The sequence below is a fragment of the Corvus hawaiiensis genome, chromosome Z (assembly GCF_020740725.1).
Source record: "Corvus hawaiiensis isolate bCorHaw1 chromosome Z, bCorHaw1.pri.cur, whole genome shotgun sequence".
Lineage (NCBI taxonomy): Eukaryota > Metazoa > Chordata > Aves > Passeriformes > Corvidae > Corvus > Corvus hawaiiensis.
In genome coordinates, this window is record NC_063255.1 from 65,391,609 (window position 1) to 65,500,727 (window position 109,119).

The following is a 109,119-nucleotide window of genomic DNA, read 5'->3' on the forward strand; positions in this document are numbered from 1 at the left end:
CTAAATGTGCTGAAAATGGCTGACACACTCCAAAGAAAATAGGAAAGAACAGATAATGTGAGTGACCAACATCCATTTCATTAGGAAGTCAGATGAAAAGTATTAACATCGATATTTTTTAGCTAGTGCAGGGCTCGGAAGTCACCATTTTTCTGCTTATGTATTTTTCCTAATGATAGTAAAAATCTGACCTGTCTTTATATACTTTCTCCATTAGAGTGCCTAATGGCAGGACCAGAGGCAGTGGGCACAGACTGAAACACAGGCTGTGCTCTCTGAACAATAGGAAACTTTTTTTTCTGTGAGGGTTACTGGGCACTGGCACATGTTGCCCATACAGTTTGTTGAGTCTCCCTCATTGGAGATCTGCAAAAGCCATCTGGACACAGTCATGGGCAACCAGCTCCAGGTGGCTCTGCTGCAGCAGGGGGTTAGACCACAGGATCTCCAGAGGTGCCTTCCAAACTCAGTCATTCTGTGATTAGCACCAGAAGGATCTAGTTGGTCTTGCTACACCCATTAAAGTTTGAAACAACACAGTTTTTTCAGAGGGGAAAATAAAGGGTACAAGAAAAATGAACAGTGAGGAGCATAAAGTTACTAATTTGGCCAAGTTATCCCAGATAAACTCAGTAGGAATTTCAAAGGTGAAAGAGGTGCAGGGAAGTTTCTGTAAATATCCATGTGGGTAAAACTGTAGATGGACGCTATCACAGTCTGCCAAGTTCCCAAGAAACATGCCAGCCTTTGTGCATTTTGAAAATGTTATAGAGTTCTTTATCAAGTCATGTGTTTTCCTGAAGAAAAGCTTCTGGAAGAGGATGATAACTGAAGGGCGCTGTTTGATCTTGTGAGAATCAAAATGCTAATAAAGAAAATCCATGTGATTTGTTTATGTAGCAAAACTAGTCTCCGACCCTTATTTGCCTCAAATGATGTATGGGGCAAAATGTCAACTGCTTGAATATTTTGTGTTCTGAATGAATCTGTTGTTAATAGTACAACAAAAAAGGGAAAAAAATAACAACTTTGTCATGGATCTGTGGTGCCATCTGGAATGTAAATGCAGAATGCTGCTATTGAGGAGTTGAATGGATGGATGAGGATGTGAAACACCACATCCTGATTCTGATCTCAAGCTTTTTACAAAATCTTATTTCTCTGATGTAGTGCTGCTAACTCCATCATTGTAAAGTCGCTGGTATTGACTATATAGATTCCAAAGGTGCTACCTTTTCAAAGACAGTATTTCAGGAGAAGTGGGTGGAAGAGGAGTACTTTGGAGAAACCCCGAAGTAACCCAGGTTTTTTTGTGATTGCTAAACCTGTGGCAAACCCAGGACACTGATGAATCTTGGTGAAAGGTAGGAAATGAATGCTTGTAGTGTAACTACAAATAACAGGCCTGACCTTTGAAAAAGAATAGCTATTGATTGGTTTTGTGATGTTGACATTGTGATTCCATCTTTCGAGGACAAGGTCCTAGGATTTTTATTAATTTACTTCCTTTAATTGATAATTATTTTTCTCTGACATTTGAGGCTTCCTACAGCAGACAGAGCAAAGAAACACAAGTACCTTGACACTTGATTTAGTAAAGACTTTAGTTTTGGGTTTTATGGGAAATTCAGTGGAAATAAGTATTTCACTGCTAAATCTACATTAACAGTAACACAGTACTGTAAGAGAGAATAAGGAATTATATCCCTTTCAGTTCGTCCTGTGGATCTGTATCTCTCCGTGGTTTGGGGACTTACTTTGAAGGAGGTATTATCTGGCTTCCAGGCTGAAGAGTTCCGCTATAGGCCAGATTTGAAGCTTTTTGAAAATAAACTATTCCTCAACTTGTTCCTGCCTTGACTGAAGGCCCCTCCAGGGAGTAACATATCCTGTAGACTGCCTTGCTCAAACACCCTAAATATGTTCATCCTGAAAGCTTGGTTCATGACAGAAACTTCCTCCTCAAGTAATTTCCAAGTGAAGCTGTGGTCCTTACTGTCAGACCCATCTCCCTCTGCTCCATCCCTGAATTTTACAGTAAAGAAGGAATGGTAGTCTTAATCCTGTAGCAACAGTGCCAAAAATAAATTGACTGAGGGGAAACCTCATTGTAGTCTTCAGCATCCTCATGAGAGGAAGAGGAGGGGCAGGCACTGATCTCTTCTCTCTGGAGACCAGTGACAGGACCCAAGGGAATGGCCTGAAGTTGTATCAGGGGAGGGTTAGGTTGGGTATCAGGAAGAAGTTCTTCAACTGGAGGGTGTCTGGGTACTGGACCAGGCTCCCCAGGGAAGTGGTCACAGCACCAGCCTGACAGCGTTCAAGAAGCATTCAGACAACACTCTCAGGCACATGGTGTGACTCTTGGGGTGGTCAGGAGTTGAACTTTGATATTCCTGATTGAGCTTTTCCAATTCTGTAAATCCTATGAGTCTATGATTTGACTTCTTTTGTGCCATTAAACAGATACATAGCAACAAGATGACAGTGTCCAAGCGACTAATACTATTTATTGCATTTAGCAAAGAAAATATAAGCATGACTTTTCATTTCTCACAAGATCCTGTGCAGGCTGGTGGGAACCTGGGGAAATCTCCAGCCTGAGTCCTGACAGAGCCGATTCTGAGCTCAGACTAGGCTGCTCAGGACTTCACTCTGTTGGGCCATGAAAGCCCCAAGGATGGCATCAGCATGACCACGCTGGACTATGTCCCTACTGCTGGGCTGTCCTCATGGCTTCAGCCTGAGCACCTCCTGTTCAGCTTTGCTGCTGCCTCACCCTCACACCATGCACTGCTGTGAATGATGCCTTTCCGTGCTGGGTCCTAAAGTCCTGCTCACAGTCTTAGATTGTTGCTCCGGCCCCTCTGTAATTTGCCGGCAAAGAGAGGGGCAAAGCAAGATGTGTTCCAACGCAAGACTGCGAGTTTCAAGGTCTTTAGGGTCCCTTCGTGGTCGCCAGCAACTGATGCCTTTTCCTGGTCTTAAAATCAAGAGTCATACACGGTTAGAAGGGGAAAAGGGATTTTACCTTGGTATTTACTTTAAGGATCCTTAGGTGTACACATCCAGGTCACATGCATCGAGATGCACCTCGCCGAGTCTATCTCTGTCCCCCTCCCCCCAACATTGGGTATAACATTATAGGTTTTACTAATTAGCATATCTATCAAAGATCCCCAGTGAGAGGCTCAAGTGAGCCCCCCTCCCCAAGGAGCCTTCCCCTGGATGGTTCTATCTTGGTTTACAGAATATGTTCTGGAGAGGACCTTGGGGTCTGGGGCATACTGATCCCTAGCTACGAAGCTTCTAAAATGTTTAGTCTCTTAGCTCGACAAACAAGTCCAAGAATGTAGGCAAAAAGCACTAGCAATACAGAAGTTGCAAAAAGGTATAACAGGGATATAAAAGAAAAGGCAGAAATCTTCATGGCATCATGAACAGCCCAGCTGCACCTCCTCTATCCTTCCTGTTGATGCTGGGGATGTTGCTTGGTGCCCCAAAGCTGCTGCTCTCCCTGGCTGAACCAGTTCTGGTTCCACAGCCTCTCAGTGATCCTCTGCTGAGCTCAGTCATCTTTGTCAACTTCTTTCCTGCGCTTGCTGCTCCAAAATGTATGCATAACTGTGAAGCAGAGGGGAACAATCACCTCGCTTGATCTAGTCCTTGTGCCCCTGTTCATCCAGCACAGCATGCCACTAAATGCCTTCTTTACTGCCCATGTCAAACATCAGGACATGTCAAAATGAATTGGTGACAGGGCTTGTAAATAAAATATAGAATTTTAACAGAATGTCAGAGATGGAAACTGCATCTATTAAACATTTCCCCATTCTTCCCACCTCCAGCAATACCACTTCTATTTTATAAAATGAAGAGTTATACTAAGTAGTGGAAAACTGCAGAAGACTGAAGAATAATGCTCCTAGAAAAATTCAAATTTTTCAATTGATGAATTTGAAAAGGATTTTGTCAGGTATTTCAGAGCCTTACTACAAGACTTTGCCCACCCAGGTGTGTTCCTCCCAATATGTTCTGCAATCAAGCTGTTACGGGTAGTTGATTTATTAATGGTTCTGCTGATTCCCTGTAAGTTAAATTAAATTTTTGAAATACTTGTTCTTATGAGACAAGAAGTAATTATTTCCCATGAGAGATTTATGTCAACTTGGCTTCACAGAGGATGTGTTTCAATGGTAAAAATTTCTGAAGTTTGTAAGTAGAGCAGATATGACATTCATAATAGTTTGAAAGCTTTAAATGGTTGCTATTTTTTTTCCTTTTAATGTTTCTTTCTAAATGTGATTCAGCCTTTTCTTCCTTAAGTTCTGTCTTCCCCCGATAAAATAAAATTACAAAAAACCCCAGTTGTTTGGATACAGACTCTTTTTTATTCTTATAAATAGAGTATTTACTCAAAGTATTTGCCTTAGGATAATTGGAACATGGGACTGAAGGGGACCTCAGGAAGTCATCTAGTCCATACTACTACTCGGAAGCACATATATTTAGATTCTTGATCGTGTGTTACTTATTCTCTGATACCTCTGTGTTTTCATATTCTCCCCATCGTCTGCATTGTGACTTAACACGCTACAAGGAAGCTTTTTCCCTGTTACATAACTCTGCCTTTCTGTGAATGATATCAATTACCAATTGTCTGAACAAGGAAAGGAATGAATCATGTCTTCTTTATCTCAACCTATTATGGATTTGAAGGCTGTTCTCATGCCCTGTAAAAATTTTTGTCTTCTAAATCAGACAAACTTTATTTCTTACACTTTTTCCTTGACTGTGTTTTCTTAATCTTCTCATTTATGTTCCACTTAATTCTTTGCAACTCATGTACTTCTTCCAGTTAAAGCCTTGCAAGCATCATTATCTCCTCTATATTACCGTAACACACAAAGGCATTTACTGTTTGTAATACAGGGTTGCATTTGGGATTGTTACTCAGTTTGAAGTCCACTGTGGCCTTAGGTCTTCTCTAATATTCATCAATCTTTCTCCATTTTATGTGAGTATATTTTGCTTTTTACTTCTGATATCTAGGACTGCATTTCTCTCTACTGTATTCTATTACTCATGTAACTTTTACCTTTTATCAGGTTTATTTATTTATCTTATTCCAGCCCTGCTCTGTAGAGTACCTGCAAACCCTTTAGCTCAAAACTGTATTCATTTACTTGTGCTTTCACATCCAGCTTGTTTACTGAAAATACTGGACACTACTTCCCCAAGTAAACATCTGTGAGCTCATGCCTCTTCCTCTTTTTTAGTGATAGCTGCAGTCTGCATTTGGGGGTAGAGTTTCTATCTGCTGCATACATGCTTCATGGCAATCTAATTTAGACCATGGTTTCCCTAGTTCATTTAGCACAGCCCTGTGGGACTCCGCTGAAGACTTGCATAGTCAAAATTCAACTTAATATCAAAATAATATGGTAATGGTTACTGCTCTAGTTTGCATGTAAATTAATTACTTTCTTCCTTTGTTTCAAACATTCCTACCCAAAACTTCTGTTGTTTTGTAAATCCTACTAATAGTGAGTTTGGCAAAAATAAAATACTTCCATATGTCCTGAAATGTTGTCAGAGGTCTCATGTAGTCACACCACTACATCAGGCTCTCAACCTTCTGGTTTGATGTTTCAGGAGATGGAGGGAAGGGTAAGGTAATGTTGACTTTTCTGGTTTAGTTCTAATCTTGCTTCCTTTTTTTTTTCTCTGTTGGAGTCGATCTAAAATGACTAAAAATCCAGCTGATAGGACAAGAGTGGCTCCTGCCATGTAGAAGCATGCTCTGTAATCTCCAGCCATGTCCACAATCAGACCTGGGGAGAAACAAATGACAGCAATGTGATTGATGGAGAACAGGCTAATGCAAATTAGCTCAGCAGTGTGAATATATCCTCTCACAAAGACAGTGTGCTGGCTATGTATTTGTCTTGCGGAGTTCTACATCATGAGCACATGGAACATCACCCCACTACAGCATTTTTGAAACACAATTCACATCTCATTGCTTTGTATATGTGCATTACTAGTGAAACAATATACTACACAGTTTGAAGCACTTTCCCACCTAAAGTGTGGCAGACAGTGCAGGTACTGGTGAAAAAGACAGACCATGCAGCTGTATATCTGAGTAGCTCCATGTTCTGTGGTGTAGCTGTTGCTGTAATTTGGACCATAACTACAGCACGAGTCAGTTTAAAGAAGGAAAGGAGATTCGTCTGCTGGAGACAGAGTTGGAGAATTTGTCTGACGTGTTATGGGTTTCCGGTTCGTCATTTTACAAAGAGTCACAGATGTTAACAAAAAGACCTTGGTTTTCAGGGAGCTTTAAGCCAACCAAAGTACGTAATGCCACTGTGTACTGTACTGAGAAATCTAGTATGGTAGTAGCGCTTCAGCAGTGTGTCAGCTGCCCTGTGGGTATGATGGCACATTCTTTTGTGGGCTGATGAAGGCTGCTTGCTTGTGGGAAGTTTGTCCATGTTTAGGGTACTTCCTAGCCCACATTCTAAACTAACATCAGCCCAGGAACCATGAACTCAAATGTTTTACATTTTACACTTAAAGGGGGAGAGGAGAGCTTGAGAGGCACTTAGGGTTCCTTGCTCTTCCATGCCTTCTTTGTAGATTACTAAATAGACAAAAAGGGGCCACACTGGTCCCCAGATAGTCAGTACTGGTGACCAGCCACTATAATCTGTATTTTATTCAGATCTTTCCAACACACTTTTGATACTGTTCTGTTTCAAACCCTCTACAAATCTTCCTGGTTCCTGTATTTTCAAAAGTGAGTTAAAATGTTCTAGTATTCAGTCTGACTCATTTGCAACCTATCAGCGATGTCATTACCACAAAAGTCACTTGTAGTGCATGAGCAATGGTCTTTGGATGAGGAATCAGATCTGCATTGTACACAACACACAGGTCAATTTTTTTTGCCATATCCCTTTTTAAAGTCTCTACAGCTTGCAGTTCCTTTGTCTCACATTTTTCCAAGATGACTATATCTCGTTGCCAGCCCATAAATCCATGTGCTGTCTCATTGTCTGGTCTTTCTTCCCACTGTTCTTATGTGCTGCCTTCCTCACTTATTATACTAGTTGGCTCAAATGCTGTCTAAAAACAGCAGGCATCTCTCTGAATATTTCCTTGAGGTTTAATAGCCTAATATTTCAGGCTGTTCAATTTGAACTTCTGTAGAAACCCTCCCAACAATACCAGCATTTCTGCAACATCACTAGTCTCAGATTTCAGTTTCTTCTCTGAAAGTGTGGGTCTGCTGCTTGTCCCAGAGGCACACTTTCATAGCAAGACAGTTGGTGGCCATCAAGTGGCATTATGTGAGATTCAGGAAGCAGGAAGTTCCACCATGTGAACCCTGCCTTTCATCCCTGTTTTCTCATTGAAAAGGTATCTCTAAAATCACAGAGAAGAGAGGGAGCAAGATATTTTGAAGAGGATTTAAAATGACTATTTCTTTTTTATATATATCTTGCTCAGATACCCCTGAGCTAAAAACCAGGGAAGTTTGAGTGCAGATCCAGATCTTTTCAGTTTGGATTACCATTCCCCTTTCTTCTTGTAAACTGTATTTGGCATAGAGTTGTCTTAACTTACCCGCAAGAGGAGGCCCCACAAAACCTCCAGTGCTTCGAATGAGCATGAAAAGCCCTAGAGCACTGTCGAATTCTGGCATGCCTACAACATCTGCCAGCACTGTAATGTGAATGGCGACTGTTGTACCAAAGAAGAATCCATAGAAGCCAGTGAATATTGCCAAGGAAAGATAATTGTTAGCCAGTGGCAACAGCATCAGGGAAGTACTGATCAGTGTAATTGTCATTGCCAGCAAATGAATGGTTTTGGTAATATGGAGGTTGGCATACCAGCCACACAGCAATCTGCCTCCAAAGTCCACTATAGCCAAAATGGATAGGAGGGATGCAGTCCATGATTCATCTATTCCCAGGCTGTAGCTAAGTGGAACTAAAAATAATGGAGGAACAAAAAAACTCATAGCGGCTAATACACCAAAAATGGCATAAAGTACAAATTCTGGTCGCCTCACAAGCATCCAGTTGAAAGTTTTGTGCGTGATAGGAGACTTATCTTCTTTGTCTCTCCTGGATGCGCCGTTGTGAGGTGGTGTTTCAGTTTTGTAATGGCTGGTCTCAAGGCAGCTGCTTGCCAGGGGTCGCATCAGTGTTCCACAGACACAAATATTGAGTTGGATGCCACCTATGATCAAGAGGGCACCTTTCCATCCATATTGACTAATCAACCACTGGAAAAATGGCCCAAACGTGAATGCAAAGGCACATTCTCCAGCACTGGCAATAGCATTGGCCAAAGCCCTTTTCTTGGAGAAATAGTGGCTAACAATGCTAATGGCTGGTGTCCACGAAAAGGAAATGCCAAGACCTGAAAATCACCGATAGAAATAGCACGGGTTAGACACTGTTGAGGTATTCTGTGAAGGTGGACATTAAAGCAGTCAGTGCTCCTACGTTTGTAAAGTTAAAAAGTGTTAGAAGGAAAACATTTTTGCCTAGCAGAAGCATGAGCTTAGCTGGATTAGATGTAAGAGTATATTTGTGATGTTATATTCTGTAAGTTGTATATATTAAAGCGAAAAAGCAGGAACATGAAGTATATACATTATTACATTCTCACTTCAAAAAAAAAAAAAAGAAGAAGTTGGTTTCACAGCCTTGTCAGTGCATGAGAAATCACATGGTCATAGGGTTGAAGCTAGACAGATCTCAGTGTCCATGCTGTCTGCGCTAAGGTTGGTACTAGGTCAGACCAGCAGGTTAAGCTGAGCTGTGTTCAGGGTAGAAAGCGAGGCAGGACATGAAGGAAGCTGGTGTATTGCCTCTGTTTGCTCTTCATTTTCTCGCTCGACTGCTTTGAGCAAACTTAAAACCTGCTCTAACTTAGAGTTATTTTGATGTCTCCCTAGACTTCAGCAGCCCAGGACTGCCAACGGGCTCAAATTCCAGACATTTTCTCAGGCATCCAGTATGAAATTCAGAATGGTTTATATTATTCCCTGCTAGCTTTGCTTCCTGTTCCAGGAAAATCTGCTAGCTGTTGGAGACAATTTTCTGGCCTGGTTTTGCCTGGAGTAAAGGAAAGGATTGGAATCAAATGGAAGCCTGGGACTTTGTTCAAAACATAAGATAAGTTGATAGAAAGTACAAAATCTCCATGTCTTATAACTTCAGCACCCTTTATGAAGATTCTTTAAACCTTCACAAAGCTCTTGTCTCTGAATGAAAAATAAAATACTTAATTTTCTGCTTGCATATCATTTGCAGGTCCAAATTACTGGCATCTATTTGTCATCTTCATTGTTGCAGGTTTCCTGTACAAATTCTTATTTCCAGAGTGGGACGGGAGGGAAATCTCTTTTAAAGAGCATTGCTGGTTCTAGCTGCTCATAAAATCAAGATAGATACCAGATTTTAAAACTGCTACCACTAGCACCCTCAAATAATATGTTGTTGGAAGAAAGCCATAAAGCCATAAATTCATACCTTGTAGGAAGCCGGTCGTTGCATACATCCAGACCATGTTGAATCCAAAAAACCCCAGTGCCATTCCTGAAAAAGCCAGAAGTCCTCCAGTGATCACAACTGTCCGATGGGTGTATTGTACACATAGTGAACTGGCAACAGGGGCTGGATCAGCAGCAAAATTGGAGAAAGAAAAATACGTTAGGAACAATAATCTGATTAACACAGCCAAATAAATAAAACATTTGGAGGAGGACTAGCCTTATAATGCTTGACACAAACAGCCTTAACTCTGCTGGATGGGGTAGGAGGTCAATCAAAATTTCAAAATTGTATCCTTGCTGTTAGAGAAATGACTGTCCCTGAGGCACAGATTTGAAAATATATTTAACATATGTGGACTCTTTTAAAGGGAAAGAGCATTTTAGTGCCTTCCTTATAGTAGGACAGTTCTACTGATTTTCATGTAGGTGTACAACTACCAACATGACAGAACCTCATGGACTGTTTTAGCAGAAACTTCAGCCATAGAATCTATAGGTTCATCTATAAAAACTGTATTATTGGGAATATATTATTGATGTGGCTGGCATGAAAACTTTCTGGAGAAAACTAACTTTTGTTTTCTAGAATTTTGCAAAAATCAACCCTTAATGGAATTTTAAAAGTTTATAAAGGACCAAAAATTAGGGTTTATTTTGTGGTTATTGTTTTTACAGAAAATTGGCAGTTCATTTCTTAAATCATTATTTTAGTGGTACAGTTTCTCTCAAGAGACTGCAGGGACTCTTCAACAGAAGGGCAAAGGTGCAAGCGGTACAGATCTGATGTGCAGCTGCTGCTTTGGTCTCTAGTTGCTGTCTGGAAGCACCTGAAATGTCAGGCATATTTTTGCTTAATTAAGGATCAGTTTTACTGCCTGGCTGTTTTTCCATCAGCATCACAGAGTTGAGTTCAAGGCCGTAGGATTTCTTTAAATAGCCATGGCCACTAGGGGATTCCCAAGTACCACCAGCTCCCTACAATGTGTTAAATATCCTGGCAGCTGGAGTTCGTGCATAAAACGGAATTCCGTTAACGAGGACCAGGCTTCTAAATTGAAATAAGTAGGAAGACAATGATTAGGAGAGAGCAGCCAGCAAGGACACAGGATAACTTCCATGAAAGTGCTTGAAGACAAGAAAAAGATCTGCAGTTGGAGCAGGAATACTACCAAAACTCAATTTTTAAATAGCAAATAAGAATAAACAGGCAGACATTAAACATGGGGTAGCAAGAGAAAGAAAGAAGCTAGCCACAGAACTGGAAATGGGTAAAACAGCTGGACTCCAGAGTCTGAAAGGGTAAGGGCAACACACAGAAAATGTACAAGCAATGGAAAGGGATGACAACCAGAGTGCAAAGAGAAAGGTGTTGGGAGGTGTACATCAGTACCAAGAGAAGGCTGGTCAAGGTGATGGGGAGAATCCTTGCTCTAGTAAACTGAACAGCCTGTTGCAAGTGCAGACCTTGCGAGTGGAAGCACATGCTCTCCTTCGACACAAGAAACAGACCTGCTGTTGAAAGGATCCAAATGGGAAAAAATAATAATTCAGTGATCATCCTTCATACTGCCAAATACGCCAAATGACACTTAAGGTTTCCCAGAGATACATATTAAGAAAGAGTAAGCCAGGCATGGAAACATGATCAAAGAACTGGAGGCTCAGGTGATCTTCATCAGGAAGTCTTGTGGTCCCTATAAATGAAGCAAAGGCAGGAGAAGATGAGGACAATTATGTATTGACCTGAGACATTTATAAACTACTATACAGAAGGGGTTTGGAATGTTTGGCCATCAAGCTTTATTCACTGAAAGAGGATTATTTTCAAAGTATTTCAAAGGATGAAAAACAGTTTCTGCTGAAAATTATAGCTGCCTTTTTTGAAGTAGGCTGGCCTCACACTTGGCTAGGCAAATGCGTTTTTGCTGGTTTATACTTGATATTAATGTGTCCTAAGCTGTATTCCTTGATACATTCCTATATAATGTAAATATATGTTATAACAAAACAAAACCTAACTGAAACAGGACTTCAAGGTTTTTCCTCCTATGGTGGCTTTTTCTTCTCATGAAGTTCAAATGCCTGAGTGACAAAATAGTATCACAATGTGTCAGTGATATGTCTGATTTGTAAACCAAATAGATAGATTACCATTTATTAATTTCTGTGGCCTGTGAAGCAGGTTTTTCAATGATTTTTTTTCAGTTAATTACATCTGTCACTGTAAAGCAAGCATCAAGGATAGCAGTTTATGGAACTGATAAAATCTTTTCAACTCATGACTTACTTTATCTTTTTACTTTGACTTTGGGTTACTCTTTTTTCCTTCTGAATACATTTTTCAAAGCAAGATCAGTTGCTCTTGATGTTTGGAAGTACTGCAGTTGCAAGCAATAGTACTGATAGGTGTGGACTGAGTAGGATGCATGTAATTATACAGTGTCTATGTAATGAAGTGTCTTCATAAACAAAATTATGATAGCATTTATTATGTAAGGATATTTACCTATTGCAACCATGTATCTCTATGAGAATATGCAGAGCAGACTTCACAAATTCTGTACAGTTCAAGCCTGCACATGTTTGGAATCCTCACCATCATGTGAAGGATCATGCAGTTTACAAGGGCACTAAGGACTCTCTAAACAACCAAGTTGAGTCAAATGCGGTATGTTTCATATTTTTCCCTCCTTCATTTGGTGAGATGTGGTATTTGACCTGTTCTCATAGCTCACTGCCTTTAACTGGGATAGTTCACTCTCTCTTCTCCTACTCTCTGCTTGCATGGTCATGTCTTTATTGACCTCTCTCTGGGTGAGCTGAAGTTTTTTTTTTTCTTTTTAACTCTTGGAGTCTTCTGGTAGATCAGTAACTTGGAATCATACTAACAGGGGTAAAGAAGACACAGGATTGGTAATACATGCAAAGAAAGGGGATCTTGGTGAAGATAAAAAGGAGAAGTGGAAAAAAGCAGGACTGACATTCATTCTGGTAGCAGATGGTTTACCTGCCAGACAGGGTCACAATCTTTATGTTTTGAAGTACTTTGAAAAAGTGACAGTCACTCTGAGAGATCAGTGAACTTGCACAAACTGGTTTAAGAGCTTGATTCAACAAGCTCTGTGGCTATTAGAATTATATCTAATGAGTTTAACTCAAAGCCTGTAGCAAAACTTAATCATGAGTTTAGGTACATGATGTTTTTTCAGGCAATCAGATTCCTGTGTCTATAGAGTTCTGTTATTAACCCATTCCATATCTGAGGCAGCAAATGCCAATTTTCTGTAAGAAAATTTTCTGTATTTTTGATAGAGACAGAAGAAGGAAGTCTAGACCTTACATGTTTCTAGGTGGGTTTTTTTAAGGAAGATTTGCAAACTTGCTCGGGTAGTTAATACATTAAAATAAAATGCTAGAGGAGCACTACTACCTACCTCCTAAATGAAAGACAGCAATAGTTATTGATGTGATCCAGGAAGTGGTGCTTGCAAGTTCATCAAAGTGCTGCTGGATTTCAACAAAGAATAGACCAAAAGTCTTGAGGACAGCAACAGTGAGGCCCATCACCATGAAGGCTGACACTACCACAATCCATCCATAGCCACCGTCTGGTGGATTGCTGTCTTTAGCCTGCATGTTTTCTAATTCTCAGATCTTCTCTGGATTTTGAGGTGTCTTTTCTTTTTTTTTTTTTTTCCTGGAGTGATAGTGATGGTGATGAGGTTTTTTAAAAGATCTGCAAATTGGTAGAAGGCCCATTGTTAAAGAAATTAATTAAAATATTCTAGGAATGGCTTACACAAGTAATTACCAAGTTAAAACACAACATGCATTACAGTGGTTTGACTGAAAATATTACCTGGGGAACAGATGCCCCAAGAGACAGAAGACTGAATAAAGAAATTAAAGAAAAAAAAAAAAAAAATCAAGTACAGAGTGAAGAAAACAAAAGAAGCATGCAGATGTGAACAAAGGAGAGAAGACAATGGGAAAAGATTCAGACATGAAGATTTTCAAAGATAGAAGAATTTTAGGGTCCTCAAAATTTTAGCATTTATAAATATTAATTGTTCCTGAACCGCCAAGTATTTTTGCCAAAATGGTTCACATCCATCCTTGTGAAGTTATATTCATAGGCAAGAACATCTTATTAAACACAAAATTGAAAAAGTGTATTTCCCCTTAAAAGTTCTGTGACAAACTTGCAGTAATCATGCAGCACATGGAGGACACGGGATCTGGCTGGAGGGAGAGAAACATTCATATATTTTTCTGGTTTCTTCATGGACACTAAATTCTGAGCAGGCATGCTGTACAAGATGCAGAAGACCAAAAAAGACCTATCTCAGGAGGAGAATGGGAACTTGAGATAGCTGAAGATGTACTGTACTTAAAATTATTCTTCCCTCTGTGCAGCTGGGAAAAATGAGCTGCATGAGGGAATCCATACCACTTGAAATTTTCAAAGGAGCAGTCACTAGTCCTGTGATGTGCTCCATTGAGGTACATGATCACAGGAGGACTTGAATCACTGCAGCAGAGTGGGGCAAAGAAGCCATCAGAGCCTTGTAGGGATCAGAAGAAAGATCATTCTACTGCCATGGGTCTGGACTGATGCGGCACTGGACACATTTGCACATCCTAAAAAATCTTAGAACAGCCACAAGAGAGGGAGAGACTGCCTTGTGTTGAGGTCTATATGAAAGAATCATGTAGGTTTTCATTCCCACAGTTTCTGAGTGACCTTAAGCAAGTTGTTTGATCTTGCTGTGCTTGTTTTCTCAGTTATCAAATGCAGCTGATACTTTCAAAGGTCATAAATTTTGTAAAGTTGGAAGCATTAATACTTGTATTAGTGCTCAGTTACTATAAGAAAATACAGAAATTATATCAAGCTGTAGCCATGTCTTCTGACAATTGAAGCAGCGTGGTCGTAATTTTGTTTGAGGCCCGGAAGAACATAAAAAGGATGCAACACTCAAGCTAAATGAGCCTGCCTAGGTAGAGTGATACTGATATTTCTGCATTCTGCATGAACATGCCTGGGCAAGAGATTACGATTTGTGCCACAAGTCAGATAGAAGAAATCCTGCTATTTACCAGGCAGCACCCAGACTAAAACAGGCATGATAAAATCTATTTCCTGACACCACCCAGCACCCTTCACTTACATTAAGCAAACTCTGTCCCAGTAGGAATATAAACTGGGCCTTACTGCTCACAAAACTTAAATGAACAGCATGTTTCCTTACGACAAATATATCTTTTATGTCACAGCTCAGAATTCAACCTTCAGTTCCTTTCAATGTTGTTACATGTAACTCCAAAATGAAATTACTATTTCAGTTGCATTATTAATTAATGAGGTTGTTCTTTTCCAGCAGCCCTACAGATTTGAAAGCAGTGCAGCTACATACTATAGGGAATTGTTGGAATGCCAGAAGGGGGTAGAAGAAACATAGATATTACAATAAGGGAACTTGTTTCTGACACCATGCTTTGCTTTCTTCCTCCTTCACTTGCAAGAGAAAGTTTATTATAAGATGATGCAATGCAAACACCCTAAGCTGAAAAAAACCTACATAGGATCTCCTTTTGCTCTTAGCTATTGAGTAATGGTAAGCAGTAAGGTATTAATATCTTCACTTACTCATTTTGTCCCTGGAGCTAACCTTCTAAATAAAAAGGAGTAAAGACCTGTAGAGAAACTGCTCCTTCTGTTGTGCCTGGCCATACACAAGATCCCTCAAAAATTTAAAGCTGTGCCTAGAAGCATAATCATTCTGTCTAGCATCCCACTGACTCCTACCTCCAAGATTTCTCCTGGCAGCTGGAACAGATGTCCTGTGAGACAGGGGCTTAAATCAGGAAAGCCTGTGCTTGGTGTGTGCATAAGCAAGAGCAGGCAGCTCTGTCAGTAGTGTCATTATGTGCATGGCGAAATTTGCCAGCAGGAACGTGGGCAAGAGTACAACCTTTATCTTTGCACCTGAATAGCTACAAAGGCACATTCTGAGGCACTGGGGCTGTTCCTCTATTCATGCTCTGCAAGTTCTCCAAGCTGTTTCTGCTTTGATTCATGTCAGTGATTCAAAAAGCTTATCAGACAATTATAAAAATAAATGATAAAATGCTTATCTCACTGCTTGCATTTTAGGGTGCCACATAAACTTGTAAAGACGGATGCTTGTTTTACTTGGTTATCTTGTGCTCCATATTCTAATTTACTTTTTACAAAAGAGCAAATGAGTTGAATACATTTGCTGCCCATTGCAAAACAATTTGGTGGTGGAATCAAGAAAAGACTGTTGTTAGTATGAATCCTAAACTTCTTGTTCTAATGCAACTCATACATAACACCCCCCCAAGTAAGTGTATTCACTCTCTCTGAATGGAGGCTGAGTGAGCTTCTTGTGAGCTGGTGATACTTTACAGATATAGGTTCCCCAAGAAGACAAAAAAAGGCAAGTTTCAAGTTTTTCTACACTGAGATAAAGAAATATGACTTGGTAATGGGTATTTGGTTTGGGTTTCCAGTACAAGTATTGTACTTTACCTTGGATTTGGACTTACCAAAAAAGAGAAAAGGAAGAAAAACATACTTAACATATACAGATACAAAACTACTTTTACCAAAGGCTGATACCTTGAAACAGGAACTATATAAAACTAAATACAAAATAGATCTTTAATTAATTAACAACAGATTAAATAATATAGTCTTGTTTTATTGGTTGTATTAGAAGTAAGATGGAAAGAAACAAGGAAATCAATCGTAATTTATGTTGAAACTTCCTCCACACTTGTGCCTTGGTACTCAGGCAAGGAACAGGCACTGTGTCACATTCAGATACCCTATGATTTTCATCTAACACTCAGACTGGCTCTGGCTGATGCTCACCTGTCACTAGAGCCTCAACTACAACAGAGTCGTACTAATTACTGCTCCTCAGACACAAATTCAGGAGGAACTCTTCATTAACTCTCCATTTCCTTTCTAACTTCAGAACATCGTTTTAGAAGGAGTCAGTCTAACATGATCTATAACAGTTTATTGACAAAGCACATTAGGATGGAAAAGCGGGGCTGAATGCTCTGAGCAACCACTTAAAAGTAACAAAAATCAAGTATTGCATCAAGAAATTACCTTATTCAGGTAGCCAAGGCTTGTATGTGATACGAAGCTCTTCCTTCACCTTCCAGTTGTATGTAAGTTCATGAGTTGTGCTGCAAACCACCAGGTCATCTTTCTCACCAGAACTACCATCTGGCTATCTGAGCAAACCAATCTGTCTCCCTCAGAATGCATAAGCATCGGATTTTGTAAGAATCCCTTCCTCCCCTCCTCAAAAGTCATTTGACTCCACCTATATTCAGAAAAATGAAGTTCTGTCCTGACTAGAGATCAGAGAAGCAAAATGAGGAATGGGTGGAGGAAACTAGAGGAGGAAGGCAGATTTTGTTATGCATCTGCCCTCTACTTATACTAGCCTTGGACTGCTGTCCACGTTTTTTATTGAACTCAACTATTGGACCAACCAGAACTCTCCTGTGTTCTATGGCATTTACTGAAAATGTTTATTCAAATTTGAAATTCATTTGTGGCTTCCCTATGATTGTGCTGTTGGACAGATATTGGCTACAGTGAGCATCACATAGACTGCAGCAACTAAAGAAGTTATAGGAAGCCTGAATATGCTCTCCTGAGCATGATACATGCATGTTCAGAACCTTTCACCACATCAGAGCAGTGCCTTAGTTCTGAGATTTAAGGGCCCACAGTTAAATACTGCTGGACCTCATAAAACTTTCCTCTTCCAGCTCTCACTGCTAGTTTATTGTAACTTATTCCCTTTCCTACCAATTTGTCTTGCACCAAAGTTGTGGCAGCTGTACTGCTACTGTAATTGTTGGGGAGGCAGGGTGGGTTGTTGCTTGTTGCTTTCTGTAATATTTTTATTTACATGTTTGTGTACTTACTTCATGACTTGATCAGTAACTTGTGTAATTTGCTAAGGGGGAGTATAAATATGCAGTTGACCTGCATAACTAAGAAACAGATGTATTTCATATTTTTGGCATATTTGAATGGGAAGCCAGCAAGTTTGTGTGGTGACATCCTAATTTTCTTTTGCTGGGAAAATTCTCTAGAGCTATTTTTTAGGGCTGGAGAAGTCAAAATCATGGCAAAGGAAAATTATGGGGTAGTTTTTGAAGTGGAATTAGTGTGCAGTCTTGATATAAAAGTTGCTGCCACTCCTACTTCACCTTCCTGCTACCATGTGGGTTTTCATACAGTGAACCAGACTGGTGAACTGACCCTTCCTCTCACTACACTGGGGCAGTTTTCCGATTTGGAGAAATTCACTCTGCATTTTTTACAATGCAGAAGGCAGAAAAAATGTAGCTAGGAATGAAACTTGGCAGATGAGACTGCTTAATCCAGAGAAGAAATTCACATGGCAGTTGTATACAATTAGTGTATCCACATGCCCTATGAGCCAACCAGATTCTGACCCATGATGTTGCTGGGCGCAGGGGTGTGACTAATTGGCCTACAGTTCCTCTGGTGTTCCTGATTGCTTCTCTAAAAACAGTGGTTATGCTTCCCCTTTGCCAGTCATTGACAACATCACCAGACTGCCACGACTTACTTCTCAAATAGGACATTGTGGCTTAGCCATGTCCCCTGCCCATTCCCTTAGAACCTGCAGGTTCGTCCTAGAACCTGCTTGTCATCCCTTAGAACCTGCTTGTCATCCAGACAAGCTGCCTGGGTTTTTGCCTGACTTCCTCCTCATTGTCGGGATGCTTGGAATATAGGTGGCCCTTGAATATTATATTATAGTCATGGGAGTTCAAGTCTATAGACAAAATAATAAAGTCTAGAATATTTCACTGGTCAGTCCATCAGACTATTTTTAACATTATATTCACTGAAATTACTGGGGATTATGTGCAAAGGAATACCATCATGGCCTGTCACGACTCTGGTTTAAAAACAGAATGGTCTTAGTGGGACTACACTGAATGTTCATTTTCTACAGTCCTTCCTACTAAATACATTTAGTCTTTACTCATACCATTTAGTTTGGGTTATCCAGAATTACTGTTATGAATTAATACCATAGTAGAATTTGCTCATCTGATCAGGCTAAAATATTTTCACAGTTTTCTGGCAACACATGGAATCTTTATGCTACACCTGTGTACAGTACTTCTCTTTAATCATCTATTGTTTTTCTCCACATGTCAAATTTACAAATAAAATTTAAGTATCTCTTATTTCTACTTAAGAAATTAGAAAACTGTAGACTGCACTTGTATTAATACTGCTTATACTGTTTCTTGTTCAACATTTAAGCATTTTAGAAAACTCTTATGTCTTTCAGGTTTCCATTCATACACTGGAGAAAAAAAAATTTATTCCAGGTGGCAAGAAGAATCACTTCTGCTCAGATCTAGTTTGTCAGCTCAGCTTTCACTAATTCCAAGGGTTAGCTTCCACTTTAAGTGCTTGAGTAAGCACAAAATATGTTCACAGGTAGACTGCTTCATGAAATATTTGGTGTGGAGTGAAATGAGAATCTCCCTGGAACATCTGTACTTCAGATAATAACAGTGATTCATGATTATGAAGAGATTATGCTTACATGCTGTCCAGTCAAGTCATAAAGAAATACTTAACCATCCAGGAGTTAGTGGGTCTTGGCTTTTATTACTAGACTCACAGAATGAAATCGGCAATGGTTTAAACAGAGGCTGGATATATATGTATTTCTAAAATGCCTTTTTCTCAATATTCTCAAAACTGAAAGTAGTGACTGTGTTCTCTGCTGCTGTAAATTATTTCAATTCCCTGATTTCAAATTTACTTCACCCCTTTCACCACCAGAGAATTTCTTCACAGATTTCTCAGTTGGAACAGGGCTGCCTTTGAAGAAGATACAACATCTCTATCTATTGCCTGTTTATTATTATTACTGTAGTATATATAAAATGTGGGAAACAAGTCTCTGAAATGTAATTCTTATTTAAATAAACTGCACAAACGTAGAAAGCCAGCCTGGCACAAATACACACAGATCCTGGCAAAGTCTCCTTGTAGTCAGCTGTGCTCAGATGGAAAGGCAGAGACCTTATGAAACCATGCCTCCTGCATTCATCAGTCCTTGGTGGTAACCATGCTTGTCCCTCTACGTGGAACTACCAGCTCTTATCACATCTATCCTCTTTTTTTTTTTCCCTGACCAAAGTCTTCTGACAGCACTGACAAACAGATAGTAAACCAAGATAAAACATCACCAGGTCATGTGATTTGTCAACTAAGAGAATATTGATTGAATAACTGAATCTAAATGACTGTTTGATTTGTGGTGTTAAGTGATTACTGATGTAATATGAGTAGCCTGAACATAAATATTCTCAGGACTGTGTGCAGGAGAGATAGCAGATGAAAGGATTGGGAAACTATTATGTAAGAAATAAACAGGCTGACATTACTGTCAAAATAGATGACATGGGATGCTAAATGAACCTGGGTAAGAAATGTGAATGAGTGTGGAGGTACTCAAGGTCTTGAAGGAAAAAACCAGTTTTACTTTGATGTGATTAGAGAAGAACAACCAGGGTGGTGATTCAGTTGCATAAAGTTAGGATGACGAAGGAGGTGATTGCTAGCGTTTTATGGAGATAGGATAACTGGCAGTGATAGCTGGCAGATACCAGAGGGGCTAAAGAGCAGAAAGAGGTAGCAAACAAGCGAGTGATTAGGGTTTTTCAGAATCTGTCAGACTGTAAAAAGTGAGCTATTTAATAGATAAAGAGGAATAAGTGTCTTGATTTTGGACTGGGTTCTGGCCATCCTATTATCAGTTTAACAAATTCTTACTAGTTTAATATTGACTGAAGCTTTACAGGCTTGCAACAAATGAAGAAAAAGCCTTCTGTCCTGAAATTACAGTCAGGTGTGCTGATTGCTCCCCGCTCCAGGGCAATATCAATCCCTGGCCTTCCTTTATAACAAAGGGAATGCTCAGCCTGCATGGAAACGGGGGCAGGGTATCTACAGGGAAGAAGGTTACATAGAGCCTGACTTGGCTGCAAAGGGAGGGTATATTCATCTAAACAAAGGTTGTTTGTTTTGTTTTTCAACAAGCAATAATCAGTTCATTTTCTCTGTGTAATTCTTGGTTGTGATTATAGCTTCCATTACAAAATAATAGGGTAAGAAGAAGAGGGGGCACACAAAATGAGTACTGCTAAACAGGGAAGAGGGAAAGGCACTGCTTAACCTTATCAAAACAAAATGGTTAAGTACAGTGCTGATGCAAACAAGAGTCTCTCTGTGCCCTATTAATCTAGCATCTGTGGGTGGCTTCTTCCACTTCCTGTTCTGAAATAAGTGACCAGAGTTTAATCATTCTGCTTTAATTACAAGATGAAGGTGAAAATGCCCAATTCTTGGGTATGTCAGGAGTGTCAATGAGGCATTTTCTGTCCTCGTACCTTAGGAAAGAGATGGATGTGTTGGCTAAATGAGCCCTAAATGTTGTCTGGTTGATACCTGGGATGGATTTTTACAAGGAGTCAGCTGAGAACACAGACATTAAGGGATATAAGCTCATAAGACTTCCTGCGCTATTTTCTTAAGCTAGCCTGTGACACACTGTGCTATCCATTGTGAAGTTATGATAAAGTGAAGAAATAAAGCCCAAGAAGAAGAAATGCAACCTTCCTTGACAGCATGAAGTGTGCCTGTATAGAAGAGTTTTCACAGTGAACAGCTGCTTGTATTGAACTGAATACAAGGTTACACAAGGGTACACTGTATTTCTGTAAGGATGGATTCTTGCACCGAGGTCTTAAAATATTCTTCCTAGTTTCATTTCTAAGACTAGGATGGCAACAGACAATGAAGAAGAATGCCTGTTGACTCAGAGCAATACTGAATGCTTACCAAGTTTGCAAGGCAAACATTTTCAAGCTTGCAGTACACAGAATGAGAGCCAGGCCACAATTAAGGGATGGGAACAGGACTGTCAGTAGTAGTGACCAAAAAACCCACCTTGAAGACAGGGCAGGAAATTGATTTAATATGAGCTTCTAGTTACAACACTGTGGCTACAGGAGTGAGGTAACTGATGGATATATGGTTGAAGAGATGATAGATCTGTGTCTGAGGGAGGAGTGAAGATTGATCTCCATTATGGCAGGAAGGCTCAGTGATCCAACACCACTTTCTGTGCAGGGAAGAAAGATTTTTCCAAGCCCACGTGTCACTAAAGAAAGGCTGACATAATAGGCCCTGGAAATTCAGAATGTAAAATCTCATTCTTCTTCCTCACAGGATTTCCTGCTCAGTCCAAATTTCATTTCAAGCTAGTCTGTCAGAGAAACTGTGGGACACTAAGTGGATGGCTGGAACATGCTGCAGTGACAGAACCAGATTCCCAAGACAGCTGGACAGGACTATCACTTCAAAGCTGTGGCAACATGCTTACGTTAAAGCAAATAAACATCTCTGACTCCCTGCAGAGTAGCAATGATTTTACCTTTGTATTTGTCACTGGTGTAGGTGCCGCGATACCACTTCTTTTGGTTTAGCAATGCAGGAAAGTTACTAGAAAACTTGAAACCATCAGAATGGTTAGTAGGAGAATGAAAGGGCTTGAAAATCAACAGTTTGTAAAACTCAATGATGAATGTAAAAGGGGTCTTGATCACAATGTATTAATACCTACAGTGGACTAGAAATCTTGTAACAAAGGGATTTTCAATTTTTCGGTCAATGATGCAGGAGGATTTGATGGATAGGAAATGGAAGCTAAGAAATTAATACTGCAAGTGAGTCACATTTGAATAAGAAAGGTGACAATGGGAACAATTTACCTATTACTTCACCACTGTTTATTTTTAATCAAAACTGAATGGTATTCTGAAGATAGTGTTCTAGTTCTCTTACCGTAAATAGCTGACGGTGGCCTTAGCATATAAAACATTCATATCTGTACTTTTCTGTTAAGCAAGAATGTTAACCTGCTATGACTTAACTTGCGTCTGCTACTAAATTAGAAAAAACAAATCCAACCCGTAGTCCTTATGGATAAGGAATTGCCTTTTTACTTTTTCTGCTTAAAACAAGGTTTACAAGTATGATTTATGCTCAGTGAATACAGGATTTTCCTCTTTTGTGAGCTGACAAAATGAACTAGCTTGGATTGCAAGATACTAGGTTAAACACCAGCCTTCTTGACATAAAGTCAAACTGAATTTATGCTGAATAATTTGATTGGAAATTAAATCCAATTATCTTAAATCAGCCATTCCAGACTAACAGAGCAATAAAGGGCACTGTGTTTGTTGATTTATTTGACCCTGATGTTACAATCATGTCAAAACATGTAAGCACTATAATTCCAGCTTAATTCATATCGCACAGTACCCTCCCAAATGTTTTGCTCAGAACAGATGATAAAAGGGCTGTCGGCCTTTCAAACATGGGAAATCTTTTGATCTAAAGCAGAAAATTACTTCTGAATTTTGAATTGACAGAATTTTAAAAATTGTTTTGATCTATAGAATATGACTGTCACCAAAACCAGTACAGTCAAGTCTTTTTCTTAACTGGGGGTGGTTTAATGTTCCTATATTGCCCAAAGAATAAAAGGAAAAAGACCATTAAGAAAACAATGAAATTTTTCTACAGTTCCAATCCTCAGGTAAGCATAGAGCCAAAAGAAATAAATGATGTGTAGCTCCTCTTTCTCAAACTGTGCACAATGCTCCAGATCAATAATGTAGGCATAGTAAAACTGGTATGTAACAAAATATGTTGCTGGAGAGCAACTGGCCCTGCAAAAAGCTGCTTAGGTGAGTCTTTCAGGAGTGGTAGCCCCTAGTACTTTAGCACTGATGATATTATCCATGAAATCAAAATAAAAGATGAAAGTCCATATTTGACTCCTTGTTTGACTTCTCTATACAACTTCAAGACCTACACAAGAATTTCAAAGGAGAAACCGAGATGTACACTCAATAGTGAGCTTTCTTTAAAACCATATTTTCTTATGTATATTTCTGATACTACCTTAACATCATACAGATTATGAATATAACATTTTCAACGGGCAGTTTCCATTCCATTCCATATTGGGGGATCACATTTTATTTTTTGTTTTGTTTTGTTATTTGTGTTGCAAGCCTTTCACTGGACTAATTATGCATTGGTATTTTTAAGAAAAAATGTATACTGGAATTTTTCATAGTAGTTCCTAATGTAAAATCTGCTTTTGAGGACCTAATCTGTAGGTTTGTTTGTCTGCTTGTGAAGAGAGAGGTAACATAGGTGAGACAAAAGCAGAAAGGAAAAAAAACTGAACAAAACAGAATAAACCAAATCTCTCAGCCCAGAACTATGTTACTGGGTCATAGCATAATCTGGAGTTGTAAATCATAAATTGTCATGAATAATCTTGTCTGTACTGAGTATGCAGTGAAGCAAATGAGAAAACTCACTAAGCCTGAGTATGGAAATTTCCTAAAGCACCTGGGGTGTGCAGAGAGCATAGCCATCACCTTTCAGTTCACCACTTTTTCAGACTTTTTAATTCCAAAGGGTATTGCAAATCCTATTAGTTTTCATTTAGCAACAAGGGCAGGGTAGAAAGCAGCAGTGTTCAGTGTTTATCTGCATCACTGGATTTATTAAAACTCCCATTTCTCTAGATCACCTCATTACATATTTTGTTTCCAGATTATGTCACAAAGCATCAAAAATAAGTATCTTTCAGGATATCTTAAAACATGGTGAAGAACATTGGAAAGCAGTATGGTAAAGATAGGGAAAATGACCACCAAAGAGGTCTGTGCCATCATTCAAAGGCAGTGTGAGAGCAGGCAGACGTGTTTTCTTCCCGGGAGAATGGTGTGAAGTGCTGCAGGAGTGACAGTCTTCGTCACAGCTTGGGCCCCATCCTCAAAGGTTCTCTCCTTGGCATGAGTTCCCTGGAAGCTGCTATTCACTAGCACCTCCTGGCACTATTGCTCTGCACCCCAGCCTAATTGAGCTCCAGTCTGGGCAGTGCTACAGCTATGAAATGCCAAAGATACAATGCAATGGAGGGGGAAACCCAGCCAGAACCACCAGTGGTGTGACTTCATTTCTGTGAGGCACCTGGTGTGCTGCCCTGTGGCACTCTGCTACTCCCCTACGTGGCACCACTTTTACTTCTGTGAACTTTGTTTTAATGAAAACCAGACCAAACAACCAACCAAAAGAAGCAGGAAACCAGGAAAAGCCTTCCACACCTTCACAAGCAAGGCAATGCAGCACACAATGCACGGGGCAAGCAGGGTCAAGTGGATGCTCACCCTGTAGCTGTGGCTGGACAGAGGGCTCACGGCTTCACTGCGGCCGGGCCACCATTCTCCACAGGAAACCACTGCTGAGGGCTTCCCCGCCTCGGTGTGTAGCCAGACACAGGCCTAAGCTGCACTGGCTGTGCCCAGTTACGAGCTCCTGAGGACAAGAGAGACATGGAGTTCCGGGAGCAGGTACAGTGGAGAGCAACAAAGATAACTGAAGAACTGGAGCATCTCTCTTATGAGGAAAGGCTGAGAGACATGGGTTTGTTCAGCCTCAGGAAGATGAGACTGCAAGGGGAGCTCATCAGTGTCTGCAAGTGTCTGAAGGGAGGGTGTCGGAGGACGGACCAGGCACTGCTCAGTGGTGCTGAGCGACAGGACAAGAGGCAACGAGCAGAAAATGATGCACAGGAACTTCCACCTGAACATGAGGAAGAACATTTTACTGTGTGGGTGACTATGCGCTAGAACAAGAGAGGCAGTGGACTCTCCCTCACTGGGGATATTCAAGAACAGTAAGGAGAAATCCTATGCCAGGTGCTCTGGGATGACCCTGCTCGAGCAGGGAGGTTGGAGCAGGTGACGCCCGCTGCTGCCTTCCACCCTGACCCACCCTCGCCGATCCGCGGAAGCGGCGCCCCTGCCGGGCCCTTCGCCGGGCCACGTGAGCGCCGGGGCCGTCCCGCGCGCCGGGCGGGGCCGGGCCGCGCTCTGCCCTGGCCCGGGCCCTACGGCGGCTGCGCGGCGGGCGGGCGGACGGCGCGGCCATGGAGCGCAGCGGCGACACGGGCGTGTGGCGGCTCCGCGCCACCGCCGCACAGCGCGACCGCCGCCAGCCGCCGCCGCAGGAGGATGGCGACCGCGGCGCGGGCGGGAAGAAGCGGGGCGGGCGGCGGCCGCTGCTGCCGCTGCCCGAAGCGCGGGGGGCGCCGCTGGTGCTGCTGTACCTGCTGGGGCTGCGGGCGCTGGCGCAGGTGTCGCACCGGCAGCTCCTGAGCCGCCCGCCCGCCGCCGCCGGGCCCCGCGACTTCAGCGCCGCCCGTGCCAGGTACGGCGGGGCCACCGGGCGGGAGGGGCGCCGGTGGGTGGCGGTCCCTGGCAGAGGGGTCATGTCATGCTTTGCCCTGGCGAGAGCTCGGAGCTGATGAAACAGCGCGTCCCCCATAGTTTAGTTCTGTTAGTCTCGTGTAGTGTACGGTGTCTCGGAAAGCTTCTTTGCAAGTTTTTAGTTGTGTCAACAAAACGTCGGGAAGACTAAAACTATCACTGTAATTTTAGAGTGTTAATGTCAGGTGTATGTCTTGGTAAAAGTGTGCTTATTCAGACCTTCAGGAAAGGGCATTTATGCATGTACAGAACCTCACTAAAGATAAAATCACTCTTTCCCAATCACTCTTCTGTTCCTTTTTGAATTGATATGTTCAGATCAGAAAGCCAGTACATTGGCTTAATATCATGGTAGTTAAGCTAAGGAGTCCTGAGTAAAGATCAGACCTATATGCCCATTACAAGTTACTGTCTAACTGGCTTTAGCCTTTTCTGCTTACCTTGAGTTTTGAAATAGAGCCATGTACCAAAATGTTACAGCTGTAGGTAAGTTACATACTAAATGTTGAATGTATTGATGCTGAAGTTTTAATTTATGTCTTACAGGGGATATCTTGACAACATTACAGCAATTGGGCCCAGAACAGTTGGAAGTCCAGAGAACGAAGTTCTTGCAGTTAACTACCTCTTAGAACAAATTAGGGGAATAGAAAGAGAAAGCACGGATGCTCACAAGATATCTGTAGACATACAAAGGCCCACAGGCTCCTTTAGCATTGACTTTTTAGGAGGCTTTACTAGTTACTATGCAAACATAACCAATGTGGTAGTGAAGCTGGAACCTCGCAATGGAGCTGAGCATGCAGTGTTATCCAATTGTCACTTTGATTCCGTACCAAATACCCCGGGTAGGTCTGTGTGTTTGTTCCTTGTTTCTGTGTGTTACGTGAGCCGCAGAGCTTGGCTCATGGATTTCTCATACCAAGTAGCCACATTAGATTACTGCACGTGTCAACTAGTCTGTTTGGTCTCAGTGAAATTCATTGCTTAGAGTGACAGGTTGATCCTGTTAAACTTAGAATTTCACTCTCACTTTCTGTAGGCAGCAATTTACAGATGCGTATTTAGATTTCTGGAAGGTTTGGTTATGTCTGCCTTTCTTGTAATTCACTGCTTATGCATATAGTTCATGTGCTGCTTCCACCCATCATCCAGGTCTTTTCATACTTCTTTACTGATTTATTCCTGGCTTTTCTTTCACAGGGTGCTTAGCCAGAGACTATGCCCATCCCCACTAACCAGTCTGTTTTCCCCTCCTTTTGCTGGTATCTCAGATTTTCAGTCTGATATGCTTAAGATATGCCAGGTTTTTTTTGTTTCTTTCCACGTTCAAAGCTCCTGTCTCAAAAGAGTGTAGTGATCAAAGGCTGGGGTACTGTTGCCTTGGTAGTGTCTGTATCTCTTTTACAGCTACTTCGACTATCAGTTTTGTGTACTCGCTTAGTCTTGTTCCTCTACATTTTATAAATCGAATCCTGTTAAATTATTATTGCAGCAAGGGTGTAAACTGCTTTGTAAATTTGTGGGTTTAACAGAGCCAGGAAGGTATGGATCTAAAACACAAAATTTGTTGTAACACTCAGCCACAGGTCTGTGCCTGTTACTGCAGTTGAATAACACCCACAGATGTCACTCACCAGCAGTACAGCTTTTACTGGAGTTTTTTCATTTACATCCCACACAATATTTTATTTTTTTGGTGCTGAACATTGTATTCTTTAGCACATGTGACTAGTCTTCATTATTAAGGAAACAAATGAGTATTAGCTAGAGAAACAAAGCTTTTGCTGGACTCTTTCTGCCTTTTTTCTGTCAACAAATAGTATACAGAACTTCTCTTTCTCCTCAATCATATTTCGGCAATATGAGTTTCCAAATTACACTTAATAAATTCATGATTATTATACATGCTCTGTGATGGAGGAACTGCAGAGATGCTAATTACTGTATATATAGTCTATGTATGTCTACCTAGACTTAGAATATTTAACAAGCATAGTACTGTGATTATTAAAAACTGTTTTCAAATTGATGCCCTGTGTAAATTGCATGTTGATTTCTGTGGGTTATAAAACAGGATTATGTTTACATCAATTATTTTCTTTACAGTTCCTCAGACACTAAAATACTTCACCAACCTTGCACAGAAGTGCCAAAAAAATAAGAGTGGTTTGTATAGGATTTTACAGAAATCTGTAGAGGAGCTGGGAATCAGCCTGTGTGCTTGCTCTTAATCACAAAGCAGCCTAACCCTTTACTGCGGCAAGGAGCTGCTCTGCCTTTTGTTTTCTTAGTATGCCACTTGCACATTACCTAAGCCTTTGTTTTCTCTTCTCCTGTATTTCTCTTAACTATTTGCTTACAGCCTTTTTTCCATTACCGAAAAGGTGGGCTTTTAACCAGAATTAGTATGTCTCAAAGATCAGTGAGTAATATATTTGTAAATCCGGTAATAAAATATAATCCGCTTATGATGCTTGCATACACAAAATGTGTGAAGCAAGACTCAGTCAATCATTAGTTTTAGAAAGCTTGTGTTCCTTGTGAAGGAAAAACATAAACCGTAAAGTCCTAAAATGTGTCTCTTGTTCTGATTCTACTTCAGTTTGTATGGCCTGTTTGATTCTTTTCTGGTAAACTCGATGGCAAAAGCATCTTTGAAATTATCATCACAGACATAATGTAGTTTTTTTAGGTTGGCAATATCTGCCATAAAATCTGTTACGACCTCCTGTCAGTTTTGTTTTGTATGAAGTACTGGGGGATATTTTCTCTGCAAGTTTGTGTTAACGGTCTAAGGCTACATGGCTGCTTTTATCAGATGTAAATCTGTATGTCTCTTGAAGCCAATAACTTTTATTTTTCTTAGCCTCACAGTAAGGCAAGTAAGTTACTAATGTCAGTGGAAACTATACTCCTCTGCTGAGTTTTCAAAACAGCATTTTAGATAAAAGAACTCAGTGTGGCTGAAAGCAGACTACTGATAAACTTGGATAGCAGTTAAGGTCTCTTCCAACTCAGAATATTCTGTGAAATTAATGAAAATCTGTGACGATCAGGGCTTTAAATCAGGTAATTGGGTGGTGATCTATGGAAAGCTTTTGTCAGAACAAGGCAGTAATTTCTGAGAACTAGAGTAGAGAATGGTGCATTGGAAAGATCTCGAATTTATTTATTCCATGCAATAAACTAAAGCTAAAATCTAGATTAAGATTTATGTTTGTATCAGGAATATGTCCTTTTCATAGCAGATACGTCTTACGTTTTGCGTGGTGACAAGCTTTGGAAAAGCTGCTTGTTTTTTTTTTTCTTTTATGTGTAAATTGCACATTTTGAGCAGCTAACTGTACCTAAATAGCATGCTGAGGCTTGACCACATCATTGTCAGCATCTCAGTGCGTGTCAGCATCACGTGTGTAACCCAGGCCCAGAGGAATGAGTTTTAATTTCTGTTTTCTCCCAAATTTTACTTATTAGAGCAGGATAGGGAGGTGCTACAGCTTGCACCAAAGTGAGGGAACTGGGAAAATGGAAGGCCTTGACTAAAAGATGGATACTTAAGATAAAAAACCAGTGGGGTGTGGGAGAAGGTGTGAGATTGTAGTATTGGATGAGGAACTCAGAGAGGACAGGTTACTGAGCTTAGAGTGAAAGGGGTTTCTGCAAAGAAGGAAGGGTGGTGAAAAGTGTCTGATCAGGAAAATCTTTTAGTGTAACGTATACCTTGTGGAGGCTTTTAAAGGTGTGAATTCTGGTATTTCCTAAGCTCTATTTTGCAGTCTTAGCTTTATATTACTTTGGGGTTTTGTCCTCTTAATTGAATGCATTGTAACAGTGTGGAATGCTTTAGGGTGACTTGTGGGGATTGTTACTTTTTAAAATTTGAGTGTGCTGTCAATGAAAATTACATCCTTATTTATTAATGTTGTATTTAAGAAAGTAGATAATGATCACATTGCTTGCCTAGTAACCTGGTTAGTCTGCTTTTCGTGAACAGTAGTACTGGATCTGATTTCTTGCTCAACTTCTGAACATAATTTTTGTTTCAGCTGTTGCTTTCAACTAGTATAGACAGAGGGTACAAGCAGTACCAGAAAATATACTAAAGCTTGACACAATTGTACTCCAGTTAGATTAAGTGACTGAAATAGCATAAACCATTTTTCTTCTCTTGTCTTTGTTGCAAGTCTGTGTGTTTGTTGTAAGCCTTACTATTTTGCTGATTGTTTTAAGGTGCCAGTGATGATGCTGTTAGCTGTGCAGTGATGCTTGAAATACTTAACACACTTTCCAAGTCATCGGAGTCCCTGCAGCATGCTGTCATATTCTTATTTAATGGTGCAGAAGAAAATATTTTGCAGGTGAGAATATGCCAGAATTATAAATTATACATCAAAGCAGCGTATTAAAGCTCTTAACAAAGGAAAGATAATGGCTTGTGTTTATCTCTTGGAATATTCATTAATTACCTGTCTTTTCTGAGGAAAATGTGTATGATTTCAAAGAGAAAAATGCACTTGGATTAAGAATATTGACTGTATTAGTTTAAGTATAAGACTTGCATTTTCTGCATCTGTTTGTGTTATCTGCCTTGTGCAGTCTTGAGTTGTATGCAAACTTGAATGACAGAAAATAACATTTAGGCTTGTCTGGTAGATATTTGACCTATATTTTTTTGTTTTCCCATCAAGGCTAGTCATGGCTTCATTACACAACATGAGTGGGCCAAGTCAATCAGAGCTTTTATTAACCTGGAGGCAGCAGGTGTAGGAGGAAAAGAACTTGTTTTTCAAACAGGTATGAGCTTGCATTGTGTCCAATTTCTACACAAGGTTAATTTGGTAATAAATGATGCAGACTTGAAGGAGTATTGAAAGTGACTCATAAGCAAAAGATAGGAGAATTTCTGTGCCTTTTCCCAGGCCTTTGCAGCAATTAAGTTGTTCTCAGTTTTTAGATACTTCCAGGCTAAAGCACTGCCACAGAAGTTGCCTCATAGGTAGGAAGCCTGTGTAGAGCAGAATAGTAGAAGTTGTGTTTCCCTTTTGCATCAAGGTAAAAAGGAGAAAAACATTTGGATAGCACATATCTCTTAATACTCATAGTTTCATATGTTCTATTTATTTTTCACACCAGTTCTTTCAAAATCTTTGCAGGGAGATTGTGGCATTAGAATTCCATCTCATGCTCAGGAAGCAGCAAAAGTTCTGTGTTTTGTAGGCTGCAGTTAGACCTGTGCTCCATCCTAGCTGGAGTGCAGACTTTCTTGTAGTGCTGAAGCTGCTTAGCTGTTTACATGCACTGAATGCTTTAGGGGAGAGACTTTTTTCTAAACAACAGTATTGATGTGTGATACATACATGATGGATTGGGAGTTCAGCTAAAGGTTGTGACTTCATTATTGCTGGGTCTTTTTGAGACGTGGCTTATCTGCTCTGTCACTGAACACAGGAGGCAACAGTGGTTTGGGTTTTTTGCCCCCAAATGTAGCTAATTCTTTCTCTGAAGTGTGAGTCGTTCAGCCAACCCAGTTGTACTTATTACATAGTCTGTGGGGCAACAGTGTTAAATCTCCAGTGAGTTACTTTGCATTATTTGTTACCATGAGGATGCATATCCTAACTGAAGTTCAAAAACTATTTCCGGTGAACTTTCTGCTCATCTTTTGTTAGGACCTGAGAACCCTTGGTTGGTACACGCATATGTAGTTGCAGCCAAACATCCCTTTGCCTCTGTGGTGGCACAGGAAATATTTCAGAGTGGCATTATCCCAGCAGATACAGACTTCCGTATCTACAGGGATTTTGGCAATGTTCCAGGTATGTTATCAAAAGACATGTCAGTACCTACTACGTTTATAACGAGGATACTGTTCTGCTGTTGACTGTGTGAAGGTCCTCAAATTTGGTTTGTTTCTCACACTGGGAGGGAATTCTCCTGCTCCTTTCCTAAGGGGAAAGAGTTTTTAGATGAGTTTGTCACACAGTTTGCTAGGGATGTATTTAGATGACTGGTGTTTTCCAGAATGGTAGAAAAGTGTCCTGAAAATCAGGAAAATACTCCAGGAATTAGCAGCTATTAAATATTCTGTTTCGAAACATTTTGGTACGTGATGCTAATTACGTACTTGCAGGAATGAAATGTCTGTATTTAATGGATAAACCAAAATAATCTTTTTTAGAGATAGTGAATAGTCATTAATGCATTTTCATTACCCTTGGGTTTTGTTTGGTTGGGGGATTTTTTTGTTGTTGTTGGTTTTGTTGTTTCTGTTTGATTGTCGTGTTTTGGGGTTTTTTTCTTTCTGGTGGTGGTGTTTTGTTTGGGGGATTTGGTTGTTGGTTTTTGGGGGATTTTGGCGGGTTTTGTTTGTTTTTTTCCATAATCGAGCACAGGATAGAAGCTTTTTAGTTTTGCTGATCTGTTTACAGTTTGCCGTTCTTTCTGTTGAGAATGAACAGTGGGAAAGAAATGTGAAGAGTTCACTCAGTGTGAACACAATTCAAAAGACTGTAAACTCCTGAAAAGTCCTTCTTGTCCAGGACAGGTTGTCACTGGAGTCACCTTCAAGAAAAGTGATATTTCTGAATTGATTGTTAGTACAAAGCAGTTGTTCTGGCATATTCTGTACTGTTCTGAAGTACACTTCTAGCCTGAAACTAAAGTAGCTGATTTTATACAATGTGTTCTTTGTTCAGAATCGTACCTGGGTGGTAAATGATTTCTCACTGACCTCTGGGGGTTTTTTATAAACAGATTAAAAAAAAGAATTGAGTTAAAAAAAACTGGTTTATTCCTCAGAATTGAGACCTATTTTGCCAGAAATTGTGAGAATTTAGATTGCAGATAGCAGCTTTTTGCATATGCAGCTGAACAGGTGAATGGGATACACTGAATGTGTAACTAATGAAGCAGAGTAACCTTTGGGTTTTGGTAAATGCTTTTGTTTGTTTGAAGAAATTATTTGGACTTCGAAGTGAAGGGTTTTCAGACCAACTCTCTAAAAGCTGTTTACACCTCAGAAGTACAAAGAGCGCACCTGGTCTTTTGAGAAGGTGATCTGTAGTTTCACAGTGCTGCTTTTTACTACTTTTCAGCATAAACATTTACTGAAGCTTTGCAAGGAAACATTTGGCAAGCACCTTGTACATCTTTTCTGAAGCTGAGATGATCTGGTGTTTCCATGTGTTTCTCCAGTTGCAAGAGATGTCATGGGAATCAGTACATACGAAAGGACCAATACTTTAAAATGTTTTAAAGCTGTTCTGTTTTAAAGACAATGGAAGTCCAGTTAGTTTTACTCCTGCAAAGAAGGCTATTTTGTTCATCTCTGAGGATAATGACTGGGTTACAAAGTAGAGCACCATTTTCTGTGAAGTACCTGGGAGACTTTATTTGTTTTGGGGTTTTAGGATTGCATAGATTTAAAAAATGCTGCTTCTCTTTCTGCAGGAATAGATTTGGCTTTTATTGAAAATGGCTACATTTATCATACAGAATATGACACGTCAGACAGAATTTTGACAGATTCCATTCAGAGAGCAGGTCGGTATTTTAATTCAGTAATTTACCATCGAGTAGTATTGTTGCTTTTTCATTTCGCTGTAAGATTGCTGTAGTGATAAATTAATAATTTTAATTACCCATTTAGTACATGTTGGTTGTGTTCTCAAGAACAAAGAATTAACTGAATACATATCTTTTAAATACAAAAGAAATACATTTGGTCAATTTGGGAAGATAAACTTTATCAGCACCCAGTGATATCAATTAGATTCCACAGTTGCTTTCAAATCAAAGTTATTTACTGCCCATTGATACCTGACTGTTCAGCATTTGTGTTCCTTTTATCTTATTAAGTCCTGTTATTGGTTAACGTTTCTCATCAGAAGCTTTTGAGTAAGTTGGTGGCATAGAGACTGATCTGCCAGCAGAGGTTTTTTGTATTAGAATAGATCTCAGTCAAACTTATGTGGTAGCACACACCACATAAATCCTGGATAAACAGGATTTATTTTCTGCAACAGGTTGTGCTCATTAGACAGACTACAGTGAAGAAAACTATGAAGACCTTTAATTTCCCAGGAAAAGCTAACATAATCCTAAATGTCTCCAGGATTTTGACCATTCATTCTTTAAGCTTATGTACAAGCCAACTTAGATGACCAGCATGAATATGGTTTTTAAACACTTCCTTACACCAGTTTAGCTGCAGGACAGAAAGTAACACTTCTAAATTCCTATTGGAAAGATGATTGTAGTCATGATGGTTTTATGTAGAGCCTGTCCTCCTAAACATATCACAGATTAAAAAAAAAAAAAAAGACACTTTACAGCCAGTAAGAACTTCTAATTGTCTAGTGAAAGCTAAATGAAAGTTGAGAATGATTGTTCTCATTTGGTTACCTTGTTTTGACTGTACTGTGGGAAAGGAAAAGGTGGTTGGTGCCTATAGGCTACAAAGGAATATAGTGGCCTTTTCTTTAGAGTCATGGAGGGAAAGAAAGGCAGGTAATTGATAGACATTGAAACCTGGAGGGGTCACTTAGTGGTGAGGAGAAGAGGAGGAAGATTGGGAAATTATAAACTCTTCTATGGGTTAGCCTTCAAGTCCAGTGCTAAATATCAGAAGTGTAGAAGAAGTTATGGGCTGAAAGCCTGACTGTTCCTCCATTGCAATGGTGTCTAAGTGCATGAGAATTCCCAAGTATACTTATTTTGACAGCTGGGTAGATTAACTCATGTAGAACCCTATTCCGTGTGTACTGTCAAATACCTGTTTGAGAATAATCATTTGTGTTCATGCCTTTGTTGAGGATATTTCTATACAATTTTTCAGAATGGTTATAGTAAAAAATAAATACTGTGTGGTAATTTATCAACCTTGATATAATTATATTGTGTATCTACTGTTTTAATAGGTGACAATATTCTAGCTGTCCTAAAATACCTAGCAACATCAGAAAAGTTGGCTAAATCTTTTGAGTATCGACATGGAAATGTTGTATTCTTTGATATACTTGGTTTATTTGTCCTGGCCTATCCTGCTCGTGTTGGCACAATTATGAACTATATTACAGCAGCAATTGCTGTTTTTTATTTAAGCAAAAAAGTATTACAGCCAAAACCCAGAGGTAAGTCTAGGTTGTTTACCGTTTTTTTTTTTTTTTTTAATTACATTACTCTTTAGCAATTAGCAATTCCTAAAAGAAGAAGTGTAGGTGAAAATGTGTTCAGGCCATCACGGCATCTCTTCAGTTGAACTTCAGAAATAAAGTCTAGGTGTGCAGCATGCCATAGGAGTTGCTTTGTGTTTAAGTCTCTCATCTGAATATTTGTGATGGTGAAAGAATATTATAGGCTTAGATGTCTAGCATTTATGAATCATGATTTTGTCTCTTATCATATCATGAAGATTAAAATTAAATCTTTTAAAGATCTGGGTATTGAAAAAAAATTGCCTTGTATCCATATAATTTTTAAAATTCTGTTAATTCAGATAAGGTGGCAGAATCATGTTTAATGCCTGTCTATAGAGTATGAAAACAAAAAATGGAGAAAATGACAGCAAAGCTTAATAGAGTGTAAACCAACTTAAATCTTCTGATTAGACCTTTTTAGTATGTGTAGGAACATGCCTGTTAAAAAACCTTAAAAAAACACACCGATCTCCTCCTGAAAATCCAGAAAACATTTTTGGAGTAAGAAAATGTTAAAAGAAAAACAACTCAAATTTTTTGTTGTTGGGGGTTTTTTGTGGGGACGGGGCTTTGGGGTGGGTTTTTTTGGTGGTTTGTTTGGTTTGGTGGGGGTTTTTTTGCAGAGGGGGTTGTTCCTGTTTTGGTTTGGGGTTTTTGTTGTTATTTTTGTTGTGGTTTTTATTGGGTATTTTTTGTATACCTAAAAATGGAACTGTGGCTTCATTGGTTCCCTAGTAAAGTTTTTGCTATCACAAAGGCTGTAATCTACAAAACACACCAGTATTTTGGGAATAAACCTTGCAGTGGAGATGTGTGCAAGTAGACATGCACAGAAACAGGCTAAGTGATGTAAACCATGCTGTTAAGATGTCTTCACAGGGGACCCCTTAATTTTGGTCATTAAAGTAGTTACACTGTGGGGTAATTAAAATTTTGATGATTGTCTGCAGTAGAATACACAGGTGTTGAATGAAACTTCTTTTTTCTTCTTCATAGCTGTTCATAACCTGAAGAAGTTATTTACTGCATTCAGCTTAACCCTCACAAGCTGGGTGTGCACACTGGTGGCAGTCCTTATGGTGGCAGTGTTTGTCTCCATCATTGGACGGGCTCTTTCTTGGTACACCCATTTCTATGTTTCTGTGTCTCTCTATGGCACTGCAGCTGCAGCTAAACTCATTCTTGTGCACATGCTAGCCAAGAAGTTCTTCTACAAGGTGGGCAAGACTTTGTTGTTATTGTTGAAGGGCAATGAGGTGTTTAATCTGTGGAAGACCTATCTTTTGAGCTGATTTAAAAAAATGCGAATAGTTTTCAGTATCTAAAATGTTGCTGTAAAAAATTGCTTCATCTAAACATAAGGGATTGTTCTGCTAAATCAGAGAGGTAAGAGCTATGTGATTTAAGACAGCCTTGACCTTTAGGAGCTGCTTCAAAAAAAAGGCGGGAGCCTTTGTGATTTAGGTCTCAACAACCCCAGGCAGTGCCACAGGCTGGGGTAGAGTGGCTGCAAAGCTGCCCACAGGAAAAGGACCTGGGGATGCTGGTGCCAGCAGCTGAACATGAGCCAGAGTGTGCCCAGGTGGCCAAGAAGGCCAATGGCATCCTGGCCTGGATCAGCAACAGTGCAGCCAGCAGGAACAGGGCAGGGATTGTTCCTTTGTTCTTGGCACTGGTGAGGCCACACCTTAAATCCTGTGTTCAGTTCTGGGTCCCTCACTCCAAGAAAGACATGTAGGTGCTGGAGCAAGACCAGAGAAGGGCAATGGAGCTGGTGAAGGGTCTGGAGCACAAGTCCTGTGAGGAGCAGCTGATGGAGTTGAGGTTGTTTAAGCTGGAGAAGAGGAGGCTCGGGGGGACCTTGTCACTCCCTACAACTGCCTGAAAGGAGGGTGTAGCCAGGTGGGGGTTGGTTTCTTCTCCCAGACAGCCAGGGACAGGACAAGAGAAAATGGCCTCAAGTTATGCCATGGAAGGTTCAGGTTAGATATTAAGAGAGATTTCGTAATGGAAAGGGTTATCAAGCTCGGAAACAGACTGCCCAAGGAAGGGGTTGGGTCACCATCCCTGGAGGTATTTAAAAGATGTGTAGATGCGGCACTTAGGGACATGGTGTACCGATGGCCTTGGCAATGCAAGGCCTAGGTTGGACTCATGTGATCTCAAAGGTATTTTCCAACCTAAACAATTCCATGATTATTCTGATTTATAGTTCTGAGCGCAGCTGGAGATGGAACAGAGCTCTTGGTTCTTCTCTGCATTAGGTAAAAGTCATTTAGGCCCCTGCAAGGCTCAGTGAGGATTTGGTGTGTGTTACTTTTCCATTGCTGTCATTTGTCATGATTACTGTCTGTCTACTTGTTTTGCTTAGGATTTTTTTTCATGAACTTACCGTGATTTAACTTGTGTAATAATTTCATAATTATAACAATCCCATATGGTTTTGTGTCTTGAGGTATCTGATAGATGACACTCTTCCAGGGCAGAAGTTGACTACTCAGGCCTTCTAGGCTGAGGTTTTAGGTGCAGTAATAATTAGTCATTCAGCTTGTTGTTACTTATCTTCTCAGCCATTTGTGTGGGTTTTGGACAAGAGAATTTAGGAAGCCTTAGTTGACAGGCAAATACAAATGTTTGAAAAAGTTTTAAGAACTTTGTGACATTTGGTGAATTTTCATCTTATGAAAAGTTCTGAGAGGATCCATCATGTCTTTCTCTGGAAGTAGAGTTTTTAAAAATTTTTTGGGGAAGGGGAGTGTTAACTGGTACATGTATGTTACCAAATACATGTATTTGGTGTTATCCCTTTGTGGAAGAGATGAGCCATTTATAAAATAGATGCATTGTTACAGTTTTCCAGTCTTCTGGATAAGCTGGCTGATACTTTCATTAGCTGTTAAGACATTGCAGGCTCTGGCTCTCCTTCATACCTACTGATTGTTTAATCATCAGATCAGCCATCTCAAAATCAAAAGTGTAGCATGCTGTAGCTTGCACCACAGTGTATCGTTAATGTTGTTTCTGTAACTTGCATTTTACTTAGAAGTTGCATAAAAATTTTGGAAGCCAGTCTCTTCCTTGGCTATCAGAGGCAGTGCCTACTCATGGCTCAACAACTTGTGAGTTGATAAGCTTTATGTTTTGAAATAGATTTGGCAACTTCTATGTTTCTTCGCTCTCCTTCTTTTTTTTCTTGTCACCCCAGAACTGAAGTAGGTGCTTTCTGATAACCGTTGTTCATGCAAGCAATCCTTCTTGCTACAAGCAGGATTTGCAGATAGGAACTTTGCACTGCAAACACTGCAGCATTGCTCATGTAACTTAAAAAAAAAACAAAACCAAAGCAAATTACATTTTTTACGGTTAAATTTTTTTTTTTCCCTGAAACATTGCTGGTGTTATCTCACCTATGATGTCTTTTATTCAAAACAAATAACGTATTTTAATAAGCAGACTTCTGAAGTGACAGCTTGTGGCATGACCTACAAAGGCACCAGTATAATATTTCTGCACTAATAACAGTGCTTGTGTAAGAAGTCTGTTAGCAGCTGCTGTTCAAAAACAAGTTTACATTCTCAGGAGATACAGATAACTTTTTCACACATAAGTATTATGTAATTTGTGCTGTGTTACATTTTCTTTGAAAAGGCCCTCTTTGCCTGAAACACTAGCCATGTGTATTCTTTTGTATTGTCACTTGTACATTCCCTTCCTCCTTCTGCCCAAGCCTGTGTAATCTTTTTCAAATTGTGTCAGCAGACTTAGAAAACTAATAAAAAAATATACTGTCACAGATAATTCTGTATGGTAAGAGAATGGTGAGATGATGCTTGTCAGAATTGTTTTGCCCAAGGAAAACAATTATATACAAGGAATATGGATTTTTCTGTGTGTTCTCATGAGGTGGGATCTATGGAATGTGCACAGTAATTAAATGTATTTACTGCTTTTTGTTACAGAATATGAATGAGCAGTACCTGGGAGATGTTTTTTTTGATGCCTCATTGATGATTTGGTCAATAGCATTGGCTGTGATGACTCAGATGGGCCTTTGCTCAGCATTCATTTGTACATTGTGGGTAGCATTTCCTTTACTCACTAAGCTGATGATCCACAAGGAATTCAGCCAAAAAGGTATTGGTTTTGAGGGGTGGAAATGGTATTTAAAAACTTCTACTCTTACTCTTATTTAGGCAAAAGAAACTGCAAACATTGACTTTGAATAGTCAAATTAACTAAGTCACATTTTTGTAATGAAAGAAGTGTTCTTGAACTTAAGACAGTTTGAAAGTGTGAGAAGCTTTAAAAAAATACACTGAAAAACATCCCATGTCTCAGGTTAAAAGAGCAGTATGTGGGTATATTAACAAGCGATCAAAATTTTGATGAACAGTTAAGGTTCATAAAAAATACTGTAATATTTAAGGAATGCTTGGGACAGAAAACATGTTAAAATTTTTTTTGTAATACAAGATTAATTTTGTGGTGGTTTTGAAAATTACACTAGTGTTGGCTATGCAAAATGAGATCCTTTCATATGCATATCAGGGATGAGGACCAGTATTGTGTATTGGGCCTTGCAGTGGTATTGTGGATATATCAGTAAAGCTGCGTGTTTATGTCCTTTTCAGCTTTACTTCTTTTGTCTTTTGTTTTTTCCTGTTCCCTACAGGTGCCACAATACAGTTCATTGTGATGTACATGCTGGGGATGTTTGTTCCTTATCTGTATATGCTGTATCTAAGTTGGACTGTATTTGAAATGTTTACACCTGTCATGGGACGAAGTGGTTCAGAAATTCCACCAGATATGGTGTTGGCAGGATTTATTGTTATCTTCACTATGATCCTGTCTTCGTATTTTGTAAGTAGAATTTGTAAATATTGTTTAAAACCATTAAACTTTCTCTAGAGTTTAGAATAAGAAGGTTTTTTTAATTAATACTAGAAATTAGTGATAATTTGACAATATCTTAAATGTTACTGGAAAGTTCTAGGAAATGTGTCAAAGATTCCATGTTTTGTGTTAGTCAAAGAAAGGTCATTGAAGCACTGCTTATATTGCTCTATGATGATGTAGTAAAGACTGATGTAAAATACGAAATGTAATGCTGAATTTTGAGCAGAGATTCATTTTAGGTGTAATGTATGACTGAACAATACATGTACAAACTTCAAAAAGAATACTCAGGTTTGTGGGTTTTTCTGCTGCCATAGAACCTGGAAAGATTCTGGGGCTTTTTTTTGTTGGCAGATGTTTTAAAAACAAGAAAGTTTTGAAAGCTCCAGGAAGTACTCATTTTATTCCTTTTTTATAAAATAAATCAGCTTTAAAAATCTCAGTTTTAAATACTGAGATTAAAAAAGAAGTGTCTTGTATGAGGTGGTACTTGCAATTATGTCTTTTTAATGTACCTTCAGTTCCATAATTGAATTTTAGAGTTATACAAGTAGTGCCTTATATCTTAAGTGTTGCAGTTTTATAACTGGACTGTTTTTTTTATTCTCTAGATTAACTTCATTTACCTTGTCAAAAGTACAAAAACGACGCTAATAACTTTAAGTACTGTGTTCGTAGTCACTCTGATTCTCGTTTGTAGTGGAATCTTCTTTCCTTACACTTCTGATGCAGCTAATCCAAAGCCCAAGCGAGTCTTTCTCCAGGTAAGAAGAGCTTTGCATGTTGTATTGCCTCTTTTGGTTGCAAGAGTGTTTCGGTTTTTTCAAGGCTTAATTCCCCCACCTCCTCCATCCCAGAAAGAGTAATATTCCCTTTCTTTTTTGATTTAAAAGCTCTAGTGATTATTCCTGCATTTGAAATGATGGCTAATGTTCCCCTTGTTCAATCTCAGTGTTCAGCTCCTCTGTGTCAGAAGAGCAGGGTGTTTTGGGTTTTAAGTGGGCGAATTGTGTAAGTGATGATAATTTAAAAAGTGAATGAGGTTTGAGGTGGGCTAAAACAGTCAGAGTCATCTTCTGATTGTGTTCTTATGGTATGTATCTTATCGCAGTAATTCTTGCATTTGTATTCATAAATACTCAGATATGTGTTCAGTGCATACTGAAAATGCAGTAGACCTTAAGGATTCACATGGAGGATATTTCAGAATCACCTCTACCGCTTGCACGCTCGAGGCTCCATCATCTTTCTGTGTTTGTTTTTTTTCTTCTAGCACACAAGCAGAAGATTTCATGATATAGATGGAAATGTGGTTAAAAGTGACTCTGGTATATGGATTAATGGATTTGATTATAATGGAATATCTCACATAACTCCCCATGTACCTGAAATCAATGACACCATTAGAACTCCATGCGAGGAGCAGGCTCCTTTCTGTGGCCTTCCTTGGATTCTGCCAGTGCACTTCATGTTCCGGTTGGTGTGAACTCTCCTTCACTTGAGCACTTTACTGCAAAGTATAGTGGTCGTTTATGCAATTTCACTTATGTAAGGGAAGAAAAACTAAGGATAATCTTGGTCTAAAAGTAAATAATCCTTCCTCTTAAGAAGACAAACTGCGGCCTAGGTGCTGAGTCTTCTGCTAGAGTCTCTGCAAAAGAGACTCTATGGGTCTGCTGCAGAAGCTTTAGAAGTTGATGTGTGGGAAATAGATGTAAGCACCAGTGGAGAAAAAGGTGAACGGGGGGGCCTCCTAAAGGGCAGTTCAGAGTAGGAGGATGTATGTCTGTCTCCTCCCTTTCCCAGCTGACTGCAGAGGATGTCTAGAGTAGCAGGTCTCCACAGAAGAAAACCAGCTGCTTGTGGCTATTTCTCACACCTCAAGAATCTTGTGAGCAAAAGTGTAGCCGTTTGAAGGTGAAAATATTCTCACTCATTTGTTTTGTAAATTAAGGCAGATGATGGTAATGAATGAATACACTGGTGACTGTTTTTCTAATATGCCCTTTAAATATTTGTCTGACCAGAAGCTGATTTTACTTGCCTTCTGCTAGAATCAACAGCTTTTGAATATTTCATGTAGTAGCAGCACAGTCAGCCATACTATAGAGAAACTTCTTGTCTTCTGATGTTTAGTACCTCAGGGTGTTGCATTGAGAATAACTTGAAACTTTTTTTTCTCCACAGGAAAAACTGGTATCTTCCTGCTCCAGAAATTTCGCCAAGAAGCCCAATTCAGTTTAAACTTCTGTCCAAGGAGCTGATGCCCAGGAACTCTGTGAGGTTAAGCTTTGAAGTATCTGGTGAGTGACTGAAGCTTCTGGTTTATGATCTGTGTTTATTTTTATGCCCATAATAAATCAGGCTTTGACTCCAGTACTGCAGGTTGCAGTGCTGTTCCCAAGATAGTAAGCCATGTAAGATTAGCATGAATTAATTCAGTTTCATAGCACACTAGAAGCTGTGAGTGGTGTGTTCCAGTTCTTACTTCTGGGACTGATAACATCGTCTGTCTTGAGTAAGTCTTGATTGTTTTACAGCAGGTTCTTTCTAAGAGTGCATCTTGTAGCATTTTATATGTTAGTATATATTGGACTATATTATATTAATATTGTGAAATGTCCTGTATTCCTCTGTTACATCATCATCTCATCCCGGTGCTTAGCAAAAATTGAAGTATCTTCTGTAGAGAAGACATTTTTATCATGCTTTGGAAGACATGGATAATAATACAAGGATGACATGCTGTTCTGTGGGAAAGCACATGGTTATCCCGCCTCTCCTGTTGATCATGTGGACACACATCTCTGTCCCTGCAGGCCCGAGCCACATGTCCCTGTACGTGCGGCCGCGCACAGGGTCGGCGCTGTCCCGCTGGTCTCTCGGGGATGGAATGCCGGTTGCCAGCCTGGGGGGAGACTACTTTGTGTTCTACTCCCGTGGGCTGCATGCAGCTCCCTGGCTCTTCTGGGTAGAACTGACGGTGAGTGCTGCTGGAAACCTGGAGATGCCTTGGTCCGCCCTCTTCCCACCATGGCTGCCATTTCCTATGTGAAGAATGTTATAGTAAATAAAGCTTTGCTTTATTTGATAGATCCTAATTCTGGTATCCTTCTTTTAGTATGTTGGCTTTATAGATCAGCTCCCATGTATTTTCCATGAGTAGTCTGCCAACTTGACAAACAGCCAAGGCAAAAATATTTTTCTTGTCTCCATGGTCTTTGGTCATAAGTTTGGATTTCTCCTATCTTAACCTCACAGTTCTTGAAGTTTTATCTTTACTACTGTTATTTCAGAGTTGATTTTTATTATTATGAGTAGTTACCTTTTCCCTTCCCTTGTTTCCTTGGTTTTGGGAAATTACAGAGTCCTTGGTGGAAAATTTACTGGTCTTGAAGCTGAAGAGAGTTGTCAAAGCTTTGTTCTCAAAATTCTTTTACTTTATTTTCAGTGGGACTCAAGGCTTCCAGCCTTGCAATTTCAGTGGGATTTATGATCTGCCTCCCTACCCTTCTAACTTCCAAAGGAATAACTTTTTGCAGATCTGTATGTTTTTACTACAGGTTTAACAGTGTCTTACCCGTCGAGTGAATATTACAAGTATCTTTGAAAGTTCAGGAAATCCCTTATTCTTTCCTGCACCAGGCAGTCGAAACACAAATAATCCTCAAAGGGTACTTGATAAGGCAGACTGGAGTCTCAAGGGTGACAAGCCTTGCAAGACTGATAGAGTCAAAGCTAGCCAGAAAGGGCTGTATGTCCTCAGGATTTGCAGTAAAAGGATCAGTGTAAATACTGTGTTGGAGTCCATATCTTGATTTGTCAGCAAAACAGACATACAAACATTAAAGTTGGGGCACATGGAAGCTGTGTAACACATCAGAGACACTGTGATCTAAATACCTGTTTACCAGTTAGTTTCAGATTGTACTTGTCATGTAGTCAGACTGATACGTTGAAGATAGGAAGTATTTTAACACAGAGGACAAAGAACTGCAGAATGAAGTTCGTTGCAGAGATACTGTCTGCAGGAAAGTGCATCTGAATTGTTCTCATATTGAAAAGTCATGAACAATCATAAAGACTGTGTTGTCCTTTTCTCACTTTCAGGCCCCAGAAAAGCATTCTGATGGAATAGTCTCCCTCGCCGTAGCAGCACATTACTTTTTTGGGGAAGATCAAAAGTCACCTCAACTCTATACCTTACTGGAGAGGTTTCCAAACTGGACGTTTTCTTCTGGCTGGTCCTGTACTTACGACCTTTTTGTCTTTTGACAGCAATGCTGCAGGGCTAATAGGGTTATCTCTGATGCAGGATGCTCTTGAGGCAAGCACTTCGTAACAAGATGTCAGAGACTTCAGCAAATTCTGTTTCTTTGGCAGTTTGACTATTTAAAGACTACTGCTATCTTGGGGATATAATGATACTTTTCTGTCAACATGAATGCAGTTCACCTTGGCTCTTCCACTGAAGTGGCAGTTTGGCTCGTGGGTTTCTTAAAATGAAAACTGCACTTGACAAGGTAATATTAGCATAATAAATGGTGGCAATTGTAATGGAAGGGCTTCATGGAATTTATTTTGTTGCTGTGTAAAATACAACCATACTTCACAGGTACGTGGAGTATCACCTACCAATCCTATCCGTCCTATTCAAGTCAGATCTGCAGCTAAAAGCAGCTTGTTCCTGTGGGAGCAGGGCAGAGGTGGCGAAGTCCTGAGTGTTACTTTTGTCACTGGATGAAGTCACTGAAAACTGTGATGCTCGTACAGGTTGCATTGAGTCCTTGGCAAATGCGCAATGCAGAGAAATCAATATTATGATGGAATGTTGTAATTGTTTATCCAAATTGTATGTTTCTGTTAAAAAACTTAGTTCTACCCCTTTTCCCGTCTCTTCGGTGTTACAGCATGAGTGGCTAAGTTCAACCTAACTCTACCATCTTGTGGTTTTGTTCCTGTTGGGATCTTCACTATCAGCACACGTGACTTGCTCTCTCCTATGTAAGAGTGCTAAGTTCCCACTCCTTTATGTGGATGTCTTACAGTTAATCGATTCTAAATTTTAAGTTACCTTCCAATTTATTAGAATTGGCTAATTTTGGTATCTCCTCTGGAGAGATTTTTGGTAGTGTAACGGTATTGCACTTGCTAATACATTTTACTATTTCTTAAAATAAGGTTTGCTTTCCATAAGGAAAAGTACCTAAAAGAGTAATCTTAAAAAGATGTCTAATATGTCTGGATTGCTCTTTTATTTTCACAGGATGGATTTTATAAATGACTGTGAGTGTTTTAGAGTATCTTCCAATTTTAATTGACAAGCTTTGAAATCCGAAGCTACTGACCTCTTTTTTTGTACTTACCAGGTTTTTGGGTTTTTTTAGTGCAGTGGTTAGTAGTTAAGGGTAATTTCTGAAATTCAAAGAACTCAGTGTATGTGAAGGAACTTCATGCTTTTTTCCAAATTATGTATAAAACATTTTGCTGTATCAATACCATGCTACAAATTTTAGTGGTTTTTTTCCATCTCACAAGTATTCCCTAATGTCATGCAGAGCAGATTTTGTGCAGGCATCATCATTTAGAGTAGAAATATGCTAGTGCTGGTAAGTTTGCAGAGCACATGTAAGAAAATGTGGCCATTAATTTGTGTGAGCTGTGATGGATAACAGCTCTCCAGTCAGGTATTTTTCCTTCGGATTGTTCTGTAATTGTGTGTAATAGTGGAAAGAATCAGTTTCATTGGTTGCAAGGGACATTCACAGAGTGTCAGCTCACTCATGGACTAGGGTAAGAGGTTTAATTACTGTAATCATAATGAACTGGCCATAAGTATCTTAAAACCCATGGGTTTATACATAATGTGCATTAATCATCACTCATTTGATGGTATCTGATTTGAAACTACACTCCCTATGTTAAAGTGCTATTAGTGATTTGAAAATCAGAGTTATGAACTAAAAGTCCTGTGTCTTGAATCTCAACGAATGTGTTGTACTGTACTCTAGTTGATGCACAGCTAGTTAACTAAAGCTGCACTGATACTTGCCATCTTCCTCAGTTTTGATTTTTGTGTTTTGCCTCTGATTTAATGCTTTGAAAGTGCTGTGTGAAGAATTCATACTGGGAGCCAAAAATATAAAAATGTGTGTTGGCAATTTCTGAAACTTTAAGTGAAGCAATAACTTCAGTCTCAGGATTTAATCCTTGTTAAATAATTTAATTATGAGGTATGTCTGGTGTGTTGCAAATTTCTGTCTTTGTAAATAAAAGCAAAACTTGATTGGTGAAACCTGATTTTTAGCATGATTAAAGGTATATTTGAGTTGTTTTCATTCATTGCAGTAATGTTTTATTTGAGCATGGAGTAGAAATACTGCTAAGAGGTGCTGGGTTAGACAGCTCGTGTTAGAGCTGTGTGGAAGATAAGCTTGGCCGAAGAACACAAAAATCATCTGAGTTGAGAAAAGTTTAAATGGGCGTCCTGGCTGGTTTCCTGGAAAGGAAGGTGGTTTTTGAAATAAGATGTGATACAGAGGAGTCACTGATAGCTAAGCTAAGTAATCTTTGCAAAATTGATGGTTGAGACCAGATTTATTGTTGATCACAGAGAGAAAAACAGGATAGAAAAATTTGCTGTTTATGTCCATCTGCTTCCCCATTCAAGTACAAGCAGATTAGTCTTTTGCTACTATGGGTTGTTCTTTCTCATAAAAAAGCATTGTGTGTCTTACTCTTTGAAGTGTATAAAATGCAAGCAGCTGGTAACTTTAAGGATACAAGGGCATAGAGTAGAAAAATTACTTACTCTTAGTGGAGGCAGTAAACAGTTGATTAGAATCACCCTGTGCTCATCAGAAACAATTTACATCCACAGCAGTTTCTAAATTGCTTTCTTCTTCTCTTCTTCCCTGGTTTTGATGGCTTTGAGAATCTACTGTTCTCTATTAAAATACATACTTCTGAAGCTCTCTGAGTACTAAGCACTTCATCAGTTTAAGCAAAGGAGGCCTCTACTTGTTGTGGTTATACAATGTAGTGCATTATTATAGTGTGTCACCATACCTTCAAGATCACCTGTCAAGTAGAAGTATGCATTTGAAGAAAGTGTTGGAATAGGTGCAATGAACAGGAAAATTTCAGCTATCATACACAAACTGACATCAGACTGTTGAGCTGAGTGGGGCTGTTCTGTGCTAGTAAGACCTGTCTTTAAATGTCTGTCAATCTTAGTTGGATTGCAGTCCTCCTGGAAAAACACTAATCAAATAGACAAGATCTAACAAGTCTATACAGAGCTAGTTGTAGCAGGTGCGACATAGCTGAAGAACATTTTGTCTGCATGGCAAAGCTGTTCCATACTCTTCTCCCTTGAGGGCAAAACCTAATCTGACTTCTGATAATTATCTGGAAGAGGCCTGCAGGATGACCCATCTTAGAACTTGGTATGTGGTCTTGGTAGAGAATGGGAAGAAGACATGTGAGTTCAGTAAACCTGCATTCTGTGGTTAGTGTCAACTTATGTAGCTGTGCCTTCCATTTTGAAGACAAAATATGCATTCTCAACCTTCATGAAAATCCCTTCCAGTCTTAGAAGATAAACTGATCCTAGAAATTAGCCAGGGTTCCCTGGAAGTTCACTGCAGAAGAGGGTCTGTTGGGCTGCAGCACTGTATGGTTCTGTCAAAGCTGTTGGGTGCAGCTTGAGAACAGGCTAAGCATTAAAGGAGAGTCTTGAGCAGGAAGTACAAACCAGATTAGGGAGATCTAGACACTGCTGTCTGTATTTCAAGCAGGATGTCAAGCATGTGGTCCTTAGCAAATGTTTCAGAAATCTGAAAGAATCAGTCTTAAAAACAAGCAGAAATTTATCTAAAAAGGAACAGTTATTTCAACCTGTTCTGAGAATAGAACAAATAGAAGCTTTAAAGCCAGTAACTATACAGGTGAATTTGAGCAACCATCTTAGAAAGGTGCCCATGCACAATTTATTTGGGGATGTTCTTTTCAGGGGAGGGGTGGTGGTTTGCTCTATTTGGGTGGTTTTGGTTTGTTTAGAGGTTTTTGTTTTGTATTATTTGGGATTCATTCTTCTGTGTTGGCGGGTTTTGGGGGGCTTGGAATTTTTTGGATAGAAGACAGTAATTTGAATAAATTTAGGAAAGACTAGTTGGGGGCCATGTGTCTGCTGTGTAGTAACTTCAGGCTCCAGCTGTGGACTTGTGAAGTCGTCTCTCAATGCTCTCTCAGTAAGCATGCCCAAGGAGTTTCCTATTTCAGGGGCCAGGTGATAAATAGAACACTCAACAAGTTTGTATCTCTCTTTTCTGTGCCTAAACACTAGGAAGACTTAGGCCACTCACTCTATGCTGCTATTCCTGTCACTGCCTACTAGAGTACTTCAACAGTCTTCAGCTCTAGGAAAGGAAATAAGCTGAGACAGTAAGTTGTTTTTCCCTCCTTCCTTCAGTTGAAGCCAGCTTACCACCCTCAGCAAGTTACCAGTCATCTTTTATAATGTCACAGCTTCTCCCGAGTTTATTATGAAAAGGACCTCTTTGTACAGGTTCTGGTTAGATTATGAATTCAGGTATTTCTGCTTACTTAGCAGTGTCTCTCTAACCTGTAGCTTACAGACACTTCAGCTCTAAAACCCTCTGGTTTCTTTGGCCTAAAACACGGTGAGGAAAAACTAGCTTACTTGGCTTGACAAAAGTGATTGTGAAAAGTTATCTTCAGAAATGTGACTTGCTTCAAGCAGTTTTGCAAGTATACCCAATGTGAAAGGATCTGTTAAATTGGTAGCAAGGAATATAAAGTATTGTTGCTGTTTTTCTGAGACAATTAGTTTTGCACAGGATGAGAAACAGATAAGAAAACTTGATGATACACAAATTGTTGTGAGGGAGGAAATCTGACATCAGCCAGTTTTAGTGAGCTGGATACACAAAGTGAGAACAGTGTCAACATGTTGGAATTCCATAAAAAGATGCAGATTCTCAACTGGTTAAGTGGCCCATTTTTTCTATCTTCAGTTTAATAGTGGAGATTTGTAGATGACTAAACCTTTTGTGGTGAGTTAACCCTGGTTGGCTGGTGGGTACCTAGCAAACTGCTCTCTGACATCCTCCCCACAGCAGACCAGAAGAAAATAGGATGAGAAAATTAATGGGTTGAGACAGGAACATCACTCACTGGTACCCACAACAGGTGAAACAAACTGGCATTGGGAAAATTAATTTGTTATCAATTAAAATAGAAATATGATAACAATTAAAACACTTTACCCCAACCTCCCCTTCCTTCCCAGATTCACTCTTCTACCTTCTCTCCCACAGTGGTGTAGAAGGACTGGAGATGGTCAGTTAAGGGTCAGGTCATGGTCAGTCTGTAACATTTCTTCTCTGCTTCCTTCCTCTCCTCACTATTGCCCTACTCCAGAACGGAGTCCCCTCCATGGGATACAGTCTCTCATAAACTGCTTCAAAGGGGATCCTCGTCTTGCTGGGATGGTCCTTCAGAAAGAGACTGTTCCAGCATGGATCCCCTGTGGGCCACAGTTCCTGCCAGAAACCTGCTCTTGCATGGGCTCTTCAGGCTACAAGCTTCCTTCAGGGCTCCTCCATCCACCAGCTTAGTGTGGGCACTCCAAGGCTGCCACTGTGGGAATCTGCTCCAGTGTGCTCCACACTGGGTTGCAGGTGGAGAGGCTCCTTCCCTATCGTCTAAAAGGACTGAGCTGTTGAGCAGTACCACACCAGTAAGATGCTAATAGCAAGACTGTCAGTGTATCCTTTAATGTGTGTGTTTATGTGTACAGAGTCACAGGCTGCAGGGAATCCCAGTTCCAGTGCCTGGACTGCCTCCTCCTGCTCCTCGGTATCGCTGCAGGACTGTTCCTCACTCATCTCCCACAGGAGCCTTTATTTATACACTTTACAGAGAGGAGGTACCAGCTTGCCTGACAGGCTTCCCTGAGTCTGTTGGAACTGGCTCTGTCTGACACAGCCCTCCTTGCTACCACAACCTTGCCACCTAAACCCAGCACACCTCTTTTCACAGCAGCAGCTGGATGTAACTTCAAAGATTCACTAATAAGGTAAAGGTTTGATTCTTCATCCTGTAAAAAACAAGCCATGTGAGTATAAAAAACAATCCTCATCAGGTGGTTTCTTTGAGAACTTTGTCTCTCTAAGATGGCCTACCTGGATGGCTTGAAGTCAGAAATAGTTCTTTTTCACAGGAGTAACTTCAAGTAAAGTTGAATACATTTGTCTTTTAATTACAAGTATAACAGCAGTGAAATCAAAATACAAAATTAGCACGTAAGATTTGCATAGAGATAATTACTACTAAAGAAGTACAAACTTCTAAAATTTCACAACTAAAAAGATTTACCTGCTAAACAACAGTAGCACAGTAGTAAGATATGAATACTAAGAATGTTAATATATCAGTTAATGTATGGTTTTACTTGCACAGATCCAAAACCTGAACAGCAGGAGGCTGACCAGGATGGGCTTGGCTTACATCATTACCACAGAACCACAGAAAAATATTAACTTGAAGCACAGTTTTTATTTCTTTTAACATAGATTAAGCAGGTTTCTTTATCATAAAAAAAGCTTTAAGTATTATCCCCTTAAAACAAGAATGAATTTTGACGTCAGGTCACAACAGGCTTGTAGGTATGACAGACATTATCTGTAACCAGTAGCTACAATGCAGAATAAGCTTAATGCTGGGACTCAGACCAGGTTTCTTTCCTCTAACTTCAGTATAGTTTCAACTCTTAAAATGAAGTTCAAGTTGCATTCATTAATAGCTCCAGCTTTCCAAGTAATACTCGCAATTATTGCACTTGTACTGGTTGTGTTGGCTAGTAAAGCCATTCTAAAGCAACAGTTTAATATTTGTACATTTTAAAGCACTAGATCTTATCTACAAACAAATAAAGATGATGAAACCACAATTTATTTAAAACTTAATTGTGAATAGTCTTAATTTCCAGAGTTTAAATGGATGTTCCTTTAGTAACTACACTAGAAAAGCAACAGATGCTGTAACTATCCTACTATGACTAGTTTGGTCCAGGTCAGTAATCAAGTGATGTTATAAAAAATAAACTAATTTATTGTGTATAAAATGAGTAATGTTGCATTTTTGTTCAGATTGCACAGTACAAACAAGCTAATATCTAAATTAATACTGTTACAGGTAGTTATTACATAGGGACAGCAGCTAGAAAAAATAAGTACCTCAAAGCAACAGACTTCTGCAGCCAGCTTTCCATAACATTGTATGAAAGTTAAATATGTTTTAGTCAGAAGTATGCATATTATAAAATGTTTGAAAAATGTTTAAGTATGAGCTGTTAAACTAGTTTTCCATAGCAAGAGTATATGATGATTATTTACATTTTAAAAATCCATTTATCAGAAAAGAATTTACAATGAAATAAATAACCTTCAAGCAGTCCCTTAACCCAACTAAAAGATATGTTAAGTGGCAGTAAAAAACAGGTAAGCCACCTTGTGTCAATGTTAGGTCAGTAAAGTATGCCTCATCCAGAAAGAAGTGCAACTCTGCTTTAACTTTACTAGTCATCTAGAGACATGCAAATACATATAGGTACCTCCAAATATGGTACAATCTTGAGTATTTGTACAAGATTATTCACAAAAACATACAATATATTTTACAGTCCTTTACTACAAAATATTGGTATCAAACCAATCTGAACTGCATTGATCAGACATTTATTAGGCAGGCAAGCTGCAAAGAAAACAGTTTTTATATTTAATCCCCTCTTCGCCTTTTAAACTCAAGCAAGATGTAAGTAGTTTCTTCGGAACGTGTTGGTGATGTAAAGGTACTGATGAACATTGGCTGAATCTGTCTCCATTCACAGTCTCTCCAACACTATTTAAAGTATCAAAATGTAAAGCTGCAGTCTGACAATTTCATCAAAAAAGAATCATGCCTACTTTTGAAATTATTAGATGAAACTGATGTTTAGTTATCCCCACTAAAAATTCCAAAGATTGAAATATTAAAAAACCAAAACAAAATTTAAAAAGAGTTCAAATCCAAAGCATGGAAGCAGATCTAAGAGCTGGTTTGCTTCCTTTCACACCTGATGCTTGGGAAGTTGTTCACCTTCCACTTAAGACACAACACAGTCATAACTGCCTTCTTGGAATGAATCCTCATCCTCTGTCTTAGCCTTGTCTTCTTCATGTCTGCTTGCACTGCTGCTGCCAGCATCACTCTGAGGATTAGTGCCATGGCTAGATGAAGTCCTGCTTTCCTCAGCTCTTGGGTTCGCTTGTTCAGGAACCTTAGAAGGATTCACTGGCTGAAACGCTTCTGGTTGTACTTGCTCTTCTACTATTTCATTTAGTTTCTGGATCTGTGGTTTGATGATATTTAGAAATGGCTTGTACCCAGGGCTAGGAAGAGAATAGGATACAACACTATGAGCGAATTAAAATTAGTACTTCTGTCATGTGCCTGAAAAGCAGAAATGTTTTTAAATAAAGAGAAGAAGGCAATCCTAATCAAACAAAGTTGGAAAGCTGGTTGCTTTGGGTTTGGTTTGGTTTCTGTTTTGCTCTTTTTTTCCCAATTTGATTACAACTCTCTGAAGTGAGGTTTCAGCTAAGGCTAAGATAACTCGAAGTTGCTTTTTAGGTAACAAACTATCTACAGCTGGAGTGAATATGAAGGTAGAAAGGAATACTTACCAATCTGTAGAAGCCCACTTCTCAACAGCATCTAGGCCAGTCTTGATATTCTGACAGATTTCTCCATCAATATCAGAGGACTGCATGATACTGAAAACCTGGTTGATAACTGAAGATTCTCTGAGAATAAGGCCTATGACAACACACCAATCCAGACAACCTGCTTCCATGAAGATATGTAGCAAGTACCTATAGGGAAAAAAGTCCATTTATTTTTCTACTCCAAAGACAAAAGTTGCACTGTGATTGTGTGGATTGAGAATTGCTGGCATGCAGCATTAGGAGAAAGAAACAGTCTCAAAGGCACACGTGTCATTACTTACCGCAGCTGCACCTGTGACTTGTGTGGCCCTTTACTGGCCAGTTCTAGGGAGAGCTGCTCAAGCTCTGACTGAGTTAAACTGAGACTGGAGAAGTTTTCATCCACCATGGTCCAGTCTCCATCCACCATAGAACTTGTTTCAGTCAGGTCTGTTGCTGAACCAATGCTGCATTCATCACCTATCAAAAACACTCAGAAACATAAGGGAAAAGAGAAACTACTTACTTTAGTAAGATTCAGAATTTCTGAACCACTTCCTATAAAAATTGACAAACAGTAATGCTTTACGGTGTATCACAGTTACTTCAGGCATATTGTCCATCCTGCTTCACCATTCTTCTTGTCACACTGTATGGTAGAACTATTGTTACAGGAATGCAATACTTTTTCTATCTAGTAAAAATAATTCAGGAGAATTAGTATCAGTACAGGATCCTAGATATGTGTTGGCAATCATCATAAAAACACCAATACAGTATCTTGCATACTATAGTCCTAGAATTAAGTCTAGGGAAGGTTACTGTCTGACTAAAATTCTGCTTTCTTAACCTTTGTTAAAATGAAGTTCCAATATCAAATTCTTTTCTCCATACAAAACCATGAAGATTTTGAATGCTTTGTAATGTAAATATTTACCTGCCCAAATTACAAGGAAGAAGTATTTCTAGTAAAAACATGAAGAACACATGCAGTAACAAAATTTTCAAAGGAACAGTAACATCAAAGCTAAAACCATTACAGTGGTGAGCCATGAAGGCAGTTACCCTGAGAACAATTTCCATATTAAAGCATATGCATCTTTTCTTGGAAAATGTTTAGGAAGTCAAAAGGTTATATGATTATCTTCTTGCCCATGAATACCAGTGCTGGATTAGTAATTTGTGAAATCATTATTAGAATTCAGCTTGCAATGTTTTAAAGACTATTAATTTAGTTTCTTTAGAAATAAACGGCTTGAAAATGTGTACCAAAGTCCATTGAACTCAAAGGTCTTCATCCAGCTCAGAAAAAAACCCTGATATACTTGTTTATAGAAAGAGCAGTAGTGGCAGACAGCAGTAAAATCAGTGCAATGGAAAGAGATACTAATTTTCTTGCAGTCTCCAGATTTAAAAAACAAGAGAAACAGGAGTGAAAATAAAATGACAGTGTCCAAGCTGACAGAGAGTATCTCCAAATGCTCTGAATCTCACAGAAGGCTCTACAGTCTTAAAGAGATTGTAGCTCTTTAAGAGATCTTTGCCCTAATAGAGCGGAAATCACATGATTTAGATAATGTTGAAAATGCTGCTCTATGCTCAAGGACAAGAGGAAGTATAAAATATTTTTAAATAAAATTAAATTTAAAAAAGACTTGAATGGCCTGGCAAACTTTTCCATCTCCTTCTGTGTTCATAAAAAATATATAAAAAGTAAAACTTCTTTTTCTATTTTAATAAGCTGATCATACATTACAGCTTTTAAAAAGCAATTTAAATAAAGCCATAGGAAAAAATACAACTATATGGGTCTCTAGTTTCCTCAACTTCCTCAATAAGTAATGTATCTAGTATCATTCTTAAGAAACCCAAAAGCACAAAGTTCATGCAATTAGAGCTGTTCCAACCCCTGCAAGAGGCTGATCCATGCAAGAGACAAAGAAAAAAAAACCCTAAAATGTAGGACACTTCCTAGCCAGACTGAAAAAATACTAACTTCAAGTTATCACAACAGACCAAATATCTACTTCATATTCTACTTCAGGTACGTAGAGGTATACAACATGGGCATTATCTTTCTGTTGTAAAAATTTCAGTTCACTTTTCATTAAGCCCTTTTTTTTTCCCTGAATTTTCCTTATCAGCAGTTGAGAAGCAACAATACAGCACTAACATGCAAGTATCAAAATATAAGCACACACTTCACATTTTTCCAATGAGCACATAGAAGGAAGAGTGACTAACCTTTGCTTAGCAAAGGAGAAAGGAATGCATCTTGCAAGTGTGGTCCATGGGATGAAACAGTGTCAATTTCTCTCTGCGAAGAGCTGATAGTACCAAGCCAGCTGCGACTGCGAGGTGTGTTTGAAACCCCTGTGTCCACTTCCATGTTTACAAAGGTGTCTGCAGACTGAGATTTTAGCAGTTGCTCCCCCATAGCTAAAAAAAAAAACAAAACACATCATAGAAGTGTAAGTATCATGTAAGTATCCAAAAGGAAATTAAGACAGTTTTCTTCAGGCATTTCAGGAGGCTAAAACTTGCATCTAAGTCAATATTCAGGGGACCAATGAAATAGAAGGGAATGCAGCAAGTTTAGGTATTTTGGGAATTTATGATCAGCTTTTTATGTGAGCCCTGGCATAAAAGAAGTATCATGTGATAAAGTGGTCAGAATCAACAGAAGTAAATAATGATGCTGCAACTAAGAAGAGGGAGACTTGGCAGCCAACGTCAACCTTGCCATATGGAGATAAGGTAGCGAGTGTCAACTTTGCTGTAAGTAGATAAGGTGAAGAGATCAGTAACATAAAGGAGGTTTACAGCAAAGTCTTCAAAGTTCTCACCCTCTAACATAAAGTAAATTTCAAATATTAGGAACACTGCTTTTTAATTTTAAAAAAGTGAATCAATACCTCATCTAGAAACTATATAGTAATATTGATTTTAGTAATTTTCTGCAGCAGAATTTCCACTGCAGCAATTTCCACGTTCAGTTCAACATCTGCACACCTGATACCCAATTCAATGCACCTAAGAAAGCAAGAGATTTCAACAGAAATAATAATCACACAAGAGATACTCTCTATGCTAAACAGAATCTCTTCAAAAAATACACCGTGTGAGAAAGCTGTGCAGGTGGCATGCCTCAGCCTGTTCTTATCTTGGCTGAACAGAAGCAGAACAGACTGAGATTCACAGATGTAGCATTGCAGGAGGGAAATCTAGAGCATATCAAACTCAGATGTTACTGTACCTGTCTTATACTTTCCATTCTTGAAAGGTGAATTAATGGACGAAGCTGGTATAACTGGAAATGGCCAGAGGAAATCCTTGTGTAGCTTTTTCAAAGCACACACAAAATCCTCCACGCGGGCAGCTCTGGCTCGCTCCTTGCACAACCAGCCGATCAGCTCAAAGCCTAACTGTGCAGCAAAGCAGCCAAGGTCTTTCAGCTTGATCTCCTCCAGCAGACGCCGAGCATGCCGCCAGAGCATCATGTCAATGTACATGTTCTCAGCACAGTCGCTGTCTTTACTCCACCTGCACACACAGCACAGAACAGCCACATGAACACTGATAAAGCACAGTTGCAAAGGCTGTTGGCCACAACTGCAGAACTTTGAGTGACCAGAATAGTAGAAGGGGGGCTTTCTATGTAACAGCAAAAGCAGTTTCCATCATTCCTTGCTGTTTATATTCTCTAAAAGATCCCACTGCCTCAACAGGTAGGTGAAATAATGGATTTAAGTTACAACAGCAGCAGTATTTACAGAGCATTAAATTATCAGCAATGCAGAAAAAAAGTAAAGTAAGAGAGATAAAATGTAGATGACACTGCAAAGTTTAGAGAACTAGTCAAGTATTTGTCTAGAACTCTTCCTATCCAAACCTTTAAGATACTCTCTATTAAAAATTACTGATTCAGAGTATTTGAATTTATACTAGGATTGTTTTAAAAATATGTATGGGGAAACAAGCCAAAGCAAAGATAATAATGAATTTTAGTTCAATACTACTTCTGGACTGTAATACCTATCAATATCAAGTTTGCATACAGCAGCGTTAGAGGGGCTCATACCAAGGCATAAAACGCTCTATTTGTAGCTTGGAAACATGCTGCTAGATCAAGATGTGCATAGGAGCACAGCACATTGTACACTGTGATGCTGCGAGCTGTTCAAAATGTATTTTTCAGAAAAACAGATCCTTTAAATATGAGGCATGTGGTCTCACGAGCTACTTAAATTACTACACATGTAATGTGTACCACATCCAGTGGTTTCAGAGTCTTTTGGTCAGCAATATCTCTGTAACCGTGCCTGTGTATACATACAAACACACATACATATATTTACATGTGTGAGAACATATTCTCCCAAGAATGTTATGAGACGCAAACAATACGAAAGTTGTGAAATGACAAATGCAAAACATACAGAAGGAGATTACGACAAATCTATCATATAATTTATTTCTGTAACTGAAATTGGTAAGTTAGTACTGTAGTACCTAACAAAGTGGGGAAGAAGACATTACCTTTTCCCAGATGGGCCAGAGGGCATACTCAGCGTTTTTGTCAAATTAAATTTGCTATGGAGATTTTCTGCTGACTGGGATAAACTAATGCTGCGATGCCTGAAGAACTCAAAACCACCACTTGAACTAGGTTCCTAAAACCAAGAAAACAAAAACATACATTCAAAGGACCAAACATGCTATGTAACATGAAGATTAATCATACAAGGCTTGATGCACAGTATTTACTTTTCTCATCACAAACCTGAGCTGTTGGTGTAGCTGGGGGTGTTTCTGTTTCTCCAGAGCCAATGGCTTTAAGAAATCTAATCATATGACGACAGAGATCCCACTTCCCCTGCTCTAAGGCAGTATTAAACAGGAGGGTAGCATGTTGTCTGCTAACTGCTGGAACTTCCATATTCTGCAAGCAACAAAGCATAATTAGGTGATTTGCTTTTACTGTAGAGAATCAGAAGTTCTATTAAATCAAGCCACACTGTGTCACATTCAAGTATACCAAAGATTACAAACAGCAAATTTCTTGCTAGTATTTTCCTATTTAAAACAGTAAACTAACTACTTACACTGCATAATCTTACCACCCTTCATAACCGGACATAATATCAACAGAAAACCGTTAAATTAAAAATCTGTTGAATATGCACAACTTTGATAGGACATTATTTTTAAAATACTGCAATGTTAGTAAATATCAGCAGTCTTGCAATATATTTGGTGCCATTACCTGTAGGATAATAAGGTAAGAGGCAGCTGTGTCCAAGTCCTGGGCCATTAAGCACTCTTCAAATAAGTCCTTCGGGTTTCCAACAGCAGCAAAAAGATAATTCCACAGGGCATATTCTGTCTTCCTAGCACAATGAACAACTGTCTGCAGGAAGAGGGGGAATTCTGTAATGAACTTCGCCACAGTGGGAAGGAGAGGGTCGGGAATGGGTTCCCGCGAGGTAGCTTCTTCTTCCAGCACTTCATGAAGCATCAGTTCTAGTACATGAGGAAAGTATGGTAATGTGGCACAGGAGTGGGCCAAAAGCAAGGCTTGTTCACCGAGGTTCCTAACCAAGAGCTGGCGTAAAATGTGATGGAGGTAGATCTGAGAGGTTCTCTCAACAATGGAGAAAGGAAAAAGAACCTCTAAGTGTTCTCTAGCACTGGTTTGAGTGTATAAACAGTCATAGAGCACAGTGTCATTAACAGCACCAAGAACCAAGGCATCTTCAAACAAAACAGCCAATGGGTATATGTTGATGTGGAAAGGCAGCATGATCCGTCTTGACAGAAAGGAATGCGGTTTTCGATGATCTCTGGGAAACAGGGGAAGCCAGACTTTCATACCTGCCCCACCACAGCTGAGCCACAGAGCCTCCAATAAGTGGCGTTTCTGTTTGTTAATTCTGCAAGTAGTCCATACATTTTCAACAGATTGGGCAAGGACAACTGGAGCACAAAAAGGCAGCTATGTAAAATGAAAAATAAAAAATTAAAAATCAGTACTCCTTTTATTTTTACCCTATTCACAAGAACTCTACTTTTCAGCTAAGAACTACTCTCTTCAAACATGTTATTCTTCTATCGAAGAAGAAACAAATCTGCTTCTCCCTTAACTGTACCCCTAGCATGTGACAAAAGACCACTTAATACTTATATTAACTGTAGACATTTCTTTAATTTTTTTTAACCTCCTTAATACTTAGTCAGGAAGCAGAGGGATGAGAATAAAGGTGAAAAATAAAGACCTGCTCTATGCTTCTTCAGTAAGTCCAACCTAGAACTGACAAATCTTTATCTGAACTTTCCAGATTTCACTCTCCCAAAGTGCTTGTTTCACACAGAATTGATGGTTTTCATCATCCCAGAAGAATTGAAAAGTTCAGTAATTGATTTCTATTGTGGTTATTTCCAAGAACTTTGTAAACATACTCTGCAAAAAATGATAATGTTCCATAAACATACAGAACAGCTTTAGACAGACAGAGGTTTTCTGTTATTGGCGCATACCAAATTCTGGGTAGTATCTTTACTCTTAAAGCTTGTCTATTTCATTTCAATGTAAGTAGCAAACACAGTGAGCAAATGCTAATGTACTTCCAGCTAACAATTCGGTCTGTAAGTGTAGATACTGTGTTGCTTATAGCCCTATTTTCTTTATGTCTGGACCATTCTCTCCCACAGCTTCTTCAATTACTGACATCTTTGAAGCCATACGCAGTACTCCACATATATTTACTCACATGCTTTCTTTGATTAGGATTATTATCTTTATCTCGTATCTGGGGTCCAGATCGATCCCTTTGCAACATGATGAGTTGTCCTGCTAAGTTAAGCATAATACTTTCAGCTTCACAAGCCTACGGATAGAAAGAATATTATGCAAATTATTCAAGCTGCTTGAATGATCATTTTACTCATAACCACAATAAAAACCCAGAATAGAAAGTGTACATTAAATGTGTCACTTTACAGAGAAGACGAACAACCGAATTCATTACAAAAGGACTCAGAAACATCAAGAAAAACCAAGTACTGCCATTCTTGTGCAAAGGAGTAAATACTGGAAGGTTTCTTATCCACCAGACTCATTCCATGTGTTTAATATGGACTTTTTGTGTCCTAAAAGGGCAATCCACCAGTATTTTAAGAAAAAATAAAATTCTGTATTCTTATGAGTATCATCACAGTATGATTGCCAGTATCAGACTGAAAGGACTAACACTGGTACACAACCCAAGAGCTCAGCCAAATAGAGTTGAGCCACACTTGTACAGCATATTGAACTTTTATTTAGCTGCAGTTAAAGAAAAATCTTTTCAGTAAGGTATATCAAGAAAGTGAAGTATTCTTTCTAAAGATTTATTTCATAGCTGTTTCATGTTAATTTTAAACCAAGCCACTGGAGTTATTACCATGCATGAAACTTAGTTTCAAAATACATGGATAGAGGATCTATATGGCAAATTTGCAGCATCAGGGGTTAAGGTCACTAATAGCTTAAAAACACTGAAAAAGCTGACACAGTTCACAAAGTCAGACACATTGCTCTGTCTTCAGTGAAGTGTCATATTTAGTACTAACCTAAATATTTATCTTTTGATAAGGAGGATCAACAGAGTTTAAGGATAGGTGCTCTTAGTTAGAAAGAGGTAGTATCTATTCAATCTGAAGCTAAGTCTAAATATTATTAGTTCTGTAAAAAGTTTCAGTAGTTTTTTCTCAAAATTAGAAAACAACACAGGTCAGGTAGTTCAGGAATACAGATGCTGTCTCATGCTAAGATGGACCACAAGCACGTTGCTTTTTATGCCCTTGTCCAGTACCATAACAAAGTCTCTGGACACATACTCAGCACTGTGGGACATTAAATTAGAATGAAGCGAAGGAAGGAAGCACAAACCTTCGGATGTGCCACCACTTTTGTACCTGCCAGTACCTTTGCTATATGGAGAAAATGATGCACCTTTACATGTCTCTTGGGCTGTCCCACAGACAACACAACTTCTGAACTACCCCAAGGTAGTGCTTTCATGAAAAAATACACTTCATACTGCAGCTGCTCAGTTAAGCCTACTCTGTTTGCAACCCAGACAATAAAAATCCAAGTTCTCTTTGCTTTCAGTACCCTGACTGAATTCTGAACTTAAGACGGGGACCTTCACATCTTAAGTGATTGTTTGGCTGTTGACCTATCCCCTGACATAACTAGTGTATGAAATTATATTACTTTATTTTAGTGTAGTCAGAATTGACAAAGAATAACCTTATAGAGTCATATGCCATCTTTTCCTTTTTTCTATTTATTCTTTGAGCAATGAACAAGTTGTTGCAAGAAAGGTAATTCCTAATGCCATGGATTGCTCTGGTTTTTAACTTTTAATACACAATAGAGCAACACAACCTCAACAGAATTAAATTTAATTTGTTCTCCAATATTTGGCCCCAACCTTAGTAAGGTAACAAGAGAAGCTATGAAATAAAATCTGAACTCTTACTTCTCCTTCTATCCCCCCACCCCCAATTCCCACATAAAATGTCTATATAATGAACATCAGAAAAAAACATGTTCTGGATTTTACCACATAGAAGAGCCACCAATTTATGATTGATTTATCAACCAGGTAACCTTTGAGGAGTAAACTAACAAATCCAGGTACCAATTCTACCAAATTTTGAGACCTGTTACCTGCTGAGGCATCTTCAAGGTGATGCCAGTCTCTGTTCTCACTGATGTCAATGTAACAGACACTACAAGAAAAGGATGAGGAATGTACCGAGACATGGACACTTCTTGAAGAATTTGGATACTGGCAGTAGGATTAAGACTGAAAGGAAAATTACTACATTTAGAAATTTTACAACAGTACTTAACATGAAATTACTATATTGAAGCAAACCTAATGAAAATAATCAACTTATCCTTAGCAAATCGTTTACTCTACAGAATAAAATGACATTCCTTTCATCAGGAATCAGTAGAAATGCCCACGTATCTACTCTACATAAAGCTACCAAAAAACCCTAAGTTGGGTTACTTATCTTGATACTTTGGGAAATACAGCTGTGAGTGGGTAGAAGACAGTATCAGATACTTCAGAATAAGACTCTATTAACCCTTCAGTGAGATAGTCGTGGGTTTGGATTCTGTTGGGAATTTTTTTTGTAAGCACTGAAAATATTTTTCTCTGAAGTTCATCAACAACTTGCTTTCCTCTAACACAAAAAGGTTCCTGCTTGCTAAAAAGAAGATACTGTAACTGTAAGAAAAATCACCTACTTAGGCACTTAAAAAAACCCCCCCTACCTGTGAATCTTTATCTCCTCCTTAGGTTCACTAATCTTAACTGTCTGAAATATCTTACGTTGCTACTTCTTTTGCACTAAAACAATTCCTCACCACCACACCAAGACTAAACCTTTTCCCTCTTCATCTCTGTAAGCCTGCTGCTAACCTTCCCTTTACTAATTCCTACTTCTGATGTTAGAAACATGTTTTTATTTTAAAATATTCAAGTATATTGGTGTCTTTTAGTACCTTTTTCTCCTATTTACATTCAGTCTTCAAGTTCCTATAAGTTAGGAACATGTTTGTTCAGACAACTGGAAACGTGCATACATCAGTCACTACCTACCTCCACACCTGATGTCCCTATCAGCATGCATGCAAGTGACAACACTCATGAACTTGTGCATACAGGTAACACTTACCCCTTTTCATTTTAAAAATCTAACTCCACCAGTTATCAAACACCTTTGTATCATCGTTAAGAATTTACTCAGACTGAGAGCATATCCACAGGTACCTTACTGCAAAAGCATTCAAAGAGTGATACTAACCCCTCAGACCTTCTCTCAATACTGTAAAGGCAAATGGAACAATCTGCTCTGAACAATATCACAATGTCCCGGAAGACACTCAGTAGTAACGTGGGTGCTTGCACTTTGGTGATGTGTGCAAACGCGTTGTCAAGGTTAGACGTTCGCAGGTAGATTCTCAGCTGCAAGGGAAAGGAGTAGCTTCAATACAGGTTCTGTTTACCAACAAGATAATAGTAATTCCACTTCTGATTATTTTCTTTACTGTGGAATGGCTGTCAAGAATTTCTTGCAAGACACATTACTGAGTTTTTGTTTCATCAAGTATTTCATCCATTGCATTTTACTGTTGCATCCAGAGTGGTTAAAGCACAGTACAGCCAAATCTGAAGAACTGGAAAACACTCATAAGGAAGTTCACCAGTTTTAAAAAGCAAAGAGTAAGTAAATTTCCTCTTCCCTTGCAAAAAACCTTGCAAAAGTGTCCCAAAACACTGTAAATAGGTATCTTAGAACACACTTCGTGCTAACATGCAAAAATGTCACAAAGTTTTCAGAACAATGAGTAGATTCTCTGTAGTCAGCAGAAAATAGCTTTTAATAGCAACAACAAAATTTTTCTGCAAAGAATTACGTATATATTAATAAATAAACTCTGAATATGCCCAAAAGCCACCTAAGTTTATAGCACATAAACATGTTTATAATACTACTGTCATATAGATCAGCTATTCTAATAATTGTATGTACTTTGAAGAAAAGTAGCTCACCTCTTCCTGGTGATCATTTAAATTATAACATGCAAGAACAATGAAGTCATTCCACCACGCTAAACCACCTGTTACCATCATAGTTTGCTCCTGAAAAGAAAAAAGCAGGCAGATTACATATATGTATGCATTTTTATATACTTACACACACAGAGATGTACATTATATGGGTAATTTCTGAAAGCCATGTATGATCTCTATAAGCTTTACTCATGGGGCAAGACTATGTATATGAAGTTTTTAATGTTTAAAAACCAAAGTACTAAAGAATAGTATGTGAAGGACAAACATCATCCTACAAAACACAGTTCCACAGTTCTTTATGCTATTGGCATCCCTGAACTCTCTCAAATCTGCTTCTGGCCAAAATTTACCAGAATCTTACCAGAATTTACACCCAAAGCTACATCACAGAAACTCTCCAATAAGAGAAATGAAATAAACATCTGACTACATGCACTCAAATTTGGAAACCTCTGAACACTAAGACAAAAATTAGTGCGTCAAAACCACAAGATATGTGTTTCAGACATTTTATGAGCAACACATGTAAAACCAGCATCCCTAATCCAAGTGTGTCTACAGGCTGTTTACTTGAAAACAATACTCTTTAATTTTCTCCAAGTCTCACATCCCAGCAAATAAATCTCCCCTGTGCACCAGAATAAAATTCCATAACCTCTCACCTGGGTAATGTTTCCAAACAGCTTCCATTTTTTGGTGAGTAAAGAATAATGTGCAAAACCAAACCTGCCAACAACAGCTACATTCTGTCCAAGCTTGTCAATAGCTGAAAACTGTAAGAAAGAAAAGAAAGTTACCAGAACCTCAGAAGGGAACTCATTTAAATGATACATCCTATCCAAGCACAACACCACAAGGCAATATAACATCAGACTCAAAACTTGTAAGGTATATTTATGTTTCATACTTTACTAACACAGTTTTCTTTCTGTAATGTAAAATAATGATTTCATTTTCAGCCAATCCTAATGGACAACTTCATTTACCACCAGTGCTAATGGACAATTATAACACTCCAATATTTTTAAATAAGCAAGAATGTATTTTTCAAATAACTCACCCTTATAGGCCAGTTGCTCTCTAGATATGTACTATGAATCTAAAAAAAACAGAAAATCAAAACTACATGACTATAAAAACTACAATTACAGTACTGATTAATTATAACATCCTAAAGGAATTTGGACAATGTCAGTGTTTTGAAAAACAACAATAGTCAATAATCATAATTTGCTCGTCTCTTCTCCCAGGTACTTCTCTCTCCAAGAGAATCTTACACAGGAACATAAAGGTTTTGATCAATACAGCCTTCAGGCAGGACTTTCAGTACTGGGATGAAATTTCTAATCTGGTCACAAATACACACCAGCATATCCAAAAGCCTTCTTATGAGAGAACTTGCTGGATTCTTCATGTCACATGGGATGATACAAACCCAGCTTCAAACTCCAGTCTTTGGTCTGACATTAGGCAGGTAGGTATTCTTGTTACCCAGCCAATGTCTGTTTTCATGGATATGTTGCTCCCTACAGTAATTCTAAGTATTTCAGCTTTACTTTTACCAAAAACAAAGACCTCTCCCTCCTACACCAGTTTCAGAAGACAGAAGAGCTACCTGGCCAGCTAAAGTGGAAATTCAGCAGTATCTAGAACCTGCATTACATGCCTAGAATCAAATACTTTTTAATACTACCAATTTGTGTGCTATATGAAGAACAAAACCTTGGGGACCTTTCAGAAATCTTTATTTTAAAAAGTGTCACCAATTCAAGCATGGAAGAACACACGTTAGAATTACAGATTAAAAGATATTTAACTTTTTCTTTATATTACAGGGAAAATAGAAGATGTTCCATTACTATCCTGGAAACAATTCTTCTCTGATAGCCTGATATTGTGAAGTTTTAACTACATGCTTAAATAGATGTCACTTTTCATGCTTGAAAATACACCTGGAGTCTGAAGGCTATATTCATCAGCTGAATATGTTTTAAAGCATTTTGCATAAATAACAAAACAAACACCTAAATTATTTCTTGCATGTTGCACATTCTCCCTTGCAAAGCACAGGTAAGTAATTAACTATCCTTTCCGAAGTCAAAAAGACCTTGAACAGTTTTTTTATTGGCTAAGAGCAAACTCATAGCCACAAAGCTGGTATGACCAATGTTCCTTTACCTTTTGTCAATGAGAAAAAGCTGTACCATGGCAAACCCCCAGACACAACAAAAAGACAATGATCTCATACTAGAGGAAAAAGGTATGGCAGAGTGAGGAGATCAACTGCATATTCTACTCCTACAAACTCTTGCAAGCACGAAGCACATACGGGCAACCAGGATCAATTACCTGTACAACATGCCAATGACGGTGTCCTAGTAAAGTGCTTAAACCCTGAGAATCTAAACTGCCATCTGAAAATGGGCCTCTTTCCCTGCTGTGGTTATGTTCAGAGTGTGCCGAAGTATTTCTGGGACTCTGAGCCTGTGCTGCATCTCCACAGTTCAAATATAAGCGATCTTCTCCTTGGAGAAGGACTTGTTCCTGGTTACTCTATAATAAAACCAAAACAAAAGAAAACAAAAGAAGCAACTTTGAATTCCACGTATAGAAGACAAAGGAAAACACATGATCAATAATGTATTAGGAGGTTCTAAGTAAACAGTATGAAAAACAAGTGTTGAGGCAGTTCTCACTTTTTGTATCACTATGTACAAGCTGGTTTTAAGTTACAGTATTGCATAGCAGTATTTTCACAGTACCATTATAAAGGCTCTATGACAAAAAAGGAAAACAACTCTGATGGCTGCAAAACAGAATTAAAATGTGAGAGAAAACTCAGAGTTCACCTAAAACTGGAAATATGATCTAAAATAAGGTTATCAACAAAAAAACTTACCATACAAGGATTAACAGTGAGTGCACTCTTGATGAACTGAAACTGCAGAATACCAAACCGGTGAACTTCATTATTTGCATTTCTTTCAGGTTTCACGTTAGAAGAATTCCTATCAATAACCCAGAGATGATACCCTTCTGATCCCCAGGTCTGAAGGTAAAAGAGTAACAACAATAAAATCCCCAAGCCAACACTGCATACATATATATAAATATAACAATATATATTCTCATAAAACAAGAACTACAGAAAATTATTGTAACAGATCTTACGATAGACATGAGCCTGGAAAAAATCCACACATTTTGTTGCTCTAAAATGTATCACTATAGAATCAAACAGTAAAATTCACAAGGTACAGTAAGAACCTAGCTTGAATTATTTCCTGTCTTGGGTAAAAAATAATGATTAAATGAAGTATAACTATGCAAAGACACCCACATAAGTAATGAAGACCATTTGCAGTTTAAGGCAACGAACAAAAATTCTACAGAGTCAGGTATGAAACAACCCTGATTTCCAAAATTACACTGGCTGTTGTTCATCAAATTCAATGATCTCAGAAGTTCAATCTTTGAAAATTTTTTAAAAGTACACTTAAAAGGTACTGCCATTGCAAATATGTACCTAAGCTTGGATGCATGTTTAGAACTGTCAATCGTCATAGCAACTATGTAATAATGAATAAATTGTTTTAGAAACATTGCACAAAATTCATCATGGTTTGTATGAGGCCCTGTAGAATGTATTTGAAATTTAGTCTAACTTAAAATTTGCTCAAATGTATTCTATTTATCTATTGATTTTACAGACTAGAAGGATTAGATTTAATGTTAACCAGTTTGTATTAAAAACCAGCAGTTAAGTTTCTCTGGAATTCATAATCTGAGTAAAGTTCCTTTAACTCTCAAAGGCCAGCTATTAATTTTAGAGAAATAAGGGAGTTTATAATTAGTGTTGCTCTGTGTCTCATTGCACTTTGAAATATAGCACCAGACAGCAAAGAGAAATTAAGAAAAAACAGAAGTGTTAATTCTTAACATTAAAAGCAAAGGCAAGAAAAGGCATGTAATGCATACTTCATGATCACGTTTATACATGAAAAAAAAATTCATTAATTGTCACTTTTTCCTTCAATGCAACATTGCAGTTAAGAAGTTCAGTAAAGGCATCTTACTATGAAAAGTAATTAAACGAAAGAAAGTTTGATTTTCTGAAAATTGTTATACTTAAAACAATTTAACACATTAAGAGCTATCCTATTACAACATTTTTACATTCATATTTACCATGGAACTGATTTTTAGAGGGTCCTTTTTGGCACCATCAGATTGATACCTTAAAAACAGAACAGAACAAGTTTGAATTTGCTAATAACTCCATCAGAATAATAAATTAAATTCCTATCTTTGTAGTTTGATATGGTTCTATACTGAACCTCACGTCAAATGGTACAGCCTGTTTGATCCTTGACACTACAAAAAAGGCAACGCAATTGTCAGATGTCTAGCATAAACTATTTGAATACAAGAACTGAGGGAATTTTAATATTTGCTTGCTCAAGCTTGCTTTTAGGGTAATTTTCTTTTACAGACAAAAAGATCACTACAAAATGAAAATAATACATTTTTGTTTATATTCAAATTATCTCCTCCTAAATATTTGCGAATGATATCTCAATAGCTAAGAAATCGTAAGGGAAAAAGAGATTTTTAAAAAGCTAATTCGGTGAATTAATTTTTAATTAGATGCTTTTAATTAGAAAAATAAAGACTTATAATAAACTCTTCACAATGTCATTAAAGATACTCACGCAAAATCACCTCCTAAAGTACAGATAAGCTGAGCACCAAAAACACTCCATAAGGATAAACCTCCATATTCCCAGGTCACCATCACAACACAGCTATCAGGTGACCATCTGACTAGTTTAACAGGTCCTGTTTTATTCCAAATATCTGTTTAAAAGCAGACAATAAAATAAGTGAAAAGCATCGGAAGTCCTTCAACTCGTTTCACCGTAAGAGCAGAAACAAAAACACATGGAAGTAAATATCTGATTTTTCAATTAACTGATGCATTCATCAAAACTGACCATCTCAAAATGAAGCAAATTGAAAATGGTTTCTTTCCAATGCATGCTTGGTTTCATAAGAAACTAAGAATACAGAAAAACGTTCCAGAAACGCAGAACTGCAATTCTGATAAAATGATTTTTCAGACAAAAGAGGCACTTTACACAACTGTAAAACTTATTTACAGATTTGTTTTTAACTGAAAAATAATAGACACACACATTTTCAGTTGAGGATGCAATTTACCCGTATTTTGTATGTTCCTTACTCTCAAACACAAAAAAATTCCCTGCAGTGCAGGAAGGGTGGTGCATTACTCAGTATTTCTTCTGTACCCTACATGTCAGTTGCTTCAAGTTAATTCACAGTTCTATTATACTCATTATTAGTTTTGACAATAACCTCTCATTTCCTCAGATAATTGAAAAGTAATTTCAAGATTAAGTTAAAAAAAGCCACCAACAAAACCCACCCAAACCCTCACATATGAAACACATCCAAAAGTTAATTAAAAAGCAAGCAGCTAAGTACAAAGACATAAGAGTTAAATACTACAAACAAACAGGAGTAAATACTAATCACATCACTGATTATGCAAACAAATAAACAGAGGTTAACTAGCCAAGGATAAAAAATATACTATACCCTAAAAACAGCTGGGCAATTCTAGCAATAAAAGTAGCTCACCAGGATATTGTTTTGGTGTCAGTTCCAATTTATGAGAAAACTGCATGGCGCCAGTGGTGGTATCTATCGTATAAACCTGCACAGAGCCACTGGAAGACATTACACATGCTTTAGACTACAGACCATTTGGATTTCTCATCATTTTCAAGAGGCTAAGTAAAAGCTGCTTTTTCTCTCACCAATACCAAATTTATCTAGAACAGAGATGTTGTATCAAATAATAGTCAAAGAACCTTATGAAACAAATTTCTAAGAAACTTTTCAGAAGGCATGAGAGGACCCAAAACACCAGCCCTAGAACAATCAATGCACCAAAACTACTTCATTCTCTGAAAAGACATATGCACACACAATCCACATGCATTTATGGCTTCCAACTGCAAGACAATCCATGAGGGAAGGCAGTATTTACTCAGTGCTAATGTTTCAGCAGGGATGTACTAAGACATACTAAGATCAGTAAATTAAAGTAACTATTCCTGTTTCAGAAGAAACACCAACACACCACACTGTTACTACAAACAAGAATACTAATTCTTAAGAGGACAGCTGAAAAATAAACTACTGTATTTTTTGAAATGCTCTAAAAGAAAACCCAAGTAAAATACAAAGAAAATAAAAAGCTGTACTAAGGCCAGCTAAAGCAGTATTATACAGGGGACTTGAAGGAACAGTAAGAAAAATACCACAACTAAAAGAACTTCTGCAACATTTAATTTACAAACATTCAAAGTTACTCAAACAGGCAACATTTTTCTTGACCAAATTGTGACTTCACAGAGCATCTTCTCTGTGAGTGTGAAGTGCAGACTGTTGTCCAATATTATTACAATTAACTACTTAAAACTGACCTTATAATCCTTCTTTGAGATTAGCTGGGATAGCAGCACTTTCCAATCCTTGCTACTCGCCCAGCCAACTTTTTTTTTTCCCAGAGCAGAACAGCAAGCATAAATTTCAACTGCAGTTCAAGCAGGCAACCATTTCTTTCCACTTCTTTCCTACCTTCTTGACAGAGCACTTAATACAATCTCTAGGCAGACTGATCATTTTCATCTTTACAGTTCTTGTAACACAACTTGGTAAGAAGTAACTACTAGTTCAGCTTTATAATTAAACAATCTCCCCCTGCTCTGAACCAGCCTTAAAAAACTTACTTGGCACATCCAAACGCCATTAGCCTGTACTTGTTATTCACCGCCACACAAGTTCCATCCACTACATCTTGTGCCCAAACGCCATGGAGCTGCTGTAAAGAAAGGAATTCAGAAGATTTTTTTGTTAAATAGTGTGTTTATTAATGACAGTCAGCTTCTATCCAGGTACACCATACTACACATATGTTAGATGACTTCCATCATCTCATAAAATTTCTGTTGATGTCAAGATCAACTGACATGGCTCAAACAAACAAAATCCAGTATATGCAAATCTGGTTTCATTCTTCTTAACATAAATTACAGTATATAAGAAAACTGTTTATAAGACCTCTTAATAACAAAACAAGTCAATACCTATAAGGCAAAAAAGTCCCTAACACTGCCTAGTTAAAAAAAAAAAAAAAAAAAGTAGATGATACTAAGAACGAAGAGAAAAAGAAAAACAGGAAAGTAAGTTCCCATCTGCAACATCTGAGATCATAGATGTTTTAAGCATGTGAAGGAGTCTGGACATTAGACATATTATTTTCATTTTTCTGTAATTAAAATAAAGATACCTAACAACAAAATGTCACAGTTTTTAGGCTGAATTACAGGTAAGAAAACACCTAACTTGGAAAAGATTCCTGTAAAACAAATTCTGAAGTATGCTTGTCACTATGAGAAAGAGATAGACTTGATTAGGACTAAGTCCTAAACACCGTACTTAGGATACTTAGCCATAGGAGAAACCACTTCCTATCATCCCACTTGTAACAGGAAGTCTGCTGGCCTGATACAGTAGGATCATTTCTATAGTGACAATCTGAACAAATAAATGACAGTTAAATCTATTACCAATTACAGTCTACCTGTGGTTCTAACCCCCTAAAAATCTAGCTCAAATTATACTACAAAATGCAGTCTTGTTCTTATGCTGTCTCTTAAGCAGATGTTAATTTTTAGTTTCTTTGTAGATGAACAGAATTTAAAGTGGAAAGCTAACTGAAATGCAGAGACCAAGGAAAACGCATTTATTGTACAGTGCATGGTAGAAATGCTAAAGGAAATATACCTCAGCAGTGAATCTACTTGACATTGGTGTAATGAAACCAACTCTGCCATCATTAAAAACAACAGCAAAGCCATCAAGCGTGGCACAGTATTCCATATCTCTGATGTAAACATCTTCGAAGCCCAAAAGTGAACCTGCTGAGAAGATATCAGTAACTTAAAAATATGTGAATACAGAAATACTGCAAGCCAACAGACATTTCAGATGTTTATTACTTCAAAGAGAAAACCTAATTTAAACAGGCTATTTCATTCCCATTTACAAAAGGCAAAATTTTCTCATCTCTGCTTAAGAACAGAGTTAATATTTTATATTAGATGGTATGTCACTAAGAGGTAACTACTGTAACCAATATAAGCCCTAAAACCTACCTCGAGAAGACTGCAGATCCACAGAAAATGGAACTGTACATAGGTTGATTGCCTTCCTTCCATTGGTCATACCATCCCAGTGAATGAGATGGAGAAATCCATCAGCAGTAGCAACAAGTAGATCCTCTAACATGGACTGCAAACTAATAAAAGATATCTGTTAATCCCTAAAAAATCTGTATCTCAAGTCAATGCCACAGAAATATCAATTAATGTCATAAACACTGTATTACTGCCTCTTGTACCAGCAACCACTCTGACAAAATACGGTATACACCTTGATTCTTCCCCAGCAATCACAGTTCATGAACAGGTCTATATTGTCAGAGCAATTGCTTAACTGGTATACTAACTGCTGAAGCTCATTTCTATACTTTTGACTAACCATAAGACATTGCTGCCAATAATCAATTATTCATCTATTCTATAAAATTAACAATACTGCATAGGCTGTAAATAATTCACAATACATTTTAATCTGTGGTTGAAACAAACTGATGAAGGAGAAATTAGACTCCTCTTAAATCCTTCCTTAAACATCTCCCAAATCCTGACAACTACTGTTAATCAACTTGAACGCAAAGCTTTTTCCGGTATATACTGCATGTATTCCAACAGCCGTTTTCTTCTAAGGAGCCTCTTCCCAAACTTCACTTTGTTACTTTTCCACCTCACCCCAATGCTATGAAGTTTCACCAACTTTTCACACACACATACTCAGCATGTTCAAAATTTCTTTATAAGAAATGCAATCACCTGAAAAAAGCAAGAGGTAAAGAAAAAGGACAAATATGGACTCTCTGCGGGCATCAGGAGAAATGCTGAAAACCTACCAATGCCTCCATGAAATCTTTAATATACACTTTGAGCTGAAGGACAAACTCATTTACAGTAATACATGGTAATACTGAGCATACTATATACTTCTATATGCCAAAAATATCAGTATAGCCAAGAATTCTTAAACAGCAATTCACTTTTTCACCTCCTCAGAATTACTAGCTGCGAATAGTAACTTACCAATCTTATTCTTACTATTAATAAGCCTAAAAACTTACCAGAAGCCTTTTCTTTCATCTAGTTTTCCCTTCACTTTTTAGAAAGTACTGGTATATATGGAAAAATTCTCAAGACCCAATTAGTGAGCATACCTTGTGATAGATGCTTGCAAGTCCAGCACTTTTTTCATTTCTAGATTTAATGAAGGAGCACATTGTTCTTCCTTATAATGTGGGGTTCCCTTCAGATGTGGGCTTCCTCTAAAATACAAGAGAATTACAATTAAAACAAGCTGTCCCTCAAAAGACACAAGAGTTACTGACTTACATTCCTGTGGTCTTTTTTCCTCCATATATATATATATATGTGTGTGTGTGTGTGTGTATACACATATACACCAACCAGTCATGTGCAATCTGCCACAAGCAGCACTGATTATCTAGGATGTAATGTTGGTGCTAAAGTGTATAATATCATTCTCTTTATCTAGAGCATGGAGGCAAAATAAGACAATGAACAGTGAATGAACATTACAACAGCTGTGTGTCCTGCGTTAATACTCCTAAAGTAAGTGATAAGTATCAGTGAAAAATCTGATTCAATAAATTATTACTCAACTGTTTACAGTAATTAAATATGTTGAATTCTTAAGTACCTCCAAATCATTCTTTTTCAAGATGCATTACAGATATTACAGACAGCAAAGTGTTTATGTTTCTTCCATTTTTTTTGCCAGATCAATATTTATAATACAAATTCAGCATGCATAACACAAGTAGACATCTATTACAGTATTTAATATGAATATTTCTCCCTGCAGCAAATTAATTAGTTTTTAACCTAAGACCTACTAAGAAGAGATGACTGAACACTGATTCCCTCCCTTTAAACAGACCATTACACAGTATCAACTTCTGGATGTAAAAAGTTTCTCATTTTTATCTTCCTCATTTTAGATTTCACATTCCATTCATTACTTTACAACATCATTATACATTACTTCACAGCATCCTTAAAATATTCCTTATTTATCTGGGTTATCAGATGTGCCATGTGCTTAACTTTTTTTTAAATGAAAACTGACCTACAGCCATAAGTATTGTAACAGGTCATCCAGCTCATCCATCTAATGAGCATTACAGTAAGCAAAGCAAACTATGAATAAAACAGGCACTTCAGACAAGTTAGAAAGTAGAGTAATTTCAATAGTCTGAAACAACAGACATGTACACAAATCTATGTAATCTTTACCTGTATTTTAACTGACAAAACACTTCCTTTACATCAGCATAGCAAATGTAACTGCTTAAGACATGGCAGAAACCAAAGCAGATGCAGCTTTAGAGAAGTCTGATACCACAAGAATACATCCTCTTTCCTGTCTTGCTTATCTCAGTTGAGACCAAGTTCCTTAATTCCATTACCATTTTATAGCAACACAGAATTCATATCTGTTATACTTTGACAGACACTATACCTTTCCTTACGTAGCAAGGACAAAGATATATGCCAGCTAAGGTAAGACCAAGGTAACCTTTGACAATCTGGTGTTACCAGATGAAGTAGTATCATCTTTCCAGAACAAAACTATGGTGGCTGTGAAAAATTACAGCAAAAAATGAGACAAATTACTTTAAGGTTAGTTAATCTGCCACCAAAAGATGCCAATTTGTATTAGATTTGTATTGAATTATTAAAATGTTTGGTTTGCATTTTGAACGAAAATTAATCGCAAAAGGCAGCCGTCTTAAGAAAGAATAGCCCTTCATGTAAGCTAGCTATCATGGACTGACAGGAACCCTGAAAAAAACAGTCATTTCTTTTTTTAATAATACCAGCATGGTAGGGTTGTCGTGGTGTTTTTTAAAACTTACAAAACCCCAGGTGTATGGAGATAGGCTTTTCAACCCATGTGAACATACCATTCCAGAAAGTATACTCCCGAACTAGATAAAATTACTCTGGTTTATCAACAATCAGTGATACAACTGAACTGTGCAAGCAAACAACTAAAACTGAGACAAAAGGGTTGAGTAATGCAGAAATGTTACTGTTAGATAGGTATAAGACACAACTTAACATGTCTTTTGCAGCTGACCAAGGTACATAACCAAGTGTAAACTCAAGTGTTTCTGCACAGCACAAACTACAAAGCCAGAATAGTAACATGGTTTAAAACACATCTTTTGCAGGAAGAAAAATTTCAAGTTTCCAAGTGGGCTGGCTTTTTTTCTTTCAACACCTTTGATAAAAGATAGCTTGCAGGAATATTTGAATATTTTCAGTTTCATGAACTAGTTTTAGCAAATTTGTCACCATCTGTGGCATCTTATCTTTCCACTGGGGCACTATCACTCCTGTCCCAAAAAGGGTTCTTTTACCTGACTTGCAAGAGGCTGATCCACACACAGAGCTGAGGTACATCACCTTGACTGAACTCCAAAAATGCCACTACTTCAATTTATTGCCTGTGATTATGTCTAATTCATCAATTCAAAAAGAAACCCCTGATATGGGCGCAAAGGGGGTGCTACCAAAAGTACACTGAGTTTGTATAGTCCACATCTGCATGAGTCAGCCTTACTGGCTGAGTTCCTTTGACCTTTAAACGAAGAATGCACACAGCTGACTGAAGCGGGAAAGAATGTTTGGTCTGGGTTGCCACATCAGCATCTGCTATGGCTGTAGCCAAACTTTAAGTAATTCACTTTTGCACAAGAACTGAGAGGAACAAACACATTCCAGTGACCAACCAGCTGCATGTTGAATCAAACATAATCATTGCTATTTGCATGGCATCTGTTAATGTAACTAAGCCTGTGAATAAATCTCTTAAAACTCATAACTGAGAAAAATCTGCAATCCAAGAAAACCTCAAACATGGAAAGATTATGGATACCGTTTTTAAAAACCCCACCACGCCAAACTTAAAAGCATCCTAAATTCAAGAAAGAGGCAGCACCATGCAAAAGCAGAGTCAGATAGACTCCTCAACTGGTAGGAGGAATTTCCTTGAAGTTTTTTATCTGGAATGGTGGAAGCTAACGGAGGAAACAGGACACCAGCCAGCTAATTTTTCTAGGTGCACAGTACTGCATTTATGTCCTCCACTAATTGCACAGCAGTTAAGTCATACAACACGATCCACAGACAAAATTCATTCAGAAATAATATTAACTAATTTGCTACTGCTACCAAAAGCACATAGGAAATACTTAAGAAGTTAATTATAGCAGAATCTCTAAGGACTTCTTTATAATTGCAATTAAAGTATATAACACATATTATTTTTAAGTCTGTTCTAAGACATTAAAAATAATGTTCATTGTTTTCTGCTTAGTAATAGAGAATCCTAGTCCTGAGGCAGAATTAGCATTAAATTCAGATTTGAGTTTCCACTGTACTATTTGGGATAATCATAGTAATACAGGGAGCAATTATGGTTGGATAATAGTTTAGAAAAATTCATAAATGCTCTCAGAGTCAAAAAATACTGTGCTTCAAAAAAAAAAAAATACTGTGGCTAATGGAAGACAATGTATTACACAAAAAAACCAAACAAGCCAGTAGAATCCACTCTCACTAGCTAAACCATGAAAGTAATGAGAGGTAATGGAAACATTTCATTGCAAAAAATATTAAAGACTTCAGACTATCAAAAAATATTTTTAGAAGAGTTGTTTGGTACAAACACAGTAAAATATTTTTATACTACTTTTGGGCTATGATATTCTTAGTTGGTCCTGCTAAAACGGCTTCTTCAGTAATACTTGGAGTGGGAGTAAAGGGACAAAAAGAAGATTAAAAATCATGATGTTTCAGCCATTAATGGCAATATTTATATGACAAAACCAGGGCAGTGTTTCTAAAATAATTAACATCACCAAGAACTCCAAGTTGCTCTCCTTGAAGGCAAGAAGGCAAAAACCTGGCAACAGCCATTATCGTTGCATTAGCACAATTACACAGTGTTTACTAACCATTTTACAATGGTTCATGTGCACTTCAGTTAGTATTCACACTGAAAAGCTGAGGACTTAATTTTTTATACCTGACTCAAAGAGCCTGCATCATCACCTGTGAGCTTTGATTTTCATGCAACTAGCACCTTCTCACCCCTAAACCTGCATCTCTCCACCAGATAATGCAGGCAGCCACCAGCTGAGAATTAAATATGTCTGGCTGGATGCAGAGCTGTATTCATACAGACCGGAAACAGCGCACCAACAAAATAAAAGTGAGTTTACAGTAGTAACTATAAAGAATGAATAAGGGCTTAGAAAAGTAATTCTTAGTACAGCCTCTACTACACAATTAGGTAGTAGCAGATTTCTGCAGTTTGAGAAAAGAAACAACTAGCTAGCATATTAATCAACTATCCATATAAAAAAGCTAAATGGTTTACCAAATTATTATTTCAGTTGCAAAGATTTCTTGACAACAGTTAAAACCTCTTGAACCACCACACCAAGAATTTGCAAGTGCCATAATGGCTAATAAAAGTTCTACAGCTAATCTAGTTTTAAAAATACATTTTCCAAACAATGCAACAATCTTACAGGGAAAACCACACTGGTAAAGCTCAGCAGAAGCTTAATTCTGAGCAAAAATTACCTAGTAAGTTAATTAACCATACACTTCATTGATTATCCTTGCAGAGGTTGAAGTTCAAAACCTTTGTACATACTAATCTTCAGTCCGTTGAATCAGGAAATAAATGTCCACTGATGAGGCGATTTATGGCACCTATAAACCATCATGCTATAGAGAAGGAGATAGCTTTTAAAAACACCAGAAAGAGTAGGATATGAATAGAGTAACCAAATATATAAGCAACAACACAGCATTGTAAACCAGCATATGAACTAGTTTCTTCACATATTCATACTGGCTAGATAACAACTTTAATTTTTAAAGCTTTTTCATGGATTTAATAATCCACACCATTGAGGTCTCATTCTAAATTTACACAACATTCATATCACTCCCCAAATGCAGGCTCCACTTGAGGATATGAAGAAACCTGACACAAAAGAATCTCCAATTACCACATTTAGTTAATTAGCCATGTAAAGTTTTACTATTTTGTCTTTTTTGAAAGGCAAAAATATTGTCAGCACTAAGTCACATATGCTCTTCAAACAAAAAGCTTCGGTTACTCTCCTTGGCAGAAATAACAATCAGTTCAGAACAGAAAAGCCTCTACAGTGATGGTGTTACTCATCTCCTCACTGCCAAACAAAGGAATAGCTGTACAAATTTGTTTGGAAATTCCTCAAAAAATTATCGCTGTACCTTGCCACAGCTTACAAAGCTGCAAATTTGCTTCTATGCACTGTCACTTTCCTTAAGCATGTCACAGGCAGAGATACATTTTATTTTAACATTTTATATGTTAAAATACATATAACCTTACCTCACATACATTATTTTTCATGTTTTATCTTGTAGTTACTTTAGTAATTGGGTGGTACAACCAGACTGAACTAATTGAAGCAGGACTTTGTACTTGTGTCCACTACAGGAAAATATCCCAGAATGTGGGCTAATGGCCCATACTGATTCTCTTCCAACTCTGCTCTGAACTGGAGCAAAGCATCCAAGAGCTGGAATGAAACTGCAGACTACTCTGGCTCGATTTAAAAAAAACTAAACACCATACAATTACTGCTTTTTTCCCCCTGTTTTTAGTCTCACAAATTAAGCAGGATACTGTAAGTTTTCACTGACCATGAATGACAGTTCACTCCAAGAACAGACTGGCAATTCCTAGCCAAATATCAACAGTGCCAGAAACATTTTCTTTGACAGAAAAACTACATTCCTAAAGTATCACAATTTTACAAAAAACTACCAATGGATTCCAGCAAAAAAAATTAAATGTTTCTTTTATTACATGTACATATTTGTATGTTGCTCTTAGGGCATCAGCACTTGTTTTATCACATAAATCTAGTATCAGGTTTTTATATATAGTAAGCATAATACTGAACAGGTTAGTTGATTAACTCTTACCACACCTACATGAGTAGATTTTAAATAGATTATATCTCTAAAGGTATGAAATAGTGTTTAAAAAGTATTTCCCACTAAACCTTCTTAAAGTATTTAACATATTCTAAATTTCATAAGAGCTAAGTCTTCAGTTACTAATACAACAAACTTCAAACAGTTTTGTGGGTCACAAAATGTTAACTTTGGATTTCAGTACTTCCATTAAAACACCGAATTTCAAACTATAAAGGCCATTACAATTGGTTGATATGAAAAGGAGGAAATCATTCCAAATGTGCATTTTTGAACAGGAAATCAATTTTCCTAGGCTCTTGATTCTGTCTGGTTTAAAACAACCAATAGCAGGGTGCAGGGGAAGTTCAAACCTTATTTTCCAAAATTGCTTTATTTTGTAATACTGAAAGATAAGGAAAAGCAAAGACTCTGGCATTCAAACAGGATAGCATCTTAAACTCAACTCATGCTGTAGCTCTTTTACTAAATGTGCGGTGATTAGATTGAGAAAAAAAGAGAGACTTGTTCCTGAAAATAAATCATGTTGTGATTAGACATACTACAATGCATATTGAGTTATAAACAGCCCAAGTGTTTCTGTCACTTCTCATACAGTTTTGTTTTGTTTTCTACCTTGAAGCATTTTGTTTGAATTGGATCAATAAAAAACTTTTGTAAGTGCAATTACAGTTTACACAATAGCTGTATGCTAGAATAGTTCTGATAACACACCAAATACAGGTCTTCTGGACCATCTTGCTCAACAGCTACATATAGTAACAACCCTGTATGAAAGTACCTATAAACTGGAAGGACATTTTCTCCAAAAACATCCCTCTCCCATACAGACATACTATGAGTGATTTAACTTTCAGCAACTCTTTTGATCCTTTTCTTCGAATCAAAGCTAAACCATTACCAAGCAAATTTCAAAGCAGTTCTTTAAAAAGTACCAATACCACATGAAGTTACTTTACTTCGGTTACCACTGTCTCAATCTTGAAGACTGCAAAAAAAACACTGAAGTCAAAAGATGATCTGCCTATTATATACCTAATTACCTGTTTTTCTGACTACCCGCCTTTTCTCTTATTAATGGTAAAATATTTTGTTTAAATGAGAGCTAAGCTGACAAGAGAATATAAACACAGCCTTTCTCAATTTTTTCATCGACATGTGAACAAACCTAGCTGCAATTTCAACTTCAGGATACTGACTAAAGTAGGAAATCTTGCACCAGCCCAGTATTTTGGTGCAGCTGAGGATGTTATTGGTGTGCAATCCCTGTGCACAACCACCTTGTTATATTGACACGCACAGTTTAAGAATTCTGTTCAAGAAGAAGTTGTATTAAGGGGTTTTCCTTTCTCATTGCAGTCATGACATTGAAATTTTCTATTTCTGCCAGAGCTAGCCACTATTATTTAAAGAAAGGCTACGAAAGAACAGGCTTCATTGTGCTTACAAAAAGTTTGTAGATATGGGCAGTTAATGAACATTAAGAATTAGTCATAATTTTAAAAAGTAGAACACAACTGAACATCCATCTCAGTTTTTACCGACTTGTTTCCAGAAGCTGTCGGTCACTTCACTTCGCTAATGCAAGGACACCCTCATACTTTTTGCAACCATCATCACCCTCTCTCTCACTTCACCTAGCTTAGGTAAATAATCACATAAGACAGAGCTGGAAGAGTCCTAATTAACATCTGCATGACAGTTAAAATGTTCCAAGCAATTGCTTTATCATGAACTATAACATTTATACAACTATCACTGAACGGTCACTTCATACACTTCCCAGTGTAGCTACTCAGTGCTATTTCAAGGTCACCACTTTCTAATGCCAGCCTTTTATTAAAGCCAGCTTGCAAACTAAGGTACTGGAATCCAGGGCAGGGGACAGGGACGGGTAAAAAAGAGAGATAGGCAGGTTTAGTTTCCCCATCAGGTCAGCAACCCAATTTTACTTGAGGCACAGCTGCATAATCACTGCTGCCAGCATAGAGGAAGGAGCCAAGAACATCCTGTTACAGAGGGAAAAACCGTAAGATGTCCCCTTTCAAGCACAAAGCAAGTCACATACAAGGCCTTTCACTGACCTGTAATGGCTTCAGAGTGAAGAAAACTGATTTGGTATTGTTCAGTCAAAAACCAGAAGTGAAATCCAAGCATTTCAATGAAACAATACCTTTGGAAAATGAACATATGCCAAAAGAAAGATGAAAGTTTCAATTCTAGCTTTTGGTCTCATTTGTCTGTTTGTTCATTTTAGACTGGAGGTTTTTTTGTTTGATTAACCTCCTGCCAAGTATTTCCTCTGCAATGCAAATTAGTGAAACTGCCTACAGACAATGCACTGTATCTGCATCTGCAAAAAGAGTTCATTCCATTTTAATAACTTAAAGAATCATTTGAAATTAATCACAGGAGGCACAATGCACCCACAAACACCTGCGTCTTTCTTTTGATCTAATACAATCAGAACAGTAGTAATTTTACATACGTTTTCAAAATTGAGGGTTAAGTATAGTCAGACTAGTAATCCCAGTAAATTCAGTGAGATCCTTCATCTTCTTAAAGGTAAGCACATGCATTAGTCTTAGGAGATTGTGAGCAACCTATTCTAAGCACACTAGGGACAAACACCTTGTCCTACCCATCTACAGAATCTGCACTATAGCCCTTTTTGGGCTACACGAATGTATCTTAAAACCTTGATTGTTCAACACACAACTAAAAACTAAAACATGCATTTTCAGGTCAACAATTCATATCAACTACTAAAGTTTTATATAAAAGTTAGACTGGTTAGTCACTGACAGCTTAATAGATATTTTCAAGCCTTCCTACAAGTGATATTCTAAGCAAACTTTCCAAAGCTTCTTTTTCAACTTTTACTGCGTATTTTATAAATATTTCTGTAAGTTTTCAGATTTTGCCAATTAAAAAAACTTCCTACTTTCCAAAGAGAAGAAGAAAAAGTCACAATAAACTAGTGCTTCGTTTTCTGCATTATGTACAGCTAAGGATATAAATACACATTTTATTTATTTAGACAAGTTGTAGCAACAGGTTTGTCAGCCTTTTCCTCTGATTACAGTAAGCCAGATGTGAAGAATTAGTTTGAAAACTGCTATTCAGTTCTCCAAAGAGACAAGTAAAGTAATGTAACTTCTCTACATTAGTCTTAAATTTTTGGAAAATAGAAAAGTAAACTGCAACAATAAATTCCAGGTAATTCCAGAGCTTTGAGGGCTATTTCAAAGGTCAGAGGATGCATTACAGCCATCACACACACCAAATTTTCTAGTCAGTGAAGGAAAATTCACTTTGAAACCAGTTACTACCTGCTAAGGAATTTCTTCCTACGCATATTGGTGAAAGAAGACAGATTTTAAATTTAAATGCTTGTGAAAACCCCATTTATTTTCTTCTAATGTTCATGGCTTAACAGTTAAACTGGGGGGAAAAAAAAAGTCTTCTTCTTACATAACATCCTAGGTTATCCAATACTCCTCCGAGATGACCATGTGTGACACCCATGATTCAACTTTAACTCTTTTCATGAATGCGAAAAAAAAAATAAACTGACTGGTATTACCATAATGATGAAGATATATAGAGGGATCTATTTAAAAAAATGAAGTTTCTAGCCAATTAGAAATCGAGAGTGTGTTGTTATTATTCACATGGACAAATTCCATCCAACTGATGACTACAGATTCTGCCTGTCTAAAAACACAGACACATACACATTTACTCCTCAAAGTTTTCATTTGTCCTAAGCACTTCCCAATTTTGCAAAATCCACAATCAACTAAGTCAACCACAAATACATCCAAAATACAGTCACATTTTAAACACATACGGTGTCCTCTGTCATTCACAGTAAGGAAAATAAGGTGAAACTGACAACATAACACACTGCACCAAAAATACTTGCACATTCTTACTAAAAGCATCCATTTGCTTTCAAAAAGATTGGGATTTTACTGTCCATTTGTTTCAAAAAAACTCTAAGTTATTAAAAGATTGGGGGCAGAAAAGAATCTTATTTTTGAATTGAACCTTAATAGTTCCTAAACATTATTTTTCCAACTGAGTTATGCTAAAGGAATTATTAAATCTTGTTGCAGATCATGAATGCAACAGACTACCTTAAATTACAAAATTAGACAATTTTAACCCTGCTAGTAAGGATTTTGAGAGCTTGTAAGATGGACCTACAGAATCATACTAGCACACAGCAGTCTAATTAAACACAACTTCTCCCCTGCAATGACTCTAACTCATAGGAATCACAGTTCATATACTCATCAAGTAATGAGTTCCCATACTTTGTAAAGAAATATTTTTTGCCATAAAACCTGCTTAGGCGTTGCCTCGTCATATTTTTTCACACTGCGAGGATGCAAAGTTTAAAATACTTACTTGGAATATATTGGCTCATAAAGATACTTGTCTCTTGCGGATGGGATTTCAAAAAATAAGATGTATCCATTTGCAGTCTGAAAGAGAAACACTGGTAAGATACATATCTAGTCTCAGCATGAGTAAAATCTATTCAGTCTTATGCGATTTCTATGTATGTCTCATATATTGAACTCCAATATACATTCATTCAGACATTTTAAAAAACTGTGTGTTGAAATTAATTCCAGATAAAATCCATACCCGCCCTTAAAGTCAAGTGACTAGATTAGGCAGGAGGTCGAAAAATGGAAAAACAATGCTGTTTATGCACAAATCCATCAGAAATTTTCCTCTAATTCATACAAATCTATAAAACATGACAACTATTTCAGATATTTAGAACCTGGGCACATAATTCATACCAACTACAAGAATTAATGAGAAAAACATAGTAGAAGGTGGCAAGTACCTGAATAAACCGTTCAGGTTTCTGAACACACACAGAGGGCATACAGACACTACAGACTGCAAAGAGTTTAGGCACCACCTCTCAGTGTTAGTCATCCAGGTAGTTTCCAAAAATCCTCACATCACTTATCTTTAGATACCACGACACCTGTAATAATTCAATCCCGAGCCATATTCTGTCATTCTGGAAGAATGACTTCATATTATAACACTACACAGGGAACACACACCAATAATTTAGTTACCTGATGTTCCAGTCATACCTAGAAGCTGCTGGCATAAGCATGAGAGAAGCAGATAATAATGTTATGTGTTCAAAGAAGTGTTATTTGCTTACAGCATGGATTTGTTTTTCAGGCAAACTGGTAAATGCATTTTGGTTAAATACAATTTCCATCCAATTATTTTAATACGGGATAGGCATGTATCCAAAGCACTAAAGACAAAAGCACTGAAATTAATGGTTTCACATTGCTTTGCAAGATTGGTTTCCTTTTCTTTGAATAAAGCAACACTCTTGTTAGCTTAGTTTATCATTTCACAAATGCCATGGCTTTCCTCAGTCAAACATTTTGCTTTAGAAAATTTGTGTTTTGGCTTCAAATTCCAAGAAACACTATTATTCTCATTCAAAGCGAGTATCTTTTTCGAGAAAGAATAAACTCTGAACTATAATGGTGAGCTTGAGACAGGCTGACAATAAATGGAAGCTTTTCTGTGTGCTGTAATATCATGTTCAGGTATTATGTGGTAAAGAAACGTGTTCATTTCTAACATCTTTACAGGTTCTTTCCATTACATCATTAAATATTTAACCCGTAAGTTATCTTATCCTGGAAAGAAGAGTAAAACAATACTGTGAAGTATCTTTATACTGATATTAAGGTACAAAGGGCCTCACTGAACACTATTCAAAGCACAAAGTTGCTATTGTTACAGGTTCATTTTTAAATAGAACCTCAAATTCCACGAAGAGGGGGGATGAAATGCAGAAGCATTCAACCACAGACTTCTGGCAAATTGATCATATTAATTTACAGAGTTTTCATTGCTTTTAAAAATGTCTGAGTGAAACTTACTAAATAAGTAACCATCACTGTCATCCATTCCCTGATCATTCTAATCTTTGACAGTCAGAAGTATAAACACTGAGTATCATGCCAGGGGTTTCTCAACATGGTTTTTTGTATGCCACCATGTTTAATAAAGCTCTGCCTTAGCTATGGGAATGCACACCGAGAAGCAGTCTGTATCAGAGGACTGCCTGTAACATGGCAAGGACCAAAATGCTTCCTATACTTCTCCATACTGAAGCATCCTGACCCTGTTCCTATGTTTGATTTACTTCTAGAATTAGCTACCTTGGATAAATGTACTAATCTAGACAAGAAACAGTATTTCCCAGTAACACTGGAAAAATTACAAAGGCAGCAATATGAAAGAAAAAACTACAAAATATAAGGGGAAAAAATAAAATCTGCCTAGGAAATGTGCCAACAGTTTAGCAACAGAAGATACTATTGGTAAAAGAAGTTAGATTTGCTAGGGGATGCTGACAGTGAGAAAACTGCTTAAGCTTGTTTAACTGCATACCTTTAAAGCTACTTGAGGTATTTTATAAAGCCTGATATGCTGGCCCAAAGTCTGCCTGCAGTACAAATATTTACCTCAAAGCATATGCTGCAAAGTGATTTATTTTCATAGAGACACTCTGAATATTCAGGCTATCAGAAACAAAAGACATGGTATATCACTGCTCTAGTGGACATAAAATCCAGAATACACTCTGCATCATTATGTCATTAAGAAAAAAAAAAGTACCACTTGGCTAATAAGTACATACTAAGCCTTTTGTTCACCTTCTTAAAAAAAGTTTTATTACAGAAAATTACTACAATCAAGGTACTCATGAGCACAGGTCAGAGACATCACCTAACTCAGCTTTAAACCAAAAATATTTAGCTGTTGCACATGACTTCAGTAATTAACTGAAGCTAATTCAGTTCAAAATTATTGGGTTTTTTCATTAAAAAGCTGCTTTGCTATTGCTCCTTCATTTGAATGTGTTACTTAAGAAAAAAGAGAAAACTATTCACTGGGACAGAACTCTCCTTGGGGATGAGAGTATCACACATCTGCAGGAACACCTTCTTCATTAAGCTCCAAAAACTGACTTTCTGCCCTGTCTCACTACAACAAAACCAGCAATATTGTAAATGTGGTCTTTCAGTAAGACTCACTAACTGTTTCAAATTAAACTATATATATATATTTAAAGCATACTGCAAAACAACTGATGTTAAAACTACTGTAACAAACATGCTTGACTATATCATTTGTATACATACACCCAGGGATGAAATATCGTCCTAAGAAACATGAAGAATATTAGAAATCTTATTATTTTATAAGAGCTTACCATTTTGAATTTTAATTCACAGAGCTTTAGTTTACAAACTAAGACTTTATGGGCATTTAGATTCTGATGCTACCTGCCAAAAAGAACACTGTACATTTAGTTGCAGAAAAACTTTAAAGTGCAGCGACTGAAGTGGCAGAAATTAAAGGTTATCCGACGGTCAGCTAAACCACGAGGTCTCTTGAGCAAATGGGTCATAACTTCTCAGAAAAAATCCCCACAGTATGCAAAGTAATTCAGTATAAAAATTCAAAGTTTCTTCTGAACTACTACATAAATGTTTAATTAAAATCTGTTTGGATAAACATGCTGCAAAATAAAACTGAAGGATTCTTTTTGATTCATAGCAAAAGTCACAGGAATCACCCTTCTGACTTTATTGATAATTACTAGTAGTCACTGAGAATATAATCTGGCACTAACAGAAATACTTCATTTCACTGATTCCATGAGATACTTTTAGGCAATTTAAACATTTTAGACCAACTACTTACTTGCATTACACAAAAGAAAATGGGACCATGGGAAGCTTAGCTGATTTATGATTATCATGATATTGCTAGAGACATGAACTATTCCATCCATCATCCGGTGTTTTCCACTAAGATAACAGTATCTAATTTAAGACCTGGTCCTAATGTAAGACCTAACCAAAAGACACCAAGAGTATTATCCCATATTGCGACTCTTACAAACTGTACTCCCACCTTTCTTGGGTTCATCTTGCACCTCAAACTTTAAACACTGCTGCTGAAATAGTCCAAAGTGCTGTGAGCACAGCACCAGCTATGAAACAAGACTTAATTTCCATGTGAGACAAGATCTCATCTCTAAGATTCTAAACAGAAGAGTTCATGTATCATTTATCACTGCCCTTGTCTCTGTGTTCTCAGTGACTTGCAGTATTTTTTAATCACCAAAAGCCTGTAATAAGGCCAGTTTCATCTCTTAAGATCCACCTTTAAACCTTATTTATCAAGTTAAATATGATTATGTCACCTAAGTCCACAACTATTTCTTTCATTCACATAACTTTACATTACCATATTATTTGTTACCAGATTACTAAAGTAATGAGATTGCTGTATCACCGCCGGCCAATACATCTAACTCTTGTTTTAAGACAAAGAACTGTAGTTCATTCTCACAGGGAAAAATTAATGAAATGTACTAAAGAAAGCTTCTATTGTTTAAAAACTCCTTGGCACCATTACATATTTTCACAAGAGAAGTATCAATTAAATGTATATATGATCTGCAATTTTGTATAAGCACAGAAATTGGCAAAAAATTCTGTTTGCAGTAGTTTAACCAGAGTAAGAAGGAAAAATTCTACTTACTGAAACAGCTATCATTGTGCTGTCAGGCCGCCATTCTGCTTGTTTGTAAGGTCCAAACTGAGAAGCTGCTTTTGAAAGTTCCTTGTAGCTTACAATTAATACACTGGGCTGGAGGAAAAAAATATAAATAATTACACCTCATATCTAGAAGGAATGGGATGTTTCTTACATTGTGCTATACCTGTAAAGAACTCTGTGTCCTTAACAGCTACAACATGTTTCCCTTGAGGGAGGTTAAAAAATTAATATGTATTTTACAATCCATTACAAAACTGTGCTTTAAAGAAAGTTCACGGAGAACAGTTGCCACACTGTCATCCCTAATCTCACTCTTTCAAACCCAGGATATTTAAATAAAATACTTAACCGCACAGCAGGGAGTCATTACAGAATACAGAAGTAGTTTCAAGTTAGATAAAGGGTGACATGCTTAAGATGAACAGAAGCATCTCAAACAGGCTCCTATAATGACAAGGACTGTCAAATGAATCAGGATGAAAGAAATATTCTAAAGAGTATCTGGTACAATTCATTTGCTTAGTTTCTACTAAATGGGTGGGCCATTGTGTTAAAGAGAATGATAATCAGGAAATTTGTTTTCCAGAACAGGTTGTCAGAACCTGCTGAAAATCCACCTCTACAGTTAGCTGGAAGGATTTTGCAGGTAATGAGGTGCACCCATTAGCACCTTTCCTTCTGGGAAGGGAGAAAAGCTTTGGGGTGATGAAGACCAGACAAAGCTACCCTAAGCACTAAGCCTTCATTCTCTTTCACGAACGCAGCTGGGAGCTACGACACAAAAACCCAATGCAAGAAGGTTACCCTTCCTTGCTCTAGTGCTTAGAAACATTCATTCTCCTTAAACATATTCCACAACCGTTTGTATTCTTTTGCTCTTCAATCAGTAATAGCTTTCACCTTAGATGGGTATTTCCCACTCTGTTATCCTCCTCCATTGGGAGGTGGAAGTTAAATTAAGCAGGACACACTTTTTGTCAAAGAAGTTACCCCTCATTTTCATACCATATGCTGTCCTAACTTCATCAATTTCAGTTTTCATTCATATTTGGAGCACCGAACACTGTACCAGAAAAAGCACACTGGAAGGGAACCAAGAGGGTACAGAGTAATCACTCATTTTGCTGAAATTAACCATGATACCACTAGGCAAAGCTTCCCAACCACCACTAAGACCACAGGTGATGGAAATTTACTACTATTCTTAGCTTACCTGACGCACCAGCAGAAGCAGTACAACAAATATAAAAACATTAATTCTACTCAGAAACCTTGTGAGTGTCCATCACTCCAGATCTGGTGAGTGTCTACTACCATCCTATTTGAAATCACTTCTTTCAGTTTCCTTTCAGAAGAAATAGAGTTACCAACAGCCTAATTTTGAAGTACGAATATTAATTTAAAATAGTATAAAACAAAGCAATGAAATTATGTCACCATGCACATAAATAACAAGCTGAATTAGTACCACACAGGCAGCCTTAGCCTTGGTAAATTCACAGTATGACTTGGTGTCCTTCTAATAGCATTACTCTTTTAAATTTCACACCCACACAGAACTGAATTATCAAAAATAAACATTTATGAAGTATAACCAGCACACTAATCTTTACCCTAAGAACTATTTACACCAGCTTTTTAAATTCACGTGGCTTCTTTTGCATCAAATTATCTAACATTACGATAGCTAATTATTCTTACTAACAGATTGTTGTTGATTGTTCTTATAAACTACACAGCCTTTCACTGATTGGCTTAGAACCCTAACTGCCTTAAGATATACTGAGAAAAAGTAGTGTCTTGGTAATCTGCATCATTAGTGCAAACTTAGAGATCATTCTTAAAGCACTTCTGTGCCTGAAGCATTTTAGCAGCTGGCAAAATTAGCAGCTCGGTAATACACAACAGTTTTCTTTCTATATTGCTACTCTGACAGAATATAATTACTGTATTTATAGTGTAGAATTCTTGTGACACTGATTCACAAGAAAGCTGCTATTACACCTTAGAAGCTGGGAGAACATTCTACATACACACCAGCTATAAAATTTATACAAATTGATTTCTAGGCTTACAGATGAGGATTTAAGGAGTTAAAAGTCATTGATTGCTCTCATAATGTTATCTTTTTGTAGTTTAAGTAGCTTTTTATTAGAAGCTGACTCACTTTGAATTAAATAGGTCACAAAGGCTACCTAGCTAGAGGTAAAATGAGGAATTATTACACTGATAGAATTCATTTGTATATACTCCACAGCTCAAAAGCATTAATTCAGACATAAGGAAAACCCTAACACACAAATCTACCACCCTGTTTAAAAGCTTTCCACAGATGTTTGAATGTTCTGGATTAACAAATACAGAAGGACAGCTCAAGATCCTGCTCTGTTTACACATGAAAAATGGTAATTTTACCTGAAGTAATTTATTACATCTAAAGTGAGTGAAAATGGCACAGGAATGTTTCTGTTAATAGGAATATATATCAACCTAACTACTTGACCCAAGCACAGCAAGCCATTGAACATACATTTTAACAAATAAAACCAAAACCAAAGCAAACAAAAAACCAAAACCACACAAAAAAAAAAGAAAAAAACCCCATCAAAAACCACCCAAAAAATGAGGGGGGGTTTGGGGGAGGGGGGAGAGGCACCCAGTTAGTCAGATACTCTCCTCTTTTTAGTTGTATGTATTTAATTCATACTCTTTATAGAAGTATTAGGGTTTTAGATTCTATTAATTAGAATTTTCCCTAAATCTTTATGGTTTTATTTGTCAAAAAAACTCCAAATCTCCTTATCAGCTTCATGAAAACCCCATGGTTTTTACTCTTCACACTTCTGCATGCAGCTACTAAAATTATAAAGGAATGTAGTTAAGCTCAAATAATGAATTGCAGCCACTGTTTCAAATAAGCCAATATATTAATCCTCCTTCTTTAAAATGCTTAAAATCCACCCACTGAAATAGTAATGGTAAAGCCACAGCTTGAGGAGGAACTAGATTCCAGAAACATAGCAAAGGACCTAACAAATAAAGAGTTGTTTAAAAAGAAGTAAAAAATTTGTCTAGAGGAAGAAGTAAACACCTTCAGTTATTAAGGCAGAAAGAACTGGGTAAATAAGTCTTAATTCAAATTGCAATTTAACATTAAAAAAAGTTTCCCAAAATACATAAGAAGCACATCCAGCATTTTATAATCTGCTGCACAGAAAATTTAGCATTTTGATACAGTGCATTTTGTCTCTGCAGAAGAAGGTAAGGTCAGGCAAAACAGAAGCTGCCACTCACTTGCAAACAGAACTGTGGCAGTGGATGCTTACGGGATAATAAAAATGGCAAAAAGAAGAAGAAATATAACCTTAAAAAGAATACAGCATTATTATTACTAAAGTGTAAACAAACTCTTCAGTGCACTAGTTAATAGTACTGAAAACAAACAGAACTTCTCATTCTTACAGCTAAACTTTATCTCCTTCCATCAGTCAGCAGCCTTGGCTATCTCTTCACAAGAACATGTTCCACAGCTCTTACTGAGAAGTTTCTATGCTTCACAACAATGTTTTTCTAGCATTAAACATGCCTCTTCTTACTCATGTGAGATTATAACAACATCAAAGCAAATCTGGTTTGGATTATCAGAAATGAATTGCACTACTTGTAAAACAGTAAGGTAACAAGACTAACACCACCAACATAGACAGCTCCATCACAAAGCCACTCAAATTAAAACTACCTAAAAACTCACAGCTGTTTCATTATCAGTTCTACATGAAGAATCCTCTGGACTTTCCACTATGAAAGATGACCTCTGTATCAACATCTGGACAAAATACCTATGCAAACAATTTAAAAATTACAACACAAAACACCACAGCCAAACCCATGATGAAATAATCCCAAATTTTTGTAACTGCTTTACTTAATTCTACCTGACTAAACACAGTATCTTGCCCATTTACCAAGTATTAGCAGCATAAGCCACATCAGAACACTTAGCCATATATAATGCAGTTTTTATGAAAAAATTTATTAAGGTATACAAACCCTGCAGCAAATTCTCTCAGCAAGCTTAGATATGGGAAATTATCAATTCACTTGCCTAAACACAAGCATTCTACTACATTTGATGTAACTGCAAATCAAGTTGACATTTAAACCCTTAACTAAGATGTGAATGTTGTTCTGCAAAGGCCCTTTTTAAAGAGGACAAGTAGCCTTGAACAGACTTGAACAACAGCCCTCCCACGAGCAAGTGTCCTAATTGAGATGTTCAGAGTGTCACAGAAAATGATACATTAACCGACTGGAAAGACATACAATCATTTGACAGAACATAAAATAATGAAAAAATTCATTTCTTTAAACCAGATCCTCTGGTTTGACTGCAGGTTAATGACAAACTGTGCATATTGTTGATTTTACAAGTTAAGTAGGTCAGCAAATACAATAGAAAACTACTGGACTAAGTCTGAAAAGCAAACACATGACCTGACAGCACATATGCAACGTGGTCTTATGTACGGGTTTGCGTTTCTTAATGTAACTCAATCCAAGAACCTGCATGGCTGTGGATAACTGTTAAAACCTAGTATTATCATCCCCTGACCATGTATTATTCTAGACATCAAAACTCCATCTCATTTAGGATAAAGAGGCAATTTCTTTGAAAAACACAAATTTTCTGTTTAGTTTTATATGCTTCAATGCTTCATTAGGGTGTAGGCACAAGACAAAAATCAAAAACGCTCTTCAGATGAGCTTATGATCTAAGTGACAAAGACAAGGCTGGGAGAAAACAGAACAAAACAAAAGCCTGACACTCTGCACTTTATTTTCTCACTATATGGTCTGTGCTCCACTTTAAATGCTGAAGCTTTGTAAAATTATAAACTAATAAAAAGGTTACACGGAGAAAAGCAAGGATGTGTGCATAAGGAACAGAAAAATTCATATAAATAGACCACAAAAGGCCATTTTGTCAGTAACACAGGTACAAGGTGGTGATAAATGAATTTCTAAAAGCAAGGTTAATTATAAAACCATAACTCCTTTAATTTAATTTCAGGAAAAGCTTAGAATCAACAGAGTGCCTACCCAACAAACAGAGCAGACACAGCTTCCAACTGTGTGCTTCATGGCTATTGTGAAATAATTCAGAAAACCAAAGTGCAGAATTGTCAACCACTACCTCTCTCAAGTAAAAGTTTTCAGTTAACCTCCTGCTCAAAAATGCTGCCAAAAAGCAAAGGCATATTCTATACATCTTTGGTTTTCTGTTACGTGCAACTAACTGGACACTGAAAAGTCTTAACTGAGATGCCTTTTCCCTTCATGCACGTAATTATGACACAGCTTTCAGGCGTAATCTACTTTATATTAATACAGGAGACACTGAAAACCTGGTAAGTCCTACTGAATAACCACATGACAATTTTGCATTTCGTTAGATAAATTCATCAGTGTAACATTTGTTTCATTATGTAATTGCACATGCATCTTTTTAATAGAAGCAACAGTAAACTGTTCCTGACAAATAAAAAGAAATTACCTTCTCAGAGAAGTGTCTAAAGGGCATAAGTAAGAGACCAGCATTTCAGGGGTTAAATGACTAAGGAAGAAAACACAGCAGGAGCAGTAGGATATCTTAACTTGCATTGATGCTATCTGTGTCATATTGCTCACCCTACACAGCCAACACAACCACTTCTTTCAATATCAAGACATCTATTGTCCATTCTGCAATCAAATTCTACATTAAAAGCTACACACGATAATTCCGTGAATTATTCTGCTTACAGTTCTGAGAAGAAAACATAATCTTGAAAGCATAGTGAAAGCATTTATTTTTAACAGCACTTGTAATTAAAAAAAAGACTACAGAAACAACTGCAGATAATTTCAATGTATTTATTCATATATCTTATGAACTTTATGCACTGTGTCACAAGTAACTCCCTTTATAGCATGGCAAAATTCCAGGTTACGGAGCTCACTTCCCGAGCAAAAGCACAGTCCCCTGTTTTGTCCTATTGTATGCTTAGATTTAAAGCACACATTGACTTCAACTCGTAATACAGCAACAGCTAGAGACCGAAGAGCACACGAGAGAGCTGTGAGAGCTGTCTGAATATCAACTTACTCAGCATTTAGAATGAATACCAACTATTTGACAATCTAGGATTCTGATATGCATGCTTTCCCAAAAGCTTATTTTAGTTCATTTAGGTGTTCTGACTCAATATCAGATCATTAGAAAAAAAGAAACGAAAACACGGGTTTAAAAACCAAGAGTAAGTATAAATCATAAGCTGAGAAGCATATAGGTAATCAAAAAATTCTCCTCTGAATAAGTAGATGGGACAAGCTACTCTTGGCTTCAAAGGGCTTACAAAACTGGTTTTGACTGGCAGAGTCATAGCAGATAGTCCCAACAACCTACAGGAGTTTTCATTAAATATTCAAGGCCAGTACTTATTCCTGTCACTGCCACAAGTTTGTTAATACTAAAGAAAGGAAATGCTGAACCACATTTATATGTACAACCATGTCAGCAGACTATACTTGCTGCACACAACTCACTTGTCAAGGGTTAGGTAGGGAACTCCAGTTGTCTATGGCACCTTCTTTCTTAGCTGCATACCTTGTCCCTTAATACTTAGAGCCCTGTGGGTGAATTTCTAGAATTCAAGAGATAACTAAACCAATTTGAAATTAAAGCCACAACTGTTAAAGGAGTAACACTTTCAAGAGGGCCAACTACAATGTTCCTCTGATCCTTTCATCAACTAAATAAACAAGACTTCTATTTGTTCATTAAGCTTAACATCCCTGTAAAAAGACATCACTAGTTCACCATAAGACCCATTAAAATAAAGGTGCAAGCAGGAAAGATGATGACACACAGGACTGCACAGCTGCTTTGTGAAACCTCATCTTCAGTTCCCAAATCAATCTACTAAACAGCAATTATCTCATTATAGCATTTCAGAAAGGTTCTATCATTCATTGATGTTTCTCATTTCAAGCATCCAAACGTCTGACAAGCTTTTCCGTGCTGTCAGTGAAAACAGTTATGCTGGCTCATAAAGGTCAAGGAATTATCTAAGGTGTCTAAATCTAAAACTTCTGATTTAAGGAAAATACTTGGAGCAGACGTCTCCAGAGTGGGGGTTATTTAACAGAACCCAATAGGGAGCAAGAAAGGATTTTTGGTACCATTAAAAAATAAAGTAAAAATTTTAAAATGTGTTAATTTTGGCATTACCTCATTCTTTTTTGCTTGTTTTGTTTCTTTTAAATCTCTGGAACAGGCATCCAAGAGATGTGGTTGATGCCCAGAGTCTACTAGTGTACAAGAGTATTTGAACAATGTTCTTAATAACATGATTAAACTTCTGATTGCCCAGAATTGGTCAGGCAGTTGGACTAGGTGACCAGTGTAGGTCCCTTTTAAATACACAAAGTAAAATTAGAGTAGAATAGAACAAACTATGTTGAGTATGCTTGATAATGTGTATACTAGTACAGTAGCACATGCGTATAATTCATAAATAAATGTCAACATATTGAGGGGCCGTGCTCAACGACCTTTCACCAATACTGACGCATGATTGCAATCATTCACCTGAGTGGTCTTCTCTATCCACAATCCAATCTCTCCCAAAATGTAAAATAGTCAAGGACTTTTTGGTTCAAAAACACCAGCATAATTCCATCTGGCTTTTTTTCCAATGCCAGTTACCCAATTTTGAGTCTTAATACCTGTATTGATTCCAAAACAGGAAACAATAGACACTTTGGGATAAACTTTCCTTAGTTCCACTAGTTCTTAGCACACAGTGGGTGAAAAGGAGTTTTAACATTATTATGTCACCTTAAAAACACACATACTGAATGTAAACTCACGCACCTGGAAGCATTTCAAAGAGCCCCTTGTTTCTGAAAATTTCAAAACAGAACTTTCCCAGTCTCACCACCTCATTCTTACACAAAACCTTTGATATATAGCTGAGATAGTAACAAGTCTTAACAAGAACACTAGCCTGAAGGCTTTTCTACTAGAAGAAATCAAGTTAGTTCAACCTGACTAGAATTTACCCTTGTTCCAAAGAATATACTTCTAACAAATGAAAACATTTTCTAGAATGCAGTAATTTTGTTTTATCAAAGTTCAAATATATGATTTTAATCTTCACCTTCAAAAACAAATGTGAAACTGAAAAAAAGAAAAGCCTGGGGGAAAAAACCCAACAAACCAAATCAGGACCCCAGCCATATATATAAAAATAATGCAAGAAATTCTCTTTAAAAATGACCTTGACCAAAACCTTTATTCTTACAGGTTTTTGATAACAGCCAGTTGTCTGCAGAGGCCATGAGACTGTAACACATTTTTCAGTTTAAGATCAGTCAGTGGTCAGGCCTGGCAAAGTCGGCACCTTCCTCAAAAGCACTCATTTACAAACTGAATCAAAATCTAGTTTAAAAATATTAATGACCTGTGAGCTTAGTCAACTCTTCTGCACCAAGTGAATTCTTCTAGTGCTCTGTCTGTAGCCAGTCATACAACGTTTAACATTTCAAAACAAGTCCAAGCATGCAAGATAATGAACCTCTTCCCTGAGAAGAGACCATAAAATAAACTACATTCTAGACAACAGGGCACATCTTGTGAAGCATTTCATGAGCCTGTTGTTTTCTGTGTCTCTCCACGGAAAAGATCGGTTCTGCTGTTGTTGACAGACTACAATTACAGGTTCCACAACTGCCAAAAGCTAAGAAGTTTAGTACTTTATGCACATGGTGTGCCATAAACTTAAGAAAACAGAGGCCACATGATATTGTGTGAAGTTACTGGGCTGATTATGTGTTAGCTAGATACCTGTCTAGGTTCAAAAAACAGTGTCAGCATCCCAGCCAGGAACTGGTGAACAGCCTTGCAGAGCATAATAAAACATAATGTCATGAAATCTCAGCATAACTTAAAACGAGATTTTAAGGCTATGACTGTCATTTGACATCTTTCAGTTTCAGCTTTCTAAAACTGGATTGCTGGTTTTCTTTGGTAATCTGAGATGAACTCTATAAACCACCTAGATCTGGAGATATTTATAGACAGATTTAGGGTCTAATCTAGGCAGTATTTAAAAGGATCCAGCATCAAAATTTAAAGTCAGTATCACAGTTTTCATTGACGGCATCAAACTGACCAACAGCATTTTTGTTACCACACTAACACGAGTTAAAACCAAGGCACTTAATGTCAATTGTTCAGTTTCAAACTAGATATAGCTACAGCAGCAAGTCCCATGTAAAAGCCATGACTAGTCTTCTGTTACGGCCACAGAACTTTTAAACTTTCCATAAAAAGAAAAGTTTGTGAACTTCTGTGTTATAACATTCTGGGTAGTGATAGATTTTGTTCTGTGTTTTACAAAGGGCGTTTCATATCTCCTACACTCATACCTTCTTTTATATAAAACACAGAAAATACAAATGTAAAAGATATGAAGCATTATATGCAAAAAACCCCCACTGCTACAATTACTCCTTATGTTAAGCACAGACAGCATGTAGCGTTTCAAAGAAAAAGTTGCTTGGAAGTCTAATTTTTTAGAAAAAAACGGTGTTATCTGCAAGCAGATTGACGTTGCATATTTTCTTAACACTATAATCCTATCACTAAACATCGTGGATAACCGCTCAGATTCACAAATACTGAAATATTCAGTAAAGCTAGCCTCAAATTTTACAACCATTTCTGGAAGAAGAAAAAAAAAAAACAGCAGACGACAGGTCTTTTCAGCTGGGAGCAGGGTCCGAGAGCTTACAAGACGACGGATACTCACTCTGCAGTACCAGATGCTTAGCTGAGATGGGAACAAAACTGCGAAGAAAGCCCTCTGGGGATCCGTCTGGATATGAAGCGGTCGCTCCAGGGACTCCAGAGGACACAAGAGCCTCTTGGGCCAGCCGCTGAGGAAATACATGGCTGAAGATTTCCAGAGGAGCTGGCGCTCAGCCTGCTCTAGCCTAGGCAGGGGGACAGCGGGGGCATCAGCGGAGGGAGAGAAGCAGAGTCCGCGGCCGACCACACATAATCACCGGCAAAGCGACCGGACCCCTGGGCTCAGCACCACTGAGGACGGGGGACTGAGGCCACCCCGACGCTGGGGCCGCCGCCGCCGGTGCCGGTGCGGGGACAGGGGAACGCCGCAGCCGCCGGGGGCGGAGGCGGATGCGGGCTGGGCGAGGGCCGGGCGGCCTGCGGAAGGCGGCGGCGACGGGTACGCGGCCGGGCGGTCACTGCTCCGAGCGGGCGCCGGGGCGTTGCGGCGGCGGCAGCGGCGGCTCCGCCCTCCCGCGGGCGTTTCGCCCGCCCGCGCTCCGGGTCGGTGTCGTCGCCGTCGCCGAGGCCTTCGCCGCCATCTCCTCCCCCTTCCGCTTCCGCTCCTCTTCCTCCTCTTCCTTCTTCCGCTCTTCCTCCTTCTTTGGATCCTCCCCCTCCCTCTTCTCTTCCTCCTGCTTTTCCTCTTCTTTCTGCTTCTGCTTCTGCTCCTCCCCCTCTCCCTCCTCCCTCTCGCCTCGCTCCGGTGTTCGAGGCCCCGAGCGGCGGTGGCGGCACGGGGAGGGCGGGGCTGGGGCGAGGCCCGGTCGAACGGAAGTGACGTCACAGAGCAGCGCGTCAGTAGTCCGGGCGGAAAAGGCGCGCCTGGCGTCGGGGCTGAGGAGACGCGGGGGGGGTGCGAAGGGACAGAAGCGGAGCGGGGTGGGGCGGGAGGAAGAGGAGCAGGTGGAGAGAGAACAAGAGCCGGGGGTGACAGGATAAGGAGGAATGGGTTCAAACTTAGAGTAGGTTTAGAGTAGTTTTGAGGAGGAAGTTCTTTGCTGTGAGGGTGGCGATGCCCTGGCACAGGTTGCCCAGAGAAGATGTGGGTTCCTCATCCTTGGAAGTGTTCAAGGCTAGGTTGGATGGGGCTCTGAGCAACCTGGTCAAGTGGAAGATGTCCCTGCCCATAGCAGGGGGCTTGGAGCTAGGTGACCTTTCAAGTCCTTCTGACCCAGGCCATTCTATGGTTCTGTGATGAAGTCCATGTGAGAAAGCCTTGTGAGTCCCCGGTGTGAACATTGCCACTGAGGCTGTTTTGGGGACAAGGTGAGTGCAGGGCACGGTTGCTTGCACGTGGGGTGTGCTGCATCTTGGGTTTGGCATCAGGCTTCTAACAGGTGCTGGCACAAATGTTTCTCCCAACTGAGGAGTTGGATCAAGGATCCACACTGCCTTATCCAACACCTGTTCTTAATCTTGTTTCCATGATTGCCCAAATGCTTTTATTCACACACTGCGGAGAGAGCAGGAGCACATGGTGCAAAGGATGAAAAGTACAAACTGAGGCTATAGCTTTAGAGGTAGTAAATGAAGCTTGTTAGTTTTTTTTCTGTAACTGGAAGATAAAATAGAAAATAGTAGAAATAGAAGAGAGCTAAAGGTAAGGCGGCAGTGCCTGTGTTGGGAAGGGCTATTAGTAGAAATAATCAGAAGAGATTTATGAACCAGTCCCCTCGCACTGCCTGTTAGACGAGTTAGTCTGGACTGAGCTGCCAGGAAACACATCTTACTGCATGCAAATTACCCACTCCTCTTCAAAGAACACAGTCTGTCTCCACACCTAAGGTCTTTCCTAACAGCTTTCTGGTTTTGTTACCATATGAATTTTTGTTACCGTATGAATACCCTGTTCCAGCTGAAATACTTTCATCTGAACACAAGCACAAAAAGAGAAGTGAGTTAAAAGGACATATATATTAGAATCCTAACAAAACCATAATATCATTTGGGGAAAAAAAGTAATAAGAGAACAAAATACCCAGATATTTCATACCTTAAGCTTTTAACTGGGCAAGTTGGAAATGCCTTAACATCAAATTCCCCGCTCTCAAATATATGCAACCAGTGCTTATCCTACAAACACCCTCCTTGTTGTAGACTCTTCTCAGAATCCTTTTTGATCCATGTTTTTGACTGCTAGCCTTCTAAATTAGGAAGTAGAAATTGTATTAGGAATGTGGGATCATCATTTTATTGACTCTCCCTCTATTCCTCAGATTATGAAATAAATGGCACAAAATACATCAAAGAATAGTTACAACTTCGGAATCATCCTTCTTCTGGATTAATTGCGTTTTGCCAAGTTCATTTTACTTGAAATTAAGGAGAAATTTGTCAAAGGAATTTCATGAAACAGTTAGTAAGGAACCTGCATGTTTTTCATTTGTTTGTAGCTTCCTTCGTTAATGGTGCAGCATCCTAACATGTTTGTGTAAGAAGCAAACGTACTTCCAGGTCATGCTGTTTGTGCATGTGGATCAATGCCAGTTTGTGTGCTGAGACCAGCTTTAATGAAGGAAACAGGTACTGTTTTTAATAGCAGCTACATGGTAGGATTTTTTGGTAACTGTACATTGTGCAAAAAGTAGAGACTGAAGCCTTTGCAATTTTTGGATTGCTGCTGTTCTTTTCTCTGTGGAGAGACAGGAGGCATATATTTGAAATTAGAAATAATGATGATGGCAGTGTGTCATTAAAAATGTGACTATAGAAACCCTCGTGTCGATAATACAAATGTGATCCAAAGTATGTAATGGTTTTGGTACATTTTTGTAGGCTGAATCAAAAACGTCTAGATGCCTAGAATGGTAATTCAGTAATGATAGACTTTTTCTAATAACAGGCTGTTTGTACTTGACTAGAAAAGCATTTCTGAGCGTTGTGGTATGGGAATGTCGCTCATAGTACTTGGGATGCAGAAGTTGTGTAGAAATTGAATGCGTGCAGTGGACCAAGCTCAGAAAGTTTCTTGAACACCTCTGCCTACCAAGGCACCATTACAGGAGATAGTGGCAACACTATCATAACAAAGCTCAACAGCATTGTGAAAGCCCTTTGTCCACTTGTCAGTTGTCATCAAGTCGACCAAGTTGAAAATAAGTCTTGATTGCAGCTGCCTATTCAGTGACAGTTGTGTTGTTTTGGAAACAGCACTCTTGAGATTGTTGTGTCCTGGAAAGGAAGAGCTCATACAGCGCTGTGGGAACATGCAGGGACATTGAAATGTCATAAGCCTAGGTACATAAGTTTTCTTATTAGCAGGCTAGTGAAAGGAAGGAGGAGACACTGCTGGTGGCAAAGCAGGTCTGGATTGAAAATGCTGGACAAGGGTAGTTGTTCTGTGTAATTGCCTCTGTTAAGATTCCTGATGTTGATGTGCAGCTGTTGCCCTGAGCTGTCTTTTGGATTGTGCAGCTAGCTCTCACCTAATGCTGTATCTGCAGCTGTTGTATGAGCCATGACAGAGGGTCAGTTCCTGCGTGAAGTCCCCCTATTACGTCACTACTAGCAATGCAGCTCGAAGTAAAAGAAGAAAATTCACAGAAACACTGTTAATGAGGCATGGTCAGAGTCAGTGTCATGAAGTTTTTGCTGTGCTGCTTACATGTGCAGGCATTGTGGCATATAAAACACAGAAAGGGTGTGACAGTGAGTGAGCATCTGTGTTATGTACATAAAAATGGCTTTATTAAGTCATCTGCACTTTGTAAAACTGGTTGTGGAACAAATGAGTCTTTCACCTTGCAGCTTTCTGCTGAAGAAGTGTAAAGATTGCTGTAGATTAGCCTGTTATTTAAACTGCCCATGTTGTTAGTCATCCACTGATCCACCAAAATGGACATTTACACTGAGAACAGTGCCATATAAACAGGACAAGGTAGGACAAATATTCAAATCATTTTTCCACAGAGAGAGACCATCCACAGAGGTGTTCTCAGAGGGTGAATTTTAGTGGTTGTTTCATCCTTAAAGATGAAATCTAAAGAAGTATTGAAATAATAATATCAGAAATTTTTAAAATACCCAAACACTCCAAAACCAGCCAAAGGTTTGCTCCCCAAAGGGAAGTGATTTCTTTTAACACCACAAGAAAATCTTACATGTTTTAAAAGTAAAAGGAAGAAAACCAAGCAAACAGTGGACTAGGTGCTAAGGCTAGTCAGTTGCAATTAATAAAAGAGATCACTCTGATTGTTTCAGAAAATTTCTGAATTCAGCCAAGAGAGATGGAAGGAGTATTCCTGTGAAGAGACTGTTATGAAGAAGGGGAAGAACAGTTTATTCTATTGTTACTACTCAATGTCAGCAATTTGTGCTTAGGTTCAGTAAATGCCCTGAAGTACTGGGACAAAAGCAGTAATTCTGGAACAGATTACAATACCGTTCTTAATCCTAATCTTAATCCTAGATTTACTTTCTGACAATTTTCCAAAATTGTTCACTATACCCAGCTATATTTAAATACAGTAAAAAGCTAATTTTGAGCAAAGAAAGTGCAAGTAATAAAATTAACTAGATAAATTCTACCTGATTTTTCTAGCAATCAGTCACTCACAAATGGTCACAAATTTATTTGGCAGCATTATTTACCATTTGATAATTTATAAGTTAATCAATAATGATTGGTTTCAGATTACTCTCTGATTATATGTATTATACCACCATCCATTTTATAGTGTATTTTCCTTTTTGTATACATCACATGGTACCATTTCAGTTTCTGACTGAACAATTTATGTGACCAGCAGTATGAGTTCTTCAACAATGTGTTGCAATAATGTCTTGGTTTTGTTTTTCCCAGTGGATGAACCAAACAACTAACAAATTTTTGTTCTAAATTTCTTGAATGTATGCATCACTGAAAAGTGGCTTTCACCAAGCATTCAAGAACCCAAAGCTAAAATTTACAAATAAGTTTACTAGTGAATTTTAGAGTGGAAATGTATGTGGATACAAATACAATAAGGTTGTGGTTATGGCTTAGCAATCAAGTAAATTTGGGCGCGAAATACTTTCTTGTGTTTACTTATCTCTGAGAAAATAGAAACGGAAATCATGACAGAGCTCTTGCCATGCATTAACAGCCATACACAATATATAAAGCCAGACAAAAAGAGAGAAAAATATTTCATAGTTTTGGAGAGCCAAACCCATGGTCTATCAGATTTAACATGGCTAGCACAACATTTGCAGAAAACCTGGATTCTTTAGATTATACAGCCCTGAGGACTTCAGTTTGGTTTTCATAACTGCTTTAAGTTCGGTGGAGGGTATTTAAAAAAAAAAATCTTCTACATCAGTGAAAATATCCTTAGAAATACAATCTGTTCTTTCAGACTTCATTATCTGGGTTTCAGTGACTCGTAAATATGCTCTTAGTTTCATGAATAGCTTACTGCTGAAGTATTTGCTTTGTGCACACAATTACTTTGCCAAAAGCCATTGCGGTTTCTGAATATGTCTAGAGAACTGCGTTCCTTGAAGGTCTTTGATCTTTGATACTAGGAAGACGAAACATCCAGAATCACAGATAATTTTTGAAGTCTCAGCTTTAGGAAATAATCAAATTCTTTTAGATTCTGGAACACACAGTGCTGCCTCCTATGCAAAGCACCAACATAATGAACTCCAGGTCATTTACTTGCATCATGTCACCTCTGCTCGATAAAGAGTCTGTATATAAACTATACATGATTTTCCAAGAGGAAAAAGGAAATGTAGAAGGAGCTGACTCTGGTATGCATTTTCTAACATAAATAATTTTCACTGCTATAAACCAGTGCTGGAAAGACATTTTCTATTCACTGTAAAAAACCTGACCAAAGAACCATGCAACATGCCATGTGTGCAAAGAAATTAATGAAACTTTTTTGGGGTGATAACTGCATGTTTTTACCAGGTAACACCACCTACGTGAAGTATGAGCTACACAGTACAGTTGGAGTATATCAGTTGGATATGGGAGTAGCAGACAAAAGAGTTGGAGAGATAGGAGCTCTTGCTCCTAGAAGCATTGGTAGATAGGATAGCCTAGACATGTCATATATTATACATTTAAATTACTAGTTTGACTAGGTGTTTCTGGAATTTTGTGAACATCTGCTTTATTGTATAATCTGAAATTCAAAGAAAGTGCACTTGAATTACATTGCTATACATATTGTAGCCATACGTGTTATCCATAACATGTGTTATAGTTACCTGTAATAGATCATGCCTCAGCTCTGCTGATGAATTTGAATGTTTTCAGTTGGAAGGTAAGGACAACAGATGCTGGAGGCAGGAGTCTGATCTGGCAGTCTGTTGAACATTATCTGCAGCATGGAACACAGTCTATATCCAAGAAGCAGGGCCCTGATTTTCAGGTGACAAGATGTAAAACACATCTGCAAGTATCTTCTGAGCAGATATAAGGAACAAGTAAAAGGAAGAAAGAAAACACTGGGATTTTCTTCTAAAATATCAGTGGATCTTAACCTTATCTTCTCTTCCCTGTTTCTTCACGGCAGGCACTTACTTGGACTGAGATGCATACTAAGTAACCTCTAACAGTATGTTAAGATGCAGACAGTGTTTAGCAGTGCCCTCTGCAGGCTTTTTTTGTGGTGAGCCGAGAGAGGTGTAGCAGCTCCACTCTGTTTCGATTATGTGTTTATAGTGGTTGAGCTGGTTCTTTTAAAATATTTTCCTAGTAGAGCATCATCTGAACTTTGTAATTTTATTCCCAAGCTGCTTGGAAACATACACAGAGTGCTGTAAGTGATTCATGAAATGACACACAAATTACATGCTTGTTTGAAGAACCTGATTTCTTATCAGTTTTTGTGTTACAACCACACAGAGTTGTGAGCAACAGGAATTCCAACTCCCTTCTCTCTTTCCCCTAGAAGCTTATTTTTGTCTGTACTGACCTGGCTGTGTCTGAAAAAAAAAAAGTGATCGATTCAGTTTTTAGTTCTTTGAGAACAGGGATGACACTGGAAAAAAAAAAAAAATCAACTGTTTTGCAAGGGCCTTGTGTCACTTTCAGCCAAGTTGATACTGAAATAGAACTGTCCAAACATCCCTAAAATATAGCTGCAAGTACAATGGACATTGTCACTGTCAAGAGAAGGCATATTTTGAGCTGTTTCCTATTGAAGTCCAATGTGAAAGAAATTATTTTCAAATTCTTCTTTTTTTACCTATTTATTAATGATCTATGTATTGTGGCTTAAAATACCTTTCAGGTGCAGGACAGACTTGGAAATAATTTCTCTCTTGGTAAATTATATGAAAATTGATTGTTTATTCCAAATCATCATTGATTAAATGGTAAGCCTTTCAATGCAATGATATCATCACATAAGATAGAGCCTTCTCATTACTGTATTTGTTAGTAAATTGCTCTCATTCCTGCCAGTGCCCTGCACATTAAGGAAACTATATTTTCCAGTTACGAGGCTCAGAACAATGAGGACACTTAGAATCCAAATGTTCTGTCTTCTAGTCTGAGACTGTGCAAGGTCATCTTTGTGGTCTCTAGGATGTCATCAAAGTCTTTGTTGCTAAAATCTTACTAAGAATATGTGCATCACCACACTTAAGTGTGTAAATTATTTAAAGAGACAGATTTGAAGTTTTTGTCAAGCAGAGGCTTCTACTTGCGTAGCTGAAGATCTGAAGTGACAAAAGATAGTCCTGAAGTGGCATCAGGACTAGCTGTAAATACACACACAAAAAATGTGAATTCTGTCAGTTATATTCCTAGATAGACCTGACAAATATTAAATAACCTACATTAAAAATAAAATCATTAAAAAGAATGCACTTGAAAAATTATAGAAAGTTAGTTGACTTTATCCACATTTAGAGAAATCTGTAGGTATTCTGTAGCCTATTCAGAGATTTGATGTTGGTAAATTAACACTGTGTGGAGCTGTAGAGCTTGTTCTTCAGGAGATTTAAATTGGCATCCAAACAGCAAAATAAAAGGAGAAGTGCTATATGAACTTCTGCTTTTAGGCTATACCACAGTAGTCACATTTTTTCAGCCACTAATGCCAACTTTTTCCGTGGTTCCTTGGCAGAGTTAGACATTTTCCTAATTGTAATCAAAGCTCTCGTTTCCAGTTAATAAGAAGAAGAGGATCATTTCAGTTTTTGTAGATCATACCCACAAAACTATTCAGTGGGAAGCAAACTGGTTGAATGCTGGAAGAAAAAAATACAGTTCTGTACATCAAAGCTTACTTGTTTTGATAACTGTGTTATTTATCATTGGATGCTAGTTTTTCAGCTTGGATACTACTTTATGACTTGGCTTTTTACTTACTTACAGTAAATAAATAAGGACATGCAGAAAACTCTCCATTACTCATCTCTTTAGGCATCATATGATGAAACATAGTAGCAGTTGTTCTTAAATGATCCTGGGGAACACAGGTCTTGGAGTGACTGGCTTACAGTCTCATTAAGAATATCTACCAGGTTTTACTGAGAATACTGTACTTCCATATTAAGAGTTATTTTTATGTTTTGCTTATGTAGGTCAATGAAAAATTCAGACCAACCCTGATTTTATTGAAATGATCTTTGTGACAGGAAATGCACATCTTAAAGAAGACAGATGCAGGAAGATGTTTAGTAAGAAAACTGATTTAGCAAGCATGTGCTTTAAGTGCCTTAGTAACTCACGTTGGCTTCAGAAGACTGTAAATAGATTAAACCCTTTAACTATACTTTTTTAGTGTGACATATTGTACTGATAAGAGGTTCTTACAAGTTAAAAATTAGTGACAAATGCTTTTAATGCACTCCTAAACTACAGCTACAATATCAGCTCTTAAACACTTTGAATCACTGGTGTTTTGCCCTTTCAAATGCCAGCTCAATAATACTGTACTGATAGTAATAAGGACATTATTTTATCAATAAAGTTCAAAGTGGTCTTGTCACTTGAACACAGTTGGCTGTTCTCACTCTTTGATGTCAGCAAGGGCAACAAGAATGATCAAAAGTCTCAGGCCTGCAGGCTGCTGAGTAGGATCTGACCAAGGGTTAAAATAGTTGAAAAGAATGTGAAAAATTATTGTACATGACGTGAAAAGGACTCCAAATGTGAATGGACTTTTGAGATATGTGAGTGAGGGCCTGCATATGTGCTGTTGATCAGCCAGAGAGGAGGAGCAAGATCAGGCCATCTGTGTATCTATGCTTATGTGAGTGCAGTTTCTGTTTGCATGGAAGACACAGAAGGAAGAGATGAGGGGGGAGCATTGCAAAATCTATCAAACTTGATGGTATGAACAAGGACTTGTGTTCACTGTCCTTTCCAGTATAAGACCTAGGCAGTATCCAGTGAAGCTTGGTATTTGGTTCGGCACTAAAAAAACCGAAGGATGAAATCAGTGTGTTCACTTCTTGAGTAGGCTGTTCCATTGCAAGCATGTGTTTTCTCACCATTTTATGATTTTTTCAAAATCAGTTCATCAGTCAGTATATATTGTTACTTGACGAGTCTGAACAAGATTGCATAAAGGTTAAAAATCATAATGCTCATAATGCAAATTGCTGTAATTCCTGTGTTGCATCCATTTGGAATGCATAATATGTAGTTCATGAGCATTTCCCAGCATTAAATGAGGTAAAACTTTAATCTTTCAATCACAGTATCCAGTGATCCTCCTTCAGCTTTTACTCAGGCAACACATTTCAAAATGGCATGTTTTAGTTCTTTGATAGAGTATCCATTTTATCCCAAAACCTTGTACAAATAGAATTCTAATTAATCTCTGTTGACATAAAAAACCCAGAACCTCAGAGACTCACCAATTACAAATTACTTCTTAATGGATGGATTTGCAAAATTTTATTTCTTGTTTAATTCCTCTGACAGACATCTGAGGGCTTATGAGAAGGCTCACAGGAAACTGCTCTTGAAACCTTGCTTTATCAGCTGGAATAAATTACCAGCTTGCAAGGCTTATAAACAAGCATAGGACATGCATAACTGAAGTCAGTAGAAACGTTTATAAATCTAGTCCTTGCAACTGTTCAGTTTTGCAGCTGCTGTTGAACATAGATACTTGTGACAGCTCAGCATCCCTCAGGATTTAGCTCTATGTAAACATGGGAAAACCAGGTATGCCATTGCTCAGCAAAATCTGGAGAAAAGCTGTATTTAAAAGAAGTGCTCGTCTTGAGTCATGTTACATTCTTGGATTTGTGAGACTTTTATACAGTCCTTGAAATACTGAGATTTTATCCCCCCTTTCTTCTACTCCCACTAATAACTAGATTCCAAAATACTATTCCTCTTGCTAAGGCAGTAAACTGAAATTCCTATGTTACAGGCAGAGTCTTGTGCTTTGTTGTAAAGGTCTCAAGAGACATTTCCAAATGTGACATGCAAATTGGAATTAAGGAGCTGAAAACTCAGCTTCTGCCAGTCGAACAAAAGAGGTGCAGTAATACCAGATTTTGCAACAAGAACATTATAATTTAAATTTTGACAAACCCAGTGGAAACACTAGCAATCTGGAGTTTCAATATGTAAATGACAGGTAAAACACAAACCTCCCTCATGTCAATAGCACTGTTTAGCCTGTTTGACCAGGGCTAGGTGTCATTAAAAATGTAGGAACACCAGACGTAGATTCCAAATTTCTCTTGTTACAAAGTACGTACTAGTGTGCACGCACTGTGACTAGTGCACAGCAAGTAATCTTAAAGAGAAGAAAAACACCGCAATTATTTTTTTTTTTAAAGAAGAAGAAAGATAACCAGATTTGTCAGTGATATTGTTGTTTTCCCTCAAATTTTTTTATGAGAAGCAACTTGATCTGTATTTCTCCTGGCATACAGAAACAGCCCTCACATGCCCCCCAACATCCCTGGACAGAGCACAGTGCTTGGGCATCAGACATCTTGTCTACTTTTATTTATAAAGTCTGACTTGAAATGGCATCTTAGTCAAATAGCGTAAAATCTTCAGGTCTCTGTATTAGTAAAAGAAAGTCTTTAGAGACTTACTGGCAATAAAGGGATTATTTGAAATATCAGCCAGACAATGGTACTCTGACTCAGTGTTAGTTATATATATTAAAATGTTAACAAATATGTTGTCATTTCTTTTTTTTTTTTTTTTTCCTGTGGCTGTTGGCACATACTGCTCAAGAGAAATTTGAAATATGAAACATTCAGAGGAGGGCAGCAGGAGAGGAGAAGAACCAGACAGCAGATAGGACTGAAAAATTTTAGTGTAGCATACAAAGAAACCTTTACTGATTTAGTATCAAATTTCAGATTAAAGACCTCCATTGGAATCCTGTGGCTGTTTGAGACACATGGTATGCCTTCACAGCAGTTGAATTGCTGCATAAAAAGCACAGTTTGCTTGGCTATTTAACTATTTTCTTGTCACATCCTTAGGGCTGTTTCAGATTTTAGGCAGTGTATTTCCCTGTTGGGGTGATTGAGATGATGTGGGAAAGTATCATAGTTATTATCATAATTTTCCTTTTTTTTCAGTAGTTCTTGCTTTGTTCTTGAATTTTACCTTTTTTTCCTTTAGATGGTGAGGTCTTATTACGAGATTTTTTTTTTTATAATTCTCCATTACTCTACTTGGTAAAAGTTCTGTCTGTGGTACCTGTGCTGATGATTTATTCAGCTGAAAATCACTTGGCTCCATACTGTGATAACTTTTTAACACCATCTTTTAATTTAAAGGCTTTGCCTGAGTAGTAAAGGCAGTACTGCTGCAA

At 38.1% G+C, this 109,119-nt stretch overlaps 3 protein-coding genes across 8 annotated transcripts; 1 reads left to right on the plus strand and 2 right to left on the minus strand.

The window, feature by feature from the left end:
- Nucleotides 1-4,431: 4,431 nt before the first annotated feature.
- On the minus strand, nucleotides 4,432-13,306 carry LOC125320430 (monocarboxylate transporter 13-like). The gene is made up of 4 exons (XM_048292742.1): nucleotides 13,015-13,306; nucleotides 9,558-9,701; nucleotides 7,636-8,439; nucleotides 4,432-5,834 (listed from the first exon to the last, which is right to left on the minus strand). The coding sequence occupies exons 1-4, from the start codon at nucleotides 13,214-13,216 to the stop codon at nucleotides 5,623-5,625; spliced, it is 1,362 nt and encodes a 453-aa protein (XP_048148699.1). The 5' UTR covers nucleotides 13,217-13,306; the 3' UTR covers nucleotides 4,432-5,622.
- ERMP1 (endoplasmic reticulum metallopeptidase 1) lies at nucleotides 12,229-46,490 on the plus strand. 2 transcript variants are annotated; one of them, XM_048292741.1, is made up of 15 exons: nucleotides 12,229-12,248; nucleotides 26,600-26,901; nucleotides 30,287-30,414; nucleotides 30,745-30,850; nucleotides 31,726-31,872; nucleotides 33,506-33,598; nucleotides 34,975-35,187; nucleotides 36,250-36,470; nucleotides 39,213-39,387; nucleotides 39,926-40,116; nucleotides 40,764-40,916; nucleotides 41,426-41,628; nucleotides 42,340-42,455; nucleotides 42,972-43,135; nucleotides 44,263-46,490. In XM_048292741.1, exons 1-15 carry the CDS (start codon nucleotides 12,244-12,246, stop codon nucleotides 44,425-44,427), a joined length of 2,382 nt encoding a protein of 793 aa, XP_048148698.1. In that variant the 5' UTR covers nucleotides 12,229-12,243; the 3' UTR covers nucleotides 44,428-46,490. The 2 variants fall into 2 exon arrangements, with proteins under 2 accessions (XP_048148698.1, XP_048148697.1); XM_048292740.1 differs by lacking the exon at nucleotides 12,229-12,248 and adding an exon at nucleotides 25,710-25,994.
- Nucleotides 46,491-50,713: 4,223 nt separating this feature from the next.
- Nucleotides 50,714-97,752, minus strand: RIC1 (RIC1 homolog, RAB6A GEF complex partner 1). Of its 5 annotated transcripts, none has more exons than XM_048292736.1 (26): nucleotides 97,332-97,747; nucleotides 87,460-87,567; nucleotides 83,251-83,327; nucleotides 72,960-73,067; nucleotides 71,809-71,951; nucleotides 71,438-71,571; nucleotides 70,381-70,472; nucleotides 69,224-69,312; nucleotides 68,275-68,419; nucleotides 67,751-67,799; nucleotides 66,462-66,611; nucleotides 65,912-66,115; nucleotides 64,623-64,661; nucleotides 64,225-64,335; nucleotides 63,539-63,628; nucleotides 62,790-62,950; nucleotides 61,639-61,777; nucleotides 59,693-59,809; nucleotides 58,189-58,917; nucleotides 57,706-57,864; nucleotides 57,462-57,595; nucleotides 56,179-56,465; nucleotides 55,167-55,361; nucleotides 53,225-53,402; nucleotides 52,902-53,090; nucleotides 50,714-52,607 (listed from the first exon to the last, which is right to left on the minus strand). In XM_048292736.1, exons 1-26 carry the CDS (start codon nucleotides 97,470-97,472, stop codon nucleotides 52,322-52,324), a joined length of 4,254 nt encoding a protein of 1,417 aa, XP_048148693.1. In that variant the 5' UTR covers nucleotides 97,473-97,747; the 3' UTR covers nucleotides 50,714-52,321. The 5 variants fall into 5 exon arrangements, with proteins under 5 accessions (XP_048148693.1, XP_048148694.1, XP_048148692.1 ...); XM_048292737.1 differs by having other exon boundaries at nucleotides 70,381-70,469; nucleotides 71,438-71,574; XM_048292735.1 differs by having other exon boundaries at nucleotides 71,438-71,574.
- Between the last annotated feature and the right edge of the window lie 11,367 nt (nucleotides 97,753-109,119).

Excerpts from the sequence above, each read along its gene's own strand:
- LOC125320430 (XM_048292742.1), bottom strand. The coding sequence starts at position 13,216 with ATGCAGGCTAAAGACAGCAATCCACCAGACGGTGGCTATGGATGGATT. Across the intron at positions 8,440-9,557 it reads AACGACCGGCTTCCTACAAG|GTCTTGGCATTTCCTTTTCG; the intron begins GTATGAATTTAT and ends GGTGATTTTCAG. Across the intron at positions 5,835-7,635 it reads TGTGGGGCCTCCTCTTGCGG|GTCTGATTGTGGACATGGCT; the intron begins GTAAGTTAAGAC and ends GTTTCTCCCCAG.
- ERMP1 (XM_048292740.1), top strand. The coding sequence starts at position 25,714 with ATGGAGCGCAGCGGCGACACGGGCGTGTGGCGGCTCCGCGCCACCGCC. Across the intron at positions 25,995-26,599 it reads TTCAGCGCCGCCCGTGCCAG|GGGATATCTTGACAACATTA; the intron begins GTACGGCGGGGC and ends TATGTCTTACAG. Across the intron at positions 41,629-42,339 it reads CCAGTGCACTTCATGTTCCG|GAAAAACTGGTATCTTCCTG; the intron begins GTTGGTGTGAAC and ends TTTTCTCCACAG.
- RIC1 (XM_048292735.1), bottom strand. The coding sequence starts at position 97,472 with ATGTATTTCCTCAGCGGCTGGCCCAAGAGGCTCTTGTGTCCTCTGGAG. Across the intron at positions 71,575-71,808 it reads GGATCTGCAGTCTTCTCGAG|CAGGTTCACTTTTGGGCTTC; the intron begins GTAGGTTTTAGG and ends ATATCTTCTCAG. Across the intron at positions 64,662-65,911 it reads GTCATTGGCATGTTGTACAG|ATTCATAGTACATATCTAGA; the intron begins GTAATTGATCCT and ends TGTTTTTTTTAG.